This window comes from Mytilus californianus, unplaced genomic scaffold (assembly GCF_021869535.1).
Source record: "Mytilus californianus isolate M0D057914Y unplaced genomic scaffold, xbMytCali1.0.p SCAF_5, whole genome shotgun sequence".
NCBI lineage: Eukaryota > Metazoa > Mollusca > Bivalvia > Mytilida > Mytilidae > Mytilus > Mytilus californianus.
In genome coordinates this window covers 30,739,443-30,883,621 of record NW_026262701.1, presented here as the reverse complement: position 1 = coordinate 30,883,621, position 144,179 = coordinate 30,739,443, and the positions used below count along the sequence as shown (strand labels likewise).

General features: G+C 32.1%; 3 protein-coding genes across 7 annotated transcripts in view; 2 read left to right on the top strand and 1 right to left on the bottom strand.

Annotated features, from left to right (window-relative positions):
• Positions 1-13,194: 13,194 nt before the first annotated feature.
• Positions 13,195-17,557, top strand: LOC127701771 (uncharacterized). Its single transcript, XM_052205738.1, has 2 exons — positions 13,195-13,257; positions 15,863-17,557. The coding sequence occupies exon 2, from the start codon at positions 15,866-15,868 to the stop codon at positions 17,534-17,536; it is 1,671 nt and encodes a 556-aa protein (XP_052061698.1). The 5' UTR covers positions 13,195-13,257; positions 15,863-15,865; the 3' UTR covers positions 17,537-17,557.
• A 52,053-nt stretch (positions 17,558-69,610) lies between these two features.
• LOC127703161 (uncharacterized) lies at positions 69,611-126,500 on the top strand. 5 transcript variants are annotated; one of them, XM_052207685.1, is made up of 11 exons: positions 69,611-69,815; positions 98,160-98,237; positions 104,555-104,775; positions 105,607-105,773; positions 112,137-112,387; positions 113,967-114,586; positions 115,448-115,750; positions 116,360-116,551; positions 120,043-120,190; positions 121,663-121,904; positions 124,732-126,500. In XM_052207685.1, the coding sequence occupies exons 2-11, from the start codon at positions 98,162-98,164 to the stop codon at positions 125,176-125,178; spliced, it is 2,667 nt and encodes an 888-aa protein (XP_052063645.1). In that variant the 5' UTR covers positions 69,611-69,815; positions 98,160-98,161; the 3' UTR covers positions 125,179-126,500. The 5 variants fall into 5 exon arrangements, with proteins under 5 accessions (XP_052063645.1, XP_052063646.1, XP_052063647.1 ...); XM_052207686.1 differs by lacking the exon at positions 69,611-69,815 and adding an exon at positions 84,881-84,982; XM_052207687.1 differs by lacking the exon at positions 69,611-69,815 and adding an exon at positions 86,846-86,894.
• Positions 126,501-142,069: 15,569 nt separating this feature from the next.
• The window catches only part of LOC127703163 (collagen alpha-1(X) chain-like), a 3,999-nt gene continuing 1,889 nt past the window's right edge, over positions 142,070-144,179 (bottom strand). Inside the window, exons 2-3 of the mRNA XM_052207690.1 lie at positions 143,347-143,412; positions 142,070-142,530 (exon numbers count right to left, since the gene is read on the bottom strand). Of these exons, the coding sequence (XP_052063650.1) occupies positions 142,229-142,530; positions 143,347-143,412 (368 nt within the window). The 3' untranslated portion in view covers positions 142,070-142,228. The remainder of the gene's footprint in view (positions 142,531-143,346; positions 143,413-144,179) is intronic.

Here is a 144,179-nt window from a genome sequence, read left to right as displayed (position 1 = left end):
AAACAAGAATTAATTATTGCATGTTCAAACTTTTATTTAATATAAATTTTATAAAAGCATAAGATATGATTTTTTTGGTATATCATCAGATTAATGCACTTTTGAGTAAATAATATAACATTTATGAGTTATATTTATAAGCTTACGTTTATTTATATAAAACAAATATCAATACTGTGATTTTAATTTAAATTTTTTTTCGAAAGTTTTTAAAATGAATTAAGATATAATCCATGCAATTTAAAGAAAAGTGTAACTTAAAACTTAATTACGCTGTACACTATACACGCACTAGTTGATGGAGAGATGTTTCCACTAGTCTTTGCACTTTTACCAGGGAAGTCAGATGCCATTTACACAAGATTCTTTATCATACAGAATACAATCTGATGGTGGTGACGGCAACACCGTTAACTATTTGTAAAGCTTTATATTTCAGGGGGTAGAGGAATCGGATGGCTCATATTTTGTATATAGATCCATTGTGTTACGAAGTTCCCGTCTGTCATATAATCATTGTCCTTGACTTCATGTTCATGGTTTGGTGACTGCTAAAAACTGTATAGCTTGTTTTCGTCATGTGAATGTCTCATTTATCATAAGTTCTAGGATAACTATACTTGGCTACTAGTCTAATATATGGTATCCTTGCAATGCCTACATGTCCGTCAGACATCATCGTTCACATGACCTCGACCTCATTTTATGGATTTATGAACAAGGTTAAGTTTCAATGGCCAAGGCCATATCTCAGATGCTATAAGTAGTGGGTCAAATACTTTTGGTGTATGGAATGGTAGCAGGGCGTACATGTCTTTGTGACAAAGTTAATCTGACCTTACCTCATTTACATGGAACATTGATAATGTTAATTTTATGTAGTACTAGTTGTATAATATAAAAATAAGGAGATGTGGAAGTAAGCATTTATAGGCAACCGTATGGCCTTCAACAATGAGAAAGCCCATACAGTATGGTCGGCTATAAAATGCCCCGATATGGAAAATTTTATACAATTCACTTGAGAAAACTAACAGCCAAAATAACTAAACAATTTACCAAAAAAATTATGACAAACATGAACCAACGACAACCACTCAAATACCGGCACGATACTGACTTGGGACAGGCATATACAGAATGTATAATCCTTTTTTCAAAGACTTTCTACAAAATACAGTAAGTTAGTAAAACATGCTGTAATAGTAGAATCCTAGTTTTTACGGTAACGATGTTTATGATCATACTTTTCTAAGACTATTGATGACGTCCTTACATTAGCTTTCAATAAGGGGACGACCATTTGATTTCGAAAGGGGGAGGGGAGGAGGATTTTGAAAATGAATAACTTGGCCTGGTATTAACTGAAAATAAATGACTTTGCACAAGACAGGATGAAAAATTGATATGTGATGTTTTTTTACTTAATATTATATTCTATGATTGATGATACTTCAATTGTACACTGATTGTTTACCTGTAACTATTCCTTCTACACCCTATACAAACAAATTAATCACTATCAAAACAATTCCCGATTGTCCCACATTTAAGCTTCCCAATTGTCCCACAAACATATTCCCGATTGTCCCACAAAATTTCATTACTTTTTTACCTGTAATTTTAAAAAGTGGGACAATCGGGAAGACACCGATGTGCGTACAGTGTCCGAGTAACACATTTCAAATGATTTTTTTCCTATTTTCTGATCGCCTTGATATCTGCAAAAGGGACTTTTTTAGAACGTAAATAATAACTCTAACGAAAAATCGTAACTTCTTTATTATCATATGTAACATTTTTTCTACAAACTAAATTCCATCAGCGTACATGAAGTTAATGGCCATCATGTTACCGCTACTTAAATCAGCCTTTAAATTTTTCTCTCTATGAATATTGGACTAGTCAGTGTTGATTTCAAAAGCGCAAAGTAACCTAAACATTTAACACAGCACGTTTCTTGTATAACAGTGTAGAGAAAAGAAATTTCAAGACATTTAATGAAAAAAAATAGTGGGTACTTTTTTGTCATGTCTATGCTGTTACCAACATATTGATTAATTACACCAATATTATACTTTCAAAAAGTGCAATAACGTGTTGGAAACCAAAATCACAACAGAAAAACATTATCATTTCATCAAAGGGAGTAGTTATTTCACAACAGCATTCAAAAATGAAGAAATTTGTCTATCCTGTTATGTCTATCCTGTTACTATGGTTGCTATGGTTACAGTAACAGGATAGACAATAGTAAACAGAAACGTCTTAAAAAAAAGTTTACAATAACATATAGTTGCACACATAATGAAATGTTTCGTTGTTTGAACTCATCTAAAGGTTATAACGTCTTAATCTTCGCAATTTAGCATTTGCAGGTGCAATACTGCTATCGGTAACAGGATAGACAAAAAGGTTACAGGATACAACTTAATATAGTGACATATCATTAACGTACGTTCCTGTTACCAATAAAATAAAGACAAAAGTAAACAAACCATTCGCTTGATGTTGGGTTTATTTGAAAGAAAGAACAAATGCTGAACATTATGAATTGCTATCTTAGACTTGCATTACTGGTGGTTATTTTTATAACCTTTGAAAACCAATTTTTAGAGGCATTTTTCAGTACAAGATGGAAAATTGGCAAATAATCTATTATTTCACAGAATGAATATATTTAGAAGTTTTTACTCTTGAAAACCATCTTATTGGCTACGTAAAACAAGCTTAAAATGTTTATCGAAACCTTTTCTAAATAACCCGAAATTTCTTTTGAACATGGTAACAGGAGAGACAAAATATTGCACTACCTGTTTCAATATATTCTTGTATGACATTATCAAGATTGCACCTTTTTACATGTTGTTCTATAAGTACTGTGTGTTTTGATTTGCTTATGACGAGGGTTGTTTGAATAAGTAACTTTAAATCAATTTTGCAATTTCAAAATTCGAAATTTTTTGAAAATGACCCAAACACTTTCTATGATCTTAACTAGAGTACAACCATGCGGTATCTTATAATTGTGTTAATTTGTTATCCATGCAATTACTTTGTACATAAAAAAGGATGTACATGTACTATGAAACCTTGTGAAGGGAAATTAAGGCAACTTGGTGATGATTTTTTTAACGTTATTAAGAAACTTGACCCATTCCATCATGAAATGAAAAAGCTGTGATAATGTCTGAAGGGAATTCAAGCCCCTTGCTCTAAATTTCAAAGTAAAACCGCATAGACTCTTTAATCTCCACGAGGCACCAACAGAAAAGGTTCATGAATTGCAATTAGCTACGATTTTCGTCTACACAAGACTCATCAATGGCGCTAAAATGAATCCTTTGAATAATACCTCAGGTTCATGTTTTCATTTCAATGTTTATATTCTGATTTTTGCTTTTATATTAGTTGATAAACCCGAGTTCCTTTTTCCCCGTAGCATAATCTGAATATTTATAAAATTCAATTTAATGACCAAACCGAATTGTCTTTGAAAATATCACAACGTAAATCTCAATCTATGTATGAATGAAGTATTTATTTTGAAAGAAATTGTCAAATTTAAGGTCTCGATTATAAACTGAAAATTGTATGAATTTTAAGATGTCTGGGGTTTTTTTTCTAAATTTATATGAAATTTTAAAGAATATTGTGCAATTATAAGTATTTTATCGTTTGTTTTATTATAATTTACGAAAATATATTAAATTTTACGATAATAATTGTTCAACCTGCCTATGGCGTTTCTGGTAGATGTTTTGAGTCATTGTAAATTCCGCCCTGAAATCATGAACATTGAAAAAAAGTATTTTGATACTTGTGATGAGTCGTATTGAATTGAAAGGAAACATATACATCTATAGAAAAATATTTAGACATAGGACTAATCTAGTATGCAGGAAAAGTCAAAACTATTGTATACTGCGCTTATTTTAATATTTTAAAGATTAGATGAAATTATCGAATAAATCCTCTTTGTTAATACTTTTTTGAAAAGCAATCGAATCATCCCATTCAAAATTCATAAGATTTCTACGTGCAAATGTCCGTTTAAGTATCAATATCTTTATATATGATATATGTACAAACTTGTTGTCATTGATATATTGTCACGTTTCATGATAAGAATATCAATTTATAGAATTCATATCAATTCCCTAGAAATATTTAGGCATAAACAATTCAATGTTTATATATATATATATATGTATAATGGATGAATGAAAAAAAATTGTCATAAAAACATATTTGATTTGATATCTAACCAAACGTCTTAATACGTTTGCTTTGGCACTTAGAATCTTGTTAATTAGTAGCACAGTTTAGGAAGATGCGAATAAATCCTATAGAAAAGGAACTTCTTGTTCTGATTGTCTTTTGTAATTGTCTTGTTAAAGGTAAGAAGTGATAACATATTAAGTATTTTTAAATTGGCTTAATTCATAACGGACAGAACAAATTCAACAAAGCATTAATTGAAACCATTCTTTATTCTATTTCTTGAAAATTATATTTATAACAGGGACGGGAGTTTCTTGTTATTTATTGAATAGATTACGCATCAGACGTCTGTACAAAATACATGATATATTTGCCATACCTTTTCCCGAAATTAGCATATTTGAAGTTTTTTGCTCTTGCCTTAGGCAATGTTGATTTCAGTTCCTTCAAATTTGAAATGAAATTCTTCGGCTTTGAAATTTTGGGCTACAAATGTTCTTAGCGAAGAATAACTTAAAAAAAGGATTCATATGCTATAAAAAGGAAGCGTATATTTGATTTTTTTTCTGGTGCGCGCTAATTGTAAAGCATAATATCACAGTGCATTCATTTGGAATTTGAAAATTTTTATTATCATGAATGCGATTAAATTCAATTAGCAGGAACAAATTAATGGAAAACTATGAGTTAGATTAGTAAAGCCTTAAGTGACAAAAGTGCTAAGATGCGAGAGAATTCATAACTGCAAATGCAACTTCGATTCTTATAGGAAAATCAAAACCTTTGTACTTCGAAAAGGACCAATTAGACATATTCGAAAGGCAGCAATTTTGATTTTCAATGACAACGCTATCATGGGAAAATATATTAAATGCTAAAACTGTTGTTTTTAACTTTTATTTTAAATGTACTAGCAAGCAGTAGTACATGTTTCTTGAGTAAACAATTCAGAATTAGTCTGGAAATGATATGAAAAAAACATGTTTCTGATGTCGCACCTAGTCAAACCAATGTGTTGCTTGTTCCACAGTAAAAAAGGATTTCCGGATTTCTTTTTAAAAAACACATGAAATCTACACCATAGCAATACAAACAGACGAAGTTGCCACGACACATGTTTCTGAAATATTACTACACCTAATATAAACTCTTAAATATGAAACTCTTGGTCATCTATGCGCCTAATATTAAATGTGACTTTGCTAACATCTTCTGAGAGAAAAAGAATACTAAGTCTTGAATTAAATTTCGAAAGCTTAACTTAAATATCTTAAATATTGTTTTCGGAGTAATTAAAAAGATATATCACATCCAGGAAGGGTATTTGTGAAAAATACAAGTAGAGAGAAGGTAAACTGTAATGAACCGCTAGGCGATATGATTGTTCATAATCTATATCAGGTACATGTTTGCAAGGCCAAGCATCAAACTTAGAGAGTATTCAAAAATACACATAAACGTAATCACAGTCTGTGTCATAGCGGAATAAGGACAAATGAGAAAGACCTCACTGTTAAAACGACAGCCATACCTGCAGTTGTGAAAAGTATTATTTTTACTCAAAGTCACATAAAACTTCAATTTAAAAAAAAAGTTGAAATATGTTTTATATACTTCAATGGCTAAGTTTTACTATAAAACAAGTGTACGTGAACTTTTTGTTAAAGAAAATCCCTAACATTATTAAAAAAACTTTATAAATGTACTGCTATTGAATTATTGTCTTCCCGTGCGTACCTTAATTCGTCGATGTTTACCCGTATGCAGTGACCTTAACTACGAAACCTCTCGTTAGAACTTCTGCCACCGCAAAGCGCAAGTGCGAGGGGTAAACCGTGACGAAAGAATGTAAACAAACGTGCACTGGAAGGACAATAGTAATAACTGATTCTTAAAGAACAAATTTCTATAATGAGTTTTTTTAATACAACAATTATTTTTAACAACTGTTAAGGAAACGCATGGAAAATATAAAAATAATAAATATCATGGCTCTATCAATTTACTTATTTGTCACGCTGAGCTCCACATGCTCTGTGTTGATTGTTTAGTAATGTCACGATCCGGTTAACTTTGGCAACAACCTCGAAAGGAGAAGGTCCGGTAAGGGCTAGTTTTGGCCTAAAATTCGGAGTACATCTGATGAAAGATTTTTGACTTTTTTTAAACACTGTCTACTTCAGTCGATTCAATTAGTTTGTGTAAAAGATTTGAACTGATATGGTCATTAAAGAGTTTCAAATTCAAGCTCAAATATGAAAAATTTATCAAATATGACATAAAACGTCACTAATCAGATGGTTTTTGTCTAAAATGGAAGTGGCCGCATTCGTGTTCAGTCTTAACCTTTATATATGTTATGTATTATGATCATCAAATGCAACATCTATACTACTAAAGGAAGAGACCGAGTTCATTGAGCCGCAATTCCTCTGAAACCATACAAAGTCGGAAATATTTGTGATATGACGAATAAATGTAGTGTTTTGTACTTCCTAAATTTGTCATTGAAACAATCTTTTTTCCACAGAAAACGCCAATTTTTGAGAAAATATCCAAATTCGGAGACCGTTATCGATCCGTGTCTTATACGCTTTCGCGCATGCTCAGTCGACGTACTGCCCGCGAAATCCAAGTGAAAGTAAGAAGAAAGGATAGAAAATAGGACAGTTAGGCCTATAAGGATCCTGTATTGTATTGTTAGTGCATCATTTTGCTAAATTAAACGACATCCACCCTTTTTACTCAGGTGCAGAACTGTTTAAAAATGAAATGTGCGTTGAACGTGTCGAAGTGATCCTCCCCCTTTTAATGTGTAAACATAGGCACCCGACGTGCGGACCCCTCCCCCTTTTTATGTGCAAACACAGGCACCCTTGACACTCTTTGTTTCAACACTTGCCCAATTGTACCGCGATTTGAAACTTTCACTTATCTTCAAGAGCGGCTAGTTCGATGTGAGGCTGAAAAGTCACGTGATGTTAATTAGTCGGAAACAAGATGCGGATCCGAATGATGCAATAGTTCTTTTATGGAAATTAAATAATCAAATCTCTTTCATTAAATTGGTGTATCTTATGAATGAGATAAACCGTATTAATATTGGAAGTTGGTTTTTTTTCGAAAGCCGTGTTCATGGAAATGCCACGGTGTTTCTTTCTTGGAAGATATACTAATTACTTTTAATTATTGTTTTAAAATTAGATAATCTGATTGACAGAGTATTAATAAACAGTTATCACGACAAACATGAGAAGTGCACGAATTGCAGTACATTGTGAATATCCGAATTAAATTCTAGAGGAAATAAAAACCTGACAATTGTAATGTCAATGTAAATAAAGAAAAACAACCTACGTTTTTAATGCTCGAAGAAATACAACGCGGGGGGTTTGGGGGTTTGGGGGGGGGGGGGTAATATCAAAAAATGGCACAATAAATTTTATTTTTGATAATTTACAGCCTCACCTTGTGACGGAATACCTGGTACAATTGAATTCGATGGGAAATGTTACGAATTCAAAAATACTAAGAAGTCGTATGCTTCAGCGCAAGAATACTGTAATGAAAAAGGTGGAATCCTTCTTGAAATTACAAATGATGGAATAAAAAACTTCGTATGTGAAACGATTAGTAATTTAGGTTGGAGTTTGAGCTACATGTATATAGGTTTCACCAAAACCACTGGCAAAAATCCATGGCTCAGGCAAAACGGTTTGTATTAAAATATGGGATATTCACTGGTTATCGATTTCGGAAGGTCGTTTTGGTCTATAGAAATCAGAGATTTATTAATAAGGGACGTAAAGTCATGTCCGATTATCAATAAACTTTTATACATTCTCACTGCAGCATAATCTGGAAATATAGAAGCAAATATTAGAAAACCTTTCAACATTTTAAACTCGTGGATCCCCCTTTTCTGTGCTTATTTGAAACAGAGTTTTTATTATTTTGTTTTTGGGTTTGTTTGTTGGTTTTTTTTTTGTTCAATCGACAAAATGTCTCGGAATTATGCGGTTCAAGTATTTTCAAATACATTGGGTTTGCATCATTTTCGGAAAAAGGACAGAAGTTATTTTCAAAAATTCTTCATATCCCTTTTATCAAATTGATTTTGAATGTTTTAAAATTGTTTCGAAAAATGTTCGGAAAGACCATCAATTGGTTGAACATATGTTTACTTTATAAATTTCATATCTATTAATCATATATACAATTTCCTTTATTAACATGCTCTCAATGTAAGTTTTTCATCCGTGGCGTTTTTCATTAGTTCAAGCATGTAAGAAGCATTACAAAAGTAGAATTATATAGACTAACTTAATAGAACACGTAGAAATTATGCTTTATTTTTGTTTACAGTAATATAAGCATCAAAAAGGAAATATCAAAATACTTAATTGTAAAAAGTATGCCTTATATGTTTATTATTTGTAAATATTATCATTTCTACTTAGGTGACGAAATTACTTATGAAGATTGGTTAATAGGTCAGAAAATCTGTTTCAAATCTATGGAGCATCTCTGTACGTCCAACTGCGTTATTTTAGATTTCTTTCTTCGAGGATGGAGTGATACAGATTGTGAGGAGGAATTTCATCACGCATGTGAATACGGTAAGTCCGATTTTTTTTTTCATGTGACTTTGGTCAACTGAACTTCTTCCCGCATTTGTACATGACTACTGAGGTCAGTTGTATGAAATACAGTTGATCACATTGTTCATGTACAGCTTAAGACCATTTGATTTCCGGGGAGGGGGAGGGCAGTATGATTTTGGAATTGATTAGGAAATAGATGTGAATAAAAAATAGAACAAATTTTCGCGCGAAATAATTACACCGGCCTAGCCGCGAACAGGTGAAATAACCCACGCAAATAAAAAAATCTATTTGCCCCCATTCTGCCCCACCCCAAATGAAATGGTCGTGCCCTCAAGCAAAAATCTATATATTCATAGGTTACAAGATTAGTTTATTACAAACAATCATTTAGTTTATTTATTTTTACAGACATCCCCAAACAGCAGGACAATATAAGTAATAAACCTACAACAATAGAGCCAGGGAAAGCAATAACAGTCTCCGATGCGACGAAAGGACGATCCTGCGATTGTGAAGAATGCATTGATACGGTTCTTCAGTTACAAAGCAAAGATGAAATAGCACGGAAAATCAAATCAAATTTAATGTTAGACAGAAAAACATTATCTAAGTATAAAAATACAAAAGTTAGTTTAGGAGACAAGAGGCTCTCGGCGAAAGTCTTAGGTCTTACAGGAGGAGGAGTTATCGTTACTTCTATACTCATCATTGTTGTCCCGGATTTGTATAAACTAATATGTTACATAAAAGCAAAGTGCAGAAGAAAACTCATTAGAAGGAGAAAATCAAAACACGTCGCTAAAGCAATCAGTCGTGCTGTTGATGGAGACAAATGAAGATTTTTAAGAAATGAATAAATAGAATTTTACAAAAAAAGTATTTATTTTTTTATCATTTGATTTCTTTTTTATTTCATTTTTTCATAATTCCTCAATTTTTCGCCCTACATCGAACAGATGTGAAAAAGGCATAAAAATCCAAAGACTAAACAATACGAACCCATTAAAAAAAAACTGGGATGATCTTAGGTTCTCCGTTAGGTTAAGCCGGTAGTTTTCAACTAGTGGCACCCGTAGTATTGCTCGATCATGGCAAGAACAATATCGGTGATAAGTTGCATTCGGTGATATCTTTATCGAGACGTTATTGTGGTCAATTGGAGTCAACAGATTATTATGATCAGTCTTGTATAATGCCAATGAAAAGAGTATTAAGTGAAATCATTACCATACGAATGTTTAATCTGGTGTCAACATACAAAACAAACCATTTTTCTCACTCTCGATGCATATTAGAATGTCGAATGGATACTTGGCTGGTGCGATTACTGCTGAACATCTAACTACAGGGATACATGGAATACTATACGAAAATAGCCTGTTCAACCATACATTCCTCGAGGGTTTCTTATCGTCGAGTTGCAAGTTGCGAGTTACGAAAGTCGAGTTGCGAGTTGCGAGTTACGAAGGTCGAGTTGCGAGTTACAAAAATATTATGTTTCTCTAATTCCTTAAGAATTATATATCTATAAACGGTCGTGTCGTCTGATTTTTGAAACAGAATTTTCAGGTTTACTTCGCATTTGATAAACAAAGCATACATGTACCCGAACTTAGTTATACACTGCATGAGGATTGGTCCCGGTATTTCGATTGCAGGATTTGAATGAGTTATGTTATACTTAATTAATTATAAGAGTCTACATGTTGCAAATTCACGCCTGCTTAAATTTCTTTCAAGAGAGCGACATTGTTCATTTTCTAAAATAAAACAGGATATACTGCAGATATAAGACAAATGTATACCGTACTGAACAAATCAATCATAATAAAATAAATCATGTAGACAAATGAAATATACTTGCAAATCATCGACATCTCACAGAATATGGCACTGTGTAAGGCCTAAAGTAAATACTTGGGGGTAATTTTGGGGTCCCTAACAAATATTGCTTCTGCAGCTGCCCCAAAGCGCACACTCTTAACGAAATCTGCAGAAGGGGTCTTTTACATATATGTTCTATAGTTTAGTTGCTATCTCCCTTTACGTTTAATATTACGGTGTTAGCTATGAAATTTATTAATAATTAAACTACAAGCCATCCGCTGTATTTCAAAAGGCTATCTGTTTCTTCAGAAAATAATATACTTTGCGTAGTGATTATGTAAGCAATCCATTCATGTTTTTTACACGGGACTCAGATGAAGTCCAAACAACAAAAAGAATCAACAATACTGTATACAATTCTACAAGCAATTATCATTCAAAAATGTTAAAGGGGTACACCAAACAATTTAAATAGTTTTCCCCATTTTCACGCAAATCTAATTTCGTAACTCGCAACTCGTCTTTCGTAACTAGCAACTCGACCACCGTAACTCGCAATTCGACCATCGTAACTCGCAACTCGACATTCGTAACTCGCAACTCAACCGTCGTAACTCGATACTCGACAACAAGTGAATCTCACATTCCTCGCTGTGTTTGCTGTTCAGGGTTTGCGGAGGAGAAAAATAGGCCAACTTGTATAGGTCAAATAGAAGAGAACATCTAGTGATGTTTATATATGTGCCTGTGTAGTTTAAAGGGTTAACAATACATAGACTCGTTAAAATGTATCAGAATTTCAGTTGTATCTTAGACCAGACGCCATCGGATGACCTCCGAAGAACGCTGATGATCTCTGACATGCTATAAACATAAATCACAGACAAGCACGTGCACTCGTATCACTTTTGTAGGTCTGTTTAATTTCATGCCGTTGAATAAAACAAATATGCAAATCGTCGTTTTCACCAGTATAAGAAAGGTTGTTGTGGATTGAATCAGTCACTTTTCAATGTTGACTCTCTTTTCTTTTTTTATAGCTGCACCTGTCCCACGTACGGAGCATGTATTTCAGTGGACGTCGTTGGTTTGTGTCTGTCATATTTGTTTTTTTGTAAATAGTTTTGTTATAAATTAGGTCGTTAGTTTGAATTATTTTACATTTTTCATGTCAGATCCTTTTATAGCCGACTATACGGTATGGACTTTTCTCATTGTTGAGGGCCGGACGGTGGCCTATAATTGCTTACATCCACTTCGATGAACTCTGGTGGATAGTTTTCTCATTGGCAATTATACCATATCTCCTTATTCTTATATTAGACATATGCTTAACCCATCTCTAGCTAAGGATCAAAATGAACGATGAACGAAAACGGATTCAAATGAGGTTCAATAATTGACCTGCAAACCAACAGTACATCAACCATGTTTTTGAGCTAATTTCGATAAAACTGAACCAAACTGGTTGCTAATAGCGAAATATTATTTCATATTTCATAATTCCGCCTTTATAACAGCATTAAACAATACATTTGATTTGTTCAAATCGTAGCTAGATGTAAGACGACTTACGACACATTTCGATACACTTTCTACTCTCTTGCATCAACATGGTTATACTGCTTTTGCGGCAGAGCATAATGATTTAACAAAATGTTTCCAAATGCAAAACAACAACAAAAAGTATTTTCAAAAGAAAATTGATAATGCATGTAAAGGCTTTCATGGTTTGAAAGAGTGAACAAACTAAGAAATTAAACATATTTTAAGTGATTTGAACTAAACTTCAATGCGACTTCAACAGACCTAAACATCTCAATCAGAGAGACGATCCCAATACGGTCTTTATCGACTGGTAAGCGTTCTAGGAACCAGTTGTTTATGCATTAATCCTGAAGTATATGTATCAGTGGCGGATCCAGAAATTTTCATAAAGGAGGGGGGGGGGGGGGGTTGGCACTGACTGCCTAAGAGGGGCCCCGCTTCAGTCATGCTTCAGTAATTCCCTAAATAATGAAAATAAATCAAGATGAGATGGGGTTAAACAGGTTTTTCAAAAACTTACCTGAATTAATAAGATCCAAATATATAGAACAAACAAAAATCATTGCAAGATGAATGAGGGCTTTCGGTAAATACTGTGTACATTGTGTATGTTAATAATGAATATCTCTTACTACGACAAAAATCATTAAGTCAAAACAAATTAAAACAATAACATTAGTTATGTTGTGCAAAAAAAGAAGTAATCAATTACCCCACCCTCCCCCTTTTTTTCCCAAAAAAGAGAAAATAATAAAATACAAAATTACTAAAAATGCAAGCTATTTATAAAAAAACAGAATTAAAACGTACAGTTCCGTTTCCACACCGTGTTTATACATACATGACTTTGTATACAGATAATTTTTCGACACATTTCTATCTTTTATTTACTAGTACCTTATATAGGCGTTATATACATCACGTGAGGTTATACACATTAAATAATCAATTTTATATTATATGTATTTACCTGGTATAGGCGTTAAATGCATATACATCACGTGAAGTTGTACACATTTCATTTTACTTCCTCTTGATAAACATAACCTAGGTTTGTACAACAAAACAATTTCTTACCTATTTTACTATTTATTTTTTTTTTTACGATGAACTTATTATGCTTTACGTACCTGCTACATGTTCGTTAAATCCTATTAATGGTATACGGTGGCAGAATAGGGTCATGCAAAGAATGTTTTTTTCACTTTCCACAACATAGTTTCTTGTTCCTACAAGAAGGGTTTCTTGTTAACTCTAGCTATATTTATTATGGGCCTACTGGAAGCTTCGTAAAATATCCAGGTCGCAACAAATGTATCAAGTGTTTATTTACTAGCACTAGTTCGATACCGCTGCTGGTGCAGTGCTAGTTCCCGAAGGAATCATTACTCATCTGCCAATGTTTGGCCTTTTACATTTCTTAAATTTTCCAGAAAATAATTTTCTAAAATTATTAAGAAACTAAGGCACCGATACCCTCATTGTATGGTCCATTTTTATCATATTGCTTTTTCATTATGTATACATGCCCAATGGAAGTTTGGTAAAATAGGGAAAACCAACGACCTGATTTATGCTAAAACATAAACGAAAAACAAAAATGAAAGACAGCAACTAACACCCGCTGCACTTTGGACATGCATATACAGAATGAGGCGGGGTTTAACATGTTTCCGAGCGCTCACCCACCCTAACATGGAACAGTTGTGTAACTGCACAACATAAGAACGAACTGTAAAAATCAGTTGGAAAGGACTTAACTCATCAGAGCTGCACGAAACACAAAAAAAAACTATCAAAAAGACAAAAAGTCAAAAGACACCAAGTACTCGCAGCTACTAAAATATAGTTCAAATTCAATTACAACTAATAGACAAATCATATTTTCACAGACTGAAATATCAATCATGTTTTACTATCGACATTCGTGGTATCTGTTGTGCCTCGGTCGCCGAGTGGTCTAAGTAGTCAAACTACTGTATCACTAGCCTGTCAACACTGCGTTCGACTCCAATCTTAATTGACTAGGATTGTAAGTTTTCCTACCGAAGGTCGGTGGTTCTCTCCTGGCACCCCGGCTTCCTCTACCAATAAAAACTGACCGCCACGAGATAGTACAATAGTGCTGAATCATGGTACTTGTAAAACATAATGAAATAACGTTGCACTATTTTTCAAAGTTATATCAATCATGATCATCCTCTTCATTGAACAGTAGCTGGACTTTGATCAGAATATTCGTACTTCAACTACCAAGTCATATATTTATATAAAAAATAGTTCTTCTTACACCATAATAGCTCATCAATTCAGAAAGTCCAGTGTGAACTACGATTCTGTTATCCAGAAAAGTCTGCTTGTGTTTATTTTAAAAGTTCCTCCATGAAATCATTAGGATATAATAAACCAAACTTGATCTTAACATCATTATATCTTCTATGCTACAGAATATACGCAGAACAATTGTGTGAGGGTTGGTATATGGTCCTAATTTTGCAAATTGATGCAAAATTCGGCATAACGATAAACGCCCGCTTGATATAAAAAAAAAGCTGCTTCATAAGCACCCTATATGCCATTACTAGTTATTTCGACATTTTAAATCAGGTTGCTTGTGAAGAAAATTATAAATTGATAAGAAGGTACTATGCACACGAAAATTGTCATCCAATTTCATACGATGTCATTGAGTTATTTATAAAAAAATGCTCTGCACTAGACAAACCAAAACGTTAACGCTTATTGATAGGAATAAAAATGCCCTGCAACTTGCAATCTACATGTTCAGACTTCTCAAATTACTATTTAACTAATGTGCAGAGATCGCGGCCCTTTCGCTAAACAGGGCTTCCTTATTCTGAACGGTCGTGGCTGTGGATAATTATACATCCTGCACAGCCAAATGGACTTCCCTTGCATAGGAGTGGTACCAGTCAGACTGAGAAACTGATATCAATTTCTACATGCCAGGGTAACCTCTGATGAACGTCAAAATCTAAAAGGAGCTATTTTGTATGACAGTTTTTTTTTTAAATGTTGCTATTCCCTTATTTAGCAAACCAGTGTAATAAGGAAACATGATCAAAAAGTCATCGAATTTTTAACCATTGAACTCAAATACTCCTAGAGCAATTATTAAAGTGAAATCTGAATTTCTTTATCAAAATGGAGATATCCTTACATCCACGTTATTTTTATTGTATTTTAAAATTTCTTTAAATATAAAGGAGAACATTTGAATTCTTGAACAGACAAGACGGTCAACAGTTTCTCATAACACGTTGCACTGAAAGTATTCCCCTTTCACCTTAAGTTTCCCCATTTTATATTGTTTTTCATAAGCTAATAAACCCAAGGTTTTGAAAAGAGCATATATCTTTATCCAAACTTGAAAGAGGTCTAACAAAAATGATGTGCTACCCTATTCACACGCATACAAATTTAAAAGAAAAAGTTTGTTCTAATAATTAAACTGGTTTTGTCAGCTATCAAACAACTATTTTCCATTCGTTTGATGACTGTGTTTGAGCTATTGATTTTTGCATTTTATAAGGGACTTTCCGATTTGAATTTTTCTTGGAGTTCTGTATTTTTGTTGTTTTGCTTTTTTTTTTAGATAAGCCAGAGAGTTCACTATATTATTTTTAATATTTCAGAAGATGGCGTCAAATTCTGAATGTGGACCCTGTTCTAGGAAAAATGTATCATCCTCGGCCAATAAATATTGCACCGATTGTGATGACCCATTTTGTTATGATTGCATTACTGCTCATAATACTTTCAAGCCCTTCGCAACCCATCATCTTATCGACATTTCGGCGATTCATGGCGTAATGAACATGAATGAAAACAAGCACTGCTCTACACACCCAAAAATGGAACTCGATTTGTACTGTGGCGATCATGACGTTGTCTGTTGTCGAAGTTGCATGCTGGAAAATCATCAAACTTGTAAGAAACTAGCGGACATTCACGTTGTTTCTAAAAATGTGAAAGATTCAACAATGTATGACCATTTCGTACGAGACTTGGGAATTTTGGTCGATAACGCTGATATATTTCTTAAAGACAGAGAATCGGTTGTTGAGGTTGTCAAAAAAGATAAAGTTTCAAATTTACAAGCTGTTGCTAAATTCAAATCTGAAATTGTAGATAGAATTAACGAATTAGAAGCAAAACTTAAAACTGATATCGAATCGGATTACAAGAAAAACCGTAACAAAGTAGAAAACGAGAAAGAAAAATTGTCTAGCATTAAAAAATTTACAAGTAATTTAGAATCACGACTAACTTTTGTAACTAAACATGGGTCTGATAATCATATTTTTCTATTTGTTAATGTGATGAAGAACGAGTTGTCGACAAAAGAAAATTTTATGCAAGAATTTACGTCTTCTCTTGAAACACCCGAATCGACATTTAAAGAAAGCCCAAATTTATTGAAATCATTGGAATCTATTGGAACTGTATCAACGAAGTTAAGTTCGTGTGTTGCTAGATACAATAAAGCTGTAAATCACCAAATCCAAGTGCCTGTGGTTTCATCCAAACTAAAACTGGTGAGAGATACAGAGGCTACAGCAGAGATAAAGCAGATAGAGAGAGAAGATATACATATATCCAGTATACTTTGTACTAAAGATAATAGATTTCTATTATGTAATTGGAAAGGACAAAAGCTGTTGGTTTGTAATGATAGAGGAAAATACTTACAAACATGTAAACTGCATGGCAATCCGTGGGATATTACAAGTATTCCAGGCTCAAATACTGCAATCGTTTCCTTGAGAACGTCCAACGGTTTACAATTTATAGAGACAGGCTCTGCATGCATTAAAGGTGGTAAGTTCGTTTATATCGGCGAACTGTGTTATGGTGTCGCTGCATCTATATCGACGATTTTTGTTGGGGGCAAAGGAAAAGTTATAGAATTCAACATGGAAGGTCGGCGTGTTAATACGTTTAAAGTAGGTAGCGAAATGCTTCACTATCTACATCTTGATGCGAATAATAGAAGACTTTACTGTTCTGACACTCAATCCGATAAAATTTACTGTATAAATGTTGACGGCACCGCAATATTTTGCATTGATAATTTAGAAGTTGCGCCGGTAGACATAACAACTGACTTTCATAGAAATGTGTATGTTGTTGGACTCGGATCTCATGATGTGCATCGTTTTACAGACAATGGACAAAATCGAGAACTACTTTTAGACGAGAAAGATGGAATGTTTAAGCCTTATGCGCTCGCCTTTAATGTTGATTACAGCAAACTTGTTCTTTCAAATAATGCTGGCACCGAATTGATATTTTTTTATTTGAAATAAATAATTATTCTTAATGCTGTATTCAATGTTGGTTGAATTTCTATGCTAAAACGCCGAATTTTGATACCTTGCTACGTTATAGTTAATTTCATAGTATTTGATATAATTGCATGTCGTTGAGCTTATTAATAATATCTTAATAACCTATAAATGTACTTGATTGGCAAAGGTTCATAATCAATCAAATTTTGTCACGATTAAAATGGGTGTAGAGAAGGACCACAACATATACAGACACAAGTTGATAATTTGTTGGTGATGAATTATTACAAATTCAAGTGAAGTGAAAATAATCAAAATCTATGGAACGCCGTAGCTGCCTGATGTGAACATATGTTTATATATGCACATACTTTTCAATATATGCACATACTTTTTCTATATATAATGGTTTACTTTTATAAATTTTGACTTGGATGGAGAGTTGTCTCATTGGCACTCATACCACATCTTCTTATATCTACATACTTTTTCAATATGAAAACCCGAGCCCAAAATCAATAATCTAATCACACGGTTATATTCAGCATATCAAAGAAACCTCAAGAATTCATTGAAATTGGTCAAGAAATAAGCAATTTATACAAAGTATTAGAAAGGTGTTGTTTGTTAACCCTTTTTGTCCCCTTATTCTTAAACGATTAAGACAATTACCCCCAAAATATATCCCAACCTTCTTTTTTTGGTATGGAACCTTGTGGTACATATTCATAGAGATCCATACTCTTATACACACGTCATTGTCCTGAAACAAGAAAAATGCTTGTCTTGGCCCCTAATTCCAAAACAGTTAAGACAATAACCCCATAAAATCATCCCAAACTTTCTTTTTGTGGTATGGACCCTTGTGGTACAATTTGATAGAGATCCATACACTTATACTCAAAATATTGTCTTGAAAACAAAATGTCTCCGGACGACGACGACCCATTATACGGCCGCAAATTTTTGCGGTCGTTTAAAGAATTAGATACCCCCTTTCTATTCCAAACATTTTCAAGCCCCCCTCCCTTTTCAGGTTACAAATGACCGGTCCCTTACAGTAGTTATAACCCTTCCAATGTCCGATTTTTGTCCATTTTTTACAAATATCTTGAGGAAAGTAATATCTAAATAGAAACTTGAACAACTAAAATGATCAGCAAGGCTAAATTTACAAAAAATGAACATACTTGAAATTTGTGTATCTAATAGAAGAAACTGCCCCTAATTAGGAAAGACATTTTCAATGAAAAGAAACGATTTTGTTTGCTTCCCTTCTGAAACAAATAATGTCTTTTTTCAAGAAATTTGGAATCAAACTTTAAAAAAAAAACATGCCTTCCCCCCCACCACCACCACCAAAATAAAATGATGAAAGGTCGGTACATTAGCACTGTTTTCAAGTCGATGCCTTTAGTCTGGAGGTGTATATATGAGCAGCTTCCCACGAAACCTTTTATGTTTCGGGTTAGTACTGTCTATTTGAAGCTGTAAAAGAATGCGCGAAAACGTAATAAAAAGTTGCGCGCAAATGTTATGCACCGAGTTTAAGTTCATCCTATATCATGTATATCTCCTTTCCTTTTTACCGGGGGGCCTCGGTGGCCGAGTGGTCTAAGTAATCGAACTACTGTGTCACTAGCCTGTCAACAATAAGGTTGTGCGTTCGAATCCCGCACGTGGCAGGTACGGTACGCTCGACTCCCATCTTAATTGACTAGAATTGTCAGTTTTCCTACCGAAGGTAGATGGTTGAACTTCTCTCATGGCAATCTGGCTTCCTCCGCCAATAAAAACTGACCGCCACGAAATAGTACGATAGTGTTGAAAGTGGCGTTAAAGACCAATCAATTATTCAATCAATCATCCATACCGGTATAATAATGCATGAGCAGAAATTTGTTTAGCTATTGTTATGAAATACTTTTTTACAGTGACTGAATTTAATTGGTATAGGAAATGAATTAAGATAAAGCGGCAATTCAAAAGGAGGGAATAAATATACCGGTATTGCTGTATTTTGCAGTAAAAAGTGTTTAATCATATTTTCGACACAACAGGGAAATTTGTCAACTAGCTCCTGTATTAATGGATCTAAATCTTCCTCCGAAATGTTTGAAACGTTGATTTTCTCGTTTTTTCTATACATTGCACTGTTGGTAAAGTATCATATTAATTTTAATTCTAATATTGAAAAACTATGTTCATATAGAAAAAAGTATGCAGATGAAGAAATATGTTCATATGTAGAATAAGTATGTGGCTGCATATATAGAAAAACTATGTGCATATATAAACATATGTTCACATTAGGCAGCTACGGCGTTTCATAAAAATCGTGGAGTGAGAAAAGTAAGTACATGTATCTTCTCCCTGATTTTCACGCATTACACATCATGTGACTGAAAAGTTATGTCATGACAAAATTAGAGTGGACATATGGATTTAGGTGACAGAAAATGTTGTTTATCTACTAATTCATGAAGCTGACCTTAGAAGTTTTCCAATGTTCACATGTTTTTGGCTCACTCGCAGCGTCAATGACGCACTTTTCATAAATCATAGTCGAATTTGAATGATGTATTCAAATAAAATGCCCGTATGTTTTAGAAATAAGCGTAAAATAAATATGGTCTTCAATCCTACATATTGCTGTTGAAGATCTTTACTCAAATTTTTACTAATAATTTGGGATTTTGAACAAACTATAATCAAGAATTACGAGACAATATTGTAAAAACTGCACACATGAAATTGTGGTACTATGAATTGGAGACAAGAACTTTTTTCAATGATACGTAAACAGGATAACAAGAACTACCAAAAATATAAGACATTACAATACACATCACCAATCACAAACACCCGACTGCTTTAAAGAAAACATACGTACAAACAAAGACGAACAATAAAGAGCGACACAGACCCCGTTTGTAAAATAAATACTATCGTGCAGGAACATTTTATCCTTTCTCCATGCGCCTTAAAACATACATACACATTGTGCTGTTTTGCTCTAACAAAGACAAATACTTATTCTTTTCGCTGTTAAAATCGATATATATTTACTTATTTGTTGCAATACATTTTTAGCTCTGTTTTGTAATTGGAGGGAAATCCACGTTTTTAAAAGTCTTGAAAAAGAGGCAAATATGCCAAGGGGACATTCAATCTCAAGTCGAGACAATAACAACGCCATGGCAAAAAAAAAGACATCGAAAAGACAAACAAGTTAACAAAACACTAGAAAACTAAAGACTGAGCAATACGAACCTCACCAAAAACTGGGGGTTATCTCAGATGCCCAGGTACGGTAAGCAAATCCTACTATACTAGTGGCACCCTTCGTGCTGCTCATGGTAAGTACAAATTCAGTGACGTCACAGTCGAGAAATAGATAACGGGATTGTTGTAACGACAATAGGAACAAGCCCGTGGTTAACTGTGACACAGATATTCCCTACCGGTTAAACAACACGTGATGGCGTCCGTAAAATGTTCGACGTTTTCATTCAAGTAAAGGTAGATTCCTGAAAATTTCTAAACGTTTCAATTATGCGAAACTTCCAATGCCTATTATCGACTTGTGGGAATATATTAACTCGTAGTAATTCTCTGTTTTGTGATACTTCTACCATTGGGCGATCTTTCTTCTAACACTATTATTCTTTCAAAGGGACCATTAATTGTGGAAGGGTTAATTTAGGTCGATACACTATGGCCAATCCGAATCTTCAATAACATGATCGCGGTGACAACATACATATGGCTGCGACATAATTTTCTCTATTTTCTTTTTTTTCTTTTCTGTTTTTTTCGTAAAACGTTATAAAGTTGTAAACGATTTCCCATAAAATTGTATATATACGGAGTGTATTATTTTCAACAAAGTTGTATATCAGGTTACCGAAAGCTATGGTGATAAGTAAAACAAAAATTGCAAAATCCACTTGTTAAAAGTAAATAACTTTCATGAACTCATCAGGTAGTACCTGCCTCATATTATTGTTTAATGGCAATACAATACTAATTTGAATCTCGGTCTAATAGATATGTATGTCATATCTATTGGTTCTAGATTGAAACGAATTGAAATAAAATGATATGCACTGAACATGCTGAATAACAATCAAAGTACTGAAGTACTGAACATCGGATGACCACAAGTTCTTGAGGATGGTCAAAAGCACTTGTCTCAGAAAAAACAACATATCTCTTTACCTGAAACTGAGGTTAATGTACAGAGATATATTTTTTTCTGAGACAAGTTCGTGCGTGGATGATGAATAAATGACAGGAAATTCAACTTCACCGTAATAACTATTATATTGTAGTGATACAAATCAGTATACATGGTGGACACTTTTCTGTAAAAATTCGATTTTTCTAAGATTGGATACGAGTAGGCATTCATATTTTCCCGCAAAAACAATTACAGAGTTACCGGTCCTCGCAAAAAGTTCTCTGAGATATTCTTCCGCATGCTTTAACACAATTTTTCGGTACGTCTGCATTGATATTATCAATGATTTTTTACTTATATATATATATATCTAACTACAAAACATTTTCATATTATTAATTTATGTTGTAAACAAAAATATTTTTATCAGTATTCATTGAAGAGATGTATTTATATCAAACGATAAGGAATGTTATTTTGCATTCGTTTATGTGCGCATATTTATCATGTTTATAGATCGGTTACAAACCCAAAACTAATTTACATAATGGAAATCTAGGCGATAGCAATACATCTGAATGACCCCAAGGTCATCGCGATGTAAAAATGCTTTTATACTCGTTTTTCAATTTGATGATTATACTTTTTGATTTTCGTATTTAACCCTCTTGCTGCCAGAACCAAATCTCAAACGACGTTACGTGCTTCGCATTTGAATAATTGACATTTTCGAAAATTCTTTGTCTAATTGGATGTTTACATAGTAAAGTAAATGCACACACAAAATATTACATACCAGAGTTGGAAGTACAGTTATAATTATTGTAATCATTGTATACTACAGAAGTTATACTATGTGCATAATTTATATCTAACTGTTTTTAATGTTTCTTTCGAAAATGGTCTAAGTTGAGAAATAATAAACATTTTCAAGTAAAATTAATGTTTAAAGTACATGTATCCTCAAGTTTATTCTTCATCATCGATATACGGTGTGAAATATAAGCCCACGCTTCAATTTCTGAAAATATTCTTACTTCTGCTGCACGAACTTTAAACTTTTTTCTCTGACATGTTCCAAATTAAGATATATATCAATGAAATAGGATGTTGTAATTTAAATGTTTACAGTTATTCATAAAAAAAACCGATGCTAGAATATTGATGAGCCTTTTGTAGACGAAAGGCACTTCTTGTGATCAAAATTATAATCCTGGTATTTATGATGAGTTTACTTGTAAATAGCATAAGTACCACCACTATTTTTTATCTCGAACTGAACATTTTACGTATTTAAAAAAATAATTATTTGATTATAGAATTTGTTTACCCCTAAAAGTCAAGTTGGAGTTAAACTTCAATTAATCATTTTAAGTGTGATCGTTTTTTTACGCAAAGTGAATATGCACAACAGAAAAAGACAGTTACACGTGACATGGAATGGACAGTCGAGGTAAATATGATTGTATATGTGAAATATGACCAGGAAGGGAAAGAACAGAAACAACGTAAGTAACACAAGTGACAATAGTGCTACACACGATCCAGATTGGAAAAACAACAAAGAAAAAGAAGGCGAAACAAAAATGTAAAATTCAATCAACATGTCCCAATGAAGTGGAAAAAACAGGTGTGACATTACAAACAGATAATTACTACTCACTATGATAATGGCGAGTTAAACAATACCAATCCGTCTAACTTGTCGCAAGACACTTACTTTTATTGTCCTAATTCAAATAATATATAAATAAGAAGATGTGGTTTGAATGGCATTGAGACAACTCTCCACAAGTGACCAAATGATACAGAAATTAACAACTATAGATCACCGTACAGCCTTCAACAATGAGTAAAACCCATACCGCATAGTCAGCTATAAAAGGCCCCGAAATAACAAATGTAAAACTATTCAAACGAGAAAACTAACGGCCTGATTTATGTACAAAATAATGAACGAAAAACAAATATGATATACAGCAACAAACGACAACCATGCACCGAATTACAGGCTCATGACTTGGGACAGGCACATACAGAATGTTGCTGGGTTAAACATGTGTTCCTTAGTCAAATGCAAGAGATGTGTTCCACGCCAACCACTAGAATGATTCCTACGCCTATGCAGCACGTCTCCCCTCAAATTCATTCAACTATCCAACAAAGGCCACAATGGGTAGACGAACTATTTATTAGAATAGACAGATTTGAAAATAGGTTACAAAAATTAGACCAAATTTACAAGTTAGTATTCTAACTAACCAGTTTTGATTAATTAAAAAGTAAAATTAGACAACACAATAAAAGCATTAGACGACCATTTCAAACTTTAAAACTGAGGTTGACAAATTAAGCAATGCAGTTGAAAAACAACCATGCGAATGACCAAAGGTTAAGCTAATCGGTATAGGAAGTAAAAAAAAAATGAAAATGACAGGTTCCAAAATTAATTAAATAATGTCAATATGAGTGCTGTGATAAATAATCTTATATTTTACAACATTTCAGAATATATTTGTTCGAATGTGGTTTTGGGATTCTGTGGTAAAAAGTGAAAAATTGAAAACCATGTAGATAAAATTACATTATGTGATTCGTTTAGTTTGGGAAAGAAAATTGAGAAAGAAAACAATCCTTGCAAAATTGGTAAAATTTTGAGATGCGGGATCTTGAAAAGAAAGTTCAAAGAATTTGAAAGATTCACCGTTTGGAATATCCGAACAATTACCATTAGCAATGATTAGAAATACAAAAACATAAATAGGAAAAATTACTATTATTGAAAGAACTGTGCTCAAGGGATACCAACTTGAAGGCTTATTTTGGAATGTACATGGTTTAACCTCTTGTTGTGAAGACAATGGCGTTTTGAATTTTGTAAAAACATTACGATATTTTGTTTTTATGTGAAGTTTGGTGACAAGAAAATAATATATTTGAAATAGAAGGTAATTTAAAATTATTATGTTTGAATAGAAATGATAAAATGGGTAACCGACATGAAGATGAATTAGCTATAATAATTATTTTTTAATTAACTGATAGTATTTCTATAGTCCGAGAGCTAGACTGTGGCATTGTCATGATTAAACTAAAGCATGTCATTTGAGTTTATTTTAATACTGCCAATGATATCTACATATTTTCCACATGAAAAATCAAAATTCTATAGCAAATGTGATTTTGATTTTTATGATAATTATTATGATGTATGTTTAGAGTATGCTGTTTCAAATTTATTTTGTAAAACATCTAGGATAGTCTTCCCTTGGATCGTCCTAAGATTAACCTACATTTGTGCTAAGAATAAAAGAAATGGAATCAAATCTACAGAAACCTATTTTCAACTATTTCTGGCTAAAAACACGTAACAAACATAGAAGTTTTTTCAGTGTGCTTTAGAATGTTATATGAAACAGCACTAAAAAGCAGACTTTGGAACGTTACTGTTTATAGATATATACGCTACAAATACAAAAAAGTACTGACAATCAAAGAACAGTAGGAAAAATTAGAAAGATGCGAAACCATCTGTATGGGTGAACCCCCCCCCCCCCCACAAAAAAGGCACACACAACAGATCATTTTAAAAACATCTTCAAAGTCGGCGATCGTCATTGGTATTAAAGATCTACATAAGCACCTAATATCAACATCGTCCAGATACTCTAATTGATTGTCCTATGGCCCAAAATAATCTATTTCGACGAATGGTATATGTTCGTAAAGACATGAACATGAGGTAAATATACAGTAGCCACATTTGTTGAATAGTCATTTCGACCTCGTACATCTTAAATTTTAGGACTTATCTATCTTATAACCTTTTAAAAACACTTTTTTAGTTATCATTCTTTATTTTTAGGGTACATTATATGACAGAAGAATTTTGCTATGCTAAAGGTTATTAGGAATACTTTAGTGTTATAATTTTGATTAGGGCTTTGAAACTGCTACACCAGCATATTGTCTAATAAAAAGATGAGTATTTTTAATAGAACCTTATAACTACATTTAAAACATTCTATTCATTACAATCTGGCCTATAGATGGGCAACATCTTCAAAAATTATTTAAATTGTTGTTCAATTACATCGATTAGTAAACTCTTAGATCCCTACGTTGCGCTTTTTATCTTTTCGTGATGTTGTGCTTCATGCGGATCTAACGAGTCAAGTCCTTTCCGACTGATTTTTTTCAGTTTGTGCTTATGTTGTGCTTTATCAACTCTGTCCCAGGTTACAGATGGTTAAACAATTTAAAACATGTTTTGTAACCTGATGTTCAGTGGTTGTCGTTTGTTGATGTGGTTCATAAGTGTTTTTCGTTTTTTATATAGATTAGACCGTTGGTTTTCCTGTTTGAATGGTTTTACACTAGTAATTTTTGAGGCCTTTTATAGCTTGCTGTTCGGTGTGAACCAAGGCTACGTGTTGAAGGCCGTACTGTGACCTATAATGGTTTACTTTTACAAATTGTGACTTGGATGGAGAGTTGTCTCATTGGCACTCATACTACATCTTCTTATATCTAATAACCCTGACACATTCTGTATCTATATATATGTGCCTTTTTAGTCTAGTCAATTTAGTGAACAACCTGCAACTAATTGCAAGACAAAGTTTTTCTCTGAATGAATCACTTTCCTGTCTCAAAATTTGTATATTTGAATAAAGATATTGACCGAGATTGTGTTCTGCTATTTTACAATCCAAGAATCTAATTCTCCAAAATAGTGTTGGTAAGTAACCTATAAATGGAAAACTGTACTGATTTAGAGTAACCAACTTAGTCACATTCTTACTTGGTATTTGAAAGAATTCTGCCCCTGTGTTAAAGGCACAGACATTTTTTGTTGGGGGAGGGGTTCCAGAGGGGTTTACTACACATGTTTTGTTCTTTATAAAAAGCATTTTATTGCAAGATTCAAAGTCTTTAAGGTATTTTTTCTCCACAACTTTAGAAAGAAAACAATATATTTTTTTCATTTACCTTCTGGAACAAACATGTTAAGATTTAGAATCCAACAATGTTTCATAAAAAAATAAGAATGATGAGTGTTAAATGATTTTATGTTAAATATTTTTTCACAAATGAAAATTTCAGGCTCCTCGAAGCAAATACATGGTTACTCATGTAATTTGTGACGATCTCAGTACTCACACACCATATAAATAAAGCTTTGACTGTAACACTGAATCCACTTTTCACTTTGGTTACTGATCGGATGTGTACTTATTTATATTTTAGTCGGTGCCAACAGTATTTATTCATCAACTGTTATTATTAAGCTTTGAACTAGCTATGGGAACTCAGTGTCTTTTTATTAATTGGTTATATACTCCGTGCTGATCTTTTTGAGTTGAGCCCTTTCCAACTGGGTTTTACAATTTGTTCTTACGTTGTTTGCTATTTAAATAAAATTGAGAATGGAAATGGGGAATACTGTATGTCAAAGAGACAACAACTAGACCAGATCAAGAGCAGATAACAGCCGTAGGCCACCAATGGGTCTTCAACGCAACGAGAAAATCCCGCACCAGGAGGTGGTCCTCAGCCGGCCCCTAAATAAAAACTGTTCCTGATTATTGGAGGGTTGAGTGCTCGCAAACAGGTTAACCCTGCACACTATGAATATGATCACAAGTCAGTGGCCCTTTATTACTTGGTTGTTATTGTTTGCTGTCTGTCATATTTGTTTTTCCGTTTATTGTTTTAACATTAATCAGGCCTTTGGGTTTCTCGTTTGATGTGTTTTATATTTTGACGATGAACTATAGTTATTTACATCCACACCCACATCATTGATATCTCTTGTGGAAAGTTTTCTCATTGACAATCATACATCTTCTTACGTTTTTAAAGTGGGGAGATTTTATAATAAGTGATGGTTTCATTGGCAAGCGATCAAACTTACTACCAAGAGATCACTGATAGAGTTTAGTGGACCTTAAAAGCTAAACATTTATATTCTTTTGGCATGAGGTGTATTTTTTTTAAATATTTTTATAGTTTCGTTCAAATGAGATGAATACAGGTCAGCAATCCGGAAGCAGAAAACAACGTCTTTAACATTGCTATATCTGTAATAGAGTATATTTATGAATAAAGAGAGATTTGAGGTTTTTAAAGTCAACAAGAAAGCAACCCAAACGACTAACAAAAACCAACAGACATACTTTCAGATTAGACATGACTATCTAAACACTATCTCTAGCCATCAAAGTCGCCCACAGACACTACAAGTTTTAATTCATACACAGATGATGCATGATCATTTTTTAACACTTCTTAGGCTAAAGCTGATTACCTTTTATTAAATTAATTCAATGAGATATATTAAATAAAGAACTTGGTAATGCTTTTCTTTATATACTAGTAAGTATATATATCTTTGACCATAATATTTTCATATAGCAGACAACCCATGTTAGTTCTTTGTCATTACCATTTGGTTGATGTTTCAGACCACCACATACATGCAGGTTTATAGGGTACACACATAAGGCGCTGTTGCTATTAACATTTCCTCCAGGAAGTGATCCCATTAATTCATTCAACAGTGCTTATCTCATTTTCAACATCCAAAATTGGACCACTTTAGTACAATTACTATTTAGATTCAAGCTCTTGAGGTAAACTTATAATCGTATTGACAAAGCTGCTCTTGAAATTGCCTTAAACAATATCAGATCTACATTTAATTTTCGATCTATGAGTTTGACTGTCCCTCTGGTATCTTTTGCCCCTCTTTTAATGTTAATTCAGTGAACTAGTATATGTTCCTAAATTTAAAAAGCTTATATATCTGAAATTAAACGTGGATATTGATAGAGCTTGCTAAATAAAATTAGCAACACATTATGAGAAATCTGCAATCACATCGTCTGTGTTTAACTGTGACTTTATGCAATTCAAATATTGTAAAAGTAGCTAATGAAAAAATACACAAAAAGGACTACAGTCAATGACGATGCAAGGACACTAGAAAAATGACTTTTCCAGCAATTAGCATGACAAATTCAAAGTCAGTAACCAAACTGATTAACAGTTATTTTTTAACACAATAATTTTACACGTATAATTACTATAAATACATAACCGAAACATAAGATAAAATTTCAAACTTCCACAAAATGCACATATTTAAAACTGAGTTTTACTGTGTGTTTGTTTATTCTATATTGTCTAGAGAAACTAAGAAAGGGTTGAGTTCTCACACAACATTTTACCCCTGCCACATTATTGCACCTATCCCAAGTCAAGAACCTCTAGCCTTTGTCTTGTGTGTGTGCTTTTTTTTTGTGATACTTTTGGTTCATTTGTATGTACTGGAGTTTAGGGTGGTGTCAATTTTGCTGAACAAGTGTACAAAATAATTAAGGGGTCAACTGTTCTTGAAGCCCACCTCCGTGTGCCGGATTTACTTGCTATGTTAAAGACCCATTAGTGGTCTTGTTTTCTCTTTGACACATTCCCTGTTTCCATTCTCCATTTTTTCATTTTTTAAAAATCAAACTAGAAATAACCAAGATTTTAAAATTTTCATTTTATATGCCCCTCACTTATGGGCATTATGTTTTTCTGTCTGTGCGTCTGTTCGTTCGTCCGTCTGTCCTGCTTCAGATTAAAGTTTTTTGTTAAAGTTTTTGGTCAAGGTATTTTTTGATGAAGTTCAATCATATTGAAACTTAGTACAAATGTTCCCTTTGATAAGATCTTTCTAATTTTAATGCCAAATTAGAGTTTTGACCCAATTTCACAGTCCACTGAACATAGAAAATGATAGTGCGGGTGGGGCATCCGCGTACTATGGATATATTCTTGTTTTGTAGTTAGTGTGTACATGGAAGTAATATTACTTCCATGGTATGTAAAACAAAATATTTCACACAACAAATTGATTATTATTGATATCGATAACAAGAGGAATACATATGCGATAAACATAAGATAATAAAGTCTGTCTATAAAGATCCTATGTTAAAAGTTTTAACCATGAATAATCGAGTTTTTTATTTCCATTTTTTACAATTTTCTCTACAAATCCATTTTACACAAGAATTACAATTTTTTAAATACTAATAACTATAGGACTTCTTAAGATAAACATCAGATAGTTTTCTCTATTTTCTGTTAAGATCCCAATTTGAAAGTTTTTACCATCAATAACCGAGATATTTTCATTTCCAGTTTTCCGGGTTTTCGGTCTTAAAACATATATTCAACCAAAATTACCCAAATATTAATATTGATAACTAAAGGACTTCACAAATAAAACATAAAATAGTATGTTCTTTTTTCTATATAGATTAAATTTCAAAAATATTAACCATTAACAACGGAGATTTTCTACATTTCCAGTTTTCAGCGTTTTTTCACTAAAAATCACTCATTTCACCTCAAAATTACTTCAATATGAATAATAATAACTAGAAGACTACATAATACTCTATTAAGATAAGGTTTCCTGTCTCCAACAAGCTTTAGGTCTGAAAATGTAACCATAAATAACAATTTTTCTTCTTTTCCAGTTTTCAGCATTTTTTCTCTAAAAACCACATATTTCACCCCAAAATAACCCTTTCCGCAAATTATATCAATGTATAGTTTTAGTATGTTGTTAGTACAAGTCTATATTATAATTTGCACTAAAAAAACCTTGTGTTGCAATTAGTTGCAGGTTGAGCGATTTTAGAGCTAAATTGACTAGGCTATTTACAAGTCAGAAGCCTGTAACTTAGTGGTTGTAGTTCATCTTGGTTGTTGTCTGCCATATTTATTTTTTCGTTTATTGTTTTCAGAATAAATTAGGCTTTTGGTTTCCTCTTTTGATTTTTTCACATTTTGACATGCTAGGGTCTTTTATACATGTAGCTTACTATACGATATGGTGCTTGCTCATTGTTCAAGGCCGTACGTTAACCAACATATATTTACGTCCTTTTTCTTTGGTCTCTGTTGGGTAGTTGTCTCTTTGGCAATTATACCACATCTCCTCCTTTTTATACGCACTTCCGATCATTAAGAACATGATTCAAGTTTCATAAACAAATTGTTCTTAATATTGTTGTGTAGTGTTAAAGTTCGCCGTATTACTGTTTATCGTCTTTTCCTTCGCCTATGTCACCCTGCAATCGGCAATCCTCAGGTGAATCCTCTACTTTCGTACGGAATCGGCCGAGTTGTGACGAATGTGTCACCCTGCTCAGTCGCTTCGTAATTCTCGTGATATGGTTTTGAGACGTGAGCAGACATTATCAGCGACGTCACAATGGCTGAGGAGAATATATCAGCGACGTCCCAATGTGTGAGTAGACGGACGTTATCAACCTTATTTTCGTCAAGCTTAAAACTGTCTAAAGGAGGGGAAAGAACAGAAATAGAACGATAAACACATTATTGAGGTTTCTATAGATTTAAGAAGATGTGGTATGAGTGTATAGATATCGTCAAATAACAGCCGCTCGACACAAGGTCAAGGTTGTTGGCTCGTTCACTGCGCTCACTCACCAAAAAGGTGGCTAGCGACTAATATTTTACGATATCAATGGGTAGAAAACCCGATAATCTATACTTATGAGCTCAGTTCCAAAAAAGTGTGCAGGCATAGTTTAAGAATTCTTTTTTCATTTAGAAAAAAAATTACATTTGAAAAATTGCAATGGCGTTAAAATATGGGCCTTTTTAAACGATGGACTCATTTGCTTACTTTTAAATTACTTTGACAGGAAATTAAAAATATGAATATAGTGAATATAGTGACTACACGCATAGACTGGGAAGAACCTCGTCAGTAAATTTTAAGTATTGTTGTCTTGCAGGTGTTAATTTGATTATTATTAAAATCTCGATCTGAAAACCCTATATATTGTAGATGTATGTTAATATTATTAGGGTATGGTCCACATGGGAAATTAAAAAAGGTATTTAAGCTTTCAAATTGATGTAACTCTATTCAAAAACCCATAATCGTGATCGAAATTTATGATTTTGCGTGATTGCGTGCCATATACGAAATTAAAAATGTACATGTTATTGACCATTTGATATATCGGGATTCTGTCTTCCAACGTTTCCAACCTCTCGTGTCGATTTAAGTTACTTAGAGCTTAATTTGATTCTATCCAATTTAATTAAATCTAATATTTCATATTTATTATAAAAGTATGCCCTTTATCTTTGAAAAACTACATTAAATAAAATAACAAAATTGAAACAAATAAATGTAAATTCCTTTTATTCAAGTCGCAAAATGTCAAATAGCAAAATTACAATTGAAAAAATGGTCTGCTCGACTGTGTTTCATCTCTTTGATACCTTTCTTGTTTAAATTTATAAAGGGATCACTGTTTTAATGACTTGATCTTTAACACTTAATAATAAGCTGACAGCAGTATAATCATACATACCAACATTTTTTGAATATATAACTTTGAATTATATTATAATCTTTTAGTCATTAAAGGTTATTTTATATATATATATATATATATATATATATCGGTATGTCCTGGTGAGTACAGCTAATTTTGGTTTTTGATGTGCAAGAATTCTTGTTCTTACAGCGGTTTAAACGTTAAACTTCGGTTGAATAAAACTTAAAAATCAGCTTAATTCTATTCCTCCAAAGTCTTATAAAATCTTTTATCTTATATTCACTATAAATGCATACTCTTAATCAATACTTAAAAGATGGAAACACTTAATCAATAAAAAAATGTATAGTCCTTTTATTAATGTCATATGAAAGAATAAATTGTATGAACAAAAGAGAAAATAACTGAACTTAGGATGAATACTTAACGTATATTTGATACTTTTTTCTATCATTTTTTTTATATTAAAAAATCAAGTAGGGTTAAAGTCGGAATTGTTTTACACCTGACTGCAATAATGTATAACATGTACCAACATCTTTGTAATAAATAATTTCAAAACATTAAAAGCACATTTTACATTGATGTGATTTTTTGAATAACTACAAAGCCGGGTTATGCAAAATGTTTTGATTGAAACGAATCTAATTGCAAATGTAAATTAGAAAAAGCGGTATATATAAATAATAAATAAACTTTCAAGAAAATTATGTAAGCTGAGAACGTATACACTTTATAACACTTTCTAATTAAATTTGCATTTTAAAGTCGAAATGGATTCTTTTATCTCCATTCCTTTTCCTAATCAAGCAGCATATAGTTGGACGGAATACTGATCCTGAATATGACAAGAAAATGTTCACTTATCATGAATACCTTTTTCATATTGATACATGTTGTTTTATGCAACAAAGTATTCTTCAAAGGAACAAAAATAAATTTCGGAGTGGTGCAATACAAAAGCGCTGTTGATATCTCGAACCAAAAAACTATGTTACATTGCATGATCTTATGCAAAAGAAATAATAAATGCATGACATTTTTCTACAATGATAAGACAGGCGAATGTGTATTGCACTCCAAGACGTTTAAATACAGTCAGCCGGAGCTGAACAGTGGTAATTGGAATATGTATCTTTTCGAAGTTGGTGAGTAAGCTTAATGATGGTATAGCAAAGTAAAATTACATGAAGAACGTAACAACGTTTTAGTCGTTGCTCGGGTGGCCACTTCCTATATACAAGGGGATAGGACGTGCAGCTGGAATAGGTAACATTTTCCAGCTTGAAAATATGTGAATAGGTGGGGAAAACTATCAAGAAATATATGAGAAGGTCAATAAAGTTCCCATTGCTTGTTATATGAAAAGCCCTGTCATCTTTCTTGGTGTTCCCGGCTGTGATTTAATCCACAAATTTTCCCTCTTTTGAAACTTTGGTATTCCACTTTTCCAACACACCACACGGAACCTAACCAATATAGGAAAATGTTACATTTTCAAATACGCAATATATGAAAAGGTATACATTTTTAAAATCTGAATTATCTGAAAAAGGTGAGGTAAGAGAACCCCAGCGGCACCCCTATCAATAAAGTATTGAAGTAGCCTGCCCGAAAGTCGTTGCAGTAAAATGTATGCAAGCACATAAAGATAGCGCCGTTATTGCTTAGGACACAGTAATATCGGGCGTCATTCCGGTCTTGTTAGCGCTATCACATGTGCAATTCTTGTCTGATTTTTATGAAATTCATATCAACGGTTCATATCAGCATTGTTTCAGACAAATTAAAGAAGTTATGTCACATAGAAATATCAATTCAATATAAAATTGCATTGTTAGACTTTCAATTGTAAAAATTGTGTTAGTTATTTATGGAACTTTATCAAAGGTTTATACCAGAAATGCCTTGGATATGTTCAAAAATCAGTGACGATTATCCTTTTTGAAAAGAGGTATGCCTCATAAAAATATTAATTGTAAAGAAAATTGCATTGTAAGAACTGGTCAGCATGTAGGTGATCTATTTTTTACAGGATTCATGCCACTTTGACATGTTGTTTATATTGAACATTGCATTGCAAGCGCCCTCAAACTTACATTTCTTACCGAATTCTTATCAAGTTTATAACAAAGGCTGATATCAGCATTTTCTTGGAAGAATGCCGACAAACATTCTTCACAGGAATTATGCTCCTTGGAAATAGAAATATATGGAAAATAACAGTGTTACAGATCTCACGCTTGTTTATTCTGTTGACCTTATTTCAAATAAAGCTAATACTAACAATGAACACTGCGACCTTATTTCAAATAAAGCTAATACTAACAATGAACACTGCGACCTTATTTCAAATAAAGCTAATACTAACAATGAACACTGCTCTTTCATTGATCTTGATATCTATATCTTTAACGGGAAGCTTAATACTAAAATTTACGACAAAAGAGATTATTTTTCATTTCCTATTGTAAATTATCCATTAGATGGTGACGTTCCCTTGGCACCATAAGATGGTGTTTATCTATCTCAACTTGTTCGATTCGCTCGTGTATGTAACAACGTATTTGATTTTAACGAAAGAAATATTTGTATTACTGAAAAACTATTACACCAAGGTTTTCGATATCACAAACTTGTCAAAACGTTTATTAAATTTTATTATTAAAATTGAGAATGGAAATGGGGAATGTGTCAAAGAGACAACAACCCGACCATAGAGCAGACAACAGCCGAAGGCCACCAACGGGTCTTCAATGCAGCGAGAAACTCTCGCACCCGGAGGCGTCCTTCAGCTGGCCCCTAAACAAATATGTATACTAGTTCAGTGATAATGGACGTCATACTTAACTCCAAATTATACACAAGAAACTAAAATTAAAAATGATACAAGACTAACAAAGGCCAGAGGCTCCTGACTTGGGACAGGCGCAAAAATGCGTCGGGGTTAAACATGTTTTTTGATATCTCAACCCTCCCCCTATACCTCTAGCCAATGTAGAAAAAACAAACGTACAACAGTACGCACAGTTAAACTCAGTTTAAGAGAAGTCCGAGTCCGATGTCAGAATAGGAAACAAAAGAAAATAAACAAAATGACAATAATACATAAATAACAACAGACTACTAAATGTAGCAGTTACTGACATGCCAGCTCCAGACCTCAATTAAACTGATTGAAAGATTATGTCTTCATCATATGAATATCAGGCACAATCCCTCCTGTTAGGGGTTTAGTATTATACCGTCATAAAATATATGAGAAGAACATAACCCGTGTCATGCAAACAACTTGTTTTAGAATAAATATGTTTAATTCCGATGCAAAGACCCTATAAGTGAATCAATATTAAAGCCAAAATATGCAATGTTTAATGACCTGACAACAGTACTTAGTAGTAAATACAGATAAATTGTATGTGTAATACAATCATTTGCAAGCGTGCTGTATCAGCCACCCGTGATGATATCGATATCAGCACGGTTGCGTAGGCTTTATCACACCTTTAATCTGTATGACGTCACGTCACCGATTGCAGTCACTGTTGCAGAGGCTTTATCAAACCCCTAATCTGTATGGCTTATTCTCATTTCGCCTTAGCTGTCAAAATCATTATATAAAATTAATCCTAGTTCGTCTTAGTACAAATTTTCAGGTACACAAGAATTAACTAAGGCGAAATGGGAGCTTGTGTAAACAATGTAATTAAGTTATTTTTTGTTTGTATTGCAATTAGTTGATATTTGTTATTTTTCCCTCATCTTGCCACCTGCTGCATACTGTACTTTCTTTACCTCGTTAGCTGCTTGCTCTTTCTTGAACACATTGATAATTTCAAATTTGTTTGGATGTGCTGTTTTGACCCTCTTTTTCAGCTTGTTATGCCAGCCCTCTAAATGATTATTTATCCTGGGTCCTTCTGTTTGGTGGTGGTTCCAGGTTGGTTGTGGGTATCTGCCCTCTATCTATGTCAGAATTACATAGTCGGTTAATTTGGTGCAAGCATCTGTCTGTGGTGCGTTTTCCAAGGCGTGTAACCAAACGATCTAAGGGCAGTAATGGTAAGACTGCTGCACGACGGACGAGTTTGTTGACATCCGGGACATCTTTGTATTGAGTTTGAAGCCCATATTCTTGTGTCTTTTTCCATATGGCTTTTGCGTTGTGGAACAAACAACCTTTGAGTTCTGCGTTTGGGAAGACACGAGCAACTGCATTTCTGGATGCACATTAACACAATTTTAAAGATTTTTTTATTATTTTATTTTTTTATTAAAGTTTTTGTTTAATATATATGCTAACAAGTCTGTGGGAAAACAGTTTTTTTTGTTGTTGTTCTTTTTAACTTTTTGTGTTGCATAATGTAAAGTTTTCTAATTGCATAAAATTCATAAAATTGCAACTTTTATTAAATTAAACACAAGAGAAGCAACTTTCGTACTGACTAATGTTTTTATTGAAGATTTTTTCTGATTTCACAACTTTTGAAATCATAAAAATTGTCACTTTTAATAAATGAATATAAAAATAATAATTCAAGAGAAACACTTTCTTAATTACATGTTGTTTAAATTGTTATAAAAACACAGAGGTTTAATTTCTTTATTTAAATTTTTTATCTAAATTCACATTTCGCCTTAGTTCAATCCTATATCGCCTTAGTATTTTTTTTACCTTTTTTACCTGGAATTCACAGCTAAGGCGAAATGGGAACACACCATCTGTATGACATCATGTCAAATCTATAATCTGTATGACGTCATTTCAAACCTCCTTACCTGTATGACGTCATGTCACATAAAAAACATCTACGTGAGGTCTATGTATATAATAAAGTGTATATGATATGGCTTTAATTTTCAATATCACACACCGTATCAACCCTCGACCAATATAATCCCTCGAGCAGATCTCTTGGGATTATATTGGTGTCTCGGATTGATACGGATGTGATATTGAAAAAGCCATATGATATTCTCTATTTATCGGTACATATATATAAATCAACGTGCAGACATCTTATACGTTCAGGTATTCTAAATCCCATCTTTTATTGTAATATTTCATACAAAGCACAAAAAGTCTTCATTCACCCCAAAAGCTAACCAAACCTTTACACAGTCTTATTCAGAATCGATATAGTTACGATACTGTTGTCAAGGCATTGAAGATGGCATTTAGTTTTGAATTAATATTGATTCACTCATAGCTTATAGCATATAGGGTCTTTGTATCAGAAAGAAACACATTTATACACATTTATTCTAAAACTTGTTGTTGGCATGATACGGGTTATGTTCTTCTCGTATAATTTATAATGGCATGATACAAAACCCCTAATGGGAGAGATTCTGCTTGATTTTCATATGATGAAGACATAATCTTTCGATCAGTTCAATTGAGGTCTTGAGCTGGCATGTCAGTAACTGCTTGTAGACCTTTGTTAATAATCAATGTTGATCATTGTCATTTTGCTTAGTTTCTTCTGTTACCTTTTGTAACATCGGACTTGAACGTTTAAATGTGCGTTTTGCTGTGCGTTTGTTTATTCCTAATTGGCTAGAGGTACATGTATAGGGGAGGGTTGAGATCTCACAAAACGTGTTTAATCCCGCCGCATTTTTGCGCCAGTCCCAAGTCAGGAACCTCTCTCTTTTGTTAGTCTTGTGTGTTTTTTTGTTTTGTTTTTTTGTGTTTTTTATTTCTATGTTTCAGAGTTTAGTGTGGTGTCCATTTCGCTGAACTATATACATTATTGTTAAGGGGCCAGCTGAAGGACGCCTCCAGGTGCGGGATTTTTTCACTGCGTTGAAGACCTATTGGTAAACTTGGGCGGTTTTCTGCTCTTTAGTCGGGTTTTTGTCTCTTTGACACGTTCCCCGTTTCCTGGTTCAGTTCTATTGTAAGATATTTATTTAAAATTTTTTAAAAATATAGTTATTGCCCTTGAGCATATAAAATATGTGCAATGCAGGGACCATTCGAACTTATCTGACTAATAAGAATGTCTTGTTATTCTGTAAACCTTACACAATAAGAGTATGGTTTCATATTTCCTAGCAGTGCAATTTATTCCAAGCGAGATATAATATGATAGGGTTATTGCACTAATATTGAGGAATATTTACCCGAGCAATGTATATCAAATTTCACGAGCTTGCAAGTGCAAATTGATATACAACGAAGGACAATGAAAATATCACATAATAAATTTCGTTCGTCCAAAGTATATTTCTGGATTCGGCTTCATCGAAAATTCTCACACCTAAACATTTTGAAAACAGATATGTCTAAAAACGTAGAAACGTTATGACCAAAAAAAGGTGTTTAAAGTAGAGTCAAATTATAGAAGAGAGGCGAAAGATACAAAAGGGACATTCAAACTCATAAGTCGACTATAAACTGACAACGCCACGGCTAAAAAAGAAAAAGACAAACCGACAAACAATAATATATAAAATACAACATAGAAAACTAAAGACTGAGCAACACGAACCCCACCAAAACTGGGGGTGCTCAATATGTGGCAATTGACGTGTTACTCATGTAAGTACAAACCCAGTGATAAGTATAATTTGGTAGGTCACATTCGGGGGAAATGGGACGGGATTGTAGTTACGACAATTGGAACATATTCGTCGTCACCTGTGAAACAGATATTCCATTACGGTCAATCAACTCGTGATGGCGTCCGTAAAATTCAAAGGCTTTAGAAATAGTTGTTATAATTCATGTCAGTATTGACTATTGATCTGATTATACCATCGGGACAAATAGTCAACCAGCAGCGGTATACACCCACTGCTAGTAAACATTATGTAAACACTTTATAAATTTCGTGCTTCCGAAGTGATTTTCTGGACTTGCCTTCACCAGGAACGCTCAAACCTAACACCGGGAACGCTCAAACCTAACACCGGGAACGCTCAAACCTAAACATTTGATTTCCAGTAATGTATAAATACGTAGAAATGTTAGGAACCATATGACCAAAGGCAGTGGCGTAGCTACACTTCTAATGATGTGCACTCAGAAGATGCCGAGCGTAGCGAGGCAAAAAAAAATCGCCGAGCGGAGAGAGGCAAAAAAAAATGTTGACCCTTTTTTGCAGAAAATGAATATTTTTTCGATATTAGATGGTTTATTTTGAAGTAAGTGAAGTATGCACAGTTGAGTGTTTTGCTATATATCAAATCAAAGACCTAAAACTTACTAAAAAATCTATAAACTTTGCAATGCTCCCCAATTTATTATGCTTCAGAGAAAGAAAGGGCTAGAGAACTGGATCATCTCATGACATATATAAGTTAACATACGAAAACAAAGCAATTCAAACAATCAATTTTTAATTTTGTGATATAGGAATGTGACATTCGTATGTAAGACTGAAGTTATCAACCGAAGTCCTTCAGGAGAGTAACATTTTCCTTTGCCTAGCATTGTTAAACGTGTCAACAACTTCTTTAGCGTCAATGTCAAAATCAGAATGAACGTGCAGCAGTTCAAGTTAAGAAAGTCTTTATTGTCCCATGGTCGATCTCAGATACGTTTTTACGCGTTTCAGAGCGCTGAAAGAGCATCCAGCAGTAGCGGTTGAGGGTGGCCAAGGACGTATAACTAACATATCTAATATACGTCCTTGGGGTGGCATGGTGAGAAGTATTTGCAGAATACAGAATATATTTGGGTAAAGTTCTTTTGGCGTCATCTCCAATGTTGCACAAGTTGGTCTGGTTTCTTAGATGGATAAATATCCAATCTCGCAACCCACCTGCATCTGGGCAAGAAAACGTTCTTCCGAATTGACAAGACGATCTCGTAGTTCGTTTAGTAGATGGTCTAAAAATTGTATATACAGTGTGACGCGCCAATAATCCTGGATACCGACAACAGCGGGATTCGCCCGATTACGTTGACGACCGGTAGTTCTTGGTTTCTATATATATTTATAGTAACAGTCAATCGCACTCTTTCTTTTTTTGACTGTTATGATTTTTTAATAATGATTTTTTTTGCCATTTCGTTTGTGCACGCAAGTACGTTGTTGCGTCAATGGTAGCTACGACACTGAAAGGGACATAAAAATAATTCAAATAACGTCAACTTATATTTTGAATATATCTCAATATCAGAGCAATAACCATTTTATACGCTTACCATGTCGACGCCCAAGGTCTCGCTCCTTGTGGAGTTCATGCGATTCCTTCAGCTTCTGTTTGTTACCTTGATTTTTCTCTTTCGAATCGATGAACGAGACTTGGACATCAGTAAACTACATTGCTATCATTTATAATAAAGTACTAAATATTTCAGCGACATTGATGATATATTTTTACTTCGTTCAATTCCAGAAGGTCTGATGCATGCAGTGAGAACGCAATGTATAGTAACGCCATATTGCTTTTCTCTCGCTCGCTCGCTTGCGTTAAAATGTCGTTCTATTATGAACCTTTTTTTGTGCGTACTAAACTTTAAGTAGAAAGTTAAGAATGCAATAATGGTCAAGATGTAACATTTTAACTCATTGGAATTTCTATTTTATCATGGATGTATGTTATAGGACCAATATTGCATTTTTAATTTACAAAGAAACCTAAATTAAACATTTTATTCAATAACATTGTAATCATCAATATTCGTGCAAAAAAGTATATTTTGTGATTATGTAGCAAATATTATGTCTTTTTCAATATCATACTCGTATAAACCAGAGACACAAATATAATAGGGGCCTCACTGGCTGAGTGGTCTAAGTAGTTACTACTGTAATCACTAGCCAGTCAACACTGAGGTTGTGAGTTCGAACCCCGCTCGTGCGGGTGCACTCGACTCCAATCTTAATTGACTAGGATTGTCAGTTTTCCTATCAAAGGTCGGTGGTTTTCTCCGGGCACTCCGGCTTCCTCCACCAATAAAAACTGGCCGCCACGAAATAGCCCAAAAGCGGTGCTTAAAAGTGGCGTTAAAACACCGAAAATCAAAATCAAAATCACAAATATAATGACGAGTGCTCTGTTCACTGTTTTACATTAGTTGGGTTTGAAGGTCAGTGTGTGATAAAATGAGAAAAGTCATATCATAATAATAGTTTACGCTTTATACAGATGTTTTCGATTCATTTCTATAAAACCTGCACAAAGTGACTGATATCGATATCATCAAGAATTGTTGCTACAGAACGATTTCCATTGATTGTATTTTAGATCAATTTACTAGGTATATGATAATTATATATCTTTACAGAGTAAAAGGAGTAAATAATTCAAAGGCTTTAGATTCACTTCCATGAAATACTTTGTTCTAAAATAGTTTGACAATGAAATATCCATAACCTTCTCATTTATTACCGGACTTGCTATGTTCAAAAGAAAAAGTAAAAATAATTGACGCATATATTTCTAACTGTCGAAAAAAATGTAAAATTAGGCAATTCATCATTTTAAAACTGAAGTGATGTGCTCATAAAATAATTTTGTTCATTCGAACGGCGTTTGCATAATTATGCGAAAACGACTGATTGATTTTCGATTTTTGTCATACTATTTTCAAATTGTTACCATTGAAGCGTAAACTATACAAGAATGTTCTAAGAACAAAATGCTGGATTTTTTGTATCATCAGAGATTCATCACCCGTTAATAAATAGGTAAAAGACAAAGCGAAAAGAAAATAATATCGTAGTGCTGTTATTCACAGCTTAACAGTTGTATAACAAAAATGTATCTGCGTGTCGGCTTATTTGCTACGGACAAAACACGCTTTAAAATGCATTGTTTCGGAGAATTGTTTTATATGACTTTAAGGTGTTAAATTTTGATTTTGAATTTAGCCAAGGTCGATAACTTCTTTGAAAGTTACTTATCAAATATAAATTATTGTTCATCTTTTTTTTATTTTTGAAACAGTTTTTTTATTGATTAAGTCGCACACTTTGAAGGGTAAATTGTGAACAAATATATCATGTTAAGGAGGGGTATTTGCGAAAAAATACCAGTCGAGAGAATGTTAAATTTCGCGAGCCGTAAGGCGAGGGAAATTCATTCTCAAGACTGGTATTTTTCGCAAATACCCCTCAAGAACATGCTATATCTGTTTAATTACACCGAATGTTAACGTTCAAAAACGCATTGATGATCGTGACGTTACAAGCGTCCAGTCGGATAGAGTATTTTTTGGCAAATACCATGGCAGAGAGGGTAAAAAAGGCATATCCTTTTTGCATATACCCCGGCGGCGTTAAAAAATGAACGATATTCTTTTGATAACAGTAAATTGGTGAAAAATACACTGGATATCAACCAATCAAAACCCAGGATTCTTACATAAGGTGTAATTATACAGTTAATACATTTGTCTGGAAATATTGTTTAGTATTTGATAACAAAATAGTCTTCATTTCTGAGCCGATCACTTCATATTTCTTGTTTTGCAGCTGGAAGTCGATGCTTGTCAAACGTTCCAAAATTTTTGTACTATCGACATCTTGATTTGTGCTACAATTTCTACTCAGAACACTACATCGACTACACTGGATACATTATCCCGACGTGTACCTCACACGGTGCAGAACTACTTAGAATTGATTCACAAGACCGGCAAACGTATGTTGAACATATATTAGGTAACTATCTAAGGGGTATTTTCCAATTCTATTAAAGACCCATATATTTCCCTATAATTCAAATATTTCATTCATAAATAAAAAAAACAATAAATCAAAGTAGTCGGTTCTGCAAAGTAGTCGGTTCTGCAAAGTGGATAACTGATATCGAAATTTTACCTGTTGTTGAAAATAGTGTTGCCTTTCTACGTTGATCTCTTTAACGAGTTGATACTTTGGTATTTAAACGCCCAAAGAGCGTTGCATTCTCCCTACAAGAGGCATCGAATATAATGTATTCATAATAGTATAGATTCAAGGTACTGACATGACTGACGTTGTTTATGATCTTAATTACGTGTTATAGTGTTCTTTTATTTGTCTTTGTAAATTATTAACCTTAACTGTTTATGCCGTTTTTTTGGTAATATCCTTTTGGCGTGGCTCGGTACTTAAACATCCCGTCATTGTGTTATTGTGCTATGGCCAATTTTTGTTTTATTGTCTTTCATTTTTGCTTATGTCCATGGCTATATGCCATTTTGTTTTTCTTTATTTACATATCTGTTTGTTTTTATAGTGATTAAGATTATAACACAATGTTGACTGCTGTACCCTTATTTTTGACATTTTTACCTATAATTTCTGTTTGTTTTGTTCACGCATTGTTGTCAATATAATGGAATTTTATGCGACTGTCATACAAGTTAAAGGTTAAGCTAGCTATAAAACCAAGTTTAATCCACCATTTTCTACATAAGGAAATGCCTGTACTAACTCAGGAATATGACAGTTGTTTTCCATTTGTTTGATGTGTTTGAGCTTTTGATTTTGCCATTTGATAAGGGACTTTCCGTTTTGAATTTGTTATGTTTGTTATTTTATTTTTTTTTCATTTTAACTTCACGTAACTGCATATTGGTGTATCCCGCACAAACAAACGGATGTCCCTCTTTAGCATTGGGTTAATTGTCGGATTGTAGAAGTCCAAATGACAATATTTCTATACATGTATATAAGTAAGTCAGTCATTGGAATAGTTGACAGCTGATGCATGAAAACAGGAAACATATCTTTGTAACCGAGGCCAGTGGACACTTAGTTGTTTTTGTATTTATTCCAATCTTTTTATATTTGGATTAGTGTTAACGATTTGTTTTTGTCACAACCTACGTTTATTTTAGTTTTAGATAATGATTTATTAATTAAATGAAACTTGTTTACAGAAATAAATGTTCACATTGACATAATGATCAACAATTGCTTCTTTGGTGTACAAACTACAGTTTAATGCTTAGTCAGATTGAACATAATTATATATACTTACAAAAAACCAAAAATACGACCTTTCCGTGTGCACTGCGGTTACTTCAGTACTGTTCAGACAATTTGCTTGCAGTCAATTAAGATCCGTTCAGTCTATGATAAAACTGTTCAATTAGGCCTGAGGTGTTACCCTTGACCGTCCTTCCATCCGTCTTTTCGTCCGTCCCATTTTAGTTTCCCCACTCTAACTTAAGTTCTTCTCATCCAAACTTTATGAAACTCATATACAATGCTAAAAATCTAAACTGGCAAACAAAGTTTGAATTTGGGCAGTGAGTCATTTACGGTTCTATAGTTATGCCTGTTTATAACTTGAAAAATTGTTGTTTTTTTTTTCGTTTCCGCATTCTAACTTAGGTTTTCCTAATGCAAATTTCATGAAACTCATATACAATGCTAAGGATCAAAACTAGAAGACAGATTTCGAATTTGGGCAGTGAGTCACTCACCATTCTAGATTTATGCCCCCTTTATAACATGGAAAATTGCAAAAGAGAGGCAAAAGATACCAAAGGGACATTCAAACTCATAAGTCGAAAATAAACTGACAACGTCATGGCTAAAAAGAAAAAGACCAACAGACAAACTATAGTACACAAAACATAGAAAATTGAATACTGAGCAACATGAACCCCACCAAAACTGGGGGTGATCTCAGTTGCTCCGGAAGGGTAAGCAAATCCAGCTCCACATGTGGCACCCGTCGTGCAAAGCTTTTTCGAGGCATTTGTGTCCTCAGATACATCCTTCCTTTATTTTACCAAAAGTTGTATGTTTTAACTAGATAAAATATTTTGTTTTCTTATAAATGTATACAAAATATCAGACTTTTGATAATACCTAATACATACATTTCGACAAAACATAAAATTAAGAAAAAAAATCAAACACTTGAAGCATTGCTCAGATTCGTACAAAACATGATATTGTGCTCTGCATGCTAAAATAACATATAATTGGAGATTGCAGTAAGATAAAGTATATCTAAAAAAACATGTATATTCCAGCCGCCTTTTCTGAACAATTTTTGTCTCTTAGAAATTCTCATTGTTTTTTTCTAAGAAATAAAATCTAAAATGTTTACTAGAACACCAATCAATCATTTTATATCTTCACAGTTTCCGTGGGGTCCTTCATTTCTGTATTCTTTAATTTTTAGACCATTCATCTCTATCATTTATACTTTTTGCCAATTATTCTCTATTCTTTATATTTTAGCATCTCATTATTCTCTATTTTTAAATTTTTTGGTCCATTTTTCTCTATTCTTTATATGTTTTGCCCATTATTCTCTATTCTGTAAACCCCCATCCACACCATCGTACATCGTTGGCGTCTTTTTCAGAAGTTGTAAGCATCTGCCAATTACTTTCGTAGAGCACAATATTAAGTCATGCAGATATCGCATTCAACACAATATTTAATAAAATTGAGAATGGAAATGGGGAATGTGTCAAAGAGACAACAACCCGACCATAGAGCAGACAACAGCCGAAGGCCACCAATGGGTCTTCAATGCAGCGAGAAACTCCCGCACCCGGAGGCGTTCTTCAGCTGGCCCCTAAACAAATATGTATACTAGTTCAGTGATAATGGACGTCATACAAACTCCAAATTATACACAAGAAACTAAAATTAAAAATGATAAGTACATTTAGTTAGTTATGTATGAAAAGGAAGATGTGATATAATTGCCAATGAGACAACTCTCCGCAAGAGACCAAATGACACTGAAATTAACAACTATAGGTCACCGTACGGTCTTCAACAATGAGCAAAGCCCATACCGCATAGTCAGCTAAAAAAGGCCCCGAAATGACAAATGTAAAACTATTCAAACGAGAAAACTAACGGCCTGATTTAAGTACAAAATAATGAACGAAAAACAACTACTAGTATGTATCACAGCAACAAACGGCAACCACTGAATTACAGGCTCTTGGCTTGGGACAGGCACATACAGAATGGGGCGGGGTTAAACTAGTTAGATGGCGCCAAATACGTCATCTGCAGTACATTTACATCCCATTTACAATAAATGTATATATGAGCGTCGTCTTATATGCATTTATTTTGGAATAATTACTTTTGGTCAATTAAAAGAACCAAATATGAATGAAACGAAATTTTGCTCACGTTTATGAGATGAAGCAGCAACCTAACAATACTAATTAGTACAATGAATGTGAGAAGTTGTTTTTGTATTATTATCAAGTCAGCGACGCAAATGTTTTGTTTAATTTACAGAAGGAAGGTCGGCTCTTAGGGTGGCAATACAAGGACGTTCGGTAAGCCCTGGGTTTGTTTGGACATTATTTGATGGAAGTCCTTTATCATACACTAACTGGAGATTACCAGGACCAAAGACGGGAGATTATTATATCCAGATATTTAAAGACGATCAGTGGACTGAACAAGTCAATTTTAATGTAGATAAAAATGTGATTTTTGTATGTGAAATACGATAAGTAGATCACAGAATTGGTTTCTGAAAACTGTTAAAACACAAAAGCTTTGCATTACGAAACGTTGCAAAGCATAGAACCGGTTTACTTAGTTTCATTTTATATCTTATGTCTGGATAGTATATGCTGTAGGTATGTACGAATGTATACTTAAATTTCAAAAGATTCATTAGCACTGCTTTGGCATTGGCATGACTTTAAAAACATGTCTATCATACACGTTCTTAACAACATGTACGCATAAAAAAATTAGCATCCAACTCTCTCCAGAGGAGATGAAAAGATAATTTTAAAAGACTAAATCAAGTTATTTGTTGATTATCATATGTATGTTCTCAAGCTGAATAATTTTTTTAAATTAAAATGAGAGGTTATCAATATTATAGTTCATTAAGATAACAATCAATAAGGTAACTACGTATACTTTGATGATTAAATAAAGAAACTACTATTTCAAATAAATTTTAAACAAACACTATGAGTCTTGTGTAGACGAAACACACGTCTGGCATAAACAATATTAACCTGCTATATATGTAGAGATTATCCTATTCCTATTATATTTTGCAGGAGCCTTAGAATGTTTCGGTTATAGAATATTTTGTTCTTTTTCAGTGACCGTCATATAGCTGTTAAGCCTTGGTTGGTAATGAGACCTTAGTTTGATGAGTCTCACGTTAGGTTGCTATTATTTCCATTTGTATTAATCATTTGTGTTAATGGTATATACGAAAAATAACGTGGGTACATATATATAAGATTTACATATACATCCAATCATAAGAGGTAACATCTATAGTCATAGTAATTAAAAAGGGAGATGACAATAGTGCTTGCTAATTGTCAAATTCTTCTGTTTTACAACCAATTTCTTATTCATTCTGCCATGAAACATTTTAACAATTGTGTTTATTTTTATTTTCAGACCTTAGATTCTTTTAACTATGCCTTCTTTTTTATTTCATCTATTCTGTTTGATGACATATAGGGCTGGGCTTGGTGTTCTAGAACAGTGTTAAAATGGTATACATACATGGATGAAAAAAGCATGAACAGGTGACAGATAATGGAAAAAGTAAATTAATGTATTTGATCTCTTTATGTTTTCAATTCAATATTTGGTACAGTATTTACAGTATAAAAATCGTCTACGTCAATTTGAAATAAGATATCAGGCTTTGCCACAGCTTGGAATCATATCAATATCTGTGGATATGTTAAAATCACACGGTTTTTGCATGTATCACAGACTCGATCGCGATCTCGTATAGGTATATTTTCTAACTTCCCTGTTGAGATTCTAAATGGTGCAAACAAAAGTAAAATAACAAAAATACCGAACTCCAAGGGAAATTCAAAACGGAAAGTCCTTTATAAAATGGCAAAAACACAAGTCCAAACACATCAAACGAATGGACAACAACTGCCATATTCCCAACTTGGTACAGGCATCTCCTTATGTAAAAAATTGTGGATAAAACCTAGTTTTACAACTAGCTAAACCTCTCACTTGTATGACAGTCGCATAGAATTCCATTATATGATTCCATTACATGGACAACAATGTGTGAACAAAACGAACAGACATAAGAGATAAAAATGTAAAAAATTGGGGTACAGCGGTCAACATTGTGATATAATCTTAATCACTATAAAAACAAATAACTATTTCAACAAAGAAAAACAAATTGGCATTTAAACACTATAGACAAAGTACGTAAGCAGAAATGAAAGACAAGAATACAAAATTGACCAAAGCACCATAACACAATGGCGGGATGAACACAACACCGCATCGATATTTCAGCCGCTTAGCTTTTGCTTCCTTGTGGAATACTGCAACAATCGCAAAGAAATGAAGATGACAAATACACCAGTGTATCCATAACACTAACAGTAAACTTATTTACTAAAGGCTTATGTACACAGTGTAGAATATTTGTATGTACTGCCGATGAGTTTATGCTTACAATTGATGACCATGATAGTTTTCACCTCTTTGTTTTTATTTCATATAATTAGTCCATTGTTATTATCAATGTTCATCCACCATTTTTCACAAACTTGGTAAAATGTTCTTTTTGTTATATTTTGACAACCGAATTTTTGCTCACTATATGTTCTATTTTTTTTTTATTCTCTTAATTCTCCACATTTTGCAATCATCCTCTACTTGCATGGTTATTTCACTTGAACATAAAGCATACATATAATGTACTACAATGTATTACATTTTACGTCATGTTTGGTTCTGGCTATCTCGCGGTATACCGACCACTGACAAATAGTCCACACTTTAATTCATGAACAGGAATGTCAAAAACCATCTCCGCTATTGCAAGCACCTATTGATGAAACATGTTCCATTGCAGATACATTCTGAAATTGTATCACATCCAACAATTTGATTATCGTGGTTATCGAATCGGCAAGAGCCGGTTTAATGTGACCTAGATTAGGAGAATCAGGGTTAACGATAATAGTACAGCAGCAAAAAAAAACCACAGGTAAATCATATGCTTTATTCCAAAAGCAACACAGTGTATAGGTAACACTACAATATAAAAATAAGAAGATTGGGTATGATTGCCATTGATACAACTCTCCACCAGAGACCAAATGACGTCGAAATACATATCATAGTAGGCATCACAAAGTACAATTTAATAATTCATTAAAATAATTTATACAACTTAACCCAATCTTGGGTTATGATAGTACTACAACTTAATATAGTTTTGATCATGATATACACGTCTAAGGGTGAAGAATTATGTTGACAATGTACAAATACTTTCCAATATTGTTAAATTCTTTTATACTAGTCTTTACGCTAACAATTGTATAAGTTTAAATGCTGATGAATCTTTAGTAATTCAGAATTGTATGCTAGAAAACCAATAGCTAGGCTTATCAAATATCATCCGTGCATGTAAGCTAAAAACAAAGCTCTAAATATATAAATAGCAAAAATAAATATGTCTAATATCGTTACTGCAAGTGAATAATTTTTTATATTTTCTTACCCTACGATAACTGTTGCTTGTTGAATGTCGCCATTTAAAACCGTTTGACCTCTGTTGAAAATATTGGTATTAACAATTATTCTTTGTTCCATCTGAAAACTCTGTGTGTGCCCTCAGAAATAAGTTTTAAGGATGTTTGCTATTCTTGTTTCTGACTTTTTGACTTTTTGTCAGTTATTCGAAATCCTCTAGTTTTATCCATGTAATGCAAATAAAAAATTTGCCTGCTAACCCCTACATTTCTTTCCATTAATTTTATCACATATAGTTTAAATAGCCATTTTTGAAAATCTTATAACATCCTTTTTATTTTTTTCATAGTTTTTGATAGAAAAAAGGTGTTAATGTTAAATGTATGAAAAATTTGAGAGAATTATTTCCCGCAAAATGTTCAATTGATTATATCTCAAAAACAAGGACACGAACCTTTCATTTTTTTCTGCTTTTTAGCGTTTGTTATCCTTTTATATCAGTCTTTTAAAAAGCTTGTTTTTTTTAAACAGGAACTAACATCCTTAATTGAGAAATTCGTATTCAAATATTTTAGAGTTGCCTCTCGTTGTTAGCATCTTCGTTATGTTACCTCTTTCAATAGACAAGTCTTGTATCTTTTAAAAACATTAATACGAGCATGGAAATCACACATACAAAATCGTCTAGAACGACTAAATGCTCAATAAAAAGTGTGACAAATTACAGCGATGCTGCATTTCGACAACACGTGTTTGCTGTTTATAACGGTATCTACAGAACAATACCATTTTCACTGCCATGCACCTAATTTTTTTCTCCCCTGACTGTGCAAAGCTAATTCATAGTACAAAATTGAAGGAAAATACTAAAATCCAGCCGACCAATAGCCTTGTGTCAACAATGACAATTAAATCATAAGGTTATCTTTTCTGATGTCAGCAGTGTCTACAGATTCTTTAATAAGGATAATTTGTTTACTTTAAACAGCATTGAATCATGCAAAAGTCAGAAAACTGACAAAGTAAAATAAAAACGAACATTAAGACTTATGCATATTTTTAGAACATTGTGCAGTGAAATAAACTTTTCCGATAACCCTGTAGATGATATTCTTGATTATTTGATATCCATGTTCAATTAAGGAGATATTGAAACTCTGACAAAATCGCTATAAATGTTGTTAATTTGTTGTTACCCGCGATTGGGGTGCTTACTATACGCACAGGTGAAGATGGCTTCGACATGAATGATGTTATCTTGAAAATATGGGTATTGCGCAATAGCTATGGTGTATATATGCTGGAGCATTACACCAGAACAGAAAATATTCGACGCTATGGTATCAAGGAGAAGGAGGTTGATAATTCAAAAGGTCAAAGTAATACGTTAAGCTTGTACATGTTCACACTATACGGACTTTATTAACGGGGTGTGCTCCTTGCATAAAACTGCTACAAAAGAGAGGAGAAAATACCAAAGGGATATTCAAACTCATCAGTCGAAAACAAACTGACAATTCCATGGCAAAAAAAGGCGTAAAAGACAAATAGCAGTACACAAAACACAACATAGAAAACTTAAGACTGAGCAAAACAAACCCCCTCCCAACGAGCAAGTTATCAGGAAGAACGACTGAAATCGACACTACACAAGTTTTACGGTCATCCATCACAAATTAGTTAACCGATACGATATGTCGGTGTCTGAACTCACTATCGACATGTTTTTGCAGTCTTAGATCTTTCAAAACCAAAAAGTCGTCTGATTTGTAATGTTGCAGATTGTGTCCTATTCCTGGGTGTGACATTTTGACTGAGTGTGAATTTGCATGGCGGATGATATATATATAGCTGGAGACGCTGACCTTGACGACGCACCCAATCTCGCTCCTTTTTGGGTGTTCATGCGATTCCGTCGAGTTTTGTTTGTTATAATAATTTGTCGCTTCCTAATCGATTAACGAGATTTGAACAGCCGTAAACCACCGGCGCCTTAATTTCTTGAATGTATGGGGACAGTTTGAAACACAATCTGGTTTGACAAGGAACCAGTCTGATACTGGCCCGTCACTACCAGATACCACATTGATGGTGATATATTTTTCTCCTTAAATGTTTGTGGGTTTAGCTCAAAAATTGAAATCTGTTGATTTAGAAGAGTTTTGTCAAAAATAGATGTAATTTTTTTAGGAATATGACAGTTGTTTTCCATTCGTTTGATGTGTTAAGGCTTTTAATTTTGCCATTTGATAAAGGACTTTCTGTTTTGAATTTTTCATGGGTTCAGTATGTTTGTCATTTTGCATTTTGCACATCAGAAACAAAACCTGATGATCTGGATGACGTAAGCAGGGGCGGGTCCAGGTAAGGGCGTAATGGGCGTACGCCCCCCTTAAAAAAAACAAACTCGTAATCTGCTTATATCATATTGTATTGAATATGGCAATTTATCATATTCATTATTTAAAAAAACATACTCTGATTTCTTTTTATACTGATTCCCCCAACTGATGGGTGACTTGGACACCTTTTTTAAACAACCAAAACGGTAAGTAAATCTGTACATGAAATGGTTGTTTTGTGTGACACTTCCCCAGTGGCCATTCTACATCTACCCGGGGGATACTCGCTATCTATATGATACCGGGTATGTTCCGACAAACGGGGTTGCATTTTCAGCTAAATTGTCTGAAATGGGGTTATGTTTTTTTTTTGCCTTGCATTGGAAGGGGTAAGATTTGACTATCTAGAACGGGGTAGTATTTTTATAAATACAATGTTACACTATTGTTTCATATAAGGGTGAATGTTTGGTACCATTAAATTGTTTAAACCCGCTGCAACTGTTTGCACCTGTCCTAAGTCAGGAATCTGATGTGAAGTAGTTGTCGTTTGTTTATGTGGTTCATAAGTGTTTCTCGTTTCTCGTTTTTATATAGATTAGACTGTTGGTTTCCCGTTTGAATGGTTTTACACTTGTAATTTTTGGGGCCCTTTATAGCTTGCTGTTTGGTGTGAGCCAAGGCTCCGTGTTGAAGACCGTACTGTGACCTATAATGGTTTACTTTTATAAATTGTGACTTGGATGGAGAGTTGTCTCATTGGCACTCATACCACATCTTTTTATATCTACTAAATTGAAAACAACGTTCAAACCTATGATTGCGTTGGATAAAAACCGCAATTTATTACTGTATTACTGTACATTTTTAACGGAATTTCACAGTCCGGAATTTTTCCTACTGATTGGGCTAAAGCCATTCTTATACCTATATTCAAGAAGGGTAATGTGCTTGATCCGAACAACTACAGAGGGATTAGTTTAGTCAGTAATTTTGGAAAGTTATTTACGTCCGTTCTAAATCAACGTTTAATAGACTGGTCGGAAACGTTTGATATTGTGACCGATACCCAGTTCGGCTTTCGCCCCGCTCTGGGTACAGTAGATGCTATTTTTGCTCTTACGTCATTAATTTTCAAGTCTTTATCAGCTAAAAATCGTTTTTACTGTTGTTTTGTAGACTACACGAAAGCTTTTTACACTGTTCAAAGATATATGTTATGGTATAAACTATCAAAAATTGGTATTCAAGGTAAATTTTTAATGGTAATCAAAGCAATGTATTCTAATGTCAGCACTTGTGTAAGTGTTGATTGGTTCAATTCTGATTATTTTACTAATGAAGTAGGTCTGATGCAAGGTGAAGTATTATCACCTATATTGTTTTCAATGTATGTCAACGATTGTGAAATGGCCTTTATAAATAGTGACTCTATTCCTTATGAGGTGAAGGAACTAAATTTATTTTTATTAATGTACGCTGACGATATGGTAATTTTTTCAGAATCTGTATCTGGTTTACAAACGTTACTTGATACTTTGTATGATTATACCTCCAAATGGTCACTTAGTGTTAATATAGCAAAAACGAAAATAGTTGTTGTTAGAAAGGGTGGTAAAATCCATGATAATGAAAAATGGTATTATAATAACCAGGAAATAGAAGTTGTAGATAAGTTTAGTTATCTTGGTATTTTGTTAAATTTTAATGGTAAATATAATCTGTTACAGCAGAAACTATCAGAACAGGGTAGAAAAGCTATTTTTGCCTTAAGGAGAAATATAAAAGATATTTATTTGAATTTTGTAACTTTACTTTCACTTTTTGATACTTATATTAACAGTGTACTTTGTTATGGTTGTGAAATTTGGGGTGCTCATAAGGCACCTGCTTTAGAGAGGATACATCTTGGCTATTGTAAAAATATTATGAAAGTGAAAAGCTCTACTAGTAATGTCATGGTGTACTATGAGCTAGGTAGATTGCCATTATTGCACATCAGAAAATGTAGAATTTTTAAATACTGGTTTAAGCTGTTATGTACCACAAACTGTATTTTGAAAAACTGTTACTGTTTTTTATATGATGATTTACAAAAATGTCCAAATAATAAGACAAATTGATTGTATTTTATTAAAAATGAGTTGCTTAGTATAGGTTTAGGTGATATTTGGTATAATCAAGGTTTAGTTTTTGATAGTAAGCTCTCCAGTACTTTTTACTTGATAATTAAACAACGCCTGTTTGATTGTCTGAAGCAAGATTTTGACAGCCAATTGAATAACTTAGTTAAATGTTCAAGTTATAGATATATGGTTCAAAATTTTTGTTTGCAATATTACCTATGTAAACCAAAACCAGTTATTTATAAGACATGTATTAACAAAATAAGACTTAGTAGTCATGATTTAGCTATAGAATGTGGACGCTATTCTGCAATTCCAAGAAATAAAAGACTATGTAGTTTTTGTAAAAATGACATTGAAGATGAGATGCATTTCATTTTAAAATGTCCCACTTATCAAGGTCTTAGATCTTATTTTATCAAACCTTATTATTGGAGAAAACCTTCTATGTATAAATATATACAATTAATGAGTTCTAATAATCTTAGAGAATTATGTAATTTGGGTAAATTTATATTTCGTGCACAAAAATTAAGATCTAACATGTTGTAATATGTTTCACACTACCTTCTGCTATCTATGTATACTTTGTGTGTAGTTTATATGTTATATGCCTATAGTTGTTATGACTTTGGTAAATAAAGATTATTACCATATACGTATGTATGCTAAACAAATTTCTTGGTAAAGGGGTCTAAATACAGCACAAACAACATTTTCCAAAAGACCAAAAACAGTGAAAAGGTATATTTTAACAAAACGGGTATATATATCAAAATAGCAGAAAAAGCTATCGTTAAAGATTTATTTTTCATTTTTCATGCCCATTTCATATAACCTTTGAACTGAATTTACAACTTCTTCCAAAGATTTGATATCCACATGTTAATCAATACATAATTTGAATGATCCGAAGGCAGACTATTTTCACCAATTTGTCTATCATGGACTCTGGAGTTATAATACTTCATAATTTGATGCTAAATTGTTGAAATCCAGGAGCTTCTGACCTTCCCCATGGATCCTATACCAGGGCAACCAGAATTACGCCTCCCGTTCATAAAATCCTGGCCTAGGACTATTGAAATGTAAAGTAACGCCCTATACCCTAGAATTTGGAATTTCTCGTTATTGGTCCACTGCTATTAAGATCAATCCAATCATTTTAATATACCATAAACAATTAATGGAGAGAATTCGGCATAAAAAATATCAAACCCTGATACTTTAACTATAAAATATACATGCTCCAAGTCAGGAACCGTTACATTGGTGCATTTCACAATTATTTTATATTTTTTAGCCAAAAAATAGGTCCAAAAAAATGTTTGCCTAGCTCTGCTCGGCTTAAAATTGTATTCTACGCCCCCTCTTTCAAATATCCTGGAAACGCCCCTGCAGTATGAAATTAAGGTTTACACTCTTGGAGCAGAAGAAAGCAAATTAAAGTAAAATCTGGTAGTGTTGTTTTTTGGGGGTTTTTATTGTAAAGAAAGAGTTGTTATTTTGCTGTAAAAAGGTAGTTTTGATAAAGTATTGTGGTTCATTTTTAAAGACAATTTTTCTGTGGGGTCGCACCCTGTTATTTTGGGTTGAGTTTTGTATTCCTTCAGAGTGGAGTAGGTTTATTGTATGATTTCATATAATTGAAAATGATATTGCTGATTTTATGTCCAAGAGTCCATTAATGCACGCACTAAATTACTAGTAAATGTATTATAAAAAGTAAAATCACAAAAATACTGCGAGGAAAATTCAAAAAGGAAAGTCCCTAATCAAATGGCAAAAATCAAACGCTCAACACATCAAACGAATGGATAACAACTGTCATATACCTGACTTGGTACAGGCATTTTCTTATGTAGAAAATGGTGGATTGAACCTGGTTTTATAGCTTATTAAACCTCTCACTTGTATGACAGTCGCATCAAATTCCATTAAATTGACAACGATGCGTGAACAAAACAAAGAGACACAATAGGTAAAAATGTCAAAAATAGGGGTACAGCAGTCAACATTGTGTTATCATCTTAATCACTATAAAACAAACAAATGTAACAAAGAGGCACAAAAAGACATACATCAAATTTAACATCCTCATTTGTTCTTTTATTATACGATTTTTTTTATCTATGTAAAATCCACCCATAAAGGATGGAAGGTTTTAAGAACTGACGTAGAATCGCGCGTTTTGACGTCACACAGGTAGATATAAAACAATTTTGTCGTTCAAAGTATGACGGGATACATAAGTTCAGAGTCACGTCAAATGGATATCACAAAAAACAGACTTAACAGTAAAAGTAATATTAATAAAGACAAATAATAAATATATAACAAATTTTACTTATAAAACATATCATGTAATTATTTATTTTGAGATTCTTTTAATTTGGACAAGGTTACATGAAATGGTATGAAGAAGCACTTTTAATAACAGTTAAATATTCCAATTTGATAAAGACAAAGATAGACAACTTTGGTAAAAGGTTTCCATCACTTTGCAAAAGTGCTTACATATGTGTTGTCAATGGTAAAATTGGTAATGATAAATTTATTGGTCAAGTTACGTTTTGTCCTCAGAATTGTTAAGTGCTGTCAATAATATTCCAAATTTGCATTTTGATCCTAATATTCTAATTGATGCTCATAACCCTATAATTCTTGAGCTGAAATGTAAAACATTAGCCATGACAATCTACATGAATCAGAGAATGTGATTATTGATGGCCCGTTTTCATAACAAGGTGAATTTCCAAAAATGAGGCTACTAGTTTCCTTAAGTTTCTTGATCAATACAGCATTGATACTCTGATTGAATCCTTGAACGGTTTAGATGTTAATAAACAAGTAACAAAAACACTCATCAAAGATACCAGGCTTATAATTGTGTACACCAGATGCGCGTTTTGATTACAAAAGACTCCTCAGTGACGCTCGAAAAAAAAAGGTTTGATGCCAAATGAAGTACGAAGCTGAAAAGCATTGATGACCAATGTGTGATGCTTGTAAAATGTAAAATAACAAAAATACCGAACTCCAATGGAAATTCAAAACGGAAAGGCCCTTAACAATTGGCAAAATCAAAAGCTCTAACACATTAAACGAATAGAAAACAACTGTCATATTCCTGACTTGGTACAGGCATTTCCTTATGTAGAAAATAGGGGATTACATCTGGTTTTAAAGCTAGCTAAACCTCTCACTTGTATGACAGTCGCATAAAATTCCATTATATTGACAACAATGTGCGAACAAAACAAAAAGACATGATAGGTAAAAATGTCAAAATAGGGACACAGCAGTCAGCATTGTGTTATAATTTTAATCACTACAAAAACAAACATATATGTCAACAAAGAAGAACAAAAAGGCATATAGATAAAGCATATTCGCAAAAATGAAATACAAGAATACAAAAATGACCTTAGCACAATAAAAAAATGGCGGGATGTATAAGTACCGACCAACGCCAAAAGGATATTGTCATAAATGGACCAAACAGTAAAGGTTAGTAATAAACAAAGACAAATAAAAGAACACTGTAACACGTAATTAAGATGATAAACAACGTCAGTACCTAGAATCTATGCTTCGAGACCATCATGTATTATTTTTAGGGATGTCAACTCGGTGAAGATTTACTAATCGAGTACTCGTTGGATTTACGGAGCGATACTCGAGTACTCGCTCGGAAAAACATCTACAAAATGGAAACACAAAATTATACCCATTTTACGTATTGTTGGACGTTGTCTTATGGACGTAAAACCCTCAACATTATTACCCAAGACTAGATAATAGTCCGAGGCATTTTATACCATAATTAATATCTCATTTACCACATGTACTAATTATGTAAACTTGCAATGATCTAATCAATTAATTGATAAATATCTATAGAAAAATGATTACTCAAACAATAGTATTTGGGAATCGTAAAAAAAACACATTAATGATCAACAAAGGGGTGATGATTAGAACTAACTGAGGCCTTTTAACCATTTTCTGAGGGTCGACACAGGTTGCAACCAATTTGTTCTTGTTTAGAAATATTATCTTGTCAATTTTTTCTGTGATGAGTCGATTTCTCAACTTTGTTACGTAACTAACCGTACTGCTGATGAAAATATTTGCTCTGACGGTGGAATGACTAAGACACGATTAGCTAAAAGTGTAAGCCTTGGAAAAGTGCTCTTTTTCATAGTTTACCTATGTTCGGAGGAATTTTAAATGACAATTAAACGCAAACATTCGAAAGTTCAAACGTAGTTTAATTTTGATTAATTTTGATTAATATTTAATTTCCCCTTGAGGCGCTCTTAATAAAAACATTATTTCTTTAAGAAGGCAACAACATTCTAACAGGAAACCGATTAGTCAAGTATCATTTTGGTATTCGATACTCGGTACTACCCAGCGATACTCGAGTACTCGTTGACATCCCTAATTATTTGTGAAGGAATATTTATCAACAAGTTATCTTCAGATGAATAAAGAAAGGCAATAGTAGTATACCGCTGTTCAATAGTCATACATCGATTTAACTGAAACAAATCCGTGTCACAAACCAAAACTGAGGGAAACATATCAACTATGAGAGGAAACAAAACGGAACAACAGAAACACTGAACTGCTACTAAAACAAACGCCAACATACATAGAAACGGAATATGTGATAACAACTGCCATATTCCTGACTTGGTACAAGACATTTTAAGAAAAAATGGTGGGTTGAACCTGGTTTTATGGCTAGCCAAACCTCCCTCTTAACTGTTTTAGAAAAAGGACGAGACGTTCTTTGACATAACCCTGGTTCATCAGCTTTCTGCTCAGACACTGATGGCGTTTTATAAAGCCTGAGTAGTAGCTGCAAGCTCTTGAATACCGAATGCGTTGGGAAATGTATTTCCCATATGCAGGTGAAGGTAATATATTGATTTCACAAGCTGCATAAAAAGTGCTATGTTGAAGAGATGAATTTGTCTAAAAAAATCATAAGGGGATAATGTAAATCTAAGATTAACAATTATGGTATAAAGGTGATTGTCACAAGAAAATGAAGGCTTGTAAAAAAGTAAATATTTGTAAACTGGAGGATTCAAAATGCTGAGATTAGGAGGATCTTGACGAGACAAAATAAGAATTACAAGAAAACGTAAGATATTGTTACTTAAATATAAAAGAACATTTATTGGCAAGTTGGAAAAGTCTGCGGACCAATGACCTTAAATCAGTTTGCTCAATTTTGAATAAATATTAAAGGGGCACTAGCTGTCAAATTCGTGTTCACCGATTTGACTCAAATTTTCATATTTGATTTGTAACAATGTAAAATATTTATCCAAACTATTAAAAGTCTAAAATACCAGGCATGGGCTCGATAATATGTAGCTTCGTTTCGTGTGTATTTTAGTCTAGACGCCATCTAATTAACTATCGAGTTGACATCCGAAGACCTACAATGACCATACAAGCGATGTAAACATAAATATAGGTATAAATAGATTAAGCGAACTTGTGGAATTGGATTTTTCTAGGTCTGTTTAATTTCATATTATAGATTAAAATTATATGTTTATCATCGTTTTTACCTGTATAAAAATGATTTTTTGTGGATCGAATCAGTCAATCAAATGATTTACCTTTGTTTCACTTTCAATGTTGACATTCTTTTCCTTTAAATAACTTTACATGCACAATTCATGCGTAATCAATCTCTAGCTTAGGGGTTAAATTGAAGTTCACATGAGTATGGATTCAATGAGGTCGAATTATTCTCTTGCAAAAAAATTGAACCATAGTGGCTGCTAAAAGCGAATAATTATTTCACTATTTCACTTTCATTACGGATTGAACAAAAAAATCATATTTTTGATTTTTTATATTTCTCGTAGCTAGTGCCCCTTTAATATAAATATCTGATAACATGGCTAACAGGGTGTCGATTGATACTTTTTAACGCTTAAAAAATACAATTTCCGATGACACAGATGTTGACTTTGATATTGCAGATTAAAGTGTTTCAGAACACAATAAATTTTTGAACACTTCATTTACAAAAGCTGAAATCTAAAAAGCTGTAAAGCAGCGTAAGAAAGATAAAGACTGTGGCTTGTATTTGATTTTGAATGCGTGTTTGAAGCATTCGCCATTTAAACTGCTTGACATTTTTACCAAAATTTTTAATTTTATTTTGGTGAAGATTTTATACCTGAAGATTGGACACGTGGTTTCAGTAGTCCTTTTTTTAACTATATATAGAGCGGTTACTGTGCTGAGCTAATTTTCAACATTATTTACTACTGCTTTAAATAACCAATTAAATTTGTTCCTGGAAGCATAAATCTAAAGTGAAGGTAAAGAGCAAGCAGGTTTAAGGAATAATTAATTAGTACTTTTTACCATATTTTTAATCTGAAATCTTTTATTGAATTAAACATTGGACGAAACAAAAAACTTTAGTGTGTAGTTATTGAATATCGTAAGGCCTTTGACTATGTGCATAGGATTCATTATGACACAAACTACTACAATATAAAAGTAAGAAATAATTCATGGGGGCTTGAATTTATTGTGATTTTACCACGGGTTGACCCTTTATGCAAAATATTTTACCACGAGCAGTGGCGAGGGGTAAAATATCAGCATGAAGGGACAACTGGTGAAAAAATCAATATAAATTCAAGCCCCCCCCCCCCCTAAATTGTTTCTATTCTAATAGGACACAGACAGCAATTCTTTTGTTTCGAAGCGCTCTAGGTGAAGGGAATCTTTGCTGTTCCCGTAATTGAACACACTATCAATATTGACGTAAAATACGAAGACAACTGAAAAAGTGACATGCTAAAATGATTTACAATAAAATACTAAGACAGGTTTGGACGAAGCTGATGAATTATCTTACTTTTATTCAAGAAAATGGGCTTTCAACAAATTCTTATCATTGTTTGTTTATGTTTTCATGTTTTGACGACTTTCAGTTTCAAATTCGTGCATTTTCCAGTAGAATGCTTATATTCTTACGTCATCGTTCAATGACGTCATTTTTCATCGTCTGACATCGGGTAATTCATTCATAAAAAGCAAACGATGTGGGAGTTATATTGGAACAGCCCAAACAATCAATGACGTTGATGATCAGCTGACATATCGTTAAATTCATATTTTACCACGAGTGTGTACTAAAAGCGTGTGAAGAACATCATATTAGAATACATTTGTAGATGGAACAAATGTTTAATTCTATTTTGTGTCTGTACGAAAGTTCCAAATCCTGTGTTAAACTAGACACAGCAACCTCAGACTTCTTTTTCAGTACTGTCGGAGAAAGGGAAGGTGAATATCTGTCACAGATTTTGTTTTGATTGTTTTTTAAAGTAGTAACGAAATTCATTTCAAAGGTATACAATGTGTTATCAAGTATTTCTTTTTATTTAGTAAAAAGAGAATTGCTCAAAAACCTAAGTTAACATATAATGGGGTTGAACTTATTGTAGAAGATGGTTTTATTTACCTGGAAACTCTGTTTGAAATAATGGAAAATTTGCAAAAACCAAAAATAGTGCGGTAGAGTAGGGACGAAAAGCTCTGTTTATTATAATGAAAATATCACAAAAGCTTAATTTACCTTTGTTTGTTCGATACGATGGTTGCTCCTATACTTTTTTATGGTTCTGAAGTCTGGGGATTTGGTGCAATAGAATCATATTATTTTTTTTAAATTGATAAAATGATTTTAAACGTGAAAACATCTACGCCAAATTGTATTATACATTGATATATTGAGAACTTTGTCTTTATCCAGTGGATATTTTCATAAATGCTAAAATGATTGGTTTTGGAAAGAAAATTGATATGTGGAATAAAAAAGATTAGTTCTAGTTCATATAACTTGATGTATAGCCTGCATGTTACAGCTAATGTTCATTCTGATTGGATTAGTCGGATAGAAAATATAATGCATGTAGTAAGTCTGAATATTGGTAATCACATAGTGTAAATCAGTCTACGCCATTTTACAAATAACTTAAAACAAGATTATGTGATGATTATAAACGAACTGGTTTACCTGACTGTTAATGTCGTTTTTACACTAAATCCATTGGATGTTGGGTGTGTACTGATTGATATTTTAGTTTTAGATACATGATTTTTATTAGTTGTTGTTGGCTTTGAACTAGCTGTCAGCAACTGCGAGTAATCTCAGATCTTCCTTTGTGTCTTTTTTGTTGTGATGGATGTATAGATATCCTGCCACGTCCAGTCTGCGTTTTTGTGTTATATGTTTTTCCGTTTGTATCAGTCTGATAGGTTAAGCCCTTTTCAACTAATTTTATAGTTCGTTCCTTTGTTGTACAACTGTCCCAGGTTAAGGGAGGGTTGGCGCCTTCAACCATGTTAAACCCCGCCATATTCTTTATGATTTGATTGATCGATTTTTGGTGTTTAACGCCACTTTTAAGCACCGCTTTTGGGCTATTTCGTGGCGGCCAGTTTTTATTGGTGGAGGAAGCCGGAGTGCCCGGAGAAAACCACCGACCTTCGATAGGAAAACTGACAATCCTAGTCATTTAAGATTGGAGTCGAGTGCACCCGCACGAGTGGGGTTCGAACTCACAACCTCAGTGTTGACTGACTAGTGATTACAGTATTAACTACTTAGACCACTCGGCCACCGAGGCCCCATATATTCTTTATGTGCCTGTCCCAAGTCAGGAGCATGGAGTTCAGTAGTTGTCGTTGGTTCATGTCTGTCATAATTTTTTTTTGTAAATTATTTTGTTATAAATTAGGCCGTTAGTTTTCTCAATTGAATTGTTTCATATTTTTCATGTCAGGAAATTAATAAATAACTATATATATGCGTATGGGTTTTCTCATTGTTGAAGGCCATACGGTTAGCTATAATTGCTCACATTCACTTCATTCGAACTTTGGTGGATAGTTTTCTCATTGGCAATCATACCACATCTCCTTATTTTTATATTGGTGTAATGTTGTACACACCTCACCTTAATGTTTAAATTATAGAATTTTCAAAACTAAATATGGTATGGACTAATATTTTTTCAGTATTATAAGATGACTTGTGAACAGCATTTTGTCATTTTAGATGTTTGAATCATAAAATTCAAATTGAAGGTGGGCGATTAGGGAGTGACAGGTGATGACAGGATTTGTGACCTAGATGATTCAGAACAAATCGGGGACGAATTTCATTACATTTTTTAATGTCTTTTTTTTTGGCATCTGCGAGAAAAACATGTTACCTCTCTTATATCTTTGTAGACCAAATATAGATAAATTTACATTATTCAACAGTGATGATCGCTAAATTGTCATCCACAAGTTGACAATTTTTTGCAAAATTGTGCTATCAGTAACGATACATGTATATAAATATATTTTCTCTCATTTGTTACCTTAATCATGCATATATTATACGCTTATTTGTATTTTATTACTTGTTTATCAACTTTCTTTGCTGTATATATGTTATGTTAATTGTGTTAACTTGAAACTTGAAGTAATGAAAATAATTCTGTGATGTAAAAATTCGTTTTTTTAACTAGTCTAAAATTGTCCTCACAAATTATATTTGGAAAGAAATCTTTTTCTTGGTTGTCTCAGTATGAAACCGCGGAATAAATCATGTCGTTTTGGAATTAATCTTGAATGAATCGGAAATTGTCTTTTGTAATTCATCAACAGATGAAAAATATCTTTCATAGAATTGAATAACATTTTTATTTGAATAGAAATGAATGTGTCTACTGTTTGTTTTATATTAGCATATATAATAATAGGAAATAAGAAATTATGTCATATTTGACAAATAACTAATGGTAAAAAGTAAATTCTACATTTGGCATCATACCTAATTTTACTATACATATCTATTTTTTATCTTCAGTTTATCATCTCGAAAGAGAGAGGTCGTGGGTTCGACCACCGTCCGGGTCAGACAAAAGATTAGAAAATTGCTTCTCCTCTAACCACGCGGCATTAAGGCGAGAGAGCAAAGCTTGGTCGGCTCGAAAGCAGGATTATGTGTCTGGGTAAAGTGACATATCTTACAGTGGTGTTTTATCTTGTGAATCAGCACGTTAAAGATTCGCCTCAACGTGTCGATCTAGTACAAAGCAGGACTAGGGTTCATGTTCATATCACATTAATACTTTTTTCGTCCTGAATATGCATTTAATATACCACTGTACGTTAGCAGCCATCCGTCATCAATATCATCAGTTTATCTTTTTTACAAGCATATAATCCATACATTGTAATCACTTAGAAAAGAATGCCATTGACTGATAGTAATTTATGCACTGAATTTTTTATTACTATTATGTTAGTTTTGATAGTAAAATTTTCTCTTCCTTTGTGTCTTATTTAACACACATACGCACGTACACACACACGCACATACACACGCGCGCGTGTTATGACATACTCAATCTATTGAATATATACTTATCGATATTTCATTCTTGATAATCATAGTTTATTCATTAGCTTTAACAGGATTTGAACTAGCTTTCAGTAACGGCGAGTACTATTTAATCGATACTTTTTGTCTTTTTGTAAGTTAATATTTGTTATTCGTGCTGATCCGATGAGTCGAACCCTTTCTAACTGATATTAACATTTTGTTCTTGTCATGTGCTGTAACACCCCTATACAAAGTTATGGGAAAGCCTTCAGCGCTCGCAAACGTGTGTTATCCCGCAATACCATGTACATGTGTATGTGCCTGTCCAGGAGCTGGTGAGTCATGTGGTCTCCGTTGGATAGTTTTAGATGTATGCATCAATGATATAATTGAGTGCATTTATAATAAATGTATGCATGCATAATAAAATTTTGACATTTTGCGGTCATTATTGAATTTCATTTTATCTTTGCAGTTCAGGATTAAGGATTAAAATTCAAAATTACCAAAATATTATAACATTTATTGTTTTACCCTATAGAAAATGAAAGGCAAAAAGGCGAAAACACAAAAAAAGCGAAATGGCTTTATCCGGCCACCATATACATATATCATATTCTTATTCTTATTTGTAAATTAAGCCAGTTGAACTTTATTACCTTCTTACATAAACGAGAAATGTGCAATGCGTGTATTTTTTCAGAAACAATTTTACAGTTTATTGGCACCGGAATAAAATGAAATGGAGAAATGGGCCTTTTTAAAAACTCTCCTGAGTGTGCTCACAAAGTCTCTGAAGCTATCAGTTAAGGAAATGTGCTTCATCATAAATCAGTCAAATCTAAAATACATGGATCATCCTTTTAAAAATCAGTCTGTACCAAACATCTCTTATATCTATACCACAAAACGTTTGACCAAAATTTTCAACAAAAAAGTTGTATTGCAGGATCTTAAGAAGTCAGTAAGTCTAAACTCCTGGCTGCACCTGAGCAAATTCCCAAATTCATATATACTACGGTAAGACACATTATAACGGGTATCCGTAATATTTTTTCACAACTCGTCAATATAAGATTGGTCAACTGAAATAAAATAAGCCTAAATCCATTAATTGAAAACACAACTTTCCAATGCCAATGGAGTCAGTCGAGTATTATGCCAGATAATTATCAAATCGTGCAAAAAAGAAGACATTTATACTCTTTCCGAATGGGTAGAGCTGTAAAGGCTGTGAGGGCGTTCATTCAAATCAGAATAAAAACCTTAATGGGTCTTTTTATCTTCGTGCTATACATGTAGCCATCTTCAAAAACCCAAATGTTGCTAAAACACTTATCTCCATGACGGATATGTTATTGTCCCCTCAGACAAAAAAACAAACAACATCGTTTTTTGTTTTAAATTAATTTAGTTTATACGTATTTATACAACCTGGCTTTCAAATGTTTATGTCTAAGAATTCCTGATGAAGGTAAAATCCACAAAAGCGCTTTAGACGAACGAAATTTATAAAGTTTTTTTTCATTAAATAATACAAACTTTAGGATAAGGGAATTATGTATTGACAATTAATTTGGAAATTTCATCATAATACTCTAACGACACTTACTTAAGAATCACAGATCTGTTTAATGTTCTTTTGAAATTTCAACTTAAGATGAAAAACTGGATCTTCCTTCACTCTATATAGCTACTAGATACCCGAACTACACAAGTGTCCTTACAAACAGCGTTGTATTGCTGGGTCTTCCAAATTCGCCATGAACCCATTTTTTAAATTATTTAAAACTGTGATAAAAGATATGAGATAAAAACGCCAATAGCAAAAAAAACGATAGAAATATTCAAAAGACATCTAGAGGCCAACATACAGTCTTCAACAATAGACAAATGTCCATTGTACAATATGTGCAAGCTCTAAATCGTTTCAAGTCTATAAATATTGAGGCAATAATTGAACAGAAACTGCCATGATTTATATGTAATCTACATCCCTCTCCTCTCGCAATAGTATAAAAATCATTTGCATGGCTGTTCATCCTTAAAAATTTACACTTGTATAAAAATAAGGAGATGTGGTATGATTACCAATGAGACAACCAGACTAGTGTTCATCATTCTAAACATATAAGCAGCTTGATTTACTTAGTCCAACTATACATAACAAATGCCAACGCTGATACATATTTTTTTTAGGAAGGGACAATTCATTCTTTGTAAAAAAAACATTCTGATTACAACAGTTGTTTTCTGAAGTCAACATTTATTAAGATGATTTATGTTTTAATTGACAACATATTTGTAACATTAGGAGGATGTGTTTTTCAACAGAAAAACCAACTGTGCACTTCTTTTCCCTGACTCGTTCCAGACCTATAGTCTTATATGATGCAGACTACATATAGAAGTTTTTTCAAGAAAAATGAAAAAAAGCTGGCATTCATCTTTAACTACATGTTCCGTTTTATAGATGCTGTCCTTTCGCTGATTAATTTAAAGTTTGGTGACTATGTTGATCGCATCCATCCAATTGAACTTAAAATAAAGGATACCACACTGTCAGATACCAATTTTAATTCGGTTTCATATCTTGGGACAGTGGCGTTACAGCAGAGCATAATAACAGACTGTAAACATCAGTTGCAACTGGCTTAACTCAAAAGATCGGTAAGAGGCACAAAAACAACTAACATAATAATAATAAACACAAAGCACCGAAATAAGAATACTCGCAACTACTGAAAACTAGTTCAAAGCCAATACAACTAATAAATAAATTATGTTCTTCAAAACTAAAGTATCAATCATTACACACCAAATAGATTTAGTGCAAACACGTCATAAACAGTCAGAAACGCATGACCTTGTGCAATGCAAAAATATAAGTAAACAGTATCGACAGGATGAAGGATCATATATATCAATATATATTTAGTTATGTTTTGATTTTTTTTCAAAAACAAGATCAATGTAATACCAACAAAACCAATATTTTAAAGATTTACCACTGTGGTAATATGATAACCTTTAAGAGTAAGTTTATTCAAAGGATCAATTAATTAACATGTGTCGTATCTAATTTTGTGGGCTTTATAAACAAAAAGGGAAAATTAACAATCGGGAACGTAAAATCGTCTCTTTTGTCTTAATTTTTTGTATAAAGATTCCCGTTTGAAACTGAAATATCCAAATTTAGAAAAAGACAAGTATTACTGTTTGTATATGATTTATTCAAAGTATGTTCCTGTGGGTTAATTCCGCAGTAAAATTAGAAAGTTCTTGATTATTCAAAGCAAAAATATCATCAAGGTAACGGTAAGTGTTTTTAAATTTATCAATTAAATATAAATCTAGACGGATCTTTGCTGAGTTTGGCCATAAACTGTAATTCAGAACAATACAGGAACAAGTCTGCTATCAAATGGGCACAATTGGTGCCCATAAAAATACCTATTTCAGAGATGGAAAACAACTTGTGGAGGGGTCCTTTGAATTAGTAACCGGCTGCACTATTAAATTCAAACTCGTGCCACTATAAGCTCGTGTTTTCTAATTACTGTGCAAAATATGCATTCCTTCTAAACAGATATTGTTTGATTTTACTGGTGCATGAAATATTTGCCGTTAGATATTTTTTAGTTAACAGCCAATCTAGCGTACTGACAATTCTAAAAACTCGTCCGTACAATTCATGCGAAAAGTTAAGCATGTTCGCTCCTTTGTTATAAAAAACAAGATTTTTAAAAGACAGTTATAAATTGATTGTATATATTGAATATCAAAAGTAAAACGTAGAACAAAATGAAAGTTCTGTTTCCTTGTTTTTTAGATATAAGCAATTGAAAATTTGGTAGGAAATGATTCTCTCTAGATTTTTCATACGTTTTAACATTGGCCTCTTTTTTCTTTCAAAAATTATGAAAAAAATAACAAGGATTTTATAAAAATTTTTCTTTTTAAAAGGATTTTATCAGAAATGTCTTTTTAAACTATATGTTATAAAATTATGAAAAGAAAAATAGGAGTTAGCGGTGGAAATTTTGAATGGCATTTCATGGATACAACTAGAGGAATCTGTATATCTGACTAAAAGTAAAAAGCAAGAGAAGCGAACATCCCTAAGAAGAATTAATAAAAAAAGTAGACTTTGATATTTTCTTATGTATTGGTGGTGTTCATTTGTTTCAATGTACTTAGCTGTCTTATTCTGGTTCGACATAGCCCAATATCCCATTTTTATTCAAATTTAATAATTACAATGAGTTAAATCTATAGAAAAAGTCTGCGTAATCTCTATATCGAATAATCGAACGCACACATGCTGCTACAATCGCATTAATGAACACATTTACATCCGCTATAGTATCGAAATTTTTTGGTTTGGACTTCCCTAGTTTATTAAAAGGGAAAATTTATATATTTTCAGATGTAATTTACCTATTCAAAACCAAGCATATGTGGTACATGTATGATTGCCAATGAGACGACTATTTACCAATTTGAAGTTAAAATGATTATTAGAAAAACTTTAGATCACGTATTGCCTAGTATGTTATAAAATTTTAATTTTACATAATTTTAATTTTTTGTTAGATTATTTTAAAATTTTGAGTAACATATATCCCAAGTAAGATGCAATACGCTATTTAAACAACAATGTAGTGCTTAGACAATTATGTTTATTGAACAGACAGGTGTCTGAATGAATAACTGTCTATTAGATAAAGATGATAATTTCTATTTAAGCCAATCATAAGTCAATTCCCTTCACCAAAACCATGCAAAGAGTTTCAGATTTTATAAAACATGTACAAAAGTGTGTATAATAAACCAAGAATAAAGCGTTTTGTGTGCCATTGACTGCAGTTTTGTAATACATGTAATGATATAAATGATAAGGGATAAAAAATAAGATATAATCGGACATTCGTTTGACCCTAAAGGTCTTACCTTATCAGCATGTCTCAAATCAACCTAGTTCTTAATTTTACCAACACAATAAAAAGTAGACAATACAAGGAACTATAATTTCAAATTGTACAGACAACATAAAATATATTGCATTTGGAAATAACGTCCCATTTGTCAGACAAATGTGGGTCAATGAATAGTTTAATGTCTACTACCAAAGGCACTAAGATTGCTTTATTAGCATAATAATCACATAACCGTTTTATTATCAGTAAATGGTCGTGACATGCATCAATGAGCAAACAATTGAAGTGTGAATATTACAGAAAATTATACTTTCTGCCGATATGTTCAAGCGGATGGTCGCCACATAATTTGCGGTTTTGACAGATCGGCTACGAGCATTTGCGGTTGGAATTTCAAAATGGATATTAGTTCTAATTTTATTTGATTTATCACCAGTTGTCGAGTACTTTTCAAATTTTTAAATCTTAAGGAATTTGACAAGTTGAAACAAAAGAGCATTTGGTAAGTGATTTGTTTTTATATGAATGTTGCAATTATTTATATGATTTATTGTCAATTATAAGCATGTATGTTTTAAAATTTGTCTGATTTTGATTAATGATTTAAATTTTTTTTTGGTATTCACTTGAGTTAGAAATTTTAATTATTTTACGGTTAATTGTTCTTTGAGTGTTTGTTATTAAGAAGTATTATAGTCTTTTACTATACGGTGGTTGATAAAAAAAGAACATTTATAAAATCACAGTATCGTAAAAGTACATATTCCAATCGATCTTTTAGTAAATATATTTGATTACTGACTTTAAGAATTAAACCCGGACCATAATTAAAAAAAAAACAACATCACGTCATGTGGTGAATCGATTGGAGAGACGGATACGCTGTAGGATATCTCTCAACAGCTTTTTTAGTAGACAGAATTATACCGAAAGAGAAAAAAATAATAATAAAGCGTGGTTTTTCGTATCTATAATTCTTGTGTCTGTATTAAACCCCACAGTTACTTACTGTATAACATGTAAATGGTGGCAACAGGATTTCAATATGTAATCATTTCATAAATGCTGGAACAATATCCTCTGGGTAATCAAAATTTGAATTAGTTTTCACAAATTGTGAATCATTTTTTAAAATGCTGAATAATTAAAGGAAACTGTGCACTTTCCGTTGAGAAACTAGCTCATTCCTTTGGCTTTTTTTTTTGTTTAAATATTACAAAATCTTGTAAACCTTTTATCTACCTTATAAAATTTGTCTCATCGCCAATGTGATTGGCTAGATTGGAAATTATATTTTTAAGTATAATTATAAGTTTGTGATCTTCAAACTCACCACATTTCATTCAGTATCCGATTGACATTTTTAACATGGTAAAGTTACCATATCTTAAGAAACAAAATTAAATTAAATATTTTAGATAAATCATCAAAAAATAAGAGAGAAGACATTTTTGATGTGTGCACAATTATTAAATATGATAACCGTGTACAAAAATAATAAAGCATGTAAAATATGACATAACGAGTTGTACAGAAATTGTGTTGTTACAAATGTTACATACAAATATTCTTAAGCCTGAGGTGTTCGATCTTACAGCGTTTATAATCTTAGTATGAAGTTATAAATATAATGGCCACATACATTTTTCATGTCATTGATAATAGGAAAATTTTCTTCATTCTTTTCGTTAACATTTCCCTGAACAAGCATTTTAGTACGGTCACATGGGAACTCTTCTCGCTGAAGAGTGATAATCTACAAATATGTCAGTAATACACTACGCACATGTAATGCTGGTACACTAATGGGCATAATAGTATAGAACTGCAAAAGTTCATGACCTCAGATGCTGACATCAAGTAAATGTGATTCAAAATGACTTACCTACACTTGCTACTTATCGAATTTTTTTTACAAAAGAGTTTCAACAAGAAAAGAAAATAACACCAGCAACAAAAAAATAACGAATACCATAAAAAAAAATATTGAACATCAACAAAAAAATAAAAAAAAGATAACATCAACAACAAAATTGAAAATAAGACAAAAAAATAAAAAAGTAGCATCAACAAAAAAACGACATATAGAAATAGAAAAAGACAATTCAAGTAAGTCCGATTTAATTTATTCAAACAAGATGGTTGAAAGCGAGAGCCGTGATCAAAGTGCTGACGGTAACCGACTACAAATAATCCGACATGTTTTTATCGGTACTTTATCGTTTACAGTTGCGGTTACGATAATCTATAAAATTCGAATATGTTAACATCGTCCGTACTAAGATTGTAAGATATTAAGTGTAGATAAAAGCCCAACAGGGTAATGTTACGAAAACTGTGGTTTTTACGTTGTTTAATATTAACTTGAGTCATTGTCAAACAAATGTACTGGTAGCTTGTGGGTAGATGGTATCACTTCTTTATCAACCTCTTTTTTAAAGCATTGACATATAGCTTCGGGGTCTTATATGACTTTGAAAATACTGTTTGTGCATGTCTACATGAAAAAGATCACGTTTCACAAGAGCTTGCATGTCATCCTGCACGTGGTACCATGAACGTACAGTGTAATTTTAACAACAGTAATAGGCTAGTTTTAACTTTCAATAAGATTTAGTTTATATCACATATCGCCCTTTATTAAATATGATAAAGTCCATGCATTTACAGTCTATGGTTGGAAATAGAGTTAAGATTTTTAACATTCTCATTAAAAAAATGTTTTAATACAAATAATTTTTTTGAATCTTTACGAAAAATGAAATAAAACTAATACATTTGACACAATCAAAAACTTGGTACTTTGAGCTTGGTTAATAAAATGAAAACAGCACTTTATAAATTTCCTGCATCCAAAGCGCTTTTCTGTATTTGCTTTCGTCAGGAACGCTCAATGCAGAATATTTTATAGCCAATGATGTGTATGAACCGACGCAGTTGAAGAGCTATACGGCCAAAAAGGACATAAAAAGATGTTATTTAGCCTTTGATTTATTTGTACCCTTGCTTTGTCGTCTGTTATTCCGATATTGTAGAGTAAAATCAACTCCTGATTAATATTTTACGTCATTCTTTGAGACCTATATTATTCCACTGCTCCATACAAAATAAGGAATGTTCCAGCAACGGGGAAAAAGTATTTAATCCCGATACATGACATTTTGCCTGTTAAATATAAGGAACCTTGTCAGTTGTTGATTTAACTTATAAATTATATTAGGGTTTTTGTCCTTTGAAACTTTGGTGGAGATGGTACTTTTATATGGCAGGTAAATGTAATGTTGAAATTATTCACGCGATTGATAGACTCCGGCCGATTTTGAGAACAACTTATGGTATAGACCCTTGTCTAGTGTTGGTGAATGGAATTTGGATCATTGTCTCATTCACGTTTTATTCTGAATATCGAGAAAACTCAGAACTTGACATTCTAAATAAAAACCGGCCTACTTGAAACTGTATGTTACTTTCTAGATGTATTTTGATTATTTTTGCCATTTGGTTGCTTACTCATTGAAGTATACCCAACATCTCCTTTTATATATAATATCGACAGACATACCCATCGTCTACCCTAAGTATATATAAAACAAACAACTACTGCATGGAATAAAACGACCAACTATTTCAACTAGATCGTGGTTTGTACTACATAAACTTACAATTGCTTTTCTATATTTATGAAGTTCAAAGATGGAAACAGTTGTATAATGTATACAGGGCCCTTTATAGCTTGCTGTTCGGTGTGAGCCAAGTCTCCGTGTTGGAGGCCGTACTTTGACCTATAATGGTTTACTTTTAGAAATTGTGACTTGGATGGAGAGTTGTCTCATTGGCACTCATATCACATCTTCTTATATCTAATTGAAGATTTTTTAATTGTGTTGATAGCTTTTGGTGAAAAAAAATAATGTACAAAATTTGAAACACTGTGATAACCACATATAGTAAACGGTGCATATTAATATGAGAATTACCCTCTTTATGTTGTTTTACTGACTTAAGAAAACTGATATTGACTTAGCCCAACGGACGAAGTGAATGTCAGTTTGCTCAAAAGTCATTTTAATCACATATTTACCGAAACAACAGACAGTAATTGTTTTATTCCATAATCCAAAATAGAATAGTGTATTTAATGACAATTAATTACAAAAACCAATTGTGCATCTAATATTTTACCATAAGTATACATGTCAAAGCACGTGACACTTAACTTTCCTTAAGGTGAATATGCTGTTTTATTCAAAATTCAATTCGTATCTAAAAAAACTAATACCAATACGGAATACTAAACCTTATCTGTAAATTTCAATATACAGATGTAGTCTTATTTAAATTGTAAGGTGCGTAAATAAATTTGCAGTGAGCTGTCAGCTTGTGCTCCATGTTGAAGGCCTCGCAGTGTCTTTGATATGAAGGGCAGCACTAAAAGGGCTGTATCTTTACTCTGAGTTTTGTTTAGTGTATGAAAAGATTTTTGTTATGAAATCAATCACCACATTCATTCTATTCCATTATGTTTATATGTACTTCTTTAAAACAAATAAAAAATGTAACTTGTGATGTAAGTTACATTCATTTGCAAGTCAGATGCTCTATACTTTGAAAATAATTTTCTATAAAGAGGAAACTATACTACATGTAGTTGTTTTCAACCAAAAATTACATCAACTTTGACTTTGTAAAGGTTGAAACAGTACTTGTTTGCCGTACTGATTACTTGTACCTTTAGTATGTTGTTATCATCTCTGGCCTAATGCACTTTTACAAACATTATCAATAATAATGATGCGTCATTTTCACAGAACAGCATTGTCACAGTATTAGATGCACTAATGATTTGTTAGATAATGGATGTTACTCGTAATTTTCTCTTTTTTTTTTTTAATTTTTCACGGTATGACTCATTTGTTTCGTCAACAGAAGACTACGAATGTAGCACGTTTTAAGTTTGAGTGCGTGAAAAGTTTACTGAATATGACTAGCTGGTACATGTAGTAAACTTTCATTCCACTGAATTTCAAAATAGCGCAGGTATGTTATTTTGAAGATTAAAGCTTTATTCATTTTTTATTTAATGGCACTATAGACATGTTTAAGGAAGGAAACACTCGACCTCCTGTAGAAATTGGGCCTTTCGGGACGTTAAATTCAATCCCGATATTTGAAAAGCATCTGGATTTTTGCATGTAAAGGTGTCAAATAATTTAATTGTTTCCGGACAAAATGTTTCAATCCATGAGGAATATGACGTTGCGCACGATGTTGGTACCAATTCCATTTTGCTATAGATTAGCATAAAAATAAATACGTAGACTGGTCAGTTCGATAAAAATATAGTGATTTCTGATTGAATTCATTCCATTAGACTTGAAATTAAAGTAAAAAAGGAACCGAAATTCAAAATACCAGGAATTATAACACTTAATTATCCCATTTTTACGCAAAAACGTAATGTCCAACGTTTCATTTTGTGTGCAAAAGATCAAAGTTCCGTTTCTCTCCTACGGTATTTTTTCTCTGACCATCGTAAAACTTCACAATAATATTGCTATTGTTATAATTATTCGCGTGTTAAAGCAAAATCATTATCACTGAAACCGTAATCCGGGAAATGTTATTTTTGTTAACGGTCTGAAAAATGTCCAACCGTATGCAAAGTAAGTATATTTCGGGTTTGCGCATTTATACCGTGAAATTGAAAAAGCTGAGAGAAAAAATATTTGTTATATTTGAAAGTTTTTTTACTTTTCTCCTGGTTCATGATATTTTTTTGCCGGAAACCATGCGTATAGTTTCTATTGCAATGACTTCAAAAAGTATAGCCATCTTGTCCCAACGAAAAAAACGCTGTATTTTCTTTAAAATTGAGGTTTTAACCAGCTGTCTATCAAATAAGCATAGTTAGATCATAAAAAATAAAACTTGGCGGTAAAGGTTTTTCTGTTTTTCTTCTTAAACAATATAGTGTTTAATATTTTTTCGTTAGGCAACAAGGTTTTTAGATCGTTTCAAAAAGTATAGCCGTTTTGTCCCAACGTTCGCAAAACGTAATTGATGTCATGCTCTGGTTTTTAATTTTATATCGTAATTATTTGTTTCCAGTTTAATTCGAATGAAAATAAAAATACACGTATAAATTACAATACAACCAATGTATGAGAAAGGAATAGTTTAAGTTTAAATTCAAATGTTGACCAAATGAGATCGATATAAAAAAGATATCGGGATCTTAGGGTTTTTTTTATAGCATATTTGTTTTATATAAGGAACATTGTCTATCTGCAAGTTTTAAATCGTCAAAAGTAACATGTATATTTTTTTTGTTAATAAAATAAAATAGAGAAAACCCATTGCTGGCAATTATAACAAACAAAGGATATGCCACAAAAATACGGGAATGAGAAAATTTAAAACATGAGTCCCGAATGTTTAACTTCCTAAATATTTTGCGACAAAGAAAGCATCGGGAAATGATAAAATATAGAAAGGAAACGAAAACGAGAAGAAATGCAATAAAAGGAATAAATATGCAAAAAATAGGAGAATATGAATTCAAAATCTAATTTATATTAAAAATAAATCTGTGTAAATTTGGACATTATTGTATCGGATTCATTAATGCGAACTGCTGCCGAAAGGAAAATTATCAATTATGGCCTGGAAAGACTGACAACTCCTGTAAATGAATTTCATTAAAAAAATATCTATACGACCACTTTGAGTTTTATTTGTAAATTTATGCATTTTTTCAGACAAACCGAAATCGGTTACCAAATTCACAACAGTAAATTGACATCATCAATAATATGCTTGAACGCCTGAAACTTTCTTTGAAAATGTCGAAATCGCCTTATTTTGAGGAACGTCGTGAAACGCTAAGTAGTACCAACATCGTGCGCAACGTCTATCTTAACCAAAATTGATTGGATAGTGCCACGTGGGAAGATGAAGACCCTTTTTGATTTTTAGATCAAAGTTCAGGTCACAGTAGCTTTGACTAAAATTAAGGCAAAAATTAGGTTTTCGGATGTTATATTTTGAACCGTATGTCCAACTTTTACGAAACTTGGTTCGATAGTGCCAAATTGGAATGGAATAGGTCAAAGGACAAGATTAAAAGATATATTGATAGACTAAATATGTGGAAAAATTTTTGTTTTCGAATGTGATCTTTACCATATGTTCAACTGTTAGCAACTTGGTTTGATATTGCAACAATGTAATCAAGACATCTTTTGATTTAAGGGTCAATAGAATAAAATACAAGATAACAAAAAAACAGCTATTGCTAGAACAAAATTTTGGCAAAATTTGGTTTCAACAGTTAGTTTTATCTTTGGTGGACAATGCGCCGAGATCACTTTTGTTGTTTAGGTTACAGATCAAGGTTAATGCATAAGTTGATAGATTGAAGTTCAAACAGTTTTTTGTTTGAATCCATTTCACTTAATTTGTCGGTAGATCTTACAGTCTTCGTTATACTTGACAAAAACATATGATTCTTCTACTACAAATCTATAGTGTAACTCGACGTGTGCATCCATGTTGCTTCTGTATTTATTTGTTTCTGTTTTGTCATCGATGTTATTTTGAATCTTAGGGTGACATGGTTAGTTAATGTTTTTCTTCAGTCGGTAAATATGCAAAATCTGTAAGAACCCCACTGAAAACATACAGTATTGACCAAAGTTTTATTAGCGGTATGTATAATATATGTATGTATGATTTGCTTAAGCATTGCATTCGAGTTTTGCCAAGGATATGTATGGCAGTGTTCAAACCATGGAACGAGAGTGTTACTCAAGCCACAATTATGAGTGCTGCCAATGTCGTAAAATATTTTTCTCCTTTATTACGATAAATTCATACTCTTCCCTTGTTGAATTCTGATAATCAACTACTTCATATTTAAATGGCATCTCCATAAATCTGAATGAGCAATCGACAGAATTTACAGAAGTTATAATAAACTATAACATAAATATTAGTAAAATGATAAATGTTAAAGGCATAATTGTCAAGAGTAATAATTGACTATCAATCAACCTGTGTCTCTAAGGTCGTTCACATTTCAATACTTCAACATATTTTTTGTGGGTGAAGATTTATAATGAAAATTGCTTTAAATCAAAAGCAAGAGTAGCTAACCTAAGTTCGAAATCGATCAGTGATGTTTTTTTTCATCATTAGTATTCTTTTTATTTTATTTTATATACATGTACATATATAACTTCATAATGACAATCAAATGCTGAAGTAATGGTTATCCATTTTTCTTTCAGTTGAAGAATTGGAACCATGTCAGTGGTATCCTTTAAATTCTTTGTATCTTGGTGTATTTATACCCCCACTTTTAAAGTAGAGGCTATACTGCAATCAACTTGTCTGTCCGCCTGTCTGTTCCTCCGTCCGATCGTCCAACTAACATGTTCGTCAGGAGCGTATGACATTGCGCCGAAATGCTGATCGGCGCAAATGCAAAACGCCTGTTCGTCGCACTTTTCTCAGAAACTACTGAACAGAATGACTTTATATTTAATCAGCGGCTTGTCATTGATAACTTAAAACGTGTAAGCACTTTAGAAACCAACTTCCTGTTTGCAGATACTTTGAAATTTTCAATATCTTGAATGAACTTAAACTTTTTCGTCAGTAACTACTTATTAGAATGACTTCATATTTGGCCAACCACTCAACAGTGATGAGTTGTAACGTGTGTGAGATTTTGTTTACCTACTTCCTGTTTTCAGATACTTTGAATTACGAGTAAGTGTACTCTTATCACGACAACGCGTGCATTCTTGATGTACTTCAAAGAGTTTTTTGTTGATGGCAGATCTTTGCACTTTATGTTAAATATTTACCACAAATTTGTAATGCACTTACAAATGGGAAATTATTGTCAGAACCGACATTTTACAACATGCTCATTCTATTTGCCCAGTATAAGTAGGGAAACGCATATCATACGTTATTTTGTACCTATGTGTTGTTTCCCTGTATTCATTCATGCATAACAAATAAAGTCGGTAATTGGAAAATGGACTATACGACTCGTAAGTTTATTTAAAACTATATATCATTGGGGAATATATTCACTTATATTCGTACAATTTTTGTTTTTCGTTCATTGTTTTGTATATAAATCGGGACGTTAGTTTTCTCGTTTGAAGAGCTGTTTTCTGCTCTTTGGTCGGGTTGTTGTTTCTTTGACACATTCCCAATTTCTATTCTCAATTTTATCATATCCTTTCACAGAAGCAATCATTATGATGATTGTTAAAAATGCAAATAATATAAAAATTGTACGATACGTTTACATTTCTTGTACAGTGCAATTATTTAAAAACGTTTAAAAAGCACGTATGAACATTTAAAACTAAAAATTCCTAAATGATTTTGTAAAAAAACTTACTAGGTTAAAAAGTCTGAAGTAATAAAATTTGACAATAAATGTTAAAAAAATAAATTATAACAAATTCAGCCATAAAACATTGTTGATCGTCAATTAAGAGCAGTAAACATAGCATATGATAAAATTAAATTATTATGTAAAAAATAAAAAATTTAAAATGACAAGGTAATGATACAATCATATCATGACATTGTGACCTGTCAATCAGCTGTCAAAAAATTATTGAGCATACTTTCACGTTCAGTAATTGATCATTATTATATGGACATCTTTATCTATTTATGTAAATTTTTTAAATATATATTATGTGAGATGCACGAGGAACCATCTCCATGGTGAGAGGCATGCACAAGCTACACGTGTATGTTATTTTTTTATGCTACATGGACTGAACATGTTGATGTCGAAACAGTGAAATATTTGCGAATATAGTCCAGATATTCAATGTTTTAACTATGTAATTTCCTTTTGTTGTTCCGATTTTATGCACCGACCTGTCTGTAATCATTCTCCAACTTATCGAACAATAAAAGTTCATTGCATTTTTTTTTATTACATTGCTTCCATGGATTCCATACAACCTAATTGTCGAATCACATGAAATCTAAAATGAGTCGAAAATACATGTATTAAAAACACAAAAGGGACAAGTATCAAATTTCAAAAAGCTTGCCTGACTTTAGTATACATTAGTGCGTAACTAGAAGGTATGTCAAGTTCTGAGGGGCTTATATTGCATTTTTTTATGGTAAATATAATAATTATGTTCAACATTTATTTTATTTTTTTTGGGGGGGGGGACTTTTTGTATTCAACTCAACCCTGTAGTTATATATTATTGCATTCTTTGATGATCAACCTCCTCTGGATGAAACTACAAAAGCCAAAAATGACAACTTTTTTCATTTTATCAGCTTTGAGACGATAAGGTCTTTAGAAATAGAAAAGCTATTACATATCCAATTCTAAGCTTTTGAGAAAAAATACTATTTGTCAAATTACAAGCTTTTTAGAAAAGCTATTATTTGTCAAATTACAAGCTTTTTAGAAAAGAAACTTATTTTCTTATTGTCAGCTTTTTAGAAGGCTGTTAGTTGTTCAAGTACAACATTTTTTAAAAGTTATTTCTTTTGCAATTATTCGCGATGCAATGCAACCCTGCAACGTATGACAAAAACTGCTGATTCATCAATTTTATCGTGTTAAAAGCATTATTGATATTTAAGAATCGGTATACTACGAAACTTTAATATGGTCAGATACTTGATACAATAGAGGGAACCTTTAATACGACGTTACAAATTTTCACACGCTCTTTAATAAATATAAGTCAGATATCCCTAATGAAGATTTTAAATACATGTACCATATTGAAAATTACTCAATATCAGTAACAAAAAAAAATGACAAATAAATGGGGAAAACGTATCAAACAAAAATTTTGGAATACAAATAATTAAAAAGCAATTATTGTTTATTGAAATAACAACAGATATTGCAAGAAATTTGAGTGAAGTCAGCAATCATAAAAATAAATATAACCAATAATCCATATCAAAAGTGTTTTTTTTTAACTACTGCAGACTTTTTTTAATTTTTAAATATAACCACCTTCCCCTGCGCCCTCTACTAGTCTATGTTTATAGTAGACGTCATGTAAATAAGGGAGTTCAGTTGTCAAAATATTATCAAGATAGAAAGAACAGTGCAAATTATAGTGGTTACAACTGGACAATTGTTGTCCGTTGAGAAAAACATTCTTATGAACTTCAGTTAAAATTGAGTTATCAAACTTAATACTTACAAAGCGTCTCTACTAATTGGGGCTAGTACCAATAATTTAAGAAAACGGAAAAAGCAAAATCTTCAAAAAACAATCCAAGCGTCCTAAAGACACCACCAGCAGTAAAAGTCTTTACATTTGCACAAGAGAGATTATGTAATTTTAATAAAAAAATTAAAGAATTGCAGAGTTTGACATTTTAGAATACTTTTTTTATAACTATATTTTACTAAAGCCCATTTTGATATTCATCATTATCGTTCTGACAGTCACGAGTTAATTTGCCACCGCCTTACGTTGGAAATATCGTCAAAATGGTACATTTTGTAAAAATCTGCTTGAAAACAATAAGAAAAATATCTGAAGCTTCGTGTACCGTAAAAACTGTTCCCTAAGAAAACAGACTTGGAAAATAAATCGAAAGATTCAAATTGTCCCTTGTATGACTTTTTATACAAAATGAATCATGACGTAGTAAAAAATACAATTATGACCTTTGTAAATGTAATACGCTGCCATATTATAGTTTTATATTTATTGCCAAAAGTAATCATTTCGTACTCAAACCAAATACCGAAAAATAAATTATGATAATAAATTTACATTTTATTTTGGTAATTTGTAATCATATGGCTTGTTGTCTTAAACATTGATGTTAAACTTTTCAACTTACAGTATTTAACAGGATATTTTTGGCCATATTATTTTGTGGTTTAAACATTAATTACTAAAAAAAATAAAATCCCGACATCTGCGATAGAAATAACAAAAGCGACGCTAACCACAAAAGCATATGACATAGAGAGGTTCACCTCTGTGGTAATATGTGCTGTACGACTGGTAATAATATTTGCTAGACAACATACTTGTATTTAATTATGATAGAGTTTTAAGACTTATATTAAAGACGACAGATTGCGTTTGAACCATTGAAATATCAACAAATATTTAGAATTTCTAACATATCTAATGCTTTCATCAAATCAAAGATGCACCCTAACAACAATTCATTTGTTGTATTATTAATTATTAATGCATCATTTTACACGATACAAGGGCTAATATTTGGTGTTTGAAAGACCATCGCGGCCATCATTTTGAATTTTCAAATTGGCCCGAGGTATAACAATGGTATTACTTGGACTCTTTAGAATGGTAAGAATTGGACTTTCCTAAATGGTATTACTTAGAATGTTATTTTTCCTACCCTCTTGTGCGAATCTTTTTATATTTTCTTTGTCTTAATTGTGACATTATAACTTATTGAGACTTCCTTTTACAAAGGACAACACCAACATCTGTGGCAGTCTAATATAAAAAAGGAAGATGTGATGTCTCTCTACCAGAGACCAAATGACATAGAAGTTAACAATTATAGGTCACCGTGCGGTCTTCAACAATGAGCAAAACTCATACCGCATATTAAGCTATACAAGGCCCGAAATGACAAATGTGAAAAATTTCAAATAAGAAAACAAACGGCCAGATTTAGGTAAAAACAAACATTAAACGAAAACCAAATATTATATACAGCAACAAACGACAACCATTGAATTAAAGGCTCCCGAATTGGGACAGACACATACAGAATGTGGCGGGGTTAATAGATATAGGAAGATGTGGTATGAGTGCTAATGAGACAACTCTCCATCCAAGTTACAATTTATAAAAGTAAACCATTATAGGTCAAGGTATGGCCTTCAACACGGAGCATTAGCTCAAAATTAGCAAGCTATAAAGGGCCCCAAAAAATTACTAGTGTAAAACCATTCAAACGGAAAAACCAACGGTCTAATCTATATAAAAACGAGAAACGAGAAACACGTATGAACTACATAAACAGACGACAACTACTGTAATCAGATTCCTGACTTAGGACAGGTGCAAACATTTGCAGCGGGATTAAACGTTTCAATGGTACCAAACCTTCTCACTTTTCTAAAACAATAGTATAACATCACAACATAGAAAAACACACTATAAAATATCAATTGGAAGGCTTAACTCAATCAAAAAACGTAAATTAACTCATAATGAACGAATATATTTGACCTGTGACACCTGAATGCAAATACATGTAGTTAATAAAAAATTACAAGGGATATATAATTAAACCTGTTTGCTGGCGCCGAACCTTCTCCCTTACATGGGACGGGCCGCCTGGGACAGTGGTGTAACAATACAACATAAGAACAAACTTTGCACACTAGAGATTATCTTATCTGAACAGATTTAAAGAATTGCAGATTTTATTAGTTCAGAATGTTTATACTTTATTCTACTGTAGCCTTTTTTCTATTGATCATAATCGTTCTGACAGCCAGATCTTCAATGTTTTTGAAGACTATTTTAGCTAACACGTCGTTCAAGCATTACATCACGACATGTGATTGTTTATTAGGAAAACCATAATTGTAAAAAAAAAGTGACCGTTAATTCATTATAATTACGTAATACATCATATCTGTAAAATTTTAAAAAGCGGGGAAAACCAACATAAAAAACATACTCAAAATAACAATTGACGGATGTACTCTTACAAAAGTACAAATTTCAAGCGATATTCAAATAGAAGGAATTGATCGATTGATTTGTCTATCCGAATTTGCTTTTATTTGAAAAACGAAGTTTATTTACTGAACGCCTTCTGTGTGTGGATTGAAGATCAATAAAAAAAAAACTAATAAGTGAATATATTTTTTTCTTCAAGAAAGGAAAGGATGAATATTTTTTACTGGAAAACAACGACTGGATTATTTTGTATATATTATTTTTTTCACTTTCTTTGTACTTTTTCGACAATTTATAACAATTTCATTTTTCAAAACACAAAACAAAATTCATTGAACGAGGTTGATAATGGTGTATTCACAACGTCATGAAAAGCAACGATCATTTGTTTATATTGTGGTTTGATAATTTTTTTCTATTTTAAACTTGAAGGATAAATTGATGCTGAAGATGGATCTTTGGTAATCTATTTACAATTGATTCAGGTGTTTAAAGAATCAGGTTCATTCCGCTCAAGATATATGTTGACAATTGTAATTGTTGAAACCTGAATGATTTGTTATTTTTTATAGGAAAACCATAAATCTAGAATATTTTGACATTGAAAAAAAAACAGTTTAAAGAGCGCTTTGTGTATCTTTTGAATATTAACAAAATGGAATGCATTTTGCCGTTTACGCGATGAGGACAATTAGTCTGCAAAATTGGTTATTGGTCTGCAAAATTGTTTATGATTCGCACAATATCAGTTTCAGAAGAATTCAATTGTTTTTAAACTATTATTTCAAAATATAAAAACATGCATCGAGGTCCCTTGGGCGGTGAAGTCTTGTTCAATTCATTTAAGGCTTTTAGAATTTGGTCGATTTTTTTTCTCAAATAATAATGAAAAATTATTGCAATATATGCAGAAAAATATTTATGAGAGGTTTAATAAAATGCAATTTTTATTACAGACACCCCCGTATTGTGCGTCACCTAGAATTGCAAAGTATTAAATCAAATTATCAAAAAAAAATTGAAAGTGAGTTTAATGAATTCAGTTCATTTGCCGTCAGTTGGATTAGTTTGATGTTTCAAAAAACGAAGAATTCATGAATATTAAATATTTTCGGTACAATTATCAAGTATGCGAATAATAACTTATGAATCTTCCATAAATTATAATTAATGTCAGCATTTAGTCTATTTGTGCAATGAAATATATAAATATACCAGATGTCCGATATAAAATGGCGACCAAAGCATATATATACATGTGCATTGTATCAAAATCGTATAAGATATTGAGATCTGCATTTGTCGGACTTGTTATTGTGAAAATTAGGTGCGTAATAAGTTTATTTATTATTTATTATGTATGATTTCTCAGGAAATGATTTACATTATACATTGTTTGCCTTGGTATTCGATACATCAAGGAGACAAAGAATACATTTACATAAACTTGATCGCTCTAGATAAGTTATTGGATGAGTATTGATATATTCAGATAAAATATGTAAGCCATTGTTTGCTTAGTTCCCCTAATGATAACCAAAATGTTACGATATAACAATGAACAATAGGGGGGAAACTTCCGTGGTTAAAATATCCTTTGTGGCATTTCCTTAAAATATTTTTGTTAGCATTTTTTCCACGAGTTAAATAACTTGATTCATAAAACACCTTGTTTTATTGCACTTCCCTCCTATGTTGGTTTTTGTCGTTTATTTCTATTTATACAATCACAAGAAACGATTTGACGGAAATCATACTACAGGTAGGAATATCAAGTTACTTTTCAAGACCTTGAATGATGATGTACTAAACAACATCAATATCTGATTTAATTCTGTTTCATTATTTGACAGCAATCATATAACAGGTAGGAATCTACGGAGCCCTGTTGGTCTCATACAGATAAAGGGTTGTGGTTTTTCAAAGTCAAGATGGAGATGTAAAGTCTAGCGCGGTAGGTCTAAAGTTCAGCGCTGGAAATCTCAAGTCCAGCGCTGTACATGTACATTTAGTTAAAGTCAAGCGATGGAGATCTAACTTTCAGCTCTGTAGATCTAAAGTCAAGCGCTGGAGATTAAGTACATAACGTCCAGCACTGTAGATGAAAAGTCTTGCCCTGCAAATTTAAAGTTTAGCGATGTAGATATATAAACAGCCTAGCGCTGGAGATGTAAAGTAGAACGCTGTAGATGTAAAGTCTACATCTCTAGTGCTGGAGATGTAAAGTCCAGCGCTGTAGATCTTAAGTCAAGCGCTGGAGATTTATATCTACCGCACTGGACTCTCCATCTATAGCGGTGTACTTTACATATTTTAATTTAGTGGCATTATAATATGATTTCTCTTATAATCGAATCTGAGGATAATGTACTTGACAGCATCAATATTCAATTTCTCTGTCTCATTTTCCCTACGTCTGTAGTGTTTTCCTCGTATCATTAGAAAACCCAAGGTCATTGCTTTTTTACCACATAAGGATGTTGACTTAATCCTCGACGTCTTAATGCTTGACTCTTCGACATAAATAAACATGTGCGTGTTTATTTTCAATCAGAATTTTGTTCAATGTATTCCAACAGCTAAATTGTATCTTAATAAGTAGGATAATTATATCCCGAACAGAAGATATCCTACAAACGCAATGAGTTTTTATTTAATTTTCGATCTAAGATTACTATACTATATTAAAACTCATTCGTGGGTGCCTTAAAAGACAGACATGATTTCACGTTTCAAATATAATGCATTCTATACAACAAAATAATCAGAAAGATTATTACATGCTTGTTTATTATTTGATTTCATTGCTTTGTTGTTGTTCTCACGTGTCCTGCTTTTTCTTTTTTGTTTGTTACAATTTCGTTGTGATCAAAGTGTCCCTTTATTAAGCGGCATAGGCGAAGCGATGGCTGCCGAACGAATGTCGAACTCATTTTCCAGCACCTGAGTTCAATCCCTGTTCTGGTGGGACTTGTGTTTCTCTAGTTTTCTGTGTGTTGTTTTGTGGGCTCTTGTAATTCTTTTCATTTTTTTTCATTTGGCCATATTGTTTATCTAGCTGTCTTTCATCGTTTTTATCTTCTTTTCTCTTTTAACTTTGGTAAAAGTAAAAGATAAAAAAGTTTCCCTTACACAGTAAATTTAAAATAAGAAAAATGGTATATATGACAAATAAAGGCTCATATAAATTCATGAAAAATATCTATTCCGCAACTTCCATATCGAGGTTGAATAGACTGTTGCCTCACATTATACAACAGCATGATTAGATAAAAGAACTGTTTAAATTATCTTCTGTCCTGTAAAAGGAAAAACCATAAGCATCTATACATTTAAAACAAGAACAACAATTGTTCATTCAGTAAAACTAGAGACTACAAAGGAATCATTGTTAGCGCTTCTTTTCTATCATATTTTTAAAAGAAGTTTAAAATTTAATTATTTTAATACAGTTCATGCGTATTATTGATTATCTATATATATATATATATTATATAAAACGACATGACTCAAATTTAGATGTTAATTAAAAATTCACAGAGAATAACAAATAGACATTGTATTTAATGCCTTGATTTATATTGATCAAATTACTTGTTCGGGATAGTGAACAAATTTCACCTTTTGTATCAAAGTGTTCTCAGTTAAATAGTTTATTGTTTGAGATTACTTCTTTGCCACAGTTCCGGGATCACTGACAATAATTCCATTGTTCTTGGAAGGTTATCATTTACTCTGTACATAACCCGGAGTCGTTAATAAGAGAAACTATCAGAAGATCATAGTTTCATTAATTCATTTTGAAATAGGGACTTCAAATACGTAGGCTGTATTTTTTATTTCGGAAGAAGAACCGACAGTCTTGTGTAAGTTTGAAAAATGTTTTTTTTTAATTCCTGATCAATGTGACATCCTGTTGGACAATGAGTATATTACGGATGCATCATTTCCCTAATCCTGTCGTTTAACCTTTTATCTTGACTAAGGTGCGATTCAGACGCAAGAGATTTTTAGTGTCGTTTCCATTTTGTTTACCCTTGTATTTATATTTCACTTAGTTTGTACTTTTTCGAAAAAGTGTATACAATATATGGTATGTACTATCAACTAAAAAAAAATTATCGGCATCTTAGCAAATTAACTATCAACGTCAAACACTTTTTTGTAGGTGTCTTTGTCAATTTGCTTTCAACTACAACGCCTTTTTTCTTGGCGTCTTTGTTAGATTTGTTGTATGTTTGTTTCAATTGTTTAGTCAGTTGTGTTGTATGTCTGTGATGTATGTTTACACCGTTTTGGCTGCTGAATCCAAATTGTTGTCACATTAACCTTTTATGTCTGTTTGGTTTGCTCACCCAATTCTGTCAATATAACGGAACTATAAATAAATGTCATACAAGCAGGAGGTTTAGCTAGCTATAAAACCAGGTTTAACCCACCATTTTCTTCGGAAAATGCCTGTACCGAGTCAGGAACTTAACAGTTGTTTTCACTCGTTCCGTTGGTTGATAACGTTTGATTTTGTCAGTTTTTATGGACTCTCCCTTTTTAAATTAACCTTGGAGTTCGGTATTTTTGTTATTATTATTTTTTTTATATGTGATATTCTTGTGAAACACTTAAATGATGGTTACACAAAAGCTACAATTTCTGTCATAATGTAGAACACATTGAAAGTCAGTGGTCTTTCTGTAAGGTAAATAACCTAAGAGTTGTATATTTTGATCAGATCGTGGATTTGTTGCAATGTCACGAGAAAATAATTTATCAAAAAACAAATACAACAAATGTTATAAAGGGTTAAATATCATGAATAGACCGCTTTACAAATAACTTCATGTTATATTGATCATTCAAACACACCGAATCTCAATCAAGACACTGTCCGGAAAATAAAAGCTTAAAGTTTAATAGACTATTTGCCAATCCGTAACTGACATTGTTATCAGAGATCCATTTGTACGAGTTGTTTCCCATAGAAGGGACATGAAGGTTCATTTAATAGTAAGAGGTAATGGAAAGAGAACATTTATCTGTGCGTAATGTTTGTAATTTTTTTTTCAAATCTTTTAATTACATTGAATCTTTTGTTAAGCTAACATTTTTTGATATCAATAGTTCTTTCAATAACTTACTTACTTACTTAATACTCTTCTTGTTCTTGAACATATAAGGCATCAACAATTTTTCAATAACAACTGGTTCAAATGTCAATATATCATTTTCATCTGATTATGCTTTGCATGGACAACATCATATTTTGTCTGGTTTGGAACCAGTCTACAACTGGCAAAAAGAAACAGCTTGTGTTAAAAGTGTGTAATAATAGATCGGTAAATGGCAAATAGACTATAATCGTAGAAGTGTTCCAACGACTTAGGTTTCGGTCTTAATATTCCGTATAACATGGAGCAGTTTGTTGTCACATATACCTGGAATTGTTTACCTATTGCAGGGTTATGCATTGCGTAGATATGTTGTTAAATCATGTTGTAAGCCTGAAAATCGCTTGAATTTTTTATGTGACTATTATATAGGCCACTGATTGTTTATGCATAAAAGGCATATACGTCAATGAGACAGCACCCCAACCACACAACTGATGAAAACAAACATCTAGATATTATCATACGGCCTTCATCAATACTCTCTCAAATACTGATAGTATGTCATGGGAATCTGATTTCAAATGAAAGTTATATAACTTACATTAGCAAATGATTAAGTCTTTTTATATTTTTTTTTTTTCACAAGAAACATAAATTGAAAGTTGTCATTAAGACTTGGTCCATATTTCTAATTCAACTGACTTTGTATGTTACGTAACAATTAGGATACAATGTCCATAAATAGAATAATTAGTAATTATACCGCATATAATTTATAAGCTTGCGACATTTCCTCATTCATTTCGTCTAACCATATATGAACCGTTCTAGATTACTGCTGTACTGGAGTAGAAAGCAAAACATATACAAACATTATACAATATTTATAGTTTATATAATTCTATGTTTTTAATCAGGGACTGTATCATTGAGTTTGTAAACAACAATTTTGGACATTTAATGAGTCTGAGTTGTCATGTTTTGTTTTATTTTAAGAAAATAAATCCAAGATATTATTAACTGTTTATGTACAAGATATATTGTCAATTTCACCGTTTATGAACTTTGGACACATAACAAGAGAAAAGTACAACGGTGACGGATCGTTTCTTGTATATTATGGTATTTTCTAACATGACAAATTGAAACTATCTGTTGTACCGGACGTAGCTTACAAGCAGAAAAAAAATCATCTACCGCACACTTGATAATGGACAAGGCTTTAGTGTTTTAAAGTTAAAACCGTTAACATTTGAAGTTTCTTTTAACGAATAGTCATGAAATTTGGTCACAAACGAAAATAAGACCAAGTCAAGTAAGTACTTTGTTTACATTTTTACTTACTATTTGGAAAACTGTGTATACTGATAAAGTTGATTAATTGAAGTTAAAATGTATTTTTTTTTTTTTTTTTTTTATTTTATATTTTTTTCGATCCAAGATATGCTTCTTTCAAACAGACTTCAATTTTGATATTGCATTTTGTTATTGATGATCTGTGATATGAATTCAATTTTACATCCCACGTCTTTCGTTAACAATTATCGTAAATCTATCTAATATAGGAATTACTTTTTCCATAATTACTGTGAAAAGTGTAACTACATGTTGAAGCTGTAATATTTTTTGACGCGATGTGTGTAGACAATCATGCAATGAACATTATAGTATATAACTTTATTTTGTTGTAACAATTAGAATTTTTAAAGCAAAAAATTAGCATAGACTGAGTTTTCCGTTTTGTTTTTTTTTTTTTCATTTGTGTGTCATGCTTGTACTATGTGGTATGCGTTTTGCGCATTGTTGGGGGCCGTACGGTGACCTATAGTTGTTAACTTCAACGTCAGTTGGTCTCTGTAGGAGGATTGTCTCATTAGCAATCATACCACATCTTCTTATTTTTATATTGTGTGTTGAATTTTGTGTTGAAAGCTTATATCACCCAGAGGCATCTGGTACCTTTCTGCGTTTTCTTGCATGCAACTTTTGTATGGCATAAACTTCAACATGTTACCCTTGTCACACAGCAAATGTACAGTATGTTAAAAAGAAAATACTTGAAAACGAATACAAAAAAAAAATAATTTGTAGTAAGGCAAATAATAATTATGGGAAAGACCTTCAATTCTGTCTTTGATCGTGTAATGCATTTCATAAAAAAAGGTATCATAAAAATAATATATTTCACATGTGTATTTCAATAAATGCCATCGTTAACTCATTATCATTTACTCAAATTCATTTTTTATTCATTGATTTCTTTATTAATTTTATTTATTCCCACTGTAAATTACAACACAGAAACTAGTCATGTAGACCAAAGGGATTGAATATATTCAATAATAAACATACGTTTTCATTTTTTTCATTAATTCGGAATTTATGTTGCAGTCAAAATTAAACTAAGAGGAATTGAATAAACATGTAGCTGTCTTGACTTACTGAGCAAACTTTTGTCACCCAACGAGGGGCGCAGCGAGGATTTGGAAATGCTGATGTCCGTCCGTTCGACATATCGAGTTCGAAAATCAGTATCGATCCCTCTTTGGTGAGTTTTCCCATTTGGATATGTACATTATATGGGTACTAGTAGGCATTGTAAGCGCTCTCACGCCGAAATTTCTCTACTAGATTAAAATAAATGTATTTTAAAGGTTAACATAAGTAATTGCGTTTGAAAATCGGCGCCGACTGATTTTTGTCGAGCCTGCGAAATTTATTTTGCGAAAGCGAGACATAGCGATCCTCAATTCCGTCATCGGCGTCGGCGTCGACAACGTCAACATTTAGGTGCAGTCTGTGGTTAAAGTTTTTTTTAGACATCAATAACTTTGTCAAACATACATGGAATTTTATGAAATTTGGACAGCAGCTTGTTTTTGACCAAAATATAGTATCCAGAGCAAAATTTTGAAAGTATTTATTTTCATATTTTCCAAATTTCACTAAAAAAAGGACTTAGTTTTTTTTACAGTTAACTTTCAGATTTAGTCTGAGGTCAGTTTTCCAGTCATCAATAACTTTGTCAAATCTTCATGGAATTTTATGAAATTTGGACAGAAGCTTTTTTATGACCAAAACACATTATTCTAAACAAAATTTTTAAAATATTTATTTTCATTTTTCCGTATTTCACTGATAAATGGACTTAGTTTTTATAACAGTTAACAAGTAGATACAGTCTGAAGTTAAAGTTTGTTACACATCAATAACTTTTTCAAACCTTCATACATGTAGAATTTTCTGAAACTTTTTAAGTCAACATTACACTTTTACACTGACAGCAGTAATCGCATGCAGGCGAAACACAGGTTTCCGGTGAACCCCTTACGAATTTGTTAATAAAGTTATGGCCCTTACGAATTAAAATTTTTTTTAGAAACTTACATTGCAATCGCTCTTTCGCCAACAGTTCATCATCAGAGTACAATTCAATTCGTGTCAATGTAGGCATAAACAATATCTTGGATGAGTTCGAAAATCAGCGTTAATCCTATATGTAAGAGTTATGTTCCTTAGAATTGTAAATAATATTCATACACGAAAACGCTACTGTTGTCACGCACTCATTTTTCATCGGATTTTTATGGAAATCGTCGATTGAATTTGTTTGTGGAGTCATGTCCTTGAAGATGTAAATAAAATAAGTGACTCAGAGAAACAAATGCTATATTCCTGACTTTGTACAGGCATTTTCCAAAGAAAAGGATGGGAAAGCGCTTCCCCGCATACATTTTTAATTGGAGTTTTATGGAATTCACGTCAACGGTTTACATAAGCTAGATCTATAAGAAATTTGAAAATAGAAAAATAAAACCGATCGCTTTATATTTAGGTAATGCTCTTATGAAATGCGAACTTCCTGTATATCGGCCGGTGGTATTTGCATTATTCTGTTGCAATCTTTTTACATGTGTATTATTGAATGGAACATGAGAAACGACGCATAAAGGGTTGTTTTTGTAAAGATGCGTCACTGATATTTATGGACTAAAGTTAACCATTGTTTAGAAAGTTTCATTATTTAAACAAAAGCAAAGTCATAAATACGTTGTACTGTTACACGCAGATCTTTCCGAGTAATGTGGCTACATACATAAGTCCAAATTCATGCATAAAAATATTGAATATCGGACAAGACAGTATCACGAGGGTTCCATGTTATTAATAATGCCTCCTGTTTAGAACAATAACATCTCCTGTTTTGCAGATGGCTAAGTTATATTACTCAAATTTGAAATATATAAATTCTTTGATTTGTGCGGATCACAATTCCTCCCGTTCTGCATTTAAATCCCTAATATAATTTACAGTATGTGAATGATTGTTTGTTTAACCATAATGATAGAAAGCATATAAAACAGGTCGTGTCAGTTTCCCCTTACTTTACTTCCTACAAGGACCAATTTAGAAAAGTCCATAAATCTTTCCTTAATTTCACAGTATCACAGCTTCATGTGTGTACATCAACTTCTGTCAACATAAAATTATGGCGTATTTTTATTTTTATGTTATTAATAAATGTGAAATGGTTGAACAGTCTTGCAAGTATATTTTTTTGTTTTTTCAGGGTTCGAATTTTAATAGTTTTCGGGTTTTGAATATGTGAGTGATACCGAGGAAAATTGGTGCTAACTCTTTTAATAATTTTATTTTGGACTTAGTCTACTGGTTTTTATAGCTCTATATTCGGTATAAGTTTTGTTCATTGTTTAAGGCCGTACGGTGACCCACATTTGTTAATTTCTACGTCATTTGGTCTAGTAGAGAGTTGTCTCATTGCCAATCATACCACATCTTCCTCATTTTCATATACACAGTATTTCTGTTCAGGACAATAAAGGATGGAAAAGTGAAAATGCTATACTTCATATAATTTTTACACAGAAATAGCTGTCAAAATTTACGCTTTACCTATCTAAATAATGCGTTATCATGTAAATATACCATGTATGTAATACTTATAATTAATGAGCACAGGAAGGAATTTATCATATTAGTTCATATGGTCATACATATAACACAAATTTTGAAGTAATGAATTACTGAAAGACTTGAAAGATGCTTTATGTTTCAGAAATGAGATGACTAGTTGAATATTTTTCAATGAATGTCTTTCAATGTGAAATTTTCTAAATTTTGGTTTTTCATTTACTCTACAAGTTTGAATTTTGTGAACAATACATTTTTACCCGAAATCCCAAACTCCCAATTTAGTAAAATTTCATAATAGAAATTTGTTTGAACTTTCTTAAATTCAAGTAAAACAGTTTTATAAATCTTAGATAATGGTTCATATTTATAGATTCCTACTGTAAAAATACTTACGATTTGGTCGATGTATTCATTTAATAAATATTTTCCACGTGTACAGTATCTTTTGACCACTCGAAAAACGAAACTTGAACCCCATTTGCCTGACTATTGCGAAGCAAAATCTTAACCTACCAAAAAGGGTAAAAAATGAAAAATATGTGCGAGTTTGTCATAATATGAAAAAGTATTCAAATAGGTGAACCACTACAGCGGCAGTTGTTTAGCAATACTGAATATATAATTTAACTCACGCGATTTTTTTAGGTAACGACCATGTAGGGTTGAAAATCAGGAGGAAGCCTCAATTTTGCCTATAGTCAGAGCAGTAATTTTCAAAAAGAATAAATCACAAAATATTTCTGTTTAGGTTAGTCAGAATGAATTGTTCCTACAGGTTCTATTGGTATTTAGGCCTAAATATAGTTTTTGGTACAATATGTATCAGCCTCCGGTACTCTACATGATTCCCTATCCTCTGTTTCTGCCCCTCTCCCACCCCCCCCCCATTCCATCCTTTAGAAGATTTCAGTCTAATTCAACGAGAAAAGGTGTTGAAAAGATATATTATGTGTTTACTTCGAAATCATACGTATTTTTTTCTTAGTCAGTGCGGTTGAATTTAAATTTTCACGAACAATCAGATTCCATAGCTACAGATTCAAATTGGCTGTTAGTTGTATAATCTTAAAAGGGCATTGATACAGGAATGTTTTTAATGTACATAATTTATTTCCTTATATGCACATTGATGGTTTAAACGTTCCCTTAATAATAAACGTCAGTTTGTCAGATGACCATCGGACGACATTTTGCACTAATGAACATATTTTTTCACCATGTAAACATATCCGTGTTGTAATAATGACCTATATGTGTGTGTTCCTTTACAAGCGACTACTTTAAACAAAGATATGATATTACAAATACTCTACGCATCTATATAAATCAACTTTCAAAGCAAAAGCAAAGTCATTGAAAGAAGTAGTAAATACATGATTGTGGTTGATTGATAACGAGGTTAGAGTTTAAAATCTAATCATCCAACTTAAAATATTAGATTCAGAAACACTATTTGTCAAAGATTTTAATTATGCCAGAGGAAAATATTTTGTCCTTAACATCATAGCCGTAAATTGAACAATCATACCAAATCAAAAATATTACCCCTGTCAATAAGGTGGTGAGGCATCGCAGATTCCTTAGATTTTCAATTCACCATCTTTGTTTTCTCTTTATAAAGTTATAAACTTTGATTTTTGTCAATGTGTCATAGTTTGAACCATATTATTAATGTCAAATGTGAGTTATTTATCAATATTTTAAAAGTCTTTTTTACTTTACAAACAATTTGATAGTACTGTAACTTTGAAATCCTCGTAATTCGCTTAGCTTCAACGGGGTCGAAATGTAAATAGTATGATCTTCGTTAAAGAGAATACTTAAATAGAAAACTTAAAGTATAATGCATGATAATACATGTACACTACTGGTATTACATTTGCTAAATTGGTTTCATTGTTTTAAATTATTGGCAGCTTAGTTCATTTACATAATTTTTATAAGTGAAACATAAAAAGCGTTTGCACACGGTTGTCAAATAAGCTCTGTACATGCAAATAATTTAACATAATGAAAGCGTTAGTACAAAGTTGTCTGTACATGCAAATAATTTAACATAACGAAAGCGTTAGTACAAGGTTGCACACTAAGCTTTGTAATATACGAGGTAAATTACTGTCTTCATCAACGATGGTAAATTCTAAGAAATACTTTAATGATATTGTATATCTATAATTATTATAATGCAAATTGTAAACAATGATTGATAAATTATGACAAGTTAGCTTTATTTTTTGCACCGAAAATGAATTACTTGTACACGTGATGAATATATCAATTTCTGATGAAATCAGTGTAATCCAAGTCATTTAAAAAATAAACTATTCCACCACAGACCAGGCTAATTGTATGTATTTTTTTCTAATGTGTTGCAGCCAGTAAGTTCATTATATTTGGGTTATCTCTATAAAGACGCGGAAAACAAATTTTAAAACGAACTTAACATTTTGTTCAACTTGTAGCTTTGTCTAACTTGAAACCATTGAATTATATGCGGCATACTACGTGCATGTTTATGGAAAACGTGTGGTGAATTCTTATTTCATTTGCAAATTATTAAAGGTGGTATATATTTAAAAGCACACAAACGAGAAAAAAAATTGAATATCGGGGTAATCTAAGTTGACCCTTTGGAGATAAATATATTTTGTGGATAGATAACGAACAGAAACTAGTTCAAATATTCCAGTGTATTCTCCCTCTTAGAGTATGCAGGTTTCCAGGTTCCAATTTATGTATCCCGAAGTTCGCTCAGTGTTATAATACTTTTTTTAGAGATAGTTGTTTAAAACATTTTCCCTAAACTTAAAAAAGAATTTGTTCGGATAGACTGGGAGAATGTTAGATTGAGAGTTGTACCTAAATTAGCGAGAATATATAAAATAATCAACATTTAGACAAAAATGAGCCTGTCTTGAATGACATAATGTTTTTGATTGCCCGCATGGTAACTTATCCCCCCTTTTGTTTACATAAATATCGTAGATTTAAGACTTAAATTAATTTGACATACTATTTTCTTCTTTTCTTTTATTTTTCGTAGATTTAAACCGTAATTTGACATACAAATTTTAGTTTTGAAGTAAAAAGAGCCAAAATAACTCATGGTAAGACTCAGTCACGCGGCAGTCTTTTATTACAACAATGTACATGCTTTGGGTCAAATTGTTGATTTCCTTAAAAAATATGTCAATGTTAAAAAAAAATCCATAAGATTAGATAAGCCATTTTATCTGTTAATGTGACAAACACAATCTCGTTTGTATGTCTTCCAATGAATTTCATTTCTGTTGTACAATATTCCCACGGTAAACAATTTCTCGTGTAAAATAACGATATGGAAAAATTCTACTTTTTTCGTGGGAAATACGTTGAAAGACTTCCATTTGAAGCTCTCTTATTAACGTGATAAGCATATCCATACATGAAGGGAGAGTTCAAAGGAAAGTCTTGCTCTCAATTACGCTGGCACATCGGATATTAGCGGAAATAATAATTTTCAATCACCACATAGTTTGGCTAACTAAAGGCCTGTTACATATCTCTTGTTACATTCTTTATTATTTGACTCAGATAAACTTAGCAATCACTGACACGATCAATTATAACGGCACAAGTGTCTTATTGTTTTAAACTCAAAATGTCAATTTTAAAATTGATTTGTGCTGCATATAATAAAGAGGTTACATTTATCAATATCAAATATATATATATTGACACATATTTATGCAAATTGCAACTCTTTTATAGATAAATATAGAACTTTATGTGCGGTTTGTCTACATTTTTGATTTACGATGTTTTCATTGCTTCATTAATATATACTGACACAGTTTGACAACATAATTTGTAACCTTCAATTCCAATGATCGAGAGTTGATATGTTCATAATGCATGACCGTCAAATCATCTGTTGTCACATAACTTGAGTTTATTGGTCGAATCCTGAATTGAATACCTTAACCAAAATTCCAAACTCTCCCTCAGGCATAGTTGACCTTAGCTGATAATGTGTATCATTTTAAGGTCACTTTTGGTAATTTAGCTCATAACGTTTCTACATATTAAGCATGATATCTGGCTTTCAAGTGATTGTGTTTTAGCGTTCCTGATGAAGGCAGATCCAAGAATAGCGCTTCAAACTCGCGAAACTTGGTGTTATTTTTGTATTTAAAATGTTTCCGTGTGGTAATTGGAAGTCCCTCATCCAATGTTGTACTAATTCATATTACTATTCTAATCTGATTCTTGTCACATGCGTTCGATACACAACGTTTAAATAAAAGGTTTGATAGTATTTTACGTGATGTCTTTGTTATTACAATATCAAAAATATTAATGATGCCACACAAAAACATCATTTGTTTAACAGCCTAGTTTATAATTGAGGAAAGTTAAAGTTCAGTTTCATATATATTTTCCTACATTAGTAGTTAGTAGTGGAGCACTACCCTAGGGTATCGTGTTGAAGACTATATGTTCACCTGTTAAACATGAAAATAAAAATAAAAAAATACCCACATCCATTCAAAATGAGAAATGTTATATGTTAAAACTTGAGTTGTTTTAAAGAGTAATCATACTTAAAAGTTCAAAACTGTGCATTATGTTACAAAGTTTTGCATGTGTCACACAGATACAAAGTTTGTATTATTTATAGGTATATATATACTAATATCAAGAAACCATTTTGTATATTTGTGATTTCAGTGAATTTATTTAATTTATTCTACCTGATGTATTTTCTTAGTCATATAGAGCTGATAACATTTTCTAAACGCTAGAACATGCTATATAGAACCTTGCATATATGATAAACAGCTCGAAACAGTTTCTATAATAAGTATAAATATTAAGAATGCTATTAATGTACAGTACATTTAGATGTATTTAAAAGAACTTAGGAAACTACACGATAAGTTATTGTCATGTGATCACATAGGTATAACTTACACATCCATTATTTGTCTAAATATAGACTTTTATCAGACGAAAATAATTTGTTATTTTCTAAATTTAGAGATAAGATAGACTCATATGGTAAGTAAATACCACAAAATGTGACATGTTTTTTTTTTATTATTTCAGTGATGACGATCTTCCCGGTGATTCTGACCATTGTCTCCATCCTGATACACTCAACTTTACAGTCCCAAAATGAAGAAGGTGAGATGAAAATATTGTCTGTTCATATATATATGTTGTGTACAAGTTATCATTTTATACAAATTATAATTTGTACAAAAAAATTGTACAAATTATAATTTGTATTTTGACTTTGTACAAATTGTAATTTGTACAAAAAGTGCCTGTACAAATTACAATTTGTACAAAATTTGACAAAAATTCACTTATAACTTGTACAATATTTTATAATATGGATATATGTATAATCGGACGACAACGAATTGTTTTGTATTAAAAAGTCCTTTTTATTATCTTATACTGATTCTCAATCAGCCGAGACAACATAAGAATACCCTATAAATATTTTGGTAAAACACTACTTGCAAGTACATGTAACATCACGATTACGTTCGGGTAAAACCTATACTTACTAGTTTAATTCCGCAACATTCTATGACTATAGTATATGCGCCTGTCTTCAAGTCAGGAGCCAGTAATTAAATGAATGCCGTTAGATGTCGTCTATCATATTTGTTTTTCGTTTATTGTTTTGTACATTAATCAGGCATGTTGAATTGTTTTACATTTTGCCATGCGGGATTCGGGAACCTTTTTAAAATTTTCTAGACGGTGTGGGTTTTGCTCATTATTGAAGGTCATGAGCTGTACGAGGACTTATAGTTGATCATATTTTCGTATGATTTGGTATCTGGTGTATATTTCTCGCATTGGCAATCATGCCACATCTTCTTTTAATATTAGAAACTGGTCTGTTTAGTCATTACAACCCAAATGTGCTCATACAACAACAACAACAACAACAAAACTGCCATTTGCCTTGCAAGTTAGCAGATATGGCTACACATGTATATCATTTAACCAGATTATAAATATGATTCAAAGAACTGGACTACTACAATTTATGGTCCTGTTTTGAAATTGGCATGCTCCATGTACGTTTAAGCAACCCTTATACAGTATAAAAAGAAGAAACACAAATCACTTTGTGAGCGTTGAAAAGGAACTAGTAGCCGACATTCTAAATGTTCCTACTTCTCAAGCGTCAGTAAAATATGTTAACATATTTTGCATCCCAGTACTAATATTATTATTATTTTGCTATGTTATACTAAGGTACATAGTTCGTTTTATTTTGTCATTTGCTGAATGTGCATGGAAAACTTGCTCATTGGGATTAAGCAACTAAGAATCAATCAATCCACATTAAAAAGCCAACTTTAAAAAGATTCAAACACAACGTTATGAGGTAAACATCAAGACAGATACCGCTATTTACAATAAATAACATCAAAGCCCAGCAGGCGATCATGCTATAAACGAAAGCCTTGATCACATGATCATAGTGTGGAGGTCAGCAGCATATAAAGGTCCTACACGGACCAATAGAATGCCTGGTTGTAAATCAATTGTCAACAGCTGACAGGCCAATAATCGAATGTCAACTTTGACAGTCATAGAGAGAAAGTTAAGCTGACAATCTACATTTGTATTATAAATGATGAACTGACTTCCCTGTTTTTCTTATCGTGTTAATATTTTGTTACTACAACCACATTTTCTATTTAAATCTTTTATAGACTTGTATATTACTCACCAAAATGTCATTCAACTTTAGATTCAATAAGACACAAACATTCACGCGTACGCATTTTTTATTTTTTTGTAAGATCAAAGTTATTTTTATTCTTTTCTTTTTGTTTTACTTTTCCGTCTGTCTTTTTCTTGTTTTAAATGTATATTTAATATGCTGGATATGGTCAGTTGATTTTTCTATTGTTTGTTTGTTTGTTTATTTATTTGTTATCTTGAACTATTATCGCGTCTTATAATGTGCATTTTTTGGTGTGATGAAGTGTATGTTTGACAGTGTCAATTCCTTAATGATGCAAATATGTATTTATGGCTAATTCTATTGGTGTAGTTCGTGTTGCCCGGTCTTAAGTTTTCTATGTTGTATTTTGTGTACTGTTGTTTGTCTTCTCGTCGTTTTTTTGTTGTCATGGCATTGTCAGTTTGTGTTCGACTTATGAGTTTGAGTATTCCTTTGGTATCTTTCGCGCCTCTTTTAAAGGAGAAGTCTGACCTTTTAGTAGCAAATGCATATTATTTGATATGCTCAATGAAGGAACATGTTCTTTATATGTGTCTCGTTCAATTTCTTATCTACGTGATTTTTTTTTTGTTTTTGTTTTTGCTTTTTAGGTTTGTGTGTATTTGTGATTGCTGTTTGACATTGATGTGCTTCTTTAAATTGATTTGCGTGCGGTTGGATTTTTCTTTGTGTATTGTATATACAATAAAACAAACAAAAAACAATCAATTACTCGTCTAATTTGAATGAAAATTCAAGACGTTGGTGTCAGGTCAACGATTTAGGCTCCTGGGTACCGTTTCACAAAGCCTTCTTAAGTCTACGTGTCATCGTACGTTCATCGTAAATAAATCGTAGGTTTTACAGCCGTTTCACAAAGCCGTCGTAAGTTAAGATGAGCGTAAATAATACGTAAATCCTGGCGTAACTTACTACAGCTATACCCAGTCGTATCTCGATCGTAGTTTTTTCCGCAAATATGAATTAAACCATATCTAAGATGGCTTTATTCTCGATCAAGATGCCACAAATGTTAGAAGACGAAGAAGAATCTTCAATATTAGAACCACACATTCTTCGTTTGATCATTTTGAAAATGAAATGGATATTATATCCAGATACAGACTGGATAGACACAGTATCAATGAAATCACATTGGCAATAGAACCAGATATAAAACATGATACAAATAGGTCCCATGCACTTACTCCTGAAACGCAGGTTTTGTTAGCTTTGTGCTACTCACTGGTTCTCCGGTAAAGCGCCCATTTTATGACGCTGATTTGTCCCACCGTAACAAAGCATAACTAACGACTTCGAGTTATATACCCGTAGCTTGTTATACTTATATCTGAGATTTTTATTATCTATATTTTTAATTTTTATAAAGTTTAGTACATATTGCACAACGATAGTGATCGTACCGGCCGTCATAATGTTTTCTTTGTAAACCTGTAATTTCCGTTAACGGATAGAAGACCAAGCAAGATTAAATATTTAGCACAACATAGAGTGTGATATGAGTTAAATTTGATTATAAGGTTACCATAAATAATTTTGTTTATAAGGTTACCATAAATAATTTTGTTAAATCGTCATTTATTCCAAATCATATCAGTCTTGAAAACTAAACAAAGTTGAAAACTGCAGAGATTTGTTAAGCATGTAATCTCCGTGGAATGGTATATCCTAAACAAACACCTATTTTGAAAATAAATTCTACATCCAACAGATCGATATCGGTGTCAACATTCAATTTTAATATAAATTCTATCTTAAGATTCACGTATTATGTTTTATAAATGACGAAATCATCGAAATGTAATCTCCGTGGAATGTAATCTCCGTTCATGTTTTTATGAAGAGTGCTTTCTTTCACGTCCGCACTTCTATCGAGTATGGCATGCCAAATAAACATTTTATATAATAGTTACGGATGGCGAATATATAAATTACAGATCAATAACTTACATTGTAATTCAGACGACATAAGAAGACACCATGTGACAATTTTAATTAGTCAATTGTTTTAGTGTAACAGAGTTGCTTTTTTTCTTAGATCTACAAAAAAACACAAAAAAAAACGAACTGGATGTTTTTATATCAATATTAATGCAAGTAAATAATTTTAACCCGTTTTCGATATTAAAGATCTGAAACTTTTATTATTAATATAAATTATAATTCAATTAAACAATTATGCAAGTAGTCATAAAAATTGCTCTGCCTAATGAGTTTAATAAATCATATTGCACAGGGAGAGAAGCTTTTAAATACTTTCTTTCATTAAAAATGAAATTACGACGTCGGCTGAGAGGGCATGGTATATATTTTCCGTTACAATTATTAACAACACCTTGTACAAATATTCTTTTCGAAAATAAAAACAGTTAAATAGAACAAACAAAACTATCCGTCACAATGATATATGAGGGTCTGGATTAGGGGGGAAAGGGGGGTGGGTGGGTTTTACATTTCTGCATTCTGTAATTCTTTTGGTAATCTTTCTCTATTCAGTAAGAAATATGATTATTCTGTAAATTCTTGTGTTCAGACCGTGCATATGAAAATTTCCTGTTGTATCATGATTTTGACATGATAAGATCTTTTTGTCTGTATCAACGACATATAAATATTTAAATCTACATTTTAAATTGATACAAAAAATCAAAATTCTCTGATCTATAGATTTTCATAAATGGAGTCTAAAATATATCCATAATAAATGCACTGTATCAAATGCATATATTAGAACAACTACTTATAACCTGCTACGCGTCGCATACTATGTATAGAGACATGCATCATAAATCTAAGTTAAAAGACAAATTAAAAAAAAAGGAATTCTAAAAGCTTTCTTTGACAAATTCTATACCAACTTCATTTTAACAAGTTTAAATTACATTTTCTAAAATAGAGCTAAGAACTGTTTGTAATGTTGTAAATTTAATTCGTTTGAAATTTTTATTCAAATACGCTGTTGAAGATTACTAAGCGCCAATAGAATACAATAATTTTGTATTTTATAAATTAGTGTCTTCGATAATGAAAAATTCGTCATCGAACAGTCTCATTATCATGTCGGTATTCGAAATGACTTGTTTCATTGTTATTACAAAAAATAGGTCATAATAACATGACAGAGTTTTTTTTGCTTCAGAATGTTCTAGATACAAAGAAAAAAAGTATTATTGAATATCAAAGGAAGTAACCCATCAAAGATACAAGGCTGTGTTTCGTCAACAAATGAAAACATACGAACACACCCACTCACCTGATTCGCTTGTCCTCACAAATATAAAAATTTAAAATATATAAACAATTATATACAAAATAAAGGATAAGGTCACCCCGGATGCCGCACAAATGCCAAGGCAACGAATGAGAAACCTGAAAGGACATACTTGGATTCCAAACCGATACCGCTAAATGCCCACTGTATTCCTTGTAGAGGAAAGCCGAAAATCCTACAATAAAGCATCTCGGAAAGAAACTACCGATACATCAGGGGAACAACAGCTAAAACCCTCAGACATCAAATAGATTGGTCTGATAGTTTCCCACTTGGAAACTACTAATGGATTCCATCTGACCACATGTATCAAACAAACCTGAAAATATCTGCAGAAACTTTCCTCAACAAAAAAATATAATTCAAAACATAAAATATAAGATGTAAGGATAACAATATTTATCCATGAAACCAATTTGGCAAAACAATTTCAATGATGTTGAAGGATTCTCTCTGCAAACATTTTCACGTCCGCTCTCATCGGCATGCTCGACTCGTCGATCTGTGAAAGAAGAGTGTGCCATATTCCGATGTAAATAAACTACGATTCACACCTCCTGTTTACAGCTAGAGTTCCGTTTTACGATACACTTACGATGATACACAGTGCGTAACTTGCGATCAACTTAGTAGTCCTTTACGATGCCTTTGTGAAACACACGTAACGGTAACGAAGAACCACACGTAAACGGATCGTAAAATGATACGGTGGTCGTAAGTTAAGAAGGCTTTGTGAAACGCTGGCCTGGTTGGCTCTAGATTCCTTTTGGTAATGGTGTTTATGATTGTCTCTTGGTGTAACAGTTCTTATTTATCTAGCTGATACATAGGCTGTTACATGAGACATACAACTTTATTTATAGTCGGTATATACAAGACAACGTACAAACAAAAAAATGCACAACAAAATAACATATACAGTACAAGGTCAAAAGTATTCGTAACGTACAACTTTTCCCCATATATATCATTTAAAACGACGTTTTTCCAAAACTTATTGTGGTATCATTTCTGATTGGATTTCAATCAACATGATACCAATAGAATCAGCATTGCCAGATGCTTATGTTTTGATATTTTTGATGTACTTTCCAAAACATGCACACATACAATAAAACACAGAAAACTTGAGTTTATATTCTGGCAACATAAAACATTTAACTTTTATTCAGCAGGTTGTACATTCACATTGCAGCATGCGCGTATAGGGGAAAATACAAAAGCAAAAAAATAGTGGATTGCAACATAAAAAATGACAATGAGGTTCGTTAAACTGATGGTGTTCATCCCGAATATCTTAAATAGAAATTCATGCTCTCATGTTACAGTCTACAAAACATTAATCAGTAGAATTAGGTGTACCTACAAATATTCTAACTGTACTACTATTAGCTCATAATTTAATGATGAACAAAACTAAGTTGCTTTGATTTTTTCGCTGTTTTATTGTAGATTATCATACTCATCCATGTAACAGAGAATGTTTAGACGATTCCGAACCAAAAGAATGTAAATATGATTTTACCATAGAGTATTACTACACCCTGACTCAAGCTTGTTACGATTGTCCTTATAATATCACCGACTGTTTACGTCCACATTGTGTTTCTGCAGATGGTGTGTCACGTGCAATAATGACAGTTAACAGGATGTTGCCTGGACCAGCCATACATGTACGTCAAATTATTCTTTACTGTTAAGTTGTCACAACATGTGTTTGTTAAAGAAGTTTTAATTAGAATTTCGTGTACACTAGAAGCGAAAAGTGAAATCTAAATGTGTTTAACTAGAAAACAAATTGTAAGGCAACCAGAGTGACAACAAAAGAACCCAGTAAAATATATCAATACAACACTAATGATTACAATTTGCATGGGAATACGTTCCATCTATTCTATAATCATTGTTATTAAAGCGTAGATATGTACATAAAAAAAACTTATGAAAGAAACCAGCCTGCTAAATTAAGTACATTAGACATGCATAAAATTCATCACTGGCACTCGAGTCAAAACAACTGAAAGACCAAACCAATAACAAAATTGAAGAGGCTTAAATTGTTAACCAAAATATTTAAAAAGTTTTGCATAGAGCATGCTGTACGAAAAGGTTCAACGGTTATCCTCACTGAATCAGAACCATGCATTTCATTTAAGGTGGTACCAAACATCTTGATTTAAATTAATTTGGCTCGTTTGATTTTCATAAAATTTTGACAAAATATTTATTTTGACCCTTTGACAAAAATATGAAAATTTCAAAAAATTTGAACCACACACTTTATCGGAAAAATTTCATTGGATATATAGCAGTTTGACAAACACTAATTTTGATCATTGAAAAGATTAATATTTCCTTAACAATAAAACGTGATCAAAACGTTCAGCTGATTTTTACAGAGTTCTCTCCCTGTAGTGTTGTGCACCACCTTAAAGAGGACTACTATTGCGTAATCAAATACGACACGTGTAATTTAAAGTTATTTTTTCTTATTTCTTTTAAAGGTGTGCAAAGGGGATACAGTAGTAGTAAACGTTAAGAATATGTTAGAAGGAGGTGAAGGTGTGTCACTCCATTGGCATGGTGTTCTTCAAGAAGGTACCCCACACATGGATGGCGTCACTATGATAACACAATGCCCTATTCATACACATACCACATTTCAGTATAGGTAATTATACAAATACTTTTGTTCTTATGCTGACAAACTATTTCAAAATGATTACTTAACTTTATAAATTCCACAGTGAAATTAGCATCCCAATCTATGACACATTGTATTATTTTATTGTCAGAAAATCAAACGTTCATACTTTTATGACAAAATGGTAACCTCTGCAACCACAAGATGTATTTATCATTGTTTATGATCGTGTTAAAATTCATTTTATGTCATATTTTAGATATATATGTGGAAGTAAAATAATAACAATCTGTATTCATATTACGCAAAAGTACAAATGTCTAAGTGCAACCGCACTAAAGTTACCTACAGCGTTGATATATATTTTATATATATATATACTTTTGATACTCATGTAGTTCTATTGGTAAATTTGGGTAGGTTGTGCATTGTATCCATTGTTAACAACTTACAAGAATATACTACAGAAAAAAAAACCTTTTAAGTTTATTATAACTGATATGTGTGATTCATAGGTGATGCATGTCTCTTTTTTGCCAATAATATTTATAACCAACCAGTTGATGATATAAAACAATTAATACAGATGTCATACAAATTGTAACGGCTTACTCCAAGAATACAGCTGAATACATGTAACGACAGAGAGTGCTTGTACGATTTTTTTTTCTGTTTCGTTTTGTTTTTGCGTTTTGCACGGATAGCTATTCCTCAATATAATTAATGAAATGCACGGAATCATGATGATCCATTGCTTAATTGAATTGTTCATAATAGTCATTCAGGTTTATGCTCTTATAATATACTAGATTATGGAGTGTGTGTCCGAGCGAGAACTTCTCTAGTTCATTACTTTAGGAATATTTATCAAAAAGTAGTATTTCAATATTCAGCCCCATTCTACTATTTAGTCAGACGTCAGTCGCTACCCTAATATACCCTTTCTTTTTCGGGTAATTAATACGGATAGCGTTTGACATCTTTAGCCGAACAGATTTATCATTTTTACATAATTTAATTCATTGTATGCTGGTTCATATTCTGGACGCCAGTCTTTGCTCCTTTCTAATATAATTCACAAACATAAAACAAATATGAAGCTTAGAAATGGAAAAATATTAAATACTAAACTCGTTCAAAGGGTATCTACACGTCTCAATCTTCAAAATCGCTTATCTAAAAATACTACCATCGCTAACATTTTTAACAATAATAATCGTGGTTACCCTTCTATCGATAAGTGTCATGCCAAAAAATGACTTACATGTCCCCGTCTTTCCACCAACAATACGGTAAGGTCCACGTTTAATGGTCGCACATTTTCTTTAAATTTTGAAACTGATATAACTTGAAAAACAAACAGTATAATTTATTTACTCACATGAAACAAACCGGGATGCGGTATTCAGTACGTAGGTGAAACTGGACGATATTTATCTAAACGCACTCAAGAACATCTGTATCGTTTTAAAAGACCCAATAAATTCAAAAGTATCATTTATCAACACCTTAAGAAGCACAATCATCCTATTAAATATTTAGCAGTTCAACCTTTAGAAGTAGTAAATAAGCAGCCTGGTGAATCTCATTCAAAGTTTGTACGATCGCGGAAAATAATTGAATTAAATTGGATTAAAAAATTACAGACAGTCTACCCTCTCGGTCTTAATGATAATATCATGGGAATTGGTAATATATCAAGAACCGATTCTGTTAACATTTTGGATATAGTTTCTAAAACTGTTCGTAAAAACCGTTCTCATGGTCGTAGAAAAAATCGCAATCAAAGAAAATTTCGGACCAATCATACCAATATTTCGGACCTAATTTCTATTTCAAAAAACAACGGCAGACATTATCTGTTAACAAAGCTCTGTTCATTACCGGTTAATAAGTTAAATAAAATTTTAGAGGATTGCAACACAATTTCATATAGCAGTCCTAAGTATGAAATCGTTCAAATTATAATGGCATATTGTTATTCTAAACTGTTTCCCAAAATTGATCGCCCTGAAGATCATAAAAAACAGTTTATTAAAATAAAGTATGTCAATAAAGGTTTTGATTTTGTAAATATTGCCGGTATTTTTAACGACCATTCTGTTAAAGAACAAATTCCGGGATATTTTGATAACACTGAGCTCCCTCTTATTTGTTATATTTACAAGAAATCTACCCGGAAATTTGTGTTTAATTATAGCCAATTGTGTAAAGATGTTAATATCAGTGAAAATACACCTACTTCATGTAATTGCAGTAATTCCGAATACATTTATGGACCCATTTCCCATGTTATAACAGGAGATCTTAACATCGTTCAAGACCGAGAGTTAAAATCATTCCTCAGTAAAGGACCTAAATATCGTCCCCCGTCAATTATTAATTGGAATGAGTGTCGTAATATCATCCACGACTCACTCCATACTTACTGTTTGAAATGGATAAAACGGGAAAAAGCTGACAAAAAATCTTTGGACTCTTTTTTTAAATCAGTAATGAACATAGTTGATATACGTATTCAACATTTTGAAGAACATTTTACTCTTAACAATAACCACAATAAACCTATTTCTCGTATCAAACATAAACTAAAAGAACTAGCCAAGGAATTTGTTTTTGTTCCGGCCGATAAAGCTGCTAATAATATTATTATTGTTTGACGTAAATTTTACATTGAGGTTCTGAAAAAAGAAATCACCAATTCACCAACATTCCAACTGACTCCATTTTCAGAAAACGACATCTGTAACAAACATAAACTTTTAGCTACCGCTTTACAAGCAGAACCAAATACAATGAAAGTCCCAACTATGTATTGGCTTCCGAAGCTACACAAAACACCTTACAAATATAGATTCATTTCGTCTTCAAGCCATTGTTCCACTACTAAATTGTCTATTCTTCTTACCAGTACACTTGGTACAATCAAAAACCTGACAATAAATTGTTCAAATAAGGCTTTCGAAAAAAGTGGAATTAATTACTTTTGGAGTGTCAAGAACTCGTTGGAAGTACTTGATAAATTGCATGCATATATTGGTGATTTTGAATCTGTTCAAAGTTTTGATTTTTCTACCCTATATACCACATTGCCTCACATTCTCATTAAGAAAAAATTCACACACCTAATTAAATGGGCATTTAAAAAGTCAGAATGTGAATATATATGTTCAAACTCTTTTAGGTCATTTTTTAGTAGCAATAAACAAAAAAACTATGTCAATTGGACATGCTTTGATACTATATATGCCCTTGAATTTTTACTAGATAACATTTTTGTTCGCTTTGGAGATTCCGTATATCGTCAGGTTATCGGAATTCCAATGGGGACTAACTGTGCACCACTTATTGCGGACCTTTTTTTGTATTGCTATGAGTTACAATTTATGACAAAAATCAGTAAAGACCCATCGAAACAACATCTGATACACAAATTTAATAATACTTTTAGATATTTGGATGATATTTTGGCTCTCAATAATGACGACTTCAGTATGTATACTAAAGAAATTTATCCTGTTGAACTTACTTTAAATAAAGCTAATACTAACAATGACCACTGCCCTTTCCTCGATCTTGATATCTATATCATTAACGGAAAGCTTAATACTAAAATATATGATAAAAGAGATGATTTTTCATTTCCTATCGTTAATTATCCATTTTTAGATGGTGACGTTCCCTTGTCACCATCTTACGGTGTTTATATATCTCAACTTGTACGATTCGCTCGTGTATGTAACAATGTTTTAGATTTTAACGAGAGAAATTTATGTATTACTGAAAAATTATTACACCAGGGTTTTCGATATCACAAACTAGTCAAAACATTTACTAAATTTTATCATCGGTATAAGGACATCATTCGTAAATATAGCTCAACATGCAGACTTCTTATACGTGCAGGTATTTCACATCCAATTTTTTATGGAAATATTCTTTATAAAGCACAAAAATGTCAGTATTCACCTCTGAAACTAACAAAACCTTTAAATAGACTTATTAAGAAGGGATATAGTTACGATACTGTTGTCAGGTCATTAAAGATTGCATATTTTGGCGTTAATATTGATTCACTTATAGGGTCTTTGCATCGGCACTAAACACATTTATTTAAAAACCAGTTGTTGGCATGACACGGGTTATGTTCTTCTCATATATGTTATGATGGTATGATACTAAACCCCTAACGGGAAGGATTGTGCCTGATATTCATATGATGAAGACATAATCTTTCAATCAGTTTAATTGAAGTCTGGAGCTGGCATGTCAGTTAACTGCTAGTAGTCTGTTGTTATTTATGTATTATTGTCATTTTGTTTATTTTCTTTGGTTACATCTTCTGACATCAGACTCGGACTTCTCTTGAACTGAATTTTAATGTGCGTATTGTTATGCGTTTACTTTTCTACATTGGCTAGAGGTATAGGGGGAGGGTTGAGATCTCATAAACATGTTTAACCCCGCCGCATTTTTGCGCCTGTCCCAAGTCAGGAGCCTCTAGCCTTTGTTAGTCTTGTATTATTTTTAATTTTAGTTTCTTGTGTACAATTTGGAGTTTAGTATGGCGTTCATGATCACTGAACTAGTATATATATTTGTTTAGGGGCCAGCTGAAGGACGCCTCCGGGTGCGGGAATTTCTCGCTGCATTGAAGACCTGTTGGTGGCCTTCTGCTGTTGTCTGTTCTGTGGTCGGGTTGTTGTCTCTTTGACACATTCCCCATTTCCATTCTCAATTTTATATAGTAGTTTTTGTCTCGCTTCGACGAAGTCGTGAAAGTGAAACTTATATATGCTGTTGCCGGCGTCGGCGGTAGTGTCAACAATGTAGTAGTTTATGATTAGGTAATTTTATGGAGAACCACTAGTGGTAGGTCCATGACATTTGATAAGCAGTTGCATTAGAATTGGCACATCTCATTTCCATGGAGATTGTTTGGCCTGCCCCCTCAAATATGGTCTATTGACTTTGAAACTTTTGCTTAGTTTACATATATTAGTATGTGAATATGTTAGTTTATAGGGAACCACTAGTGGTATGTCAATGGTATTTGGTATGCAGTTGTATTAGCATTGGCACAACTCATTGTTGGACCCGCCCCCTCAGTCATAGTCTATTGAGTTTGAAACTTTGGCTTTGTTTACATGTATTAGTTTGTGATAATTTCAGTTTATGGGGAACCACTAGTGGTATGTTAATGGTATTTGGTATTCAGTTGTATTAGTATTGGCGCATATCATTTCCATAGAGATTATTTGGCCCTGCCCCTTCATTCATAGTCTATCAACTGTGAATGTTTTCCTTAGTTTATATGTATTAGTTCATGATTTGTCCAGTTTAAAGGGAACCATTAGTGGTAGGGCAATGATATTTGGTATGCAGATGTATAAGCACATGGACATCTCATTTCTATGGAGATTTTGTGGTTCATTCCCCTCAGTCATAGTCTATTGACTATTTTGCATAGTTTACATGTTAAAGTGTGTGATAAGATTATATTAAGGTGGTACCAAACACCTTGACTAAAATTAATTTGGCTAGTTTAGTTTAAATAAAATTTTGACAAAATATTTACTTTGACACTTTGACAAAAATGACAAAAATATAAAAATTTCAAAAAACTTAAATCACACACTTTATCAGAAAAATTTCATTGGATATATAGCAGTTTGACAAACACTAGTTTTGATCATTGAGAAGCTTAATATTTCCTTAACAATAGAATCAGCAGTGGCGGATCCAGAACTTTTCATAAGGGGGGGCCCGCTGACTGACCTAAGGGGGGCCCGCTCCAGTCATGCTTCAGTGATTCCCTATATAATCAACCAATTTTTTCCCACGAAAGGGGGGGGGGGGGGGGGGGGCCCGGACCCCCCAGGCCCCCCTCCCCTGGATCCGCCTATGGAATGTGATTAAAACGTTCAGCTAATTTTTACAGAGTTATCTCCCTGAAGTGTTATGTACCACCTTAATTCATTGATAGTTGGTGTGTAGTTGTAAAGGCACTGGTATTTCTCATTTCCATGGAGGTAATTTGCCTGCACCTCCAGTCATGGTTCATTTTGAATGTTTTGCATAGTTAACATGTTTAGATATTGCCATTTTAATATCAAAATTCGCATTTTACTATCAAACTTTTAAAAACAAAACATACCTCTGTGTTAACAGTTTATTTCAAGATATATTTTGATTCTACATGACTTTTGGACACTATTATTGACGCTTTGCATGTACATTATCATGACCAATCGAAAGCTATTTACTAAAACTCATAATTTTGTATGCAATTGTGATTTGAAACAAGGTATTCTGTAGATTACATGTACATTTATTTGAAGAAAAACTAGTAAAACAACATGTATAGAAAACTTCAAATTTCTTCTTCAGATTTAAAGCAAATGACCCTGGAACACATTTCTGGCATGCACATTCCGGTCAGCAGAGAACGGATGGTATGTTTGGATCTTTTGTCATCAGACGGCCAAGATCACACGACTTAAGTTCCATCCACTACGATGAAGATCTCCCCGAACACACTATTATGTTAAACGATTGGTTAGATCAGATGGGAGCAGAAGCTTTTGCTGCGGGACATCATGCAATGAAAGACCATTTTCCTAGTTCGATTCTCATAAATGGTAAATACTTATTACTCCTTTGATTTGATATGATCGGATGTGACGTAACTACGTAACTGGCTGTCATCCTATTTAATAAAGGTTTAACAGTATGAGGTTTTAACAAATACAACGATCTTAAAATAACCTTGTACTATGAAGTCACATTCGATAGTCGAATTTAGCTCATACAATGTTTATATAAAATGTTCTACTTTGCTTTTAAAGGAAGCTTAGATCACAAATTATAATTGCACAACTAAAGTATGTCTGTATTTGTAACGACTACATTATAGTGTTCTTATTTTACTGTCAGTTTTGTCACTCTGTATATTATGACATGTCTCACATGTTAAGCAGGACTTGTTTGTCTTTATATTATGACATGTATCACATGTTAAGCAAGACTTGTTTGTCTGTTCGTCGATTATCGTTTTTTTGCCATGGCGTTGTCAGTTTTTCGTCGACTTATTAGTTTTGAATGTCCCCTTGGTATCCTCCGTATCTTTTTTATTTTGATTTAGCATTATCTTTGAATTTCTTCAAAAATACAATATTCATTCATTCCTTGAGTCCATTTACGTAAGTCTTTGAGGTACATGTATCTTTCTTCAATTATCTATCCTTTGGTACAAGAGATAACACGGTTATTACGATACAATTTGACAGAAATTCAGTAAAACAAATACAGTTGATTTTTCAGGGTTAAAACTTATGTCAAAACCCCAACAGGCAACGTTATCCCATATCGACATTGCAGTTTCTGTTTTTCACCAAGTGACCACTTGTCACATATTTTGGTCGTTTCAGGTTAATAAGCTCTTTGTTTGTTTAATAAGGTTTTGATTTTCAAATATTTTTGCCTCCATCATCTCTGAAGAGACATGTATTGACGAAATGCGAATCTGGTGTTCTAAAATTTTATTATGATAAAATACAATTGTTCTGCTCAACATCCAAAAGTTTGCTCTGATTGTAAACAGTATGGGGTTTTAATAAATGGGAATTCTTTTTTTGGCTGAACTCATTTTGCCGTTATAAGACAAAAAAACAAGAAGACACCACATTGGTTATTACATTTCATAAAGTTTTATAAATTGTAAAACCCTTATCCTATTTTTCATACTTCGTTCATCGAATACGTGTACATTTGACCTCTTATCGTCATTTTTTTGTTTCTTAGCGCTGTTGGTTAGGTTCGTAGTGCTCAATCTTAACTTTGCTATCTAACGTTTTGTGTATTACTAATTGCCGATTCGTCTTTTTGTTCATTTGACCAAGGTTTTGAATCTCCATTTCTATCTGAAATCGTAGATCTGTGACCTCTGTAAAATAAAGATGTATGCTTTAAATCACAAATACAATGGAAACAACGAGCTCCGAGTAAAGATACTCTTAAATTCATTACATGTAATAAGCAGAGAAGGAAACGGAACAAATAAGAAAAAACGACCAAGATGCGTGTCTCTGTGGTATTTCCACAGATGCTTACAAACGGTAGAATATGTTGGAAACTGGATTATGTAAGAATATTCTGCAATGATGAACTTCATACTCATTAAAACTAATAATAGTACAATACTTTTATGTTTTTGATTAGGACGAGGAACTGTCAAAGAATTTAATGAAATGACAGATCACGGTTCCCACCATAAAGATACGACTTTAGCAGAAGATATGATTATGGACACTTTGACAACTACTCGCACAATGGAAATGTCTCACGGTGATCATATGTTTGAACACATGATGCACAAAAGAAGTTCAGAAAATGCAGAAATGCAATCGGTTCATAATATGCATAATATGGAAACTGGCGCCAACAGCATGTCTGATCTCGATGCACGTCATACGCCGCATTCACTTTTCAGAGTTAAACAAGGAAAGAGATATCGCTTTCGAATAATTAGTAATGGCATCGCCAACTGTCCCATACAGTTCTCCATCGATCACCATAGTTTAACTATGATATCAACAGACGGATCACCATTCAACCCTATCGCAGTTGAATCATTTACCATTTTTGCAGGCGAAAGATACGATTTTGTTCTGACTGCTAATCAACACACGCGAAACTACTGGATTAGAGCACGAGGACTAGCCGAGTGTGGACCTGAATACAAATCAGTTAGTCAGACGGCTTTCCTTACATACGAAGATGCTGCTATTGTTTTACCCCCAGAATCCCCTGATTATCAAAGCGGAAATAGACAAGGGCTGGTAGGTAATCAAACAAATACGACTAAAAAATAGAGGTAAACGTCAATGAGACACCAATAAAAAGCCTTAAACGCTATTTAAAATAAATAGAATACTGTTGTCAACAATATTCACGTTTTTATACCAATTATCGAGTTTTAAAGTTCTAAGTCGTCCCGTTTTTTTTTAAGTTTTCAATAAATAATCAAAAATCATCAAAAGGAATGTGTATACTAGTATTGGATGTCAGTTCACTATAACTATCTTGAATTTAGTTTGTGACAAAAAGAAATACAGTGGAGGAGTAAATGCTAATGCTGCTTTTCCATGATTCTGAACAAAACAGAAATAACTTCTTCTAAAAAAAAAGAAAAAAGAATTATAATGGTAAACAATAGAACGACTGGTTAACTAAAGTAAATTTTCAATATGCGTCTAAAATATTTTTATTTTCCATAAAATACCAATGGAAGTTACATATGACTAGCCGAGAAAAGCAAGTCCTGGTTACCTCAAGCTTTTGAAAGTTAATTATGCATGTATCCACTATATAAAATAACGTACTAAATTGATTTTTTTTAAACATGACAGATATTAAGCAATGGCTACTTGGTGAATGATAGTCTTGGGGACTGACAATCCCACAACAGGGATACCGACCTAGTGGTATTAAGAAACGCAATCGATTGAACATATTTGTTTCTTGAATAATCTTAAAAACTTATGTTTCATACCATAGAATTAAACACCTAAATTTAAACAACTTTTAAAACAAAAGGGTTGCTAAATATAACAGTTAAACCTGTTTTAGGTGAACTGACCTTGAATTTTAGACCTTGAGACACACCCGCTTTGTAAAACCTGTTCATTTGTTTTTTGTAGATGTTAAACCCTTTAAATATCGGGCCATCAAGAGGATTTATAACTGTAGATCAACTTGATTCTTCAGTTCCTGATGACGATGTGTTAAAACCAGTGCCAGACAAGAAGTTTTATATAGCAATGGATTTTAATATGGTGGAAAACCCATATTTTCAGAACAGCAAATACTATTCACTTAATACCATGATGAACAAACATGGACATGGGAAACACAGCATGCATATGTTGTCACCACAGCTTAATCATATATCATTTTTGGTGCCTCCATCGCCCCCACTTACCCAACATTCAAAGACTATAAATGTAAGTTTAGACAGATTCTTTTGTACCACTTAATATCGATGTTTTATATATTTTTGAATTATATTTTTTTAAGTTAAAAGTTTAGTTCTGTATTCCTTTTTTCGATTGTTGAAACTTAAATTTCATAAGACATTTTCGTACTTGAGGAGATGTGAAATTTTGATTCCTTATAAGTATACAAAAAGTCTTTTTAACAGTAACATTCTTGATTATGACAGTTTTTGGCAGAATTCATTCGATATACCTTTTACTATATGTATCATCCTTTAAGGGGGAAACAAGAGTAAACAATTTAAAAGGCTAATCTTTGTAATTGTAGAACTATGGAAAACATATGATCTGTACTGGTTTTAATAAATACTACTTTTAGTTTATTTAATTATTTCATCAAAATCTCAACTTTTATATTGTTTTTTTTTTATTATCTTTCTTTAATATTTTACAGAAATACATTTATACTATTTTGATCTCATTAGTATATAAGGTAACGGTTTTCAACGATAACAACTTACAAAATTACCATAAACTTATAAAAACATTTATTTAAGCTGCTTTTGTTCGTTTCTCAATGAGCAAATTTGATATATGAGAATTTTAATATGTTTACAGGACTATTTCTGCAATGAAGATACTATGAGAGATAAGGATTGTGCCACAGAATTCTGCCAGTGTACTCATCGTCTCAAAGTACAGCTTGGAGAAGTTATTGAACTTGTATTGGTTGATGAAGGAAAATCGATGAATAATAATCATCCAATGCATTTACATGGACATAGCTTCAGAGTAGTAGCGATGGAAAAGGTAAGAGCATATAATTAGACATAGCTTTCTAAAACCCATCTACAGAAATAATGAAGGTAATGGGATATATATGTCTACCGGGACCAAAACTGTCCACAATTACTCTAACACAGTTTGCGTTACGTACTTAATACCTGGAACGGAGGTAGGTCAATGATGAAGAGTTTTGCATTTAATAAGGTTTACTTCTTTTCAGAGTATGTTTCAAGATATGCACTTTTGAACTTCGATTAATTTCATTTAAATTTAGGCGGAATGCATCTGCAACTTTCGGACAGTAGTTTTTAGATTTACAGATTACATTGTAGCTGGAACATTGTTAAAATATAATTAGAAAATGTATTTGTAGTCAGGGTTTCTGCTTTGTTTTTCTAAGATTTGCCATTGAACTTAAGAAAAATCATCCTTTATATATGTGACACTTGTTTGTCTGCTTCATGTTGATGCTTAAATGCAAATACCACTGTATGTAAGTGAAACTAGTTACAATAGAGTTTTTTAAAAGTTGGTGCATTGCCAATATAACAAGCTGTAAAACATTGTGTAAAATGCTCAGTTTATACTGCTGTGTTCATGGTAAAATAACATCACATCTCTATTATCTTGAAACACCTGGTTCATTTGTGTAATAGATGTTTGTGATCGACACATCAATGTTGGAATAATAAAATAATGTTTTAGCAGTAATCTATATCATTAAGACACTATTTCCTAATGTTTTATTTTAAACATCTCTTCAAAAGTAAAAATACAAAGATTGAAAACGGACAGGAAATTCATATCATTTAGATTAGAGTCATAGTAGTTCTCGATTTTGATATAGTGATAGATTGTGGATTTGTATGGCGGGTATTGCATACACAGCGGAAGATGATTACACTGTCGACGCACACAAAATTGCTCCTTTTGGAGTTCATGCGATTCCCTCCGTTTTTGTTGTCTCGCCTTCGACGAAAGTCGCGGAAAGCGAGACATAGGGATTGCTTTACCGGCGATTTGTCTTCTCAATCGATTTAGGAGATTTGAACATCAGTAAACTAAACTAAATGTTTAAATCTCGTAAATCCATTTAAAATATACAAAATTAAGATATAAAAATTTCTGAGAGAATCCTATGAACTCCAAATCGGGCAAGAACCTGCTATGAATGCATCATCCATTATGCTAATCTACAGTTAGTCAAAATCTCACAAATTAAGACAGCGATAGTGTATGATGTTGAAGTCTAAAAATAAACAAATCATGATAACAAACAAAGTTAAATGAATTGATTGAACTATTTTAACAGATAGTCTTCTTTTTGTTGTAAAATTTAATTAATATTGATAAATTTTTAGTGTTTTTCATAAATAACAATAAACTGGTATTTCATTGGAATTAAATATGTTTTTTGTTCGTGTGAAATCATCCTGCAAGTTTTTTCGTTCAAATTGAAGTTCTCTTCCATTTCCATTGCCTACTTGTTTATCTAAGCTGTATTTGGCAAAACCTTTCGGAATATTGTATCCTCAATGCTCTTCAATTTCCTACTCTATTTTGGTTTTTTAACTGTTTTTAATTCGAGCGCCACTGATGTGTCGTTCGTAGACAAACACGTCTGGCATATAAAATTTTAATCCTGGTATCTATGAAGAGTTTATTTACATGTAAGGTATCTATCCTATGACTATTACATGCTATCTATTGTCATAAGTGATTTATCCAATGAGATGTATCGTCACTCATTGATTATGTTATGTCTAAATCAAATACTATAATTAATCAACTATTACTATGATGTACATGTCGGTATTTTTTACTCGGACCCCTAAATGTTGTAATGTTAATGAAGACCATGCCAGTGCAGAAAAAAAGGAAATCGACACTTTGTTTGGTACTAGACATATCATTCACCATAAAAAAATCTTTTATAACTTTACTGTGTAATAAATTACTAAAGTATGTCTTTCATGGTCGTGTAAAAATGCCTTGCATGAAATAAAACATTATATTACATCGTTATTAGTTATGAATATCAAGCTTACACGACAGAAAGTTCAAACTAAAAAATGTAATTGCATATCTTGACAGCAAATTGGTTTTTTTTTTCAAATATATAATTTTATATTGTTATAAAGACCTAATATAAACTGTCTATATCATAATTTGTTTAAAATAACAATTAGAATGAATTGCTGATTTAAGAGATTTTTCGGTTTATCGACAAATCGCAGCATTATTACTTCTTCGATGTGTATTTTAAGAGAATATATACAAAAAGCTGATAGAGATATCATTACGCATGTATTGGCAGTATGAAAACTATCTAATGGTTACATGTTGCATCTTTGAAATAATTTACTGATCAAGGGGAGATAATCGAAAACGTTTATTGTAACACTAATAAATATTTTCTTTTATTCTGAATTAAAACACCAACTGTATAAAATGCAAGATTTCGTTATCACTGATTTCAAGAGTTTATAAAGCGTTTACATATAAATGTAACATGAAGTCGTGTTTAAGGAGCAATAAAGTCTATATTTGTTTCTAAATCTGTCTATTTTATATGAGATGAAATGTGTTTTAAAGTAGAGAATTTTATTAAATTTTATATTTAGTTTCAGTTTATTAAGTATAATTTTTTTGCCTTATACGGTCAAATATTACCATGATGTTATGGCTGTTTTATTAAGTCAATTCCGCTTTGATGCTCATACATAGAAATGTGGAAACTTTAGGAGCTATATGAATAAAATGAGAACTAAAAGAGCAGTGTAATTAATTTAAATCAACTTTGCCTGAGGGTGTTGGAGCCTTAGTTTCTTAAAAATTGCTTAATTTTTTCAACGGATAGTTTTATAAAAGTAGGTTAAAATCATGTCAGTACCAAAGCACTGACAATTGAGCTAATGATATCCTCGCGGACATGAAGGTCAATGTAAACCCGAGTCAACCCGATGACGGATATCCCAAAACATGTTTTATTTAGTATTCTAAAGTGAAATCGCATTCCTACATCATCTGACATAAATATTGATAATTCGTTATTGTTTAAAACACAAACAAAGAGTTATATACACGAATGTAAATTTACATAGCTGAATTTACATGTGTTGTCTTATGTAATGAAGTAAGTAGCAGTAGGTTGGTATTTTAAAAGGGCCATGCAGTCATTGTTCAAAAACAAGATTTAGTGACATTCTTTGTTTCAATTGTTTGAAGCTATCAATATTTATTGTACAAAATGTAGTTAAATTTCCTTTGATTATGCTCTGAGCTTTCTGTTAAGAATAACCTATGCCTTCAACAAAATTTTGATAAGGAAAGTCTTTGACATTGAAAATTCCGATCATGCCATTTACAGTGAGATTTCGTTACCAGCAGTTCCTAAGGGCGTCGGTGACTTAAGAAGAAGTGTGTATGCAAATGAATCGACGCATATCTCTTTTTTTGAAACGATTAAAATGTGACAAATATTGACAACTTTCTTAATTGGTTTCCTTTAACAGCTAAATACATCAACAACAGTCGAGTTTGTAAAAGTATTGGATGCAATGGGACAAATCAAGCGGAAGTTACAAAGGGCCGTGTTGAAGGATACAGTCACTGTTCCTGATGGTGGATATACCATTATACGATTCAAGGCAACTAACCCAGGTTAGAGTCAATTTAATCTTCTTTCCACACTTACCAGTAGGGTGGAAAGACAATTGAAATTGTTATAAAACTGTTAGATAAGGTTTAGCGTCCCTTAATTTTATGTTTTTATATTCCTCATATTTTAATTCTCTGAAGAACAAACAAGATAAAAGCTATATTAAATCAGACCATGTTATCACCTTTTTGTTTGATCTTATGTCCTAATTACAATACATGTATATTTGTGATTGTTGTGGGTTTTTTATGTTTTGATTTTTTTGTGTTTTGGGTGGGTGCGTGGGTTAACAGTATCAACATCACTTCAATAAAATTGAGAATTGAAATGGGGAATGTGTCAAAGAGACAACAACCCGACCATAGAACAGACAACAGCAGAAGGTCACCAACAGGTCTTCAATGCAGCGAGAAATTCCCGCACCCGGAGGCGTCCTTCAGCTGGCCCCTAAAACAATATATATACTAGTTCAGTGATAATGAACGCCATACTAAACTCCAAATTGTACACAAGAAACTAAAATTAAAAATAATACAAGACTAACAAAGGCTAGAGGCTCCTGACTTGGGACAGGCGCAAAAATGCGGCGGGGTTAAACATGTTTATGAGATCTCAACCCTCCCCCTATACCTCTAGCCAATGTAGAAAAGTAAACGCATAACAATACGCACATTAAAATTCAGTTCGAGAGAAGTCCGAGTCTGATGTCAGAAGATGTAACCAAAGAAAATAAACAAAGTGACAATAATACATAAATAACAACAGACTACTAGCAGTTAACTGACATGCCAGCTCCAGACTTCAATTAAACTGATTGAAAGATTATGTCTTCAGGCACAATCCTTCCCGTTATGGGTTTAGTATCATACCATCATAACATATATGAGAAGAACATAACCCGTGTCATGCCAACAACTGGTTTTTAAATAAATGTGTTTAGTGCCGATGCAAAGATGACAACTTTAATATTTAAATTGGTTTGTTTTGCATGAATTAAATCAATAAAACAGCAACTTAACAGCAAAAAACCACAAAAGACTTCTAGAGGTTAACAATTGGTTTTCAATGATAGTCGAGTATTCATACCATATGTCAAACTATAAATAGTCCCTAGTGTAAACAAATTGTGCATGAAGCTTACAAAGGTAACCTAATGACTGCCATCAGCAGATTTTTGCAGGACATAAAATGCTCAGATGCTATGAACGACAACCAGTTAAGATTTTTTATAAGATGCGGAGGGATTAGACTAGTTTTTTAGTACTTACCATTTTAATGGCATAGCACATATCAAAACGTACAATAAAATCTGTTCAGAAAAAGCACTCAATGATATCGGTACTGAGTATGTTCGTTTGTCCGTTGGCAATGTAATCTGATATAATAGTTAATTATTATTCAATATAGGTATGAACTGACAATGGAATTTTTTGAAAAGCCTATCGTAATTATTATTATATTGTATTGGTTTCAGGTTTTTGGTTGTTTCACTGTCATATAGCTTTTCACATGGCAATGGGTATGACTTTGGTAATTCAAGTAGGCGAAACACACCAAATGCCAAAACCTCCGAAAAGCTTTCCAAAATGTGGCGATTGGACTCCAGAATCAGTAGATGATGAAGTACCTGAAGAATTTAAATCATGTCCACAATTACCAACTTCTATAGCGACATCTACAACAACTGCTGCCACGACAACGAAAGCATCTACAACAGTAATTGTCTTTCTTGTTTACTGTTTGCTTAGCTAGCGCTTTTTAAAACTAACTTACTAAAGGATCGTTCATTGAAATCCTAATGCTACTAAAATCCATGTCTGTGCAATGTGTCTTTTAAAGAGAATTTTTGAATGATTTACTATTACATGATTATAGTCTATGTGTATTTGAATGTGAAATCCATTTATATGTTTATACTAAATCTATCTTTATACATTAACATGCTTATTAAAATGTCTTGTTGCTATGTGTGTGTGTATTGTCTTTGCCTACGTATTTAGAAAATCTGTTAAATGGATCATACTGATCACGTTTAACATCACAAAACTTAATGTTACTAATGTGTTTTATGTTTTTCCTGATTTAGATACATATGAGGGATTGGATGGGGTTTACAGAATAGAGAATAATGGGCATAAAATTCAGAATAAAGGGCACAAAATAAAGAATACTGAAAAATAGGCAAAAATATAAAGAATATAGAAATTATAGGGTACTGAAATATAAAGAATAGAGAATAATTGGCCATGAAAATAAAGAATAGAGAAAAATGGCGTGAAAAATTATAGAAAACAGAAGAAAGACCACCCAGACCCTCATATAAACATATTGTGCACCTTGCAGAAACATTTGCAAATCTGTCAGACAAAAGTACTCATCTGTTAATGCCTTTTATCAAATAAGATCTGATTAATTTTATTGGTGGCGTTTTCCGCTCAAGATGCACTTTCAATCCTTTAGTTTAGGGGAACATAACATTCAAGGCAGACAAATATTTGTAATTCAATCAAACGTTTTACAAACATTTTATTAGAACAGAATAATATTTTGTTAGTAGGCGACATCTACTGTCATAAGGATTGGACAAGGTGAGAAAACACAATCCCATTGCTAAGGGAAAAGGTCAACAAAACACTACGAAGAAAACTGAAAATTGCACAATTTTTAACAGGACAAAAGAACGGGATTGGAAGCAGAAATCTAACGACTGAATTTCAAGAATTTGATGGAAATCATGTATTCCTTATATAGAACACAGGATATAAAACGATAAGGATATTGATTGCTCATTCTGTTGGATATCAAATTTCTTTTTTCAATTCTTGGTATTCTTTTGAATTTAAAACAGGCACAAGCAATACATGTTACAAGAATGTGAATTTACGGTTAAGTATGTGCGTCCTTTCCCAGAACAAAATAAATAGAAGTTTATATAGGGCTATAATATATATATTTTCTATTTAATACTTTTTAATACCCATATTGTATTCATACAATTTACATAATCATTTTAATCTGTATGTCCTTAACTGTCGTGTACGCATATGATGAAACAATTTAACGTTAATATCTAATATTTTCTGTCATGCATCACTATATATACATCTACAAGTAGTACGAATGACATTGAAATAAATATAGAATATTTGAGTAAAAAGATATCAAAAATTAATACTGTAATACGCCTATATATATATTTCTCTAATTCTTCGTCAATTTATCCCTTTCTGCACCCATTGTATAAAAAAATTTAATCAACGTGTGGTTCGTTTGATCTCAGTTCTTCATTGGTTAAAATCCGATTATGACGTCGAATTTTCTTGCTTCCCTCTGAATTTCCTATTGTGACGGCATGAAAAAAGGCGATCATGCCTGAAGACGTCACATAGAAAGAACACATCTTTTTGCAGATCATTCGAAAAGAAGGAATAAATTTGCCTGCGTATTGTTGAAAATCATTAGAGAAACAGATCCCACCACCAAATCTCGTGTAATACGATATTTATCAACTCTCGGCTGTTAAATTTTAAATATTTAAAACGCTCGGCGAGCCTCGCGTTTTAAATTTGAAAATTTAACTGTCTCGAGTGGATAAATATCGTATCACACTCGATGCAGTGGTAGAATCTATATATATACATTTAATAAAATAAATATGTATTCATATAAAAACCAATTAATTTAATAATTCATTTGGGAATGGTACGTCAATATAACTAAATCAGAAAAATGTGTTACTAAAGAAGTCTGGAGAAGCGACATAACTTGAACATAAATTATATCGGACGTATACTGCATTTGTAATGTACGATGGACCATGTTCACATTGGGCTATCTACCGAATACGAGACAATAATATCCAACTAGAAATTAATGAAGATTTAAAAAAAAACAAATGTTTGATATTTATGTGAGATAGTTCAGATACAAAAATAAAGCATAAGTTGTATGGCTTCTTTGCACGTTTCTATTAATTTGTACTTGTCTGTACTAAGTATTGATTAACTTATTTTGTATTAGAATTTTATTGGCGCAATTAACATTTTATTTGCATGATTTGAATGCTATATTTTGTTTTGTGTTTTAAAGTTTGTCTTGTTTTGGTTTGAATGAATGTCAAGAAAAAGGTTGATGATATAACAAATTAAAATTTCCTTTCCGATCTGTGCAATTTTAGTAATAATTATTCATTGAAGAATAAATAAAATGTAAAATTCACGTTAACATTAAATTTCCTTTGTTCATTTTTAAACTGATATTATGTTACTTTTATGAATTATTGAATATACGTTTATCCCAAAAAGCAGTGAAATATCAAAGACTGTATTGTATGTTTTATATTTACTTTACTTTTACTGTTTCTTTCTTATAGTTCTATTTTTATTTCTTTCATATAGTACTATTTTTGTTTCTTTCATAAAATACTATTTTTGTTTCTTTCATATAGCACTTTTTTTTGTTTCTTTCTTGTAGTATATTTCTATATTTCTGTTTTTATTCTGCTTTTTCTATAATTCTAAGTTCTTCTTTACCTTCTTTACAGCTACCATCGGAAAATCAATACTTGGGTGGTCTTTCACAGACACGTGACGTTGATGGCAGTTCAGTTACACTTCATTATGTTCTACTTCTATGGATGACTGGTAAAAAGTCGAATAACACAACACCAGCTTTAAATATGTCAAAACCCAATCGTGTAAACAATTATGGCCATTTTCCAATTCCAGTCAGCAATGGCGCCAAAAAATTTCTTCCAAAACCTGCAGTTAATATACATGCTTTACGTAACATCCCCGATATTCCTATACATCTAACTGGACGTGCTCGAACTACTCTTCAGGAACTAATACAATATGCTAAACCACTTGACATGCGTAAACCTTCAAGAACGAGAGGAAGAATGTTAAAACGTTTAAGACATAAGACAATCCTTGGGAAAAAGTTATCAAATATTTTAAAGAAACAACAGCTTAGAAGATTACATAGGTGATTTAAACATTTCACAAATTCGATACAATGTTGAAATCCACCAATTCTTTGGTCATCGCTATCATCCCGGATTTAAACATGGGTGACTTTTGACAGAGCTATGGGATCTTTACACATTGGATATTTGTGTAGTGGGTACTACTGACAACAACCAGGTATGGTTGTTAACATTGGTTCACTTCGTGCTTTAGCATTGTTTATAGCTGAGAAATCTTTGTCGATGACATTGATTAACTGCAGACACGTTAACACGTTGCATCAAAAATTCGTGGCTGTGAAGTACGTATTGTACCTGTACTGATTGGATCAATTCATACTTTTGGGCCGAGTCTGTTTGCATTTTGAACGGATAACGGATAGGACAAGAAAACTTGTGCATAGTTTTCATGTTAATTGTGGAACTTACATTTTATTGTTTCAATCAATTTGAATAGTTTTTTCCATTTTATCACACATATTACATATACATGTATATTGAAAATTATAATTGCGGATTCTAAGCAAAAACGAAAGCAATTACAATCATTCATGCGGTTTACGAAGAAAACACAGTCTGTAGTCACATAAAAAAATTTTATTTTTGTGTTGTAAGAAAAAAAAATCATATTTTCTTCATCTCCTACATCTGATTTCAACCTAATTTTTTTAATTAAATTGATTTTTTTTCTCACTAATATTTAATATATTTTATTTATTTTATTTCAATTTTTTGTATTAATTCTCTTATTTGCATTTGCATTTAATTTAAAACGATTAAGGTAAGGCTTGAGAATTAATTTTTTTTTCTAACGGCGATTATGGGAATAATTCCTAAAGGAAACACCAAACTGTGGTTTCTGTATATCATCTTTTCTTGTAAGTTAAGTCACAAATACTCGGGACCAGTTTTGTGAATGCATTATATATTGAATCATAATTCATATAAAAGCATTCAGTGTATTGCCACAGTTATTATTTATTTTAACTAATTGTATTATGCATGTTTACCATTTTGTCATTTGTAACTAAGTTCATTGTTGTTTTCATGTTTTGTTGCTTTGTTTTCTTCAAATGTGATAATACATAGAAAATTCAAAAGTACAAATAAAAATCTGACGATAACATTAAAATAGAGATATGTAATTTTTTCTGTACTGAATATAACAAATAAAGATTTGACATTTATATTCCTTTATGAAACACATTGTAAAAAATCTGCATGGCTTAAGATTCTTTCTCTTGCTTTGTATTCGAGTATTCGGAGGACATAAAAACAAAATCTAAAACACTCATTGCATTGAAGAACCTTAAATTTATTAACTCTCTGTAATTAAAGTATAAATAAAAAACAAGTCTTACGATACCTTGATCAGTTTTTGTTATATCTGTAAAAATGGTTCATTAATTGACAATATTGTTAGGTCAAGACAAATGATTTAATATTGATTAATTATTGTTTCACCTTGACAATGTTGTTATGTCAAGACAAATTAAGATATTTTGAATAACTGTTGTTTTACAATGACGATAATAAGCATTCTCTGTTTGGCCCGTATACTGTTTTCTATTTTGCAGGGTTTTTTTATCTTACTTTTCTTTTTTTTTTTTTTTTTCACTAGTAAACGAGTTTTGATCTGAAACGGTCATTTCAATTTGAACTTTTGTTACATGACTGAAAAATATATTATAACATGATTTTCAGTCATTCAGTCAATTTGCATCTCTATCCACTGCGGTAAATTCAGTGCTGTTAACAAAATTAGCTTGCAGTCAATTAAGATATGTTTAGACTATGTTCAGATTGTTCAGTAGTTGTTATTTACCTGTGTACAAAACATCATACTAAATTGTCTGAAAAGCTACTGAACAGCACTGAATTGACTGCAAACGAATTGCCTGAACAGTACTGAATTTAAGTCTGAAAATTGAATGACAGAATTGAAGACTGAACATGACAATAATTTTTTGTTCAAACCTTCTAGATGATGTTAAGATCATTATCACCGTTTCAGATCAAAATTAGTGTTCTAGTGAATCTTAATTTGATAACAAGACAAATGATGCAAATATTTGAAAAAAATCTAAATGCTAACTTTTTGGGGTTTTTCTCTTTTTGTATATAAGGTATAAGTAATCAAAAAATTCGTTTAATTATGAATATTGTATACGAGCATAATACGATACATTTTGTTCATTTTTATAATTTTTTTGCATTCATCTTTATAAAACTAGAATTCACTGAATTTATCTTGAATAATTGGATGGCTACATTGCACTCACACACTCACTTAAAATAATATTCTAAAAGCGATAATTTTTAAAAATACAACTTTACATAAGACAAGATTACACAGATATTATTTATTGTCCAGAATTCACTGAATGTAAAAGGAAATACTATTCAGAATGCGATTTGAATTATTGTTGAAACGCGCAATTATTTATTATATGCTTACTTTCTTTCGGAAATAGAGGTTGCCCTACATGTATCAGGAGCTTTTGTTATGTCTGTTATTTTAACAATCCTTGGCTTTGTGTTGTGGATACACATAGGATAGAAGACAACCGTTTAATATTGAACCCGAGACTTTTAATTTATTAAACAGCCCTTGTATTTCAATTAGATGATTTTATATGCACCTTTCTATTATTACCCATGTACCATATGTGTTTAAAAAAACATCTCAAGAAGCGGTATTTTTTCCAATTCAAATTACAAGCATGCAACATAAAATCAAACAAAGTAGCTATAATAACACATTAGTTAACTGGGAACCTATTTTATTTCCATGTTTATTTTTCTGATGAATCAATTTTATTTGCTTATTGGTTGTCCATGTTGTTTTGTTTTAAAAACTATTTACTTTAGACAATTTACATGTTTTGACAAAAAAGGTTCCTGTTCTATGTTCTTAACGTGCATCAGGTAAAATAAGAATGTTGCAGTACAAAATTATATAAATATTAACGATTGTTTCATGACGTTTACAATATTGAAAATATGGATAATGTTTTAATTTTTTTATATAAATTTAATTTGTATATTATGTGCTGTTAATTATGCAGATTTTGCTATTTTGGCTACAAATCGCGTTTACAAAAAGAAATATCTGAAAAGAAAGATCGTATTTCTTTCGCGAAGCCTGAGAAAACGGGAAAATTTTGGGATTGATATTTGATAACAGTAGTAGCATTTGGCCGTAAATTTAGTTTCACATAATATTTTGCTGTACTGAAAACTAAAAATAAGCTGCAACTGTTTCAGACAATGCTGACTTTACTTTGGCAAATTTGGCTGATAAAATAATAACTATTCTGGTTGTTTGAAATTAACCAAGTTATCAATTAAGGTTCTGATATTGCTGAACTCGAGCTTCCTGACTAATGGAGACAAGGGTCTAGAGCACTGAAATAAAAAGCTTAGATTTTAAGATATATGTATACCGACTTTGTACTGGCAAAAATCCAATCGAAAAATATTTTTAAATATATAAAAAAAAACACTTTTATTGATGTGTTATGGTCAAATAAATATCCCATCTTCAGTGTTATATTAAATCTAATATTGAAGAACCAATAAAATCCAGAATATACGTTTTGTTTATTCCTTTTTGTTGTTATATGTGCCACGCTTTTAAATACGATACTTTGCATTATATTCTATTAGATATACAGATAAAATGTATGTGCATTAAATGTGATACTCACATGTTTTAGAAGAATTTGTAGCAATATGAAAAACACTGAAATCCAAAACGTCAATACAGATAAGACATATAAGAGAGTTTGCCATCTGTTTAACATCGAAACAGTATATTTTTTAGGGGGTCTTCCAATCCTTATTTCTTTTTATTTTCCACTCGTAAAAATTTTTCGCGAAAATTGGCCAATAAAAACCAATGCCTAGTGATGATCATATTTTCCATCCGATCCGTAGCAAATACAAAACGTTTCCATACATATACCTACCAAAATGTGTTTAAAATTGCAAAGTGATAAAAGTGATAATGTTAATATAAACGGACGACTACCACGACGGCCGCCAAATGATAGCAAAATATCTCACTTGGATATTATATTCAGGTGAGCTTAAAGGTCAAGAGTACACTTGTACTCTTGCCAAAAGATACATCGTACAATTTAAACACAATTGATTATTAAGTATACGCATGATAAGTGTATCTTATCAAATATATTTGTCGTTATTACTTGGTTTAGATTTTTTTAAAATCTTCGTCTTTTAATCCAGTTTATGAAGGTCAGTAAATGCAGCTAATTGATTGCTCCCTTAATGACCAATGACAAAAAGTCATATTCAATGGATGTTACATTAAAGGACATGCATATTACTATTGCTGTTTCAGCAGTTTCGGTTCTTATACATCCTTGGCTTTTAAATATTCTGCTTTAAGCGTTCTTGGTAAAGGAAAATCCAGAAAAGCGCTCGGAACGCATGAAATTTATTAATTGTTGTTATTAACGATAGTTTAAAACATTGGTATTGCAAACTGGGTCGACAAAGATCGAACGTTAAACAATTTTGAATGCCACTTGAATCTAGTGGTACTCTCTAAAGAGGATTGAACGATTTCCTTACAAGAAAAGAGTTGAACCAACCGTCAATACGTAATATAAGCTTATAAAGTCCTTCTACAGTTGACGATTGCCAAAAAGAAATATAAAGGCAAACACGGCCATCTATCAGTAAATAATATAATAATGTACTTAATTTTCTTTATAATTCCTAATGCAGAAATTTCAAGGTTTGATACAGGTTTGACTTTTCATTTGTCAGATTATTAAAAGAATGATCAATACAACGCACTTTTCTTACTGAATATGTCTTTAAAATTATAATATTGATATTTTACTTTGGTATTTTTTTCGATTCTATTATCAATTCCAATATTCTGAGGTTTTCGCGTCCAAACAGTAATGCCCGATTAACGTTTTGTTGATAGAACCTCAAATGAAGACCTACTCTGTGGTGTCGTCTTGCTATTTCAACATTTTGAATTTACACTATCTGACTATTTCAACATGTAAAGAACAAAAGATTTTGTTGTTACAAAATATATTGCTTTATTCATCAGTGTATGGTTAAAACGGAAATTTATCTGTTTAAATTCAGAAATAACCAAAATTTTAGACCAGACAAGACAATACTAGTAAGATATTTAAGTCTCAACTTCTAATTTCATAAAACATACAATAGTGTATACAAAATAGACAAAAAAAACAAGAAACAATAATCAGTCAAACAGAGTTACGATAGACTATTTAAAAAATGTATATACAAATCTACAAAAATATGATTACGCAATATAGAGACACGTTTTTTTTTTTCATTGCAAATTTTAGCATAAACGTAACAATTGTCTTTTTTAAATAAAATCTCACCATCATACAAATACATAATATATCATTATAACAGGGGCCTGTTTATCGAAACGCTCTAAGGACTAGGACATGTCCTAAGATCATCTTAGGACATATTTTAGTTCTCAGTGGGTTTGTCAAACATGTCATAATTTAGGAAATGTCATAAATTGTTATCAAAGGTACCAGGCTTAAAAATCGTCCTAAATTAGGACACCTATTCAGATGTCTTAAGATGGGGTTAGGATGTTCCTAACTTTAGGATATATTACTTGATGGTTAATTTGTAATTAAATACGACCGCCGCCTATACATGTTAATTAAGGGAGCAGTACAAATATTTTTTTTAGAAAGAGACCACATAGGGAATTTAATAATCCATTGAACTATTTCGGAGACATTAATATTATACGCAAGTGTAGATTATCACGTCTGTAACACAGGTGCCTGGAAAATGAACACCCTCTTTCTATTTTTTTTTTTTTTTTTATTTGTATTTCAATTTTTATTTAGTAAATATTTAAAGTTTAACATAATTTACTTATCTGATGTGATCTTTCTCTTATCCAAAAGTTATTACAATAACAGATATATACAAATGAAAGAATGTAAAAGAACGGATATGGGATATTTTGCACATGGAAAATAAGAATAGATTGGCGTCATATATAAATCAATCACATTAAATAAATGAAATAAAGGTTGATATATTAAAAATTAGCATTTGAAGAAATCTGTGAGAGTGCAAATAATTAAATAGAATGTTAATCTAGATTATAAAAAAATACGTCAGGAGTTTAATTATTTTATATTTTTTGACAACTGTTTTTTTTTTTATCAAAATCATCAGAATGATTATGATATAAATACAAAAATTTGTTTGAATTTAATCAGCAGGCACAGACATAAATCAATACGATCTGGGGAATTTACTTTGTTATTGTAAAAAATAAAACATTTTGCAATGTGATCGCAGCTATTCCGTGACTATCACTTTGCTCTTTAATATAAAACAAATACTAAATAGACACTATACATGATACAATATGGTATCAATTACCATTTTAATGAGTGTAAATACTAAATGCCTTACATACTCTGTCAAGTGAATTCCATTTGGGAATATTAGTCAAAGGAGAAAAAAATGAACTATTCAGTAGAAGACAGACTGACATATTGGAATTTGGTAGAAGCTAGAAAGTACATTCTACACGACGTATTTCTCGTTTTATATTTCATGCTGGGACTGGTAGGAAATCTGATAGTGTTGATTGTATATAAATTGAGACTTAAACAAACCGAATGCAAGTACTTTATACCAATATTAGCATTTGTTGATATGTTTGCCTGCATTTTGAGAGCACCATTTGACCTCTGGAAGAACTTACTGCCTGTTAAATTTACACACATCATTTCCTGTCAGATTATGTGGTTCTTATTCAACATGTTTGGGTTCTCATCAATATTTCTTCTGGCAATTATAACCCTACAGCGCTATTTGAAAGTATGCCGACCATTTGGATCTCAACTGGCTCTTAAATGGAGACGTATAGCGCTGCCAATTATATTTGTTTTGTCAGTTACAGTGTCCGCTCCATTTATCATCTGGAACGAACAATTACGCATTCCAAACATCCCATTGAATGTGACAGGATATATCTGCGGCACAAACATTATGAAAGTTGATAAAAACAGTAACTCCTTTCTAACTTTTATATTCTATCCAACTTTTATCATCGTAGGTGTGATGCTGGAGCTAATCATTTTAAATTTGTTGATTGGAAGACAAATAAAAATTGCAAGCAAAACGTTCATCGTAGTGAATAATGTAATGAGGATGAAGACCACAAAAGCAAAAACGTCCGCATCACAAAACAGCTTGGACACAAGTTTTACTAACATCAGTTCTGTAAGTATCTCATTAGCTGAAACTGACCAGAAAAATACGTCCATTGGCACTGACCAGAAAAATAGGTCCAATAGTACTGACAAGGAATATACGTTTACTAATGGTGGTGTCCCTGAACGCCCAAGGAATAAGTCAAAACCTGAAGAACGTATTTCTGCAGCCAAACGCTTTTCATTGCTGATCATAATTATCAACGTAGTATTCATTCTTTGTTATATTCCTCAGTTAGTTTCACTGTTCTCACTTATTTATTATCGTCATTTTTTAATCAAAAGAACGGAGGAGGTGGTGAGTGTTTTCACTTTTCTTGACCAGATGGTCATAATTAACAACTGTGTCAACCCGTTTGTGTATGGGATGTTCGACAGAAAATTTAGGGTTGAAGCGAAATTTTTGATGTGCACATATTGTAAATCAAGAAACACTTGAAGTCTCTTTATATGTCGTCTTGGTGAAAGTAATCTTAATAGTTTGTTTCAATACAATTACAGGAACTTTCATTGAAAACAATAAGCTGCAGATTGTAAGCTGAAAAGTAAAGAAAATCATGTACAGTAATATCCCAAATTTTTTTTGCAGTTTACAAAAACAATATATGAAGTAGTCACATATAGAAAACTATTTTGTATTGTGACCAAAATCTGTTTTTTATGAACTAGGAGTTCAGTATTTTTGTTATTCTTTTTTACTTATCTTACCCCACAACTAGAATTTTACACTTGATATAAAAGATGATAAAGTAATTAGTATCAAATATGTCTATTTACTTAGTCTCATGTACTAATTAGTTATATATGACATCATTGCTAAATACGAAGTAGGTTTTGGTTTTTCAAAAATGTTTGCCTCGAGTATTATTGAAGAGATATCAATTGTAGAAATGCGCATCAAAAGCATGAAAATTGGTACCGTTAATGCTTTTATAAACATCAATGAATTACAGATTCCAAGTGGCAAAAAAATCTTACAAACACTGCCTAAATGTATATAATTTGACCGACAATTTGATTATGAAACATACAATTTATAACAACAATTGGACAACACTGGGGACATGCCAATAGTTGATAACTTGGCAGAAAATAATGCATAGTTCCAATTACAGTCTTGATAAACAAACGTTTAAACATTCATATAAATGGTAAACATCCTATTATTTATCAACTTTTTAGTAACTGTTGGTAACCAAATGAACACATTTTTTGAGAATATCTGTTTCCTGTGATAAATGGAAATATGTTATTACGTATATGTCAAGAATACAAAACAATTTTCGTCTCTATTGTGTTTTAATATAATTTTGGCATGTTTAGGAAGTGCATAGCAATTATCGTAAAGCTCTCTTTCCAATCAAATGTTTACTCACTTTATATATGACATTTAGTTCCATTGCTTGCATACTATTTTTCAACAGTTATGTTTAGATTTTAAACATCTTTGATAATGTGTTTTTTAATTGACTATTTAATGTAAATATGCAGGTAAAACAATTCATACAAGAACATGACACATATTCCCTGAAATCTATCTTTGTTGTTGATGAAGCAAGTGTATTAATGGGATGAATTATGATCAACTACTAGTAATAACGTTACATTGGTGTAACTATATATTGCAGCACAAAGAAACATGTGTATGGAAAATGTTAAGTTATGAGCAACTCGTTCTCTTATTACCGCAAATATTGTTCAAAAGAAAGAAGTTGGTTGTTCTTCAATTAATTCATTCTTCATACATGTATACATTTGGTCGATTATCGTATTTAACATTTCGATATATGCAAAATGTTATATAACTAATTTACCGAACTCCGAGTCACATTCACAAAAATACTCTAATGAAACTATAACAAGACTAAACAAAGCAAATTAAATACTCTGATAAGCGTTTTTGGTATTGTGCCAGCTGACAAACAGCCAAAAAATACTGTATTTGTTTAGAGGGGCAATAGCTACGATTAAGACAAAAAAATTGAAAAGATTTTTTCTTGGTTTCAAGTATTAAGAAAAGCGGAATTGTATGTACAAATGTATATCTATATTTATGTTTATATCGGGTTATCTGACCGTCGGCAGTCTTCGGAGGTCATCTCGATGGTTAATCAGATGTCGTCTAGACTAAACTGCACACGAAATGCTGGTACATATTATCGAATCAATGCATTGTTAATTGTTTATTTTGTATAATTTGGATGCACGTTTAAGTATGTTATAAATCATATATAAGAATTTGAGTAAAATCGGTGAACATGAATTTGACAGATAACGCCCCTTTAACGGAAGCTATACCCGATATCGCAAAACTGATGATTTAAATGTTTCTTCCTTCGTACTTTCTTCGTGTACTGAATACAATATCGTTGATGAATACATATGAATATGTAACAGAACTGAAAGCAGCCACAGAACATTAGAACTTGGTATATATTTGCCTCCTAAATCACACAAGAAACCTTGCAAAATCTATACATGTCTATGCTGCATATAGTTTTATTTTTTCTTTTGACAATGGTTCTGACAACGTTTAAATATTTCGTTATCAAATTTTGAGACAAAGCTTATATAAATAATGCCATTATTTATTTCTATGAATGTTAAAACTCTTTGGAATATGACTAAAAAAAGAAGTCTTGGATAAACTATGTCCTCTGAGTGTTATTTTTTTTCTGTAGAAAAATAAGAATTCTCTAAACTCATTACAACTTCTCTTTTTATAGTTTAACATACAAAAGAATAAACTTCTTGTAAGGATAAATTATGGTGAAGCAGTCAAATTCATTTGATAAATTTACCAGTATCATATTTGTTTTCATTAAATGCTGTTTTCCATCTGTAACAAAATCGAAATATAGACAAAAAAGAACGAAATACTTCATCAAAATAAGAAATGCTCTCATCTTAAATAGCTCTCTCGAAACATTTTGAAGTAAATGGTAATATACTTACTGGCGTATTTTTTTTCCAAAGTGTTAACTTTCGTAAAACATGGTACTTCTTTGGCCTACTTCAGATTTTAAGCGATTTTAGATGTTTAAATGCTTTTATTAATCATCTTGGTAAATTAGGTTGGCTATAACTGTTTAACACTTTTTAGATATGTTTGAGTGTTAAATTTTTTGAGATAATTCCGCTTTGCCAAGAGCCATTTTGAAATTGTCTTTATTTGTCTATTCTATTACATAAATAATCATTGAAGTCTTTTGATTACATTCTGCTATTTTAAGTTTATTCTTTTTTTCATTTTGACAATGTCGCGTTTTTGGTTTTTCTTTTTTTTTCATACAAATTTTCATTTGATCCAATTTTATTTTCAACATTTATAAAAAAAAAAGTTCCTGCAATCTATGTATGATAAAAAATGATTTTATTATTTTTTTTCTATGAAAATATTTTTACTACAGATGTTTCCTATACTGGACAGAACGAGTGTTATTGTTAATTAAAAAGCAGTAGCCGTGGGAATGCAAAAAAGTTTCATAGAAACATTTCTATAAACACATTAAACAGTGTACATGCTGTCGATAAGAATGGGAATCTAGATCTGTGTGGTGTAAGACGCCAACATTGAGAAAATTTACTCTGCTGTCAGACTCAATGCTTACGCTATTGACAATCAGAAACAGTACAGCAGACGCGAAACCATCAGAATCGCCAGTACAACTGAGAAGAAAGGTGAAGATTTGTATACATTTATATAGCAATGGATGTAACTTTTAACAAATCTATTTTAGTAAGCTGTCACTGCGTTGGTAAGAAAGGTGTCCTTAAACAATCGACGTACCGTTATTTTGCGTTCAACGAACGATATAAACATGATAAAGCAAAGGATTTTTTTCTAACAAAAGAGCTTTACAATGTATGCCTGATTTTAAAATTCACGTCAATGAAGATTTAACTAACCTGCGATTCAAACTATTTCAATTTATGAAGAAGTTTGATAATGCGAAAGCTACTCACACCTGTAAAGTCAAAATGCATTGCCTTTTGAAAGACAATAACATTATTACTGTTGAAAACCCTGATTATCTTTTCAATTTGGGTATTGTTTTCATAGATTACAACACATTTGGAGGTACGAGCGTTAAATAGGTCCGTCCTGGAAGTCAAATTTCACAACATGGAGAAAAACATGTAAAATGTGGCAATTCCATCAAGAATATAAGAGGTGTAGACCTTATTAATTCCTTTAATTCAGCAAACAGTGTGTCTTGTCAGGTTATTATTACGTGTAATTCTAGTTCTGGAATTCGAGAAAATGAAGAAATTCGAAAATGTCTGTGTAAGCTAGTGTGCAGGATAAAAATAATGTATCAGTGAAATCAAAAAATTGCAATTTTATTAAAGTTGTAGCATTAAATGTTTGTGATATCCAGAGCAAATCAAAAGCTCCTGAGTTAGGCTGAAGCGTTTTGTAATAATTATGATATTCTGTGTTTCATTTGAATAAAAGCTTGTTTTACATGATGTAACTAATGTGAAGTATTAGTAATTAAGCATTTTAAATCCTTGTCACCGTTACATCGTAAATTTACAAAGCGTTACTCTGCAGATATTGTGTTTGTTTGGGATTATTTATAAAAAAATGTTGAAGCATTAAAAAGTGTTTCAAAAACTGTCTTATGGTTCATACTAAATAATAATATATTTGATTATGCTACCTTATTTGGAGCTATATATATTCCACCCGAGAGTAGTATCTTCAGTAATATTGACATTTTCGATATATCAGAATATGATTAAATACACATCAGAGACTAGATATAATGATTGTTTCCTCGGGGATTTCAATGCATATACAGCAACAAAAACTGACTTTACTAATACCGATGATTATATTCTTAATTCTGAACAAATAGATGATGTTATTAACTCTGTTGATTTAGAAACTTTATGTATTGATGATTTACGTCATGATAGAGATTTGTCAGTAATTAATTTTGAAAATAGATTATTGCAATTGTGTAACAATCTTGAATTACGACTGCTTATTGTAGACTGGGTAAAAACCAAGGTATTGGTGCTTTAACATACAAAAAATCAAGTATTTTTAACTACTGTATAAAAATTATTATTACCTGAACTTTTCCCATGTGTATCTGAAATTGAAGTATTATCATTTAACCCAATGGTACGTTATGTTTACTGTTTAACATGCTGATATTTAGGTGTATATTAAAGTGATCGATGTAAATGAATGTATCAACTCTAATGAATGAAGCAAAATTGTTAAAGCTTTCTGGGATAACAATAACTTTCAGTCTTTTCATGATTCTTTGAATGTTGAAAATATTGTACATTTGAATGTGACTTTTGATGATATTAATATTGCTAGAGTAAATATAGTTTCAACTTACAGTTTAATTTAGGAATGTAATGATACTATTATACAAGTCGCTTCTGCTAGTGATATGTTGAAAGAGAAATATAGTGGACAATAGTTGTAATGGAAATGTAAATAATTGTAACTTAATAAACCACGTTTTAATCAAGAGTGTTAAAATAACCGGATAGAATACCATAAATGTGCGGGTTAAATCTGCAAAATAAGAACAATTTTATTAGTTGCAGTAAAGCTTATACAAAGTTAGTAATCCTCAGTATAATTGTTAGAACAGGTTAGTACAGCAATCTAGAGTATGTTGAGAAAATATGAAGGTTAGGTTTTAATTACCTATTGATATACAACTTAAAATGTTTAATACTGTGGTCTGCTTTACGGCTGTGAAGTATTGGGTTTTAAGTATATGAATGCTATGGAATCATTGTTTTTACAAAATTTTACTAGGTGTAAAAAAATCTATCCCCTATTTGTATTTTACATGGGGAATTAGGTAGAAATCCTATTGAGATATTCATAAAAAAGTAGAATTATAAATTATAGGTAAGGTGAGGGTACCTAAATTGCACCTATTTTGACAGTTTTTTTCACCTACGTTTATAAATGATCCAGACAAAAGCTTCCATTTTGTAGATATATCCTTATTTACTATATAGTTTCACAAATCTAGTTTTGAATACATATTGAATCATAGAAAATTTGGTTTGAACCGACCTCCAAACGACGCATGATTCTGTAATGATAAGTACCCAAATTGCATCCAAACTTAATTTCACATCAGTAAAAATCGAATATCTGATGTTTTGTTTTATTTCTTCAAAACGTTTGGAACAATTTGACAATAGCCCATGCTTACTATTCATTTTTTTAAGAAATGGATGTCTGCAACATATTTTAATTGCTCATTTTTAAAAGATGACTTTTTGTGTAAGTCGCATGGCGACGTTTCCATATATTTTATTTTTACAAGTGAATACTTCATCTGTTGATATAGACTGTGCACGTTTTGTTTATATTTAAATATATTTAGCTTTATTGAAAGACGTGCATAATGTCTAATCATAAAAATCCAAATTGTTTAGTATCTAAGAAAACTTTTCCGTTGCTATATCTGCTAAATGGATGCAGTTTGGGTACTCGATGCAATTTGGGTACTGTGACGTTAAGTGGAAAAGGCTAATTTGTATTGAACAAGATATAAAATAATTCTTTTACAGGTATATATACATATTTGTATATAATATGTGATTGAATGACTATAATATTCACTGCATTACTTTGTTACTATGTTATATTATGAATATTAATTTGTTTCTTATTATTCACTTACCCCTGTTTGGTCTTTGAGAAATAAAAACTTGTAACTTGTAACTTGTACATATATTACGCCATGTCACGTGAACAACTACATGTGTTTTACTTGAAGTTAGTGTTTATGATATGGCCTTTGCGATGTAACATCTCAACGGTTTATTCCCGATTGTACTACTTTTTAAAACAAATATTTTAGAGTTCTGATTGTCCCACATGAAAATAGATATAAAAAGATGTGGTGAGTGCCAATGAGACAACTCTCCATCCAAGTCACAATTTGTTAAAGTAGACCATTATAGGTCAAAGTACGGCTTTCAATACGTATCCTTGGCTCACACCGAACAGCAAGCTATAAAGGGCTCCAAAATAACTAGTGTAAAACCATTCAGACTGGAAAACCAACGGTCTAATCTATGTAAAAAACGAGAAACGAGAAACACTTATGAACCATATCAACAAACGACAACCACTGAAACAGGTTCCAGACTTAGGACAGGTGCAAACAAATGCAGCGGGTTAAAACGTTTAAATAGGCACCAACCTTCACCCTACCTAAAACAATAGTGTAACATCACAACATAGAAAGACACACTATAAAATATCAATTGAAATGGCTTAACTCATTCAAAAGACATTTTAACAAGTGAACATACACTGTTCTGATTGTTCCACATTATTTTTGATGTAAATTGTTCTTAAATAAAATAAATAAAATATTTTTTTTTAAATCATAAGATTTAGGGAGCTACCATTTGATTTTTATGGGGGGGGGGGGGGGGGGGGCTAGGATGACAAATTTTGTCCTGCATTTTTTTTAGCTGTAATCTCTGTCCTGCCTTTTTATTTTTCGCTCTATTCAGTCCTGCCTTTTTTTTTTAGTTTATCCTGACTTATTTTTACCTAAATTGTCGTCCTGACTTTTTGTTTTTTGCAAGTGTCTCATCCTGCCTTTTTTTTTACTCAAAACTTCTGTCTTGCCTTAATTTTCAAATTTCATCCTAGCCAAACCCCCCCCCCCCCCCCCCTTTCCCCAGAAAAATCAAATGATAGCTCCCTAATGCACTTTTGATTAAATAAATAATCTATTATTTCTGAGTTATAGAATATATCTTTAATGTTATTAAATAAAATTAAGAACAATTTCATCAAAAATAATGTGGGACTATCCGAACTTTTCTTGTGGGGCAATCAGAACTCTAAAATTTTAAAAGTTTGACAATCGGGAATAAACCGGACGTCTTCTATTTCTGTATGTAGTGCCAGGGGAAGAACTGCTGCCCTGCGTATATAAATTGATGAATGTCTGGTACTCCTTTGTAGTTGGTGACGAGTCCTAAACGCAATTTACGTCAAATACACTTATCTAGTTATTAATGAAAAAACACCTTAAATAGTAAATCCTTAAAAAGATGACCTGGCAGAATTCTGGAAAGCAGCGTTGTAATGAAGAAAGTTATTGGGTTCATGTGAATCTTACGTTGGGTGCAAGCAGTCTTCAATAGTGTTAAGAATCTTGTGTTCTGATTTCGCTGCATGCATTATTTGAAAATTTATTTAAAATTAAAAAAAAATAAAATTACGGTATTGGTATTTATTCTAATAAATTAAAAATATATATCATTGAATCAAAAGTGCATCAATATAATTCCTCGGTGTGATATTGAAAACGTCATATGATATTCTCTATAAACATCTACGTCATTTGGTATCTAGTGGATAGCTGTCTCATTGGCAATCATATCACATCTTGTTAATTTTATAAAGCAACTAATAACAATAAAGAGGAAAGTGTGTTCATAACAAAAACTAGTAAAGCCTGGAGAGTAAAGAAATAACCAATACATCAAAACTCACCCAGTGACACCATGAAAAACTCTTACAACAATTATAACCACTGAAGCATGCATAATAACTACCCAATAAGTATGTTGAGTTAAGATATAAAACTCATCATATATCTAATATCAAAATAGCAATGTACAATACAAACATTTATTGGCATGACACGGGTTATGTTCTTCTCATATATTTTATGATGGTATAATACTAAACCCCTAATTATAACAGGAGAGATTGTGCCTGATATGTATATGATGAAGACATAATCTTTCAATCAGTTTAATTGATGTCTAGAGCTGGCATGTCAGTAACTGCTAGTAGTCTGTTGTTATTTATGTATTATTGTCATTTTGTTTATTTTCTTTTGTTACCTATTCTGACATCGGACTCGGACTTCTCTTCAACTGAGTTTTACTGTGCGTACTGTTGTACGTTTGTTTTTTCTACTTTGGCTAGAGGTATAGGGGGAGGGTTGAGATCTCAAAAACATGTTTAACCCGCCGCATTTTTGCGCCTGTCCCAAGTCAGGAGCCTCTGGCCTTTGTTAGTCTTGTATCATTTTTAATTTTAGTTTCTTGTGTATAATTTGGAGTTTAGTATGACGTCCATTATCACTGAACTAGTATACATATTTGTTTAGGGGCCAGCTGAAGGACGCCTCCGGGTGCGGGAGTTTCTCGCTGCATTGAAGACCCATTGGTGGCCTTCGGCTGTTGTCTGCTCTATGGTCGGGTTGTTGTCTCTTTGACACATTCCCCATTTCCATTCTCAATTTTATTTGAAATATCCAATTAAATACTGATCCACATACTAACAATGTTTTAGCATTTGTAAACATATGTTGAGGTGATGAAAAACTTTTTTTTTAAATGTGTGTAAGTTTGTGAGGTATCTGTCAGATAAAGCATGACTCTTTTTGTATTATTAAAGTTGTTGTCCTCTTTGGTCTAAAAATATAAATAACTGAATGTTTATTCCTGCACAAAATAATTTATGGAAACTAGAAACTGACCATCAAACTAGAAAATAGATTTGTAAAATTTCATAGTTTGATATTAACTCTAGCTCTTAACTACAAAACAAAGGAACGTACACAATTTTCTAAATCAAATAAACAATTAATTTGACAATTACATTATGTCGCATACTTTATTTTATATTAAATGCGTTTTGAAAGGTTTTGCTAACGTTCAGAGGTGGAAATCAGGTATCCAGTGAAGCTACTGTATGACTCAAGTAGAACTTCTGATCCAGTCGGGTAATGCTGTACAAACACTTTATCTCCTATCTCAAGTTATAGGGTACCAGATATCGAACCTGCATCTCGGTCATTTTGGCTGTGTTCATAGGTCAGTCTGTTGTTGTCTTTCATTAGGATAATGTGTAATTTGGTTCCAACAGACAAAAAAGTACAGTCGAAGTAGTAGAGTCCTTTGACAGGTGCTCGAAAAATACCCTTTTTTGAATCATATGCATCTCCAGTATTTGTGAAAACCTTATCAAATACCACGGTTGCCGAACCCGAAACTGTCAATGATTTTGACAATGTGGCATAAAACGCTATCGATTTTTGAGTGTTGTTTCTACAGTTCGTGCCTTCAAAAAAAGCAAAAAAAATATACAGCTTTAAAATATCACTTAAAGTAAAAATATCTTACTAAATATCCTCTTAAGAAGTTTGTACTCTTGTACACTACAATATATAAAGAATTTCTATTGTCCAATATTCATTGACTGGTATTTATAGAGACATGTGATTTCGATCTCGGAGAAATAATCTCACAGCGAGTATAAAAGCTTAAAATTTCAGTATCATTGACTTAACCAGCTTTTATTTTATCGGTAAATAAGCTGGAAGCAGTGCTTTTAAATACAAATAACAATTACTCAACATCAAGATATTAGACAAAGTTCCTGTCCCAAGGCAGGAGCCTGTAATTCAGTGATTGTCGTTTGTTGCTGTATATCATATTTATTTTTAGTTCATTACTTTGTACATAAATCCGGCCGTTAGTTTTCTCGTTTGAATTGTTTTACATTTGTCATTTCGGGGCCTTGTATAGCTGACAATCGGTGTGGGTTTTACTCATTGTTGAAGGCCGTACGGTGACCTATTGTTGTTAAGTTATGTGTCATTTAGTATCTTGCGGAGAGTTGTCTCATGGGCAATCATACCACATCTTCTTATTTTTATCAATGAATTACTTTTGAATTGAGGGGTTGTTATATCTTGGGAATATTTACCGGTACATTTGAAATATGATATAAAATGTTTATGGTTGTTAAAACCTACAAGCCATAACACTGTTACAAAATGTATACTTGAAATCCTCCAGCAATACTAATTATAAAACGGTAAATATATGGTCCATCTATTTTAGTAAACATTTCGACTAAAACTATAATAGTTACCTGCACTTATTTGTTTGATTTCTTTAACAAAATTTAAAAGCTTTTCCATGACAGTTTCTGTTCGATCTAAAAGATATAAATGTATATACTAACAATATTTTGATAGTCACCATCATGCCATAAACATCAAATTTGTATTTTGTTCTAAGCGAATAGTTTCTGTCTTTGTTTCTTACCAAAAGCAATTGCAAAACAAGGCAAATATCAAAGGAGCATATTTTGTCACAACAACCCTGATTCAATAACATATTTGCACTGGAACAAATTTGTAAACATGCAAGTTAATATTACCCTGTCCATGTTTCTGTGCAACGTTAAAACATTGACATAAAATTGAGAATGGAAATGAGGAATGTGTCAAAGAGACAACAACCCGACCATAGAGCAGACAACAGCCGAAGGCCACCAATGGGTCTTCAATGCAGCGAGAAACTCCCGCACCCGGATTAAAACTGTTTAAACGCAGATATGTTTCGAATGTCTTACAGCAAAATCAAACAAATTTTAAAAACCTTTCATTCCACTTCGTATTAATTTGAAGTGGATATTCCACTTAAGTATTTCTCAAATATAACTGATCCTAAACAGTAACTGTTGACTTGGTCCAATATATTTAGTAATTCCTGTTATCCTTTTCGTGTATTATTGTACACGACAATGTTTGATTAGAATACTTGTAGTTGTAATTCAGCAATCGATGGCTAGTAGAGATACATGTTACAGACTGTAATATAGATAAAATTCTAAGTGGTAATAGAAATGTTTAAAAAAAAATTGAAACACGTAAACACTAAAAACAAAACAAAAAGTAACCGAAGCTCGATTGAAGGGTT

Bases quoted from the DNA above. Each gene is read 5' to 3' on its own strand.
- LOC127701771 (XM_052205738.1), top strand. From the start codon at position 15,866: ATGGCGTCAAATTCTGAATGTGGACCCTGTTCTAGGAAAAATGTATCA.
- LOC127703161 (XM_052207684.1), top strand. The intron at 112,388-113,966 runs GTAAATACTTAT...GTTTTTGATTAG, and splicing joins TAGTTCGATTCTCATAAATG to GACGAGGAACTGTCAAAGAA. The intron at 121,905-124,731 runs GTAATTGTCTTT...CCTTCTTTACAG, and splicing joins CAACGAAAGCATCTACAACA to CTACCATCGGAAAATCAATA.